This window comes from Rhinolophus sinicus, linkage group LG10, assembly GCF_036562045.2.
Source record: "Rhinolophus sinicus isolate RSC01 linkage group LG10, ASM3656204v1, whole genome shotgun sequence".
NCBI lineage: Eukaryota > Metazoa > Chordata > Mammalia > Chiroptera > Rhinolophidae > Rhinolophus > Rhinolophus sinicus.
The window spans coordinates 98,330,356-98,474,534 of record NC_133759.1 but is presented as its reverse complement, the minus strand read 5'-3'; the positions used below and the strand labels follow the sequence as shown (position 1 = coordinate 98,474,534).

The 144,179-nt window shown below is 37.8% G+C and overlaps 4 protein-coding genes and 1 pseudogene across 9 annotated transcripts; 2 read left to right on the top strand and 3 right to left on the bottom strand.

Annotated features, from left to right (window-relative positions):
- Positions 1-58,268: 58,268 nt before the first annotated feature.
- Positions 58,269-59,083, top strand: LOC109452135 (receptor expression-enhancing protein 5; annotated as a pseudogene).
- Positions 59,084-59,543: 460 nt separating this feature from the next.
- Positions 59,544-73,637, bottom strand: MAT2B (methionine adenosyltransferase 2 non-catalytic beta subunit). Of its 4 annotated transcripts, none has more exons than XM_074313872.1 (8): positions 73,468-73,606; positions 66,264-66,458; positions 65,655-65,766; positions 64,838-64,952; positions 64,491-64,643; positions 61,866-62,059; positions 60,816-60,929; positions 59,544-60,428 (listed from the first exon to the last, which is right to left on the bottom strand). In XM_074313872.1, exons 2-8 carry the CDS (start codon positions 66,359-66,361, stop codon positions 60,258-60,260), a joined length of 957 nt encoding a protein of 318 aa, XP_074169973.1. In that variant the 5' UTR covers positions 66,362-66,458; positions 73,468-73,606; the 3' UTR covers positions 59,544-60,257. The 4 variants fall into 4 exon arrangements, with proteins under 4 accessions (XP_074169973.1, XP_074169972.1, XP_019596413.1 ...); XM_074313871.1 differs by lacking the exon at positions 73,468-73,606 and adding an exon at positions 71,137-71,275; XM_019740854.2 differs by lacking the exon at positions 65,655-65,766 and having other exon boundaries at positions 73,468-73,637.
- Positions 73,638-75,278: 1,641 nt separating this feature from the next.
- HMMR (hyaluronan mediated motility receptor) lies at positions 75,279-110,527 on the bottom strand. Of its 2 annotated transcripts, XM_074313870.1 has the most exons (19): positions 110,375-110,527; positions 106,412-106,510; positions 105,905-105,984; positions 104,016-104,063; positions 100,952-101,140; positions 99,812-99,898; positions 99,623-99,723; positions 97,965-98,039; positions 97,652-97,830; positions 97,040-97,188; positions 95,514-95,728; positions 93,326-93,442; positions 91,070-91,216; positions 90,639-90,791; positions 90,453-90,552; positions 89,636-89,812; positions 84,352-84,514; positions 83,740-83,788; positions 75,279-75,397 (listed from the first exon to the last, which is right to left on the bottom strand). In XM_074313870.1, the coding sequence occupies exons 1-18, from the start codon at positions 110,418-110,420 to the stop codon at positions 83,769-83,771; spliced, it is 2,145 nt and encodes a 714-aa protein (XP_074169971.1). In that variant the 5' UTR covers positions 110,421-110,527; the 3' UTR covers positions 75,279-75,397; positions 83,740-83,768. The 2 variants fall into 2 exon arrangements, with proteins under 2 accessions (XP_074169971.1, XP_019595652.2); XM_019740093.2 differs by lacking the exon at positions 75,279-75,397 and having other exon boundaries at positions 82,926-83,788.
- A 455-nt stretch (positions 110,528-110,982) lies between these two features.
- NUDCD2 (NudC domain containing 2) lies at positions 110,983-116,851 on the top strand. Of its 2 annotated transcripts, none has more exons than XM_019740838.2 (4): positions 110,983-111,235; positions 112,521-112,569; positions 112,807-112,958; positions 115,263-115,492. In XM_019740838.2, the coding sequence occupies exons 1-4, from the start codon at positions 111,071-111,073 to the stop codon at positions 115,344-115,346; spliced, it is 450 nt and encodes a 149-aa protein (XP_019596397.1). In that variant the 5' UTR covers positions 110,983-111,070; the 3' UTR covers positions 115,347-115,492. The 2 variants fall into 2 exon arrangements, with proteins under 2 accessions (XP_019596397.1, XP_019596389.1); XM_019740830.2 differs by having other exon boundaries at positions 111,002-111,259; positions 115,263-116,851.
- A 5,963-nt stretch (positions 116,852-122,814) lies between these two features.
- Positions 122,815-129,572, bottom strand: CCNG1 (cyclin G1). Its single transcript, XM_019740817.2, has 7 exons — positions 129,360-129,572; positions 127,943-128,206; positions 126,125-126,381; positions 125,470-125,548; positions 125,291-125,389; positions 124,882-125,076; positions 122,815-124,080 (listed from the first exon to the last, which is right to left on the bottom strand). The coding sequence occupies exons 2-6, from the start codon at positions 128,204-128,206 to the stop codon at positions 124,885-124,887; spliced, it is 891 nt and encodes a 296-aa protein (XP_019596376.2). The 5' UTR covers positions 129,360-129,572; the 3' UTR covers positions 122,815-124,080; positions 124,882-124,884.
- Between the last annotated feature and the right edge of the window lie 14,607 nt (positions 129,573-144,179).

The window sequence follows — 144,179 nt, the reverse complement described above, 5'->3', positions numbered from 1 at the left end:
GTGGTTTTGCATATGACATCTTACCCAAGTTTCCTATTCAGCATTTGGTGTTCATTATTGACTAAATCAATTAGCCAAATTAGGACTTCTCGTCTTAAGGAAGTGAAGAGAATCCTGTCAGGGAAATGAATGGGAAAATAATTACTGTTTTATGTCACTGTGAAAAACATGTCAACTAGGTATCCTTAGAGATCTAACCTCTCGAAGATTAGAGAAAGAAAAATAAAAGATGGTAAGCAGTCTATCAAATTAATCTTCCATTCTCATTACATTGATTTCTAACGGGTAGCAGTTAATGAAGACCTAATGTGCCAAGCATTGTATTGTGTACTTTAAGTGCACTGTCTCATTTAAGCCTCACAAAAACCCTGAAGGAGATACTGTGATCATCCTCATCAAAAGAAAGACAATGGAGACTCCGTTTGAGTAATTTCCTCAAGATGCCACAGTTAAGTACACGGTGGATTCAGGACTTGAATATGGTTGGTAGCAGTCCAAAACCTAGCTCTTCAATACCATATCATCCTGCCCCTGCTATTGGGTGATTCTGTGAGATGGTGAATAACTGGCATAGGCACCCCATCATGCTGCCATGATAGACATTGACAATGAACCCCCAGCATCCTTTCCCATAGAGTGTAGACGGGACCACAGAATCCCTTTCCCCACAGTATTTCAGGAAGCCCATATAGAAATGCACTGTGTCCACCCTGGCCCTCAGTAACTAAGTAACCTCGAGGAAGGTGGAAACAACACTGTGCCTGATTGAGTCTCTTACGAGTACTCCAACAGAGGCTTGGGGTTCCCTTTGGTCCCCCTTTTTATTCATGTATTTCCTGTTTTTTTTAAAGCAGCTAGAAAAGCAGAGAAAATGTTCTACTAGACAAATCTCCATTCATCCAGCAGATCAAATCTGGGCAGAAGTGGGCAGTACAGAGCTGTTTCATCCCACAAGTCTCCCCAGTGTACACGGCATGGTCCCCTTCTGGGATCTAGTAGCGAACGGGAAGAGTAGATGCAAAGAAGTTGAACACATTCATCAAACTGAGTTATGAAAAAGCTGATAAACTATACTCACTTTCACAGAACTGTTTTGGAAAAAAATGCAACAGAAATCTATGGGGGGAAAATGTCTACTACAGGGCAAGGAGCCCAAAAGTACCGTGTTTTCCTGAAAATAGCCGGACAAGCAGCTCTCATGTGTCTTTTGGAGCAAAACTTAATATAAGACCCGGTCTTATTTTCCTATAATACAAGACTGGGTCTGTTTCACATCCTCTTTTTCCCTGGTTGATTTGTGGGAGGTTATACCCTACACAATAACCTGTCAACAAAATATACTTTTTGCAGAGACTTTTCAGGATTTAGGCTTCTATTGGGGTTAAAGTAGAAACATCAAATTAATTCCTTTCAAAACTCAGACTTTTGTGCAAGGAGGCAAAGCATGGCTTTTCCCCCCCCACTACTAACAGTGTGTAAACGTCTCCCCAAGCTTCAAATGTCCAGACACTATTTTGTCCCCATTTTTCTGGGCACTGGCTCCCTCAATTCTCCATTATGCTTATCAAGCTTCTGCTTGAGACACACAAGAGGATATCTTGAAGACCTAACTAAGGTTATGCAGCCATAGGGGTTATGACTTCTCGTAGAGCCTGGACTTTATTCCCCACCTTTATGAGATGGAAACCATTTTGGAACTTGTTCACGGTCCAAATTCCTTCATGGAAACTGAGCAACCATCAATTCTCTTCCATCTTCCACATTCTCTCCATCTTCACCTCATTCTTCATCTCTTTCATTGTTGGAGTTCAACATACTCCTTTCAAAGGTGTCTCCTCTGGCCTTCATCTTTTCATCCCTCCTGTGCATCCATTGCTATTAGTGGTCATGGCCTTGGCTTTAACATATTTGTAAAGTGAGGGATGCTGCACATGGAACATAGGTCCATGGCTTCATTTTCTATCATTCTGTCTCCAATTTGCAAGGGTCCCTTTCTTGCTTAATGCATTTACAGGATGGGGCTAGGAGCTGTGGGTGGCCAGATCAAGTAAGTATGTGAGGTAACACATTCCCTCAAATATTTTACAATATTTTGGGGAAAAATTATTTTTTTTTCCATTGAAAAATAATTACAGAACAGTGTGTGATGGTTATCAGTGAAGGCTAAATCACCTGTCAAATGGTATGATACATATAATAAGACCTACTGGCTTTCAGGAAGTAGGGAGGGAAATAAATGCTTCTACTTAATCCAGTCCTCGAATTCATTTCTCATCCCATGAACTCATTCAGATGTCAACCTGCTGTGGCAAATTTAACTTTAAAAAAAAACACCAAGTTCCTGGCTCTCTTCTTCTGATTTATAACACTAGTGACCTTTCTTCTTCTTTTATTTCCCTTTGAAACTCTCTAGAAAATTATTATCCTATTTGATACAAGAATCCATTTAGAGTATATCTTAGCCTCCTCTAAAATATTGACAAACCTGAGTATGCCTTAACTTCCTACTTTCCACTTAAAAAATAAAAAAATGTGAAAATAAAACCTTCTGTATCCAAGAAGTTAGGTCAGCAAAGTGAAAAATTGAACATGAAATTTTATCAATATGCTTTTCTTATTCTAATGTTCCCCAAATGGAAAAGCTGAAATCTGAAAGAGGCTATTTTGAAGTGAGGAAATAAAGTGATGCTTCCAGGAAAATTCAGAATTAGAAAAACATTTAATTTCTCATTTAACTCAATGTATGCCTTTGGCCAGTCACCTTTATCAGATATTAATGAGGGAGGGGAAAGAAGATGAAACTTAAATCAGCATTTACTAATTGCTAGAATGTGTCTTTTAAAAAGAAAGTTTCTAGGGAAGGAGATTGCAAATACTGAGCAATGTCCTTGAAATGTTATCATATTTCATATTCTCTGATATCAGATTGTAAAATACAATAAAACAGAGGAAAGGAAAAGGAAAACTAAGATGAGGGAGTGGAGGAACTTTAAGAAGAGCACAGTTTTTCAGCACCTTGGATGTGTTGACACCCAGCTAGATCCTCCCTACACTTTATCTTATGTAATCCTCATAACAATACCCTCACAGGGGGTTGTGGTGGTCTCTATGTTACACATGAAGCCCTGGAAGATTAGAGATGAAGTAACGTGGTCAAACCCACACAACTAATAGAAATAGCAGTGGGGTGTGACTAGATCTAACTCAGATGCCTGCTTTCACGGCACTATCCTGCCTCCTCAACCAACCAACCATGCTTCAGGGGGTCCTTCCAGAGTAGTCACACCCAACACATTTTAAGTGTCAAGTAGACAGCCTTCCAATGGCAAACTTCTAGGCTCAGCTAAACCCAGGGGGGACAAAAGGAACAGATGGAAATATATCTGATTTCCTCCCTCCCCTTTCATAGTCTCTGAGGTCTCCCTGCACATCCACAGGTAAAATCTCAACCACCAGGGACATCAAGGAAAGGAGAAGCCTAACCCACCCAGGTGGATGGAGACCAGGAGGGAAAGTGTGAGCTCATCAATCAATCTCCAGTTCAGCACAAACCTGCTCACGTCCCAAGAGAGGCAAAGAATTACAGAGAGAAACCTGACCACAATAATCAGATGGTCATCATTTCCCAGGGCACCTCGACTTGCTCAGTTTATCTAATTGAGAGGAAAAGGTGACAAGTTACAAGCAAGAGAAAAAAATGTGCTCAGAGTATTTTGTACTTGTCAATGTGCAGTTGGCACTGGGGTGATCTGCTGTTTGAAACGGGCCTGGCTGGTGGGGGTGGGGTCAGGGGTGGCTGCTGAAAAGAGAGGGGTACACGGAGGATGAAAGTGAGACAGACAACTCAGAATTTTTTTTTTCCTTTTGAATTTCAACGTGTTGGGTAAAAACAATAGCAAATGAGGCGCTGAATATGCATGAGGCAGGAAAGATATTTTAAGTTTTTCAGGAGACAGCTCGCTGAACGGAATTGCTAATTATGTCTCACATTGCTCTGTCCAATTCAGTTAGCTTGATTATGGCTGAGTTGTCAACTCCCTTGCACTGGAGGGTCCATGTCTGCAGCCCATTCTGAGGCTTAATATGAAATTAGAATGATCATTCTCCCCCACACCCAAAAAAAAAATGTTTTCCCTCATGGAGGAACTAGCTTTACCCACTGTGACAACATAACCTTTTTCAACAAAAATAAAATTAAAACTGCCAAGGGTTCAGATTCAAGGGTTTTGGGAGTTGGTGGAACATCGGGAATGTAATCACAGCTGTGACAATTGCAAATTAAGATTGAACAATGAGCCAAATTAAAAGGGTGAGAAAGAGCAGAACACCATATGGAGTATCTCGTTGCTACCCCCACAGGATGTCTTTGATTTCTTAGGATAAGGAAGATTTGTCAACTGAGGGATGGACTAAATAGAGCCCTGGAATCTCACTGTTTTCCCCCAACCTTCAGTGCCTGCCTAAGTCAAGACAGTTGAATTTCCCATTCCCTTTATTTACTTTCTTCACCTCTAAAATGAAGCAAAGCTCACTTGATAAGGGTGCTAGTTCAAGAGAGGGATGATGGATGAAGGAAGCATCCTGTCTGGACAGTTAGGTGAAGATCAGAGTGGGATGTCCAGAAAAATCAAGACCTTGGGAGAAATCACCCCAAAGAGAGAGAGAGCATGGGGCAGGATAGCCTTAATCAAATAAAGCATCATTAAATTAATTCAGTATGGTACCCTTTGTCAAATCCATTCATTCCCAGCCAAGCCCATGTCTGAAGTGGATGAAGAACAGTAGAGGGTGAAGAAAGGTGAACAAAATGAGGACCCAGCTGTCCTGCTTGGGAGGGTCCTGTAAAATAGTATCCCAAAGGGGAAGGAGCATTGTTCCCACCTTGCCCCAGAGAGCCACACTGCTTTGGGGACACGAGAGTCCAATGCATGGATGAGGTATGTGGTAAAAGATAGCTTCGATGACAACTCTGCCATGCTGGAATATGTGGGGGGCAGCCAAACACTGCAGCAGCTGGCAGAGCCAGACAATTCCAATGGAAATTTGTGACACATCCCCAGAGAGTATAGGAAGTGGTTCGGGGAAGGTGGTGAAATATTTCTTAAGGGGGTTGAGTTTTATGTTAAGTAGTTGTGAAGCTGCTAATGTAACCTAAGAAGCCCAGGCTATCCTTCTGAGGAGCCACGCAAAGGGGAGCCAAGCCACCTGCCAACTGCTAGGCATGTCAGAGACGCTGTGGGCACCAGCCAGCTGACAACAAATACATGCGTGAATGAAGCCACGTGAAGCAGAGATGAGCAAGCCCAGCTGAGCCCTGCCCAAATTGCAAAAGCATGAGTAAATAAACGTGCGTTGTTTTAAGCCACTGTGATTTGGGGTGACATGTCACATAGCATTCAATAACTGATACAATCTATGCATAACACATTTCCTTCATCTAGCCCCCATTTTTAAGACAGGAAAAATAAATAAATAAATAAATAAATAAATAAATAAATAAATAAATAAATAAATAAATAAATAAATAAATAAAAAAGATTCCCCCTGCGTCATTTGCGCATAAAAACAATCTTAGTTATTTCCAAGTAATGTCTGCTGCTGACCTTAGTCAGAGGCATTAGAGAAGTAACAATCAACCTACTTGCGAAAATTAAAGTTTTAGCTGCAGTACATCATTCTGCCTGAGCAGAAAAATCCTCCAAAAGCAGCAGCTTCGATGCCCACATCTGTCTGCCCTGAATAGTATCAGAACAGGGTAAAGTACGTGCTCTTCCACCACAGTAACACACCAACCCCTAAATGGGTTGCAAGTTTAAGATACCCCCTCACTCCAACAGGCTTGGTTATTTGTCCTACAGAGTTGCTTCCAGAACTGTTCCGTTGGTCCTCCAAACATCACCATTAGGCAAAAGAAAAAATAAAAATCATGTCTATAAATAAAGCAGCCAAGCTACAGAGAGGGGAAGGAGAGTCAGCTGCAAAAAGGCATGACAAACAAAAACATACTATATTACTGGATGGAGCTATTTTCCAGTGTGGCAGATACCTCAACTATCCCAGCTGCTTCAAGAACATAACCGGGAGATTTCCGAAGGAACAGACAGGATTAAATCTAACTGAGTGGAGAAGTTACCTGGGGGGGAAAATACTTTTTTTTTTTTTTTTTTTAAATGTTTGAAATGCTAGTTTTTTCTCTTTATCATCTGTTCTCCTGCCTCCTAAACTCAAGTGCCTTTTGGTGGAGTGAAGACTGTTTCTTAAGCAGAATTTTCTTTCTGATTAAATCTCTGTTCTCACACAGTTCCACTGCTTCAGCTCTGATAAGCCTCAGGTCAGTTCTATCTGAGTTTACAATCCAATTTGAACTTTCAGTGATCATGGAAATAGAGATATTTCTTATTTCCAGTAATATAAGATTAAGCTGTCATCCCTAAGCAGTCAAGGTGGAAGGATTAAAATCACATCATGAAATGCAGAAACTATTTATTCACTTAAACTCTTTCTTGGAGATGTTTTAGAGACAAGTATAGCAAAATGTTGTTTACAATTTTAAAAAGTTACCACCCAAAATACATCCCAGTGCAGATGATTTCTTATGTGTTCCTGAGGTCTGTCTTTAAGGAAAAATAAAATGGGCTTGTTTCAGTAGATTTGCTTGCTTGCTTGCCGTGATCATCTGTGCCAGTTGAAAGCCTCAACTTTAAGTTCACGGTGCTTAAACAAGAAAAGTGTTTCCAAGTTTCCAAGCCAACAGGTTCAACCTTTTCTTTCTTTCTTTCTTTTTTTTTTTTTTTTTTCTGTGTATCAATATCTCTTTATGACCAGTGTCAGGCCAAAAGAAAAAGACAAAACCAAGATAAATCTAAGCCTGAGGAGACAAAAAGACAAAAATCTTGGGATAGCAGACTAACCAGTAAGAAGGGAAATAACAGTCTTATGTCACTTTAATCGTGTTGAAGACCTTCTATATCTGACTCTGAAAAGAGGTTGGGAATGGCAGCAGAGACTTGAGCCTACTATTTGATACTCCTGCAGCTGCCACTGAAAATGAGCACTTATTATGAGGAACCCCTGTCAGTAAACATAGGCTTCTTTCCCCTGGTCAGCCCCAGTGGCCGTCTCAAGGCTAACTGATGTAAAGAGTAAGGACGGCTCCCTTTCCATTCACCTCTTATCACACGACCTCCTAGAACGCTTTCCTAGATGTGTACAATAAACGTATTCAAAGGCTGTCTAGCTGCCGCAATTCAGGAGGCAACTGGCAACTGCAAGATGCCTAGAAACAAACATCCTTCTAATGAATAGCAATACTAGTAAGAGCTAATTTTTGTTCTTTTTTGTTTTCTTGAGCATTTGCTATATGTCAATGCTACAAAAAAGCTCCATCACTGAATTCTCACAACAGTCCTATGAATAAAATAGACATTGGTCATTTTTGGTCTGTCAACACACCCTACACTACCCCATTTTGAGGGGAACTGCTCCTCCCCTTCTCCAATCCAATGATAGTGGTGGGACTGTGAGTCCAAGTATCCCATGACCACAGCCCTGAGAGGGCAAATAGACCAGATCTAAACAATCACAGCACCCGCAACCCCTTCACCAGAGTACGTTGTTGGTCTATGGTGGGGACATGACTAAAGTAGAACCAAATAAGACTAGTTCACTGTGATTTTTTTTTTAATCAGTAAACTGTTTAAATTTCAAGTTAGAGAAGTCAATACATGTAAATTAGGGGCTGCAACATGTTCTCCACTTTGTGGACAAATCCTGTTTGCAAAAAAAGATTAAGGCTAAAAGAAGCAGCAAATCAAAAAAGGGCAACAAGATCATATGTTAACCAACCACTACTGGAGAGTATGGCTAGATAGGTATTGATGTAAATAGATGATAGAGATAGATGATAGAGACGGAGGTGGAGATGGAGATGATGGAGATGATAGATATGGAGATAGAGATATAGAGATACACTAACTACTACATTCTTTTTTTTTTTTTTTTTTTTTTGCTTCACCACCATAATTTGAATTACTGATATAACCAAAGGGCCTTGACTTATCAAGACAGGTATTGTTATTATTCTCTTTCCAAAGATGGGAAAACTGAGACTTAGAGAGATTAAATAATTTGTCCAAGGTCACAGAATTACAAATGACAGAACCTGGATTCAAACCAAACACAGTAGGACTCCAGAGTCAGAGCTCTTAATCATTGCATAATATAATCTATTAAGCAAAGCCACCATGCTAGGCATTTTCAGAGAGCAAGGAGGGGACAAACTTGCTCTTAAAGAAATAGTTCTGTAGGAGACATACATAGGAACATAAACAGCCATAATATGAAGCCCATTGTGCTATTATTATGTACTATGGGATTTTTCAGTAATAAATACTGTTAATTTACAGTATTTGACTTGAACTTTCCAACAACTCTGTGAAGTAGACAATACAGGGATTTTTTGTTATTCCATTTTACAGATAAAGACCATGTCTAAACAAAGTTCTTCCAAGATGGCCTAACTATATGGTGAGTAATGAGATAAACCCAGGTCTAGACATTGTGCCTTCGAAGTCCAAGCCCAAGGTCCTTTCTACATCATATCATTTACTTACACTTGCTTAATTTAACTAGATTAAGTGTTGTGGCATTCAGAAAAAGATACTTGAGATTCAGAGACCAAGATTTAGAATCTTCCTCTCAACATTGCACTACCTGTGAAATTTCTTATCAAAACTTCTAACCAAAACTTTTAACAATAATGATTTTTTTTTCATCCAAAGTAATTCTTCCAGTTTTTTTATACTTTTAAAAATTTGACTTGAATCCATATGGGTATAAGGTGTAAGATGAGAATAACTTTTTCCCTTTCATATAAGTGATCAATTTAACAACATTTATAGATTCATCCAGCCTTTACCCTCTATATACTCATAAACACACCCTCAGATTTTTTTTTCTGAGCTATTATTTCTATAATCTTAGTGTGGGAAAAGCATTATAATTATTAAAAAGTTAAAAAAAAAGATGGAGAGTTTTGCATCTGTTCAAATAAACATGCATATATCAACTGATAGATAAAAAAGCACTTAACTGACAATGTGATACATGGACAAAAATCTTAACTCATAGTATTGTTATACAGAAAGACAGCTATCCAAGTAGAAAAATAGACATAGATTAGGAAGCCAAGTTGCAGAAAAGAATTAGCAAAAAAAATTAAAAATATGACAATGTTGGCAAGGATGTGGAGAAACAGTCACTCTTACCTTCTACTGGAGAATACGTAATAATTGGTATCTTTCTTGAAGACAATTTAACAGTATGTATCTAACGCATTAAAAGTCCCATACCCTCTAGTCCAGTAATTTTACTCATAGGAATTTTTCTAAAGAAATAACTAAGAATGTGGGCAAGGCTGTTTTATAAAAAGAGGCCCATTATCTCATTTATAATGGCCAATAAGCAGACTCAAAATTAAACTATAACTGGACAAGCAATGGTTTATCCATGCATGGAGAATCTTGTAGGCCTGAAAATTTACCATTCATTCATCCAAAGTTCTTTAGGCAACTACTATGTGCTAGGCAGTGTGCTGGGCCCTGAAAACATACAACCCCTACCCTAACAAGGTTCATAGTCTAGGCGGAGAGAGACAGGTCAAAAATCACACAGGAATAAAAATCACAACTGTGACCAGTGCCCAAAAGAAGACCACTAAGCAATGAGAACATCCAATGGGAATAAACAGGTCAAGGAGATAAAAAAATGGCTCCCAAGAGCATGGTGGTTTAGAGTGGAGATCTGAAAGAAGAGGAGGAATTGCCTGGGTAAAAGAAGGACAAACCAGGCAAAGGAAACACCACACACAAAAGTTGTTATTCTTTGGAGGAAGAAAGAACATGGACATGGAAAAAAGAATGGCTACAAAAACATGTGCACATTATACCACTTTTACTTTCACACACACACACACACACACACACACACACACACCTTGAAGGACTATCAAGATATTAATTGGTTATTGGGTAATATTTGTCCTTACCACCATCATCCTTTTTTTCCTGTTCTCGTTCTCTCTCTCTCTCTCTCTCTCTCTCTCTCTCTCTCTCTCTCTCTCTCGTATTGATTTTGTAAATAGGAAAATTAAGTACAAAATAGGACAGAAAAATTGCATGATTGTTTATTAATACTAACCCATTTCCATGTGTAGCATGTTGTGTTATCCAAGCCACTCCCACGCCAGGGACAGCTCTAAGTTGCTTTAACCAGAAGAAAAGTGAAGAGAAGCTACAAACTCCAGAGTAAGCCATGTTTTCTCACTTGCATATCTTTAGTTACAAATGACTGTTTACCTGTCGTTTGGGTTGAGAACACCCATAGGTTTTCCTTTGAAGTGAACCTCTTGGATTTAAAGAGATTTTTTTTTTTTAAGCTGTTGAAGGTTTGCTCGATGTAAAGTCTTGGAGACGTTTGAAGTTGTGACTTAATGGAAGATTATTTTTATTCACAGTGATCAAGCAGTTAATGAGATAAAGTAGTGAGGAGACAAGCTTAATAGAATATGTGGTTGCACCGCATGTTAATCTTTATAAAAAGCAGAATGAAAATAACAGGAAACTAGGAAGAAATTGGGACAGATGGCTGAACAGCTCAAAGATGGGAAAAACAACACTTCCCTGCATAGGGCTTTCAAAAGCAAACTCCTCTCGTGTTGAGTTCAATAAATAAAAAGGCAACAAAGAATTGAGAAGATGGAGAGCTAGGACTAAAGTTTTCCTGTTGGCTGTTCTCTGGAGACCTTCCCCTAACCCTTCCTCAACCCCTTCCCCAACCCTCCTCTGAAGGGTAAAATGCATCTGGAGCAACTACAAGTTTTCAGTTGGGAAAGAACATAAACAGGAAAGAAAGTTGCTATCTGCCTCAATGGTCCATGATGCGCCCTTTTAACCTCCGTAAGTCATAACATGATGAGAGGGCATCTCCAGCCAGGATGGACTCAGCAGGAAAGCACTAGGGAGGCCAGTGAAGCAGACGACAGATGAGGGGAAGAGAAGGTCACTTCCATTTACTCTCCATGTGGTTCAGGATCATTATTTGTTGCTCCTTGTTTTTTAGGTCAGCAGATTCAAAATTCTATCTAAGTATCCATTTAAGTCAGAAAACTGATAAAGCCTACACAATCACAGAGGAGAAAAGGAAATTAGTCATTCTACTAATGTAGAGGTGGAACCAAGTGTGGATCCCTTTAGTATTTCAGGTGGCCAATGGGATAACTTTTGGGAAACTGGCAAAGCTGCATTTCCCAGTGTGTCCTTTGAGGCCCATCTGCATCTTACTCCATTGGGATGCATTCTTAAAATGCAGATTCCTGAGCCCACTCAATCTACTGACTCATTGGGACCCAAGAATCTACACTTTTCAAACATTTTAATCTTACTTACATTCAGAGACACCTGGGCAGAGGAGGCAGGCCTACAAGGAAAACTACTTTGGCATCTGCCCTCCATGCCTCGGTTCCACCAACTCAGGAACACCATTGGTGTGAGGTCCACACATGGGCAAGTCTGTGTATAATCCACTGAGGAGAACCCACCTTCGCCCTCTCCTCAAACTCAGACCAGGTAGTCGTGTGTGTGTGTGTGTGTGTGTGTGTGTGTGTGTGTGTGCCTTTTTAATGAGGTAAAAAAACCTTTAGGAGAGATGAATATATGGGAAATCTCAATTTTCCCTCTGCACCTTGGGTGAGCATCAGAGCTCATCTTCTGTTCCCCTGGAGGCTCAAATGCATGACTCTAGATTATTGCCCCTCGAGGCAGCTGAAGCTGTATGTAGTACCTGATTACCTCTCCGTGTCACTGCTCTGGCCCTAGGAATTTTCACAAGCTTAGTTATGCATTTATATTGGTGTTGGCTGTCTTTTATCCAGCATTCTAGGAGTAGTGGGAGGGTTGCCTTAAGAAGGCTAGAAATAGAAGTTCTCAAAACTGCATTCTTTGTGAGCAACACAAATGATCCTTATCCAAACACTAACGTTTGAGGACATGGTAAACTCGGCAAGTGATGAAGCTTTATAGTTGTGTAAAAGTAGTTCATAAAATGTTTTCAATACTCATTTATTTCATTTTGTCCTAGCAACAACCTTGCAAAATAAGCAGGACTGGTATTTTTATTCCCAGCTTTTTGATAATAAAGCCTAGTCAGGCTGAGTTTCTTACCTAAAGCTAGAAAAGTAGTTAAGGAGCAAAAATGAGGACTAAAACCCAGATCTTCCGTTATTTGATCTACTCCATCATACTGCATTATTCTGAGGGTGATGATTTATGGTTCCAGGAGATCACTATCTATCACATGACTCCAAACAACAGCTTTCCACATTGACTTGTAGGAGGTAGAGTCAAATTTTCTTTGGAGTCTGTGGGTCTATGTTTGACATAACCTTTGTGTATGTCAAAGATTGAAGGTCTACTCTATGACCACAGACATCTTTAAAAGTAATTTCTCCAATTAAAAACATGGAAATCACTTTTGTTTATTTATTTTCTCCCATAATGCTCTGTTATCCCCATCTTATGGAACTGATTGATTTGTGCCTTGTAGAGCAACCACTTTTAAAATAATCTCTATAGTGGACTGACATGATTCATAAGAGCATCCTTTATCGTTTATTTTTCAATCACCCTTCATCTTCGTAAGAGTCTTTTCTTTTTTTTAATTTAGTGGGGTATTATATTGTTGTGTCCATGCACGATCCCTAGCAGGGCTCTTGTTCAGTGGGGGCCTCTCTTATCTTCTGCCTAGCTGCTAAAGGGCTAGAGCTTGGCTGAAGTTCTTTTCCTATTCTAAATACTGCAATTCACGAGGTTAACTGGAATTTTGGGATCACTTTTTTCTGCCCTTCAGGAAGATTCATCGGGCTGCCACCCTTTCTTCAGGTCCACGTCGTGGTAAGCTCACCACAAGACCTCAGCCACGTCTCTACTCTGGGTCTGCATTCCATCCTTTATCCCACAACCACATCCATTCCACAAACATTTGAGAACTGGCAGTGTTCCTGCAAGGAAACTAGGGACCGTCTCATATCCAGCCTATGTTTGACTATTCAATAGGGAAATTTTATTATGGAATCAACACTATAGTTTCAAATTGCTTCAAAGAAACTTTTGGCCAAAATCACACAACCAAAACATTTTTTCTGCTCTGTCTAATGTTAATAGAGTCCACTTTTCCTACTTGGAGTTATCCCCTTTTTCTCCTATCTCTAGTGTTTACAGAGAAAGTAAGTGTCTTCCATACAGAAATCATGCCAAGAATTTTTTCACAAGCACAAATTTGCCATGAAAACTTAAAAGAATTTGTTTAAAAGGTAGTTAATTAAATTTTAGCATTGTTGTTCAAATGCCTTTGAAATTGCTGCCTTTTTCCCTTTAGGGCCAAACTTATTTTCTTTAGTCCCTTTAGCCCATGGTAACTTGCAGGAATGTGAAAACATTTTATGTACATTAATATTTTATACAACTTGACTAGTCTGTACAGTCATGGAGACAATCAGGTCAGCCAAAAAGCCTCAGTAGCCATCAGTAAGAGGGTGAGAGAACCCATAGCTGTGCATCCATTCAACAAAAATTCAACTGCCATCCAAAGATGGAGGTGGAAATAAGTTGAATATATCAAATGGAAAGCTCAAGTTATATTATTAAGTGAAACAAATTAAGCTAGGAAACAAGGCATACGTTTTGATCCCATTCATACAAATGTTTAGAAAGTGGTCAATTTGGGGAAAGAAAATGCAAACATCAAGAAGTTAAGAAGCTCTCATTTGAAAAAAAAAATTCAAAAATGTCTCAGTGCACAAGGAAAACTATGAAAGCATTCAGGTATAATATTTTTAGCAATTATACCTAAGCTACCAAAGAGTCCCTGAGTCATGATCATCTATGCTTATCCTCTAAAAATCACTAAATAAGGAGAAAATTCCACAACTACCCTTGTAAAAATCCTTGAGCTATCTTTCTCCACATACAGATATCAGAGAATAAATATAGCAATTGTTAACATGTATTGAGCTCTTATGAAGAACCAATCATAAGCTCTGACGGTGTTAGCCAGAAAAATGCTCCAGAATTTCTTCACAAGCAGAGCCTAAAGGCAGCAATTTGAAAGGGAGGTTAGGCTTGAGCTCTATTTGCCTAGAACTTACAAGCAAGAAAATGCCAGTGGATCATATTACATCATGGTGACAGGGTGGATAACTAATTGAATGAAGGTAGCCCAAACCCCTGATGCTTCTTGATGTCCTTGGATAAGAAAATCCGCAGGGCAGAAGAAACTGCCTCTGGCTCTAAGAAAACTGGAATTTTTTTCAGAAGATTCTAGAAACTCAACAAGTTTTCAAAAAGTTGTACAGAAGCATTTTCAGTAGTGTAACAATTATAATGCCATGGATATAGCAACAATCTAATCCCTTCCTTTTAAAAGTATATATACCTGTATACAGTATCTAATTACACTTGACCAACAGCTTAACTGTCCTCCAACGCAGTGCTTCTCAGACTGCCTCTGGTGATGAACAAGCCTGGTTTTATTTCTTTGTTTATTAATTTCCATTCCTTCGGAGGTTAACGGTATTAAGTGGCTTGTTCTACGTGTGACTTACCTCATGGGTTTGACATCACCCAACTGGACCAGACCCTAATTAAGAAGAAGAACCCGTGGATCACTTGTTCAGATGTCACAGTAGTGACAAATTGCTGTCAATGTTTCTAAATATGAATGCTCAATTTCTATTCTTTTCTTGATCTAGGCCAGTAACAGGTAGTGCTGGTCCACATACCACAATTTAAGCAGTGCTGGTAAAAGCATATAGATCCTATTTCGATCAATAGTACAAAATAGCTTTAAATTGGGGAATGATAAAAAACAGTCAAATTTAAGCAAAAGACAAGAACATTGTAAACATACTTTGTTCCCTGAAAATAAGACCTAGATGGACAATCAGCTCCAATGCATCCTTTGGAGCAAAATTTAATATAAGACTTGGTATTATATATTATATTATATCATATCATATTATACTATACTTATTTATAGTAAAATAAGGCTGGGTCTTATATTAATTTTTGCTCCAAAAGACGCATTACAGCTGATTGTCCAGCTAAGTCTTATTTTCGGGGAAGAAGGATAGATAATAAAAAATAGGCAATTTAAACAAAAATGTCTTACTGCTCCTTTTGCACTTTTAGCTCAGTTTAATTGACAAGTATCTTGAAACAGTAAAGCAATCGCTTAAAAAAACAAAAACCACTGCAAGCTTTTGCCACTACTTAGTTTTGTAAATCATAATTTTCTCAATATTGTGCGATCAAAATAAGATAAATTGAATATTGCAACTGAAAAATAGTAACAGACCAATATTCCCACTGAGAGGCTCTAAGGAAAAATTTAAATTCCACTATACAACATTTGACCGCAATAGAGATTCACAATGTACAAAGGCCCTGATTCCTGTAGAAATAAGTTGCATTAACCTTTCATGGGTTTGTGAGTTATTTGATCTCCAAACCCATTCCTTACATTATATCTAAGAACATTCTGATTTATCTATTTGGAGAAATGCTGGAGAAGACCCTCTGGAAGGGTACCTTGTCATTTCTAACACCTCAAACTTCTTGAATTTCTACATTACTAATGCAGGTGCCTTAACGTTTCATTATTTGCCCCGCCCTCCCCGACATGAATACTTTTTAAACGCATCCAAAATGTCTATTTTTCTGCTGGGAATGAAAGGCCTTCCTTTTTCTGTAATGACAATCAGAGCTTTGCTTGGAACATAACTTATCAAGACAACTAGCCATTGTGCTTATGAGTAAAACATAAGAAAGCTGTTTTGGGACAAAGGATGCTGGAGAGTTGACTAGAATCACGCACTAGCTGAAAGACTAGAAGGACTTAGAGCCAATGAGCCAGCGAGCAGAGTTTAAATCTGTATTTCAGCCAAAGTAAATTTTGGTGCATCGTGGACTCACACGCTCACCTGAGGGTACTGAAAGCAAAACTATTAAATCTGTCATTGCCAGGGTTCTGCAGAACAGCTGTGAGCTCCCACCTGCCCAGAGACCTACGTGACAACACTAAAGCTCACAGCAAACTGGGTGAAACTCATGCGAGCCATCTGATCCCATCAAACAGAATTTCTCAACTTGAGAGCCCAGACCATTTTATCGGAAGTTCCTTATGAAAAATGCAGCTTTCCTTGGATTGTGGTGATAACAGGACAACTGCACAGATAACTACAAAAACATCATTGAAATGAACACTTTCAATGGTGTAATTGAATGGGGTATAAGTTTACCTCAATAAATATGTTAAAAATGCAGATATTAAAACAACAACAACAACAACAACAAAACAACTCAGCTCTTGGCCCCCATCCCCAGATTCAGAGGTAGTAGGTGTGTGATAAAGTTTAGGAATTCATGACATTTTTTTTTTGGAAAAGAAGCTAGTAATTCTGAGGACCAGTGTGTAGGCTAAATGTTCTAAATTATATCCTGAATTAAGCCAGGCCATCGAAAAGCAGCATTTGCCTGGGTTACATCTGGCAAACCCAGAATAGCATTCATTTGCCTTAAAATGGATGGTAAGCTATCACTCAACACTCCTCATAAGGGGGAAAGGGAATTATGTAAGATTTTTTTTAACATACTTGGGTACCAAGAAAACATGTCCCTCTTGCAAGGAACTGCTATGTTTGTCTATGATTTACAAAAATAATTTAACTAACATTATTTCCTCTTTTATTTTGCCTGCTAGGAAGCTCAATAACCAAAAGTTCTTCCAACTTTAGTAATATATAGGAGTTAATGACTTGATTATTGTCAATTCTAATTTTGACCTTCTCTGTCCTTGATATCTTTTTTCTGCATATTTTGTCTTATAGTAAACACTCTTATAAATTGCCTCAAGGCTTTGCACAGTGACAGTATTATAGCCATTGAAGTTTATTCAAAGGACAATTATTCCTGAAATCTATGTAATTTTACTAACAATTGTCACCCCAATAAATTTAATAAAATAAAATTTAAAAAAATAAAACTGCATACTTAAAAATAAAAAAAAATAAAAATAATAGGACAATTATTGTTAGTTAGATTCTCAAATCTTATATGAAATAAGACAAAATGAAAATTATAAATTACATAGACATAAATATACAGAGAACTTGCATTATAAAAAGTCCTATTAAATAATCAATACTACCTTCCAAAGAATTGGAAAAGAACATGCTTACCAAATTGAAAAATAATAATAATCCACCTAGATTTTGGGTGCACTTAGAAATATGTGAACAAGAGTATTATGGTACAGCAGTGAATTAATGAATTAAATGAATTAGAATAGTCTCCAGCATTGTGGCCATGTGAGGTCCTAGACAAATGGTGCCAATTAATTTAAAGACAACCATTCTATCAAGGAGCAGAAAAACCTCCCCCCAAATACTGAAGATTCCAGTTGTTCAGTAAATTGGTGGGATGGAGGCTGGGTGTGTAGTTGGAGTACAGAGGTGAACTATAAAGCTGTTTCGTAACTGGGGGTAAGTTATGAGACTGATGGTGGGGTGTGCTAAACAGGGAGCTTCGGGATTCTGAAGATACTCTTTGTCAATTGTACATTCCTGCTCCATTCAGAATTTATTCTAAGTGTGATAGGAAGCCGCTGGACAGCTTTGAGCGGGGAATGACATGATCTGACGAAAAATTTTAAAGGATTTTTCTGGAAGTTTTCTGGGAAATAGACCAAAGTAAGGGCGAGAGTGGAAGAGAGAAATCTGAAGCCTGTGGCAGAAATCCAAACAAGAGATAGATGATGCTAGGGTAGAATAGTAGGATACCAATAGAGCCAGTGAGAAGTAGTTGGATATATCTTGTAGGTAGAGCTGACCAGACTTGCTATTGGACTGAACGCGTTTCATCAACTTATTCAACACTCAGGTTTTGGTGCTTGTGCCAGAGTCTACAGTGATAAATAAGATTTGGGCAAAACTCTCAATGAGCTCTCAATTGATAGCAATGAGACAGACTGATAAAAAAAAATACAATACAATACAATAATAGCCTTTGTGTGAATAATTTTTAAACATAAAAATAAACAATTTCCCATGAAAATATAACTTAAACATGACTAAAGACGACAGAAAATAGAATAATAGCATTTTAAAAATTTAGTCAGTATTCATACATGCTCAGAATCAGACAAGCAAGCCAAGACTGTTTAAAATGTAAATGTTCCCAAGTTTTAAGAAATACATAATCTTTATCTCATACAAACTATTGCAGAGAATAGGAAAAGGCAGCAAGCTCTCCACATTTTAGGAGACAAGAACAACCTTATGTCCAAAAAAAGATAAAGAATTATGATGAAAAAAAATGCTGCCAATTCACTGAACATAGGTATAAAAATATTTTTTTAAAAAGAATCGGCAAACTAAATCCAATAACACCAACCCCCTACTTCACACCATACAAAAATAGTAATTCAAAATGGGTCATAGACCTACACATAAAACTAGAAGAAAACAAGAATTTTTATGAACTTGAGGTAGGTAACAGTCTTTAGATAGAACACATAAGACACAAATCATAAAAGAAAAAAAATGATAACTTGGACTTCAAAATTAAGCAATTTTGCTTTTAAAAAACATCACTTTAACAAATGAAAAAGCAAGTCACAGACTCAGAGAAATTCTGAGAAATATATTCAGAGAAAATATTCCAAATATATCAGCTAAAGGACTTGTAACCAGAATATATATAAAGAACACTACAATCAATAATAAGAAAACAACCCAATTTTAAACATAGACCAAAACTTGGAAATACACTTCACAAATAAATTGCACAAATAGCTGAGAAGCACATGAAAAGATGGAAAACATCATTAGTTACCAGGGAAATGTAAATTAAAACCATAATCAGTACACATAGATTAGAATGGCTAAAATTTCAAAGATAATCAGACCAAGTAAAGGTAAGGATGTAGAGAAACTAGAACTCTATGAATTGCTGATAGGAATATAAAATAGTTATCCACTTTAGAAAACAGCTTGGCTGTTTTTGTTTTTGTTTTTTTTAACTCACCTATCATATGATCCAGCCATTCTACTCCCGGGTATTAACTCAAGAAAAATTAAAATGTATGTTCACACAGAGATTTGTACATAAATATTCATTCATAACAGCTTATTTTTAATAGCCAAACATCACCAGTAACCCAAATGTCCACCAACAAGTAAGTAGATAAACGAATTGTGATTATATCTGTAAATGAAATCTACTCAGCAATAAAAAGAAATTAAGTGTGGGTTTAACTATAGAAACCTATCATTGTAATTCACCATATTAACAATTAAAGGAGAGTAGAGGATTATAATCATCAGTTAATGTAGAAAAAAGACCTTACAAAATTCAATATTCATTCAGGCATTAAAAATACAGCAAACTAGAAGAGAGAAAGACACTGCCTTAATCTGATAAATAGTATCATCAAACAAAAACCTACAGCAAACAGAATACTTAATGATGAAAAGTCAGAAGTGTTTCCTTTCAAGTCAGAAACAAGCCAAGGTTGTCCAACCACTACTTCTATTCAACATTGAACTAGAGGGCAGACAACTCAACAAGAAATAAAATGCGTAACATTGGACAGGAAAATATAACTGTTAATATACATAGGCAACAACATTGTAAGCACAGAAAATCAAGATTATTCTATGGAAAACCTATTAGAACACATTCTTAAAAATAAGAAAGTTGCTCGATATAAGATCAATTTCTTTTGAAGTTGTTTCAATACGTCAATAAACAAACAATTAAAAAGATTTTAAAGGAAATCGTTCAGATGTCCCGGGTGACATCTGAAACTGACCCATGTACACAGAGGGAAAGGAGAGATGACAGAAAGAGTCAGACCCCTCCATATTGGTAGCTGGCTGCTTTGAATGAGCAAGGGAACTTACATGCAAGGCTTGTCTTGGGTTGTCTTGGGTGGCTGTAAGATGAGTGATCTCATCCATCCATGATCATAAAAGCTTAGATAGAGGCCTTAACAGAATTCAGTCAAGTGCACAGTCCAAATGGTCTCTACAACACCCTACTGTCTCAAGGCGACATACATCCTTGACATAGTTTCTAGTGTGGGAAGTGTGAGGAGAATGTACATTCCAAGGACAGGGGAGTAGGTGAGGAGCCTTTGATTGCCTGGGCCCATCTCATGAGTCAATCAAAGGTCATGTCCCATCAATGATTTCCTCCAACAGAAGTATGCTGTTGTCCACCAAAAAAAAAAAAAAAGGAAATTGAGAGTGTACTCAGGAAATAGGTATGAAAAATCTTGTAGTTCAGGCATAAAAGTCAGACTTTTTCCTAAGGACAATATCTTGGGGGCTCTGAAGAGTTTTATGCAGGGGAATGACAAACAAATTTGTATTGTAGGAAGTTCACTCTAGCTACAGTGGATTGGCAACAGCAAGCAAATCCACAAACTCTATCTGAACAACGGCTATACTCTTCAAACATCCTAAAGTAGCTACTACTGAAACAATAACCAGCTCAAATCAACAAGATAAAATTTCGCTTAACAAAAATCAAATTCTGTCTTTCAATGAAAAAAGGAATAGGGATTTATATAAATATGAGACCTGTTAACAGTTTGTGCAATACAGATTTGAAGGATGTAGTGAAAAATGAGTTTATTAGGAGCCCACAGTGGGTGACAGTTATTGGGAAAACTATTAAGAAAGCATAAATAGAAGAGAAAAAAAAAAGATTTAACAAAGAAAATCCCATAATCTCTCTGATAGCATGCTAGGCTCTTATATCCAGTTTTGAACACTAGCGATGTTTTAAGCAGTGACAGTAGACATTAGTATCAGAAGAGCTTAGCGTGGTGGGGTAGATAGCCAGAAAATTTTTGGATGCTCCTCTCATTGAGGGGCAGAACCGATGCCCCTTCCCTTGCATCTGAGTGGCTGTGACTTCTCTGATCAGCAGAATATTGCTGACTCTCTAACACTTTCTTAGCATAGATTTTAAGGTGCTTGGCCCTACTTTTTCGATCTTGGAACACTGAGCACCACGCTATGAGTAAGCACAAGCTAGCCAAGGGGAATGGCCTTGTGGACAGAGAGAAACCCAGCCAGTCTCAAGCTATTCCAGCCTCGGCCATTCAAATCATCTCAGACCAGAGCCAGACATGTGAGTGGTGAAACCATTTGGTGCAGCCAGCCCCACTCACAGTTGGACAACAACCACATAGGAGAGCCAAGCCAAGACCAGCCAACTGAGGGAATTCACTCAGCCTAGAGGTTCAGGAGATATAATAATGATGTCATTATAATATATACGTATTATTACAGCATATATATAATAAGTACTAATATGATAAAAAGTGGTTTCAGCCATTAGGGTTGTTACACAATAAAGAACTGAAACATGAGGTTCCTGTCTCACAGGCCATTTCCTGCCCCGTGAGGAGTGACTGAAGGAACAATGTATATTTGGTCTGGAGGAGGGAACACTTCTGGAAAAAAAAAATAATAATAACCCTCTGCCATGTGAGCTTGACAACAGCTTTCTTCTCTAAAGGACAGACAGATCTAAGACCAAGACCAGATGTGACAGGAAGTAGCAAACATCAGATTCCGAGGAGGAAGAATGTTCCAATAATCAGTGTGATACAAGAATGAAAACAGCATTGTCAGTGATGTCAGAAATAACTTTCTCTGGACATGTTCAAGTGGGCGCATGGAATGTCTGGTCAGCTGGGTATTAAAAACTGAGCCTTAGATAAGATAAAAGAATCAGAGTATGACCAGGTTGCTGTGGTCCCCCTGTATCTTTCAGAGAGGTGACAACCAAACCTAAATAGGCATCTACCTAAATTAAAAGTAGCCTAGCTGTTTTCAATTTCTACTCTTCAAAAATACTGACTCATGAGGCAATCAAATTCATGGCCTTGACGTCAGTGCACAGTATGCTTAAACAAGAGAAACTTTTGGGAATTATACATGCATTTTATTTGTAAGATGTTCAGGCAAGCACCTTGCTCAAATGCATTTAGGAACCTGTTGCAGTGTTTAAACAAACAGCTTTCTGGAAACACCTGAAGACTAGAGAAAATGATCCCTCTCTGACACCTCTGACACCTACATTTGATAACTGCTTCCCTACTTTGATAACTCACTATAATCCAGAAACTGTGCTAGTTATAAAACAGTAGGATAGCTTTATGCAACATAAAACTCTGTAAGATAAGGTCTTATCCCTGTTTCACAGATTATTAAACTGAGGCACAGAGAGGTTAAGTAAACTTAACCTGTGTATACAAATACACAGCCAGTAAATCCTATGCTCTTAACAAGCTGTACAGTTGCCTGGGCAGACTGAAGAATTCTTACGGAAATCGTGGCTTTGTTTTAACTGAGAAGTTCCTTGCAAACTCCAGCCATACCTGTCCCTCTGTTTCCAGAAATGCCCTTATTTGATTACCAAATGAGTTATTAATGTGTCATATTAGAAAAACCAGAAAGGAGAATGGATTAAGAATATAGTACTTCTCTTTACATAGAGGTGCAGTTATTTGGGGGCTCCTACATAAAGTTTAAATCCAAAATGCTAACAACCTTTAGATCTTCTTCCCCAAACTATAGGTTACTTCACAAATCAGACAAATGCCATGTAGCATAGTGCCACCTCAGTGAAAACTAGAAAATAAATGGTGTTCATCCAAGGAGAACAAAGAATGATCAACAACGTTCATCATTATTGTTCCTTCTTCATTAAAAACAATAACAACAACAAACTTTAAAAAGAATCTTCTGGAGAAATCAGAAAAACAAAATACATCATTGCTATATTCAAGAGTCAGTCTACCAATTAAGGCAGCCTCTGCATATCCATTCAGAAAAATACAGAAATTCATTCACTTGGGGGCCCAACTTAGGCTTATCACCAGTTAATGTTAAAAAGTACTGAGAGAGTAATCACTTGGAATGCTTAATGTATATATTTACAGATCGTCTCTGGATCTTTCTTCATTCCTTGCGGGCATGGGGGGATACGGGGAAGGTTGGGTGGTTGGATACACAGCTATTTATGGGGGTGTTTTCTGCAGGGGCTTGGACCAAATGATCCTCCAAGGTGATGTACTGTCTTCTGAGTCCACAAGCTGTGTTTATATCTAGTCTCAGATCAGACAAGCTTCACTAACCACGGAAGTTGGGACAAAAGCCAGATGCATCCCACACATCCCTGTGGTCCTCCTGCCTCCTGGCAAACTCCAGGACCAGATTGGAAAATCTGTGCCCAGTTTGGGGGCCAAGTTTGGTATGATTCGGGGATGATTTATACGGCTTTGGTTGGAGTCCACATGATCTGTGCTACTTTGGCCAAGTTTAGCTTTGGGGTTTCTGACTCATTTGAAATAAAATGTATCAGGTAGAGACAGATGGGCTCTCCAACCGACATCAGAGGGGTCATCCAAACCTTGTGGGATACCAAGACAACTGAATTTCCCACCTCTCTACTCAGAAGTCCAAAAAACATGCAACACAGGTGGGGTGTCTGGGCAAAGGTGTTGGACGTACAACTGCTTTCTGGGATTTGCCAAAAATAAAAATAAATTGTTTTTCATTTCTGAAGGGAGAAAGTTTGGATTGATTTTACAGGCTCTCCTCTAAACAGCAATTTACATGCTGCAACTGTAAAGCTGAGGGTGAAATATCCCTTCCTGGTGATCTGAAATCCGGTGATTAATTTCAAGTTGACGACCTTGCTCCTGTACAACAATAGAACTTTAATTCATCTCACTCAGACTGCCTTGAACTAGTTTTCAACAATCACGAAACAACCAGCAAGCAATGGCTACTCGGTGGATAAAATCCCTATTAATAAATACAAAGTAAATGAAGCATATTAAAAGAACCTGATCCCAATACCAAATTAAATAGGAATTTCTCTGAATTTAAGAGCAAAACACATACCCATCTGAAGAATCTCAGATAGTCTAAGGCAACACTGCCCAGTAGACGTAAAATGCAAGCTACAAACATGAGCCACTTAGTAATTTTAAAATTTTCTAGTACAAGAGAAGTCAATTTTCAAAATACTTTTGTTTAACACAATGTATCTAAAATCTTATTTCATCATACAATTAATATAAAAAGATTGGTGAGGTTTTCTGTTTGTTTTTGTGTATGTGTGTGTGTTTTGTTTGTTTGTTTTTTGTTTGTTTGTGGTTTTTTTTTTGCAGTCTCAGACACAAGCTACAAGAAGATAGGAATGGCTTTGATCTCACAGAAATGGCAACATTTGGGAGGCAGCAGAATAGCAGACTATCCGGACTCTGGGAAAAGACTGCCCCAAGCTTCACCACCACGTACCATAGTTTCCCCATCTGTAAAATGAGGTTAAGAATTCTAGGTATCCCATGTGGTTTGCTGGGTTAAATTTGTGATTTTAAGTAGAGTTCTTGGAACTGTGCCCCGCGTATCAAAATAATCAACAACTCTCAGCAAGAAGACGCTGGTCAGAAATACCTTGAGGGCAAAGACTATTACTTACATATTCATCACCACAAGTTTTAATAACTAGCTCAGTCCCAGTACAACAAGGTGCTCCATGAACATTTGCTTTTAAGATGTTATGAGTGGCAGACCCTGTGATGTGCTGTCCAGATCCTACTTTCGGGAATAAACAGCATTTTATCCAGGATGCTGGGAATACGTACAGCAAACAGCCCTCAGCTGTCATTTCCCTTTGGGGACTGCCCAGTTAGAAACCAGGGGCTTATGTCAAGCCCCTCTTCTAAGGTTGTTTGCCTATAATACAATAGTAATCAGGCAGGTTCTGTTCTCCTCTGGTTGGAGGTCTCTGAAAGAGCATTCCAGCTCCAGAGCCCCTCAGCCTGTGGATGTAGCCCTGGGCGTGCATTATGGGTCAACTTCTCCCACTGCCCCATCCTGCTTCCTTCTCCTCCCTTCCACAGGTATCATCCCAAAAGTACTCCTCAATAAACATTCTGCCTGTTAATACAGACTGCAACCAGTGGTAACATGAAACAAGCACGGTCTATTGAAAGAGTTAAGACCATTGTTGTGCAGGGAGGCCTGCGGGGTCTCTGCTCCCACTCCCCACACAAGAACGCAGGATATGGTGAGGCCAAAAAGGAACACCCACGAAGCCATAGGTAGGGGAGTCATACCACTATATTCTCGCTGGCGACTGGGTTGGAGAAACAGGAAACAGGAGCCACATAATTGTCAACCCTCATTGCTCTGCTTGCAGGCTCAGCCACCATCTTCTTGCTAGCCCCCATTTTTCTCCTCTTCTCTTTCAACCAGCGTAGCCACAGCAGTTATATTAGTGGCCAATGGCTCACTGGTTACAGCTGACGGCCAACTAGCCACAGCTGATGGCCATCCCATCACAGTTGATGGCCATTTACTACCTGAGCCAGCACCTGTCTATGTGAGGCCGAGAGCCTGGAAACTGCTTTCTGGGGATCTGTCCCCACAACCATGAATAAATAATATTTACCAATGTTTGCCTAACAATTTCTATTAACCAGATCGATACAAGTGATGCCCATACACTGCGCATCATGGAATCTCTTTGAGTCTTCCCACCAGCTGCTCATTTTTTCCATGACACACAACAAAGCAATGACAGAAGAAATGAGAGTAGCTGCAAGCACTGAGACTCTTTCAAAAATGCCTCTTTCTTCTTTAGGTTCTCCGAGAGTCACACCAGGACCAGACGCGTGCCGCAGTGAGCCCAAACCCACCGAGTTCTCTCGCATCTCGGACTTTCAAATTCTTAAATTTGCCCTTTACTTAAAAAAGTCAATGATTTCACCAAGAAAGTTTGATTAGTTTCTTTTACTTTCTGTAATGAAGTGCCATCCTTTTTACACTTGAAAGGATCTTTGTAATAATGCAACATTGATCTTTTGAATACAGATGAGCTAACCTAGATAATAGGATTTAGAATGTGAAAGAGACGACTAGCAATGATATTTAAGGCTCCAGTGCCATCAAGTGGTATTGCAGCATAAAACATTCGTTTCCAGAGACGTCATCTGATGTTACGTTAATAAGTGTAAGACCATGTTTCCTCCAGCATAGTTTTTATTTTGAGCAACATCTTGAAAAGAAGTCAATATGCTGTGTCCCCGATGTCAATCACCCAGTACAGAGAGAGAGAGAGAGAGAGAGAGAGAGAGAGAGAGAGAGAGAGAGAGAAAGAGAGAGAAAGAGAAAGAGAAAGAGAAAGAGAGAAAGGGGGAGGGGGGATTTAGTTCTGAGATCTGTCTTTTCTAGTCTGCAGCTTTAAGCCTCAAAGGTCCACAACTGGAATTCAAATCTGATACTAGAAAGCAGCTCTAATAAAACTTTAGAAAAATAGGAAGTTATTCACTCAAACAACATTATTTTGCACCAGGGTCAGGTAGAGGCCCTGGGGATATCAGAATGAGTTAAACACAGTTCAAGCCCCTTGAAGAGCTGACAAGGGAAGGTAGCCGAGTTTAGCTTTGGAAAAGAAGTGTATTCTCCAGGAAGCAATACAGTAAGTAGGGTGTTATTTCCCCATCCCTAGAAAAACAGAGAAAAGAGAGGCTTGCTGGTGGCCTCATGCTCCAAGGGGCTAAGCAGAGCCATTTGTATACACAGCCTCATCCAGGGGACGGCTTGCGTGCTCAGTCACAGCCTGGGTCATGTCCCCTGTATATGGAGCAATGTTAGATTTAACATTAGAACAGAATGAAGAACTATCAGAGAAGACCCAATACAGGGACAGGTAAAAGAGGTTCCAGGCTATTAGTCTCTATATCTATGGTATGTTTGAAGTTATCCATCATTTTTTAAAAAAACGAAGTCCAAATTGAGAGCGGGGAGCTATAACTAAGTCACAAGCAAAATCAAGGGATAACTATGCATCACGAACTATAAATAAATTCTACCCGAGAGCTCCTCGTGGACTAAATTGGCCACAGACGTCCTGGGAACTAGGGAAATTTAATAGCTGATGATGACTATCGTTGCCTTCTTCTACACCAGGTGGTATGAGAAGCACTTCACAAGTAACATCTCATTGAATCCTCATCAGGACCCTGTGAGGGTGTTACCTCGGCTTTACAGGTGAGAAACATTGAGGCCCCAGGTTAAATAATTCACCCAAGTGTGTACCATTATTAGATGGTGGAACTGAAATTTGAACTCAGTTTAACCCCAGAGCCTGAATTCTTCAATGCCTAAATCACACCAAACACTGGGCAAAGAGCTAAGTGATCGGAGAGGCACAGAACCAAGAACGAAGACCCGGATACCCAAACAGACCCACAGAGAAAGGCAAATGGTAGGGTTATCAGCAGGTGCCATGAGAGGAGACTAGCAATATAGAGTCATGTTTGGGGACAGAGTAGGATGCCAGACCTTGGAATGACAAAGAAGGCAGTAGGAACTGAGATAATGGGCAGGAAACCAAAGCAGGAATGTGCTTACTGGAATGCCTGATAAGACAGGGACTTGGATACCAGGTAAGATGGTAAGAGCACAGTTCTACAGGTGAAATAGGAGTTCCCAGCAGAGCAATAAGGGGCTGATGCTGCCCTCTTTAACCCCACCTAGGAATAGAAATGGGTCCACAGTCTGGCCTTAGGCTCCCCCTGCCTAGGAATTCAGTAACCTCAACTGTAATGGTCAGAGCTGTAGCCTCCAAAATTGTATCATGACGTTCTGGCCTCATGAAATATTGAAAGAAAAGAGAAGGGGGAAAAAAGAGAGAAAAGAAGGAAGTAGAAAAGGAAGGACTAGAGAAAGGGGGGAGGGAGAGAAGGAGGGAGGAAGTTTTAAATTCCTAGGTCCACATAGTTTGAGAAACCCTGCATGTGATAGCATCCGTTCAGATTTAGAGAGCACATTAATATTAAACTCTATTTAAACAAGCAACCATTTTCCAAACTTATTGGTTTGCTAAGCCCCACAGGCACAACATATGTGTGAACAGTTGAGAGAAATGCAGAGGCAGAAAACCACACCCGCACCAGCCTTCTGGGGAGAAGGGTAGGTATTACAGAAAGTGAGGTCAGCTGAGAAAAAGGAACGAAGACGAGCAAAGCTTAACCAGAAGCTATGGTTGGGAAGAAGCAAAGATTCTGTTTGAAAAAATTAGGACTAGTTTACAAAGGAACTGGAAAGACTGAATAGACAGAAAGTGGGAGGTTCCTGACCTGAGGAATCATAACATAAGCAGCAGCGACAGAAGGTTCTGGATCTAGGTAGGAGCTCAAACTCTGAATTGGGAGGCTATGTTGGGGAGGACAGAGTGGGTAGAGAGACAGGTTATGTCCGTAGCACTGTAAGCAGTGCAAAGTGCCAGGGCTTTGAAATCAGACATTTCCATTGGAATGTCCCACTCTCATTTGCCTCCCGGGAAACCTTGAGTTGCATGCTCATTCTCACACCATCCCCTTCCCAGCAACCGAGAAATAAAGGCTTAGAGAAGGAATACACTTGCAGAACATTCCACAGCTAAAAAGCATCACAGCCAGGATTTAAAACCAGATTTAGTTGCCTTGCCAGGCCCTTTGGGCTTGCCCATGGTATTATACTATTTCCGTCTCCTCCAGCTCCTCAAGGGCAAGAAAGCCAGTCACTCACCCAATCTCCACGGTGTGCCGGTACCTCTGGGTCTCCACTTCCCATCAGTCAGCTGAGAGCATCACCTTTGCCTCACTTCCCCCACAGAAAACGTTTCATTGGAATATAGTTACATAAGATCTAGGCTAACACTTTTAAAAATTCACCAAACTTTACTTTTAGCCTACATATGTTTATTCCAGACACTACTGTAATCGTTATTTTATTTCAAGCTGACAGGAACACCCAATCCAGCTATAGCACTGGGCACTGTTCAGGGGACAGAGCCAACACCACCCGAGATACCTGGAGTGGTTTCTATTCTGTGAGCAGCAAGGCTTAGCACCTTTATTCAGGCTGCAATTACCTATGGGCAGCACCTGTCACTTTCCACTTCACTCTATAACCTACAGGTGACGCTCAATGCTAACACTCAAGAGTGCTAAGGGCTTTTGTTCTCCTCTCCTTGTTTCCTAAATTGGACCCTGGGAGGCCTGGGTCCAATGAGAAGTCCTGGCACCTCAATGAGTAGAGAACTGGTTCTCCCCCAAACTGCCCCACCAGGTTACCGGAGCCCCTCTGCAGCAATAGGCCCACAGGCCGCACCTCCAGAGGTGACTGTGCGGGGAAAGCCCACCTGAGCCTTGGCTTGACTTGCAAACAGAGGCTTTGAAAGAGCAAAGTTGTGAGTTTGTCTCCACTAAAGCAAACTTCCCCTGCTGTTTGCTTTGGGCGTTTTGCCGATGTACCTGCAGAGCAAGAATGGATTTCCTGTCAGTTCCTCCCGCCTCTGGAGCTCAGCTGCTGTGGAGCCGCCTCCGGGTCAGAGGCCCCATCCAAAGGGCTTTCCTCTTCCGCTCCCCTTCCCCCTTAACCCTTGCTTCCCCCAGCCCAGTCAGGCAGTGAATCTGCATCGTGCCCGCGTGTTGCTGGTTAGGAGGCTCCGTGGAGCATCAGCCTGCAAACCCACTGCCTCCAGGGGCTGTTGTGAGGGTTAAATGAGATTGTCCCCATTTAACCACCTGGACGAAAAGAGCACCAGAGGGAGGTACTTTACCCAAGGTCAACTCCAGGCCTGCTCCCACCTTCAAGGTGCACCCTCCCCTCCCCCCAGGTGCGAAATTCAAGATGCTTTGGAGACCAGGGAGTTTCTCTAAGTGCTGCAGCAAGGCGGTGGTTGACAGCCAGGCTCATTCTGCTTGAGACACGTGGCTCCCTCGTTGTATCTTTTATTTTTCTACTTTGAGACACACATGGGTATGAAGTTCTCGTTTTCCGTTTTATTGTACAAAAACAGTGCGCATGCAACTACAATCGACACCTCCCTTAGTGTCAGGGCCACAGAAGGGGAGACCCGAGGATGTGGTGACTACATATGGGCACAAAGAAGGTGTCTGCTGACAACTGTCACTGGGGGACGGTGCAGGCTAGTCACATCAAATCGTCCAGTGTTTCAAGAAAAGCAAGAAACGTGGATCTTAAATAAGAAATCTTTGCATTTCAGTGTCGGCAACTAATTTTTTTTAAATATATTAAACACTGTATGGGCCACTACAGCGTGGCAAACCAAATATACTCATAGGACAGATGCTGTAGCTGTCTGCCCTTGTGTCAAAAGCTCTGCATTGTCCTGCCTTAATAAGAGTCAGCTGATTAGATCTGAGTTAAGCCCTCCAGCTTCTGTAGGGGCCAGGGGACATTAGAAACCCAACAGGACGATCTATGAAAGGCACACTTCAGAGTTCCTATGATCACGGGGTTAAGGAAAGGTCACACGGTTCCATCTTCAGAGAAAGCTGGCTGGATTCTGCTTACTTAATAGGTGTGGAGAGAGATTAAATGCATTTCCTGATAGCAGCAGCAGGATTTAAGTCATATCTAACGGTATCGAGGGTTTGGAGGAAGGATGGGCTTATGTATTCTCTTTGTGACATTTCCAATTAAATGCAAAATCAACAGAACATCTTCTGCCAGGGTCAGGGTGGTAACGAAAACTCACCCCAGCTTGTTAGCACACCCATCCCTCAAAACAGCAAAAAGGAGACTACAACTGCCTTCGCTACCTTTATCAGCATAAACAAAGAGATAAAAATACGGTATAAAAATTTAACTATCTTCCCCCATTCTACCTGCAAATTTGAAACTCCCCTGTGTTTCAATAAGGGAAAAATACATCCAATGAAGTCTAACAAATGTGCCATCTGTTCAGAAAGAAGGCAGGTTTCTTTTATATGTGACACTACTGCCCTCCTGTGGTCTGAAAACATAGTGCAGCTGTTTTCCAAAGAGGCTTGAAAGGTTGTGACTGAAAAATGTACTTCTCATAAATATAAATCATTTATAGCACCGGGCAATATATGAAGAAACTTTCATTTTAAGAAATACAAATATCACTTATAATAAAGCCTCCATTCAAATCAGATCCTAGACCTCGAGTTTTATTCCACACTGAGCTTTCTTATGAAAGGGAGAAGAATTCAAGAGACAAAAAAAAAAAAACATTACTAGGAAGCAGCGGAGAGCAAGGACACAACTCTGGGACCTAATGATGACATCGGTTACTTCCCTGCCACAGTGCCCATACCTGGCTGCCCACCTCACTTCCTTCCTGCATGGGGGGGGTAGGAGGGGGGGCTTCTATTTCCCGTTTTCATCTATTGTCTCCAGACCATTAATTTATACCACCAACCCCTGGCTGCACCATTCAAGTCCATGGTGACAAGATAAGCCCAGAGGCTACTCCTGAGTAGGCAGCCTCTGAAAGCGTGGCAGGAACCTGGTGCCTGGACAGAGCATAGAAAGGAAAACTTCCCCAACATGGTCAACTAGACAGACTGGAGACATTATACCTAAAAAACAATAAATAAGACCTCTATTTTCTTCTCTCTTCCACTGACTATAGGGTGACAGTCAGTCAATGAACAAGTATTTAAAATGGAATATCTACAGACATAAAACAAGGTGCCAGGCACACTCAGGATAGAAACCCCTCTGAACCAGCTTTCTTACCTGTAAAATGGGGTAACACCTTCTAATTGATCCTACCATCAATAGGGTGTCTTGGGCATCCAAGTCTCTCTGAGCTGGGTCAAAACCTGTAGGTTTTTATCATAATGTCCTGGTTTGAACTTTGGTGCAAGTGTTAGATTTAAATTTCATGGATGTGATTGTTTAGATAATAATCTGAAAGCTCAGGGATTGCTTGAGGTTTGTGACCCAGCCCTTGACGGCCAGGTTGCTACCTGTAAGTGTTAAAACCAGGCCAATTGGCTCAAGCCCCTCCCCAGGCGAGTGTGACATGGCTGCCAGGTCAGTGGTGGGACTGCTGGCTGAATGGCTGGCTACGCTGGATCGTAACCAGCTGGATCCACAGCACTTCTGAGGGCAGCAGGCTGCTATGAGGGACGTGCAGTCCCAACTCCCACCACTGCCGCGAGAATGAGTGGGACCCTTCCTCCCCACCAGTGAACAAGGGGCAAAATTGCTGGGCTTTGTTTTATTTATATCAGGCATGTCAGTGCTCTGCGTTAGTGTCCACTCGTTAAAGGGAAAGAATCCATTGTTTATTTATTCCACCTTTAGAAGCAGGAAATGATTCTTTCATCAGACCTACAACCAAGATGGCTTGGAGGATTCACATTGGAAAGATGGGATCGCAGAGTCTGAGATTTCTCAATGCGCTGTGGCATCAGATACACCCAAGTTCAAGCCTCACCTCACTACTAGCTGTGTGACCCACAGCTCTGAGTTTATCCACATCTCTGAGTTTATATCCCAATCTATAGAACGGAGACAATGGTCCCTGACTCCTTGGGAAGGTGTGAGAACACATGCGTGCTTGGAAAGATCTTAGCACAGTTTGTGACACATCACACACGTTAAAGAATGATAAGAGATCTGGCATTGTGAATGTGCGAAGCAGGCTTTGCAGGCCAAGTGCGTTTCAGGTTGGGGTGAGCAACAGCATCAGAAGCCGGAAAGCCTCTGGATGCGATTTAGACTCAGTGACTATGAGGGATGTAAACTCTCCAGCATCAAGATCGAGGGCAGGATTGGGAGTCAGCCAGCCTGGCCAACATGACCTGCAGCCATTTGTCCAACATTTACCTCTTCCCTTGTAACCTGTCAGGGGCTACTAGTGATCATTTTCCTTCCCTTCCGAGTCGCCCCAGTGGCTAGGCTGACAAGGGTGAATGGTGAAGTGATGACTCCTAACTAGAAGGTTTTCGCACCGCCAAGTTTGTCTGGCTGTTGTTTAGTCTTTTCACATCGGGGTGACCAGCCCTGCCTGGCCTGGAGTGTTTTAGTGCGGTCCCCCTAGTGCTGCTGAAAGCAAGCCCGCGACCTTCTTTGTTTCTTCGCATCAAGAACTGGGCAGATGGGTTAAGCTCCCAGTCCCTAGTCTCCCTTCAACCAACCGTCCATTCTCTACTTTGTATTCCAGGCCCTTTTATGGACCAATTCCCGACAGGAGTCTTGGCCCTTGAGCCCTCATTATTTTTCCTGTGAGCGTCAGTCCCACATGCTTTGTGCACATGCACTATTTCTTTCAATCACTTTGCCATTACTTTGGGTGTGTGTGTGTGTGTGTGTGTGTGTGTTCTGACAATGAAATACAGCCCCTTTTGACCTGCCTTGTCTGCTTAATTTCATCCTGACTGACAAAAACCCATTATATATACACATATATTCCTCTTAAGCTTCTTTTAATTCATATGGAAACATTAGCTCCCATTTTTCTTTATATAATAGGATACTACTATGTTATACCATAACCTGTTTTATATCGTGGGCAGCTTTACCAATGTACTTCCACGTCGTTCTGTATACAGTTAATATATCATGTTTATGGTAATTGGATTCATTCTGTCTGCTCACATGATGTTCATTGCTCTAAATTGGTTTCAACCATATTGATCTTTTGAGAAACTTTAATTGCACTGAATTCTGATTATATTCATTTATTTATGAAGCACCTACTTTATGAAACCATTACACTGAGTATTGGGGAATTTAATAAGTTAGACATGGCCTTGCCTTGGAGGAACTTGAATTTAGTGGGGAGATCGGAGATATAGCCAAGACCACAAAAAGTGGGTTTTCTAAGACATTTCTAAGACAATTTAAAGTAATGTGTTCTTTTCTCTCAAATGCACTAATTCTCATACCCAGATTTGTATTTTCAAAGACAAGGTCATTATAAACACAAATCTCCGTTTGGTTGCTACTATGCAATTCTTTGTCCTGCTCATCTGCCATAAAAAGGGAAGTTCTATTCAGAGCTTGTAATGGTTGGGAGATGGGAAGAAATTCTGAGAATGCATCTAAGTTTAATTCTTTTCCAGAAAAAAAAAAAAAAGAAAAAGAAAAAACGGTGGCAGTTCAAAGGAGATACAAGGTTTATCAAACTGGAAACCAAATAGTAATATAATTATACCCAATATTATACTGGGATTCAGAGACTTGTCTGAGCCAAACTCAACTTTGATCCTTTTGGAAATTAGATAGACTCCCATAGAGTCACTAAAAGGTATTTTCTTATCTTAGACATCCTAACAAGGCCATTTTTCTGGGTATACATTTTACTCAAGGGCAAGATATCAATCCTGCATCCCATTTACAATGGGGAGAAGCCCAGAGGCCAAGAATAATTTGTTAATGACATTTTCTTTAAATAAGCTCTCTTCGTAAGTCTATAATACATTCAAAAGGAAAATAGGGAATGAAATAAACTCATTGGAAATCACTGAGGGCTGCTAGAGAACCAAGTCATTACTCTGAAATTTGATAATTAAAAAGTAACAATAAGGTCAGCATATCTACTACACCTTTCAAGGTAAAAAATACATTTCAAGACAATGAAAATACACTTAGTGAAGGAAAGTAAGTCCTTTCATCCAAAAGAATTCCAGCTAATAAATGCAGAGGAAATGAAAGAATTTTAAAATCATCATTTCACAACTTTAATGAACTAACTAAATCCAGGCAGTGGCTATTGTGCTAGTTTCCTGGGGCCGCCATAAAAAAGTACCACACACTGGGTGGCTTAAAACAACAGAAATCAACAGAAATGTGTTCTCTCACAGTTCTGGGGGCTGAACGCCTGAAATGAAGGTGTCAGCAGGGCTGTGCTCCCTCTGAGATTCTGGAGAGAATCCTACGCTGCCTCTTCCTCACTTCTGGTGGTGGTCCCATCAATCCCTGGCATTCCTTGGCTTGCAGCTGTATGATTCCAACCTCTGCCTTTGTCATCACATGGCAGTCTCCCTGCAGTGTGTCTCTGACTTCACATGGCATTTTCCTCTTCTTCTGGGACATCAGTCACGTCAGACTTAAACCCACCCTCATGACCTCGTCTTAACTTGACTTTACAGACAAAGACCCTATTTCCAAGTAAGATTACATTCCCAGGTACCAGAGGTTAGGATGTCAACATATCTTTTTTTTTTTTTTTTTTTTGGGGGGGGGGGACAATTCAATGCATAATAGTTATCAATCAATGATTAAAAAAATAAATAGACTGTTGATGGAAAACTTTACACTGACAGGATGAGAACATCACCACCTAAACACACTGATCAATATAAGTACCACTAAAAGATAAACAACAACCATTACATGTCACGTGAAATGATAAAATATAAACTACATGGCACCACTATGTTACGTTCTTCCAAATCAAAAAACAAATTGATGTGGAAACTAATTTGTGTTTAGTTCTACCTTCCTTCCCGCTTACACAGAATACTGGAGATACAGGAACCAGTTAACCTACACCACATGGAAGCATTGGCCAAATCCTGAGTATGGGACTTTCTATGGGGCAGTTGTCTTGTTTCTACAACAAGCAAAGGCGTGGGTGGGGAGGAAGGGAGGAGTTTGTGGGGAGGGGAGGAAATAGAGCAAAGAGAAAATTGAGATGTAAGAATCAGAAAACAATAAACAGACCACATTTGAAAACCCAATCAATAGAGCAATTGTTTAGAAAAAAAAATTTACGACAATCAAAACAATTTTAATATATACTGGATATTAGATAGTATTAAAGATATTTTCTTGATAATTAACTCTTATGAAACAATGTCTTTTTTGAGGGGCATTGTTAAGTATTTAGTGATTCAGTGACAGGATGGATATATATATTCACTTAAAAATCTTCTACATACTGGGCACCTTTTGTTGAATGAGTGAATGAATGAACAAGGGTTGCTATGGTCTTCACCTGTGGATTAGGTCACTCTGCTTCGAATGTCAAGAGTTGCCCATCTAGGTGAGACCTAAACATTACCTCCTACAGAAAGTAGCATTTCAGATACAGGCTCAATTCCTGATAATGTCATAGCTTTCTTTTGACCATTTACTGCCCATGTCTTAAACTGACATGAGGGTTAGCAGAAGGCTAAGGGCGGCCATTTCCTGAGCACCTACTATGTGGCAGGCTCCATGATGGCTTGTTAAATCTATCATTTCAGTTAATCCCTAAAACAGTCACATGAAGCAAGTACCATTTTAATTAATTTTAAAGTGAGGAAACTGAAACTTAGAGAGATGAAGTGACTCTCCCACGATGAGAAAGATAGAAACTGCCAGAGCCATTGTCTGAACAAAAATCTGCCCCCTCCAGAGCTTGTTCCTGTTAAAAAAGGGTACAGTGAGATAAACGGGCAGGGCGTCTTAAAAGTATGCTTCACCTACATGGGAATAAAAACATAACAAAGAAAGTGTTAGGAAACTTTCAATAAAATTCAACAAATAGATTACACACATGATCTACTCTCCCTCCCAAAACCTCAATATATCCATATTAAGAGGATTTTTTTTTAAAAGGTATAAACTCATAAAGACAAAGAAAATAAAATTTGGAGATCTGGAAAACAAACTAAGTGGTCACTGATTTAACAGACCTGGGAAAACAGAATCCTAAACTGGCAACAGAGAGATACAAGAAGCCACCCATTTGACAGCAGAACCCAAAATGCACAAGAGTTTATCACATTCGCTATCTCCAGAACTATGGAATAAGGATGAAACCAAAAACCTGAAAATTGTCAGTCTTTTTCATAAGCAGTTAGAGGGCCAGTGAGGATAAGAAAGAGGCCAAGGCAAGAATCATCCACCCGAAATAGGAGAGTTAAGAGAACTTCAAATACCAAAACTTGAGATCCCCAGCCTTCTCCCGGACCTGGGCCCAGAATGTTGGCACCCCAAATCATACCCTCTGGGCAGGATATAACAAAATAATCTAACCAGCCAAAGAAAAAAAACCTCACAATACTGATATTTGGGGCAGCCTAACAAAACAGTCAAGTCACCTTACAGTGAAGCTCACAGGTGAAAATCCCCACTCTCCCTCAGTTTCCAGCTTTTGGGGCCCTGTTCCAACTCTATGACATTCTGGAAAAGGTAAAACCAGGAAACAGTCAAAAGATGGGTAGTTGACAGGAGCCGGGTAGGGAGGAATGACCAGGCAGAGCACAGATTTTCAGGGCAGTGAAAATATGCTATATGATACCACAATGATGGATAAGCGTCACTATACATTTGTCCAAACTCATAGAATGCATGACACCAAGAATGAACCCTAATGAAACGATGGGCTTTGGGTGATTACGAAGTGCCAGTGTGGGTTCATCAATTGTAACAAATGTCCCACACTCCTGGGGGATATTAATAATGGGAGGAGGATGTATGTGTGTGGGGGCAGGGGGTCCATGGGAAATCTTTCCCCTTAATTTTTCTGTGAACCTAAAACTATTCTAAAAATAAATAAATAAATCAAGTCTTTTTAAAAGGGAGCTCTTTCCAGCATCCTTACATGTATTTTAAAAACTTATAATTTTATCAAAATAAAGTTACCCACCCTCTTTCCCCCCTAAAGGTGTGTATGGAATTGAAGGAAGGGGTCAGGAGATAGAAGGGGCTGTGATGTAAAAAGACTAGCGATCCAGAGATGTGCTTTCTGCCCCTTAGAGTTGTTTTGATGTCCCTCCCCCTCTCCTGACATGTTCGTATTTAAAGCATGCTTGTTTATAACCCCATATAAGAGACAATTTCCGGGTAGTCAAAAGGAAAAAAAAATTGCCCAATACCCATTGTAAACATCCAACTCTCAGAAAATGGACATTTTGGTTTTCATTTTGTAGAACATACAGTGTGCTGAAAGCAACATCAAAAAAGGGGGAGCGACAACCTAAAAAGCCAACAGCAAGGATGTGATCAAATCCATCATGTTACATCCGCAGCCCTGAAATAGTGTGAAATAGAAAACAGACCTGATTTCACTGACAGGAAGAGCATTCATGTCCAAAGGGAGCACAGTGGCTCCCTTACGAAGACGGAGAGACTTGACGTACAGAAACTAAAGTGAGGCAGGCTAACGAAATGGTGCGGACTTGCCCAAGTTTCTCACAGAGCACAGGGAAGAGCCCATGAATCCTCAACCAAATTGGTCATTGGCTCTGCACCAAGTCCAGAGGTCAGGAACGTGTGTGTAACTTGACTGGGGAGTAACACAACAGGGAGAGCAAAGGTGGCTTTTACTTAACCTGCTCAAGAAAGCTCTGGGGGGCCTAAAGGACCATGCTACCCTGTGGACATTCTCCAGTCTTGATTCTGGGTGCCCTCATATCTCAACTGAAAAGTATCAGCAACCTCCTCAACAGGAACCACGGGTCCTGTGTCCACACAGATGGTCAGTTCTGAGGCTCAGGCAGCACTTCTGAAAGGTCTCATTTCAGATCAGCATCTCCCTCTGTACCTGTTTCAGAGATAGAGCCTGGAAGGCTTTTCACACTTGGGAAGACCTCTTCCAGAAACATCCCACACAATGTCCCTCAGAACTGATCCATCTGCTATGGACTAAATTGTACCTCCCCCCATCCTCCCCCAAAAATTCCTATGTTTATGCCCTCACCCCTAATGTGCCTGTATCTGAAAATAGGGCCTTTAAGAAGATAAATGAGTTCACAAGATTAAATGAGGTCACAGGGGCGGGGCCCTAATCCAAGAGGACTGGTGTTCTTATAAGAGGAAAAGAAACCAGAGTGTTCTCTTTGCAAATGCACAGGGGAGAGGCCGTGTAAGAACACAGCAAGAACGCATTGTCAGGAAGCACTGCCAGTCAGGAAGAAAGCTCTTACCAGAAACCCACCCCGATGGCACCTTGATCTTGGACTTCCAGACTCCAGAACAGTGAAAAAAAATCAATGCCGACTGTTTAAGCCACCCATGCTGTGATACCTTGTTATGGCAGCCCAAATCAACTAATATATTACCCTCTGCTTTTTAATCCACAAACATTTAGCCATGCCATATTCAGTAAATAGATTCTAGAATGGTCAGACTCAACCAAGTTCTGAACTTGTACTTCCTAATTCCCTTTCCGTAAAGATAGGGCTAAATACAGATATATTCGTAACACTTAATGGTTCACTTTGTTCTGATTTTACTCTGTGTGAAGAACTGCTTATATAAGAATCAAAATAACTTCCTGATTACCAAATAAATGAGTAATAAAAATATGCCATCTGGGTCTACGACAAGCCAATCCTAGATATCACTATTGTTCCCTTTAAACCTGCTTAGATTTGAATCATAGAAAAAATGATAGGAAAATTCTTTGACTTGTTGAGCTATGATCCTTAGAAACACAAAAGGGATTGTGGAGACTTTATCTTTGACTCTAACCAAAAAGAGCTTCCATGGGAAGCAAAATGCTTTTATGCTTCAATGCTCTCTAAAATGACCAGAAAGTCACTCTACAAATTACTTCTGAAAAAGGGTCAGATTTTTATTGACCTCACGGGAACCAGGTTTTGGTTAATTAGAGCTCATCTATGAACGGACATCTGGAAATCCAATTCATGACAACTTTCCAGACAGGTTTTTCTTCATCTGTTGTATAACAGAGGAGTCAGTATTCAGATCTGTCCCTTTTCTTGAGATATAAAAGTTCAGCATGTGCCACGACACACGTTCAGTGAGCTGGTACCTTCTAAAGGGCAGGCTTTTGTTGGCCTCTTTTATTGATTTGCTTGACCCCAGAAATACACAATAAGTAGTGGTTCTGTTCAACTTGAAAAGAGAAACTAGACCTCCTAACGCTCTCTATACCAGTCTAAATTCTTCATTGATTAAAAAAAAGGAAAAGGCAACAAAAGAAAAACCACAAAAACAATGGGCAGCGAGCCAAAGGCAGGACGGTTATAAATATTAGGTTGGTGCAAAAGTAATTGCTGTTTTTGCAATTATTTAGAACCTTTTAAACTGCAATTACTTTTGTACCAACCTGATAAAATGACTTGCTTTAGAAAGGAGGCCTAGTGTTCCCTTACCTAATCTAAAAATGATCATGCATTAAGCTAATAATCAGATGGTCTCTTGATATGTTACAGAAAAGGGGGGACCAGAAGACCACCAGTGACTGAATAGGAAGCATGTGTGTGTTGGTGGGGAGGGGCCCTTGACGCCCTCCCCTTGACTCTGACTTTGCTGACTAGTGTATTTACAACAGATGCCATTCCAGGGGAGAGTAATAAATCTAGGCCGACTTCAGTGTTCGTACCACCACCTGGTATTACAGTATATATTTATTTTGACTTGTATGTTGCCCTTGGGCTCCACCGGAATAAAACCCAGGAGAGGCAGGGTTTGTATCTCAGTCGCCTCCATCTCCTCAGTACTTGCTGACTAGATAAATTAATGAATGAAATACAAGGGGCTGGGACTGTTGCATTTGCTTTTAGCAGGCACCGAAAGATAAAATAAAAACTTAAGTGATTTGGAGGGAGGGAAACGGGAAGCTACCATAATCAGAACATTACCCCTGGATCGTTAGGCAAAGCTAGGAAGGGCATCGAGTATAACATAGAGCAATCTGGTTGGGAACTATCAAAGGATATGGCATCCCATCATCAATGACTACATATACAAACCACAACATCAGTACATTGGGAAGCTTTGCAGACATGTGAAAAATTAGATCATAGAATATATTTTAAGGGAGAGAGATGGTGACTGTACGTGTATTAGGTGAAAATGGCAGGTAGCAAATGCACAGTGTGGCTCCATTGGTCCCACACCAATATGGACTCAGTAATCACCATTAGATTAACTCCATGTGATTAGATTTATTTGCACTTATTGCTGCTCTAAGAGGTATCTGCATTGGCTATGTATTAATTCATAATTAGAAACTGATCAATGGAGTTCAAGAAGAAAGGCTTTGCCCCACCCTGAAGCGCACGACTGGACCACAGGACTTTTTATATCTAATCTTCTATCTGGAGATAGCATGGGTGAATCAGAACAATTCTCCCTGCAGAAATTTGTTTAAATTTCTAAATTTAAAGAAACAAAGATAAGTCTGCCTCTTAACCTAGTCTGGCAAGCTTCCTGGGACCCAACCAACAGCAACGTGGCTTTTCTGACTACCCTACACCCTGATCCTTTTCTCTTATGTGTGCACAGGCGTGTTTCCTCCCTTGCCACCCATCTTTCCATCACAGATCTCGGTGCTTCCAGCAGGTACAAAGGGAAGACCTCTATCACATTTGGAATCAAGTCCCTGCTGGGACCTTAAATCTGTCCAGAAACTGAGGCCAAAACAGAAAACTATAAACATCTCCTTACACATGAGAGAGACTCACTCATGTCTGCTGTACCGTTGTCCCAAGCACAATGTGGTAATAATCCCAGTTAGATGCATTGGGTGGGGCTGTGGGAGAAGTTCCTAGAGGGTCTCTGGTTAAAGGAGAATTTTGCAAGACCTCACTCCCAAGATTCTTTTCCAGTTGGTCATTTTTAATGTGTACATTGAATAGTCTAAGGCAATTCTACTACAGATCGCCCACAGATCCTACTCTGAGAAACTGCTTTCTAACTTTATCTAATGATGCAGGACAGTGAGGCCAATGGAAGTGTGCCCAAGTTTTACACCATTTCTGGATGAACTGGTTAGGTTTGCCTCCAGCTAGCTGTACAAACGTTGAAGTGATAAAGTAGATTTTCTGAGCATTTGGGATTTATATCGCAGTTTCTCCTTTTAGGAATGTGCCGGCGTGCTCACCTGGGACTTTAGGCAATGCTGTTTTGCATTTAGAGTTCATTTTGCTCAGTAATTATTCATAAAGTATTTTACAGAGTGTATTTGGTCTCCCCCCAGCTTGATCACAAACTTCTGGGTAGTTGGACAGTTTTAATTTTTTTTCTTTTTAATGACATGGGAAGAGAAAAAAACGTCCTCAGCAGTGTTGTTGCCAAAAGGACAGCCAATGTCAGTGGGTGTTTATTTTCTACTACCTCAGCTCAGCTCTAAATCTGGAATACGATTCCTTTTAAATCATAGACCAGGAATAGGAATTTGAGGTAGAGAATATTAACTTTTGAAGGAAAGCTTGTATTTTATAATCAAGGGAGGTTTTGTTTTAATGTAATGGTTCTCAAAACGCAGTCCACAACCAGAATACTTAAGAAAGTGATCTTGTCAAAAATGCAAATTCTCAGGCCCACACTCAGTCAGAAACTCTGGGTGTGTATTCATCTAGGTTTTAACCAGCTCTCCAGTGATTTGTCTCAGGCAGTTCGGGCTGTTACAACAGAATACCATAGGCTGGGGGAGGCTTACACATTTCTTTCTCACAGTTTTGGAGTCTGAGACGTCTAAGGTCAAGGTGCACGCAGATTTAGATCTTGGTGAGGACTCTCTTCCTGGTGTGTAGATGGTTGTTTTCTCTCTGTATGTCCAGATGGCCTGTCCGAACTGTGAGCACATGGAGAGACAATTCCTCTTCTTCTTACAAGGGCACTGATCTCATCATGAGGGTCCTACCCTTGAGACATAATGTAAAGCTAATTACCTCCCACAGGTCCTACCTCCAAATACCATCACATTGGGAGTTAGGGTTCTAACATGTGAATTTGAGCAGGGCACAAATATTCAGTCCATGACACATTCCAATGCGCACTTAAGTTTAACACGGGTTGGAAAGTACAGGACAATCTGTTTTATTATAGCTTTTATAATTTAAAAAAACATACTTGAAGAGTATAAAATAGTAAAGCCACCATGTAACCAAACTGTACAATCTGCTTTGCTAGAAAACACTAAGCATAACATGTCAAATGTGCATGAAGAGAGATTCCGCTGTATAAATGTATAAAAGAAGTAAAAGAAATGCACAGAACCTAATGAAAATATTTGTTGCATCTTTTTACTTACTTCTTTTTGTTTTTTTTTGTTGCATCTTTCAAAGTGCTTTATCTCACTTAATCTCAATGAAATCTCCTACCTTCCCTGAGATGAAGATTAAGTCCTCTTATCTTCCTATTTTATAGTTAAAGATACTAAAGTCAGAGATGACGTGGGGTAAGTCACATGGGTACCCAGAGCTGCCTAAATTCTCTACGCGCTTCCCTCCATGAAAAAGCACATCCTTCTTTTACTGTAACAAATGAATTTCCATCCCCCTTACCTGCTTAGCAGAGATTGGGGTACATATTACCTTCCAGAGTTGCTTGCTAGTTTTTTGTTGTCTTCAAACCTTCCTTTTTCATTCACAAATTAACAGCTTGTCCTCATATTAACCAGATGGATGGCTGCACCTGGTTAACTGGACTTGTAAGATGGATAAGCAGATTAAGGCACGCAGCGTTCGGAGTGCTCTGTGCTGCCCAGACATAATTAAGAAAGGCGAAGCGAGTTCTACTGGGGCTTCAGGGAGGGAAAGGCCCAGTGGACTGATTTCCTGGAACTGCTTCAACTGCTAAATTATGAGATGTGCCGGCGGCCGCACTGGGAGGACGTTGAAATTCTGCTGCTGAGAGGGCACAAATTCTTTTTCCCTAAGACGTTCAGCATTTAAATCAATGTTTCTCAGAGTGTGTCTCTTGACCACCTGTCCAAGAATCATCTGAATGTTTATTGAAAATGCAGATTTCCAGAGCCACTAATTTTGGGGGAGGATTTGGTGATGGGTACCAGGAAGCTGCACTGTTAAAAACCTCCCCCTAAAATTGGGAACCACGGACTTACTGCCATTCTCAACTACATAGAATTTCCAGAATCACCTAAAAAAGACTGTACAAAACCATACTCTGTGGAACAGTAACTCTGGTAGAGCCCTTGGCTACCAACACCTACAACAATTTAATCTCCAAAACCCCAAAGTCCTTCAAAAGGCCCAGTATAGCCAGAAGCCAGGAAGGTTTTGTCTCAGAAGCATCCTGAGACATTGGCTGGAGATGCAAATTCGCCACCTCACCCCAGACCTAGTGACCTGGAAACTCTGGGGATAGAGCATCCTCTGATCAATCGGAGGCACGTTGAAATTTAAAGACCATGGCTCTAGACCCGTGCTATTCAAACACCAGTGCATACATGAATTACCTGGGGATCTTGTTAAAATGCAAATTGTTTCAGTAGGTTTGGGAGCTAATAGTCTCCCAAGTGATGTTGATGCTGCTGGTTCATAGACCACACAGTTGAGTAGCAAAACTCTTAGGTTATTTTTTTATCCAATGTCATGAGAGAAATTTCATGTTAAAAAAAATTAATAAAAGTCAGAAGCAGGTCCCCAGGCCTGGGCTGAAATGGTTGGTTGATCAGCATACTTCAGGCATAGAAAGTGAGGCTGCTAAAATACCCTCATTTTGCTCTGAGACTTGCATATTAAGGATGCATTTGTACTGACTGGCCCACATGCCATCCTCCAAAACCCTGGAAACTAAGATCACAAATTTTTACGTGGCTGGGAAAGGAAATGAAAAATGGCTTCACAAGGATCACATTCTGTCACCAGTCAGCTAACAGGCTGTGTGTGGTTAAGTTCTACTCTCTCTAGAGAGACACTGCGTCCTCACTGGTCAGGGAGTTGGGGAGGCCTAGTCCCAACGCCTAGTTCCCAACTCATGTCACTTCAGTGGGCCTTGATTTCCTCATTTATTGCGTGATGGGTTTGGGGTCTTTGCCTGTTCTGCAGTCCTTTACGTTTATTATACACACTGGGTTGTTCCCGGTGCCTAAATTCTGCCTCTGCCTACCTTCTGCACTGACAAGTTGGCTGAAAGCACGGGAGTTTTGTCCCTCCGAGTCAGCCTCTCCTGCTGACCCAGAGATCACAAGCTTTGGCAACATGTGTATGAATTCAGATGCTACATGGTTCCGGTGCTTGTCCTTTTCACCTTTACCTTGGTATGTTTTAAATTATTCAGCCTTGATGTTCCATCACGCTAAAATGACTAATTTGGAATATGGTCACATACTGGATTAGTTTTCCTGGCTGTCAAGGGTTTACTAAGTAGCTCGTGTCTGCTGAGATGAGGTATGTATAAATTAGAGAGTGAGGATTTGCTTGTAATAGGGACCTACCAGGATAATTTGCGCAATCAAGACTCTGGATAGCTAGTAGGTTTATAGAATTTCTCTAGTGTAATTAGGGGAGGCATTGTTGTGTAATGAAGAAAATTAATTAGAACTAAATGTTTAGGGAATGTGTGGTTAGGTAACCGAAGGCGTATTTGCAGCCTAATTGTTTTTTGGCAGCTGGAGGCATTTTATACCCTTTCATGGTGTTTAGTTAATGGATATTTTAACATACCCTATTGTTTGCTTTTCCTTAAATTTAAAGAACTCCCATATTTTAAAAAACATTAATCAAAGGTTTAAACCAAATATATATTTTATATATATATATATATATATCCCATTGGAAAAATGCCTCAGTTGTCTGGTTTATTTGATCATACCATCAAATGTTAATTTTCAGAGGAAGTCCCTGTTGAGGCTACCTGGCATGCCCTCCTGTATCACATAATTAGTCTACTGTATGCTTATAAAACACAAGCACCGAAACATTTTCTAATATTTAGCCAGCACCCACTTCTCAAGTAGTCTGTCTCAAGTCTTCTCTGGAATAACACAGAGTTTTTGAAAATACAGTAATTTAAAAAATAAGACAGATTACTTATCCAGTTGATTATTTTTATAATACACATAAAATTTTGATGTCAAGCAGACACAGATTCAAATCCTGGCTCTGTCATTTACTGTGTGATCTTGGGAAAATTATTTAAATTACCTAAGGCTTAGTTTCATGATCTATAAAAGAAGATAATAGGCCTCACATTATAGGGTCGTTGTGTAAAAGAGACAAAATAAGCATATTTTACTAAATTAGAGCATTTTTTTTATTTCAGATGAGAGAAGCCCAACATAAAATAACTTAAAATGACAACAAAAGAGGAAAATAATTAGAATAATTTTAGATCTCCAAAAGAATTACAAAAATATTATACAATTTCCATATACCTGTCATCTAGCTTCCCTAAATATAAACTTACTGTCATAAAATTATTAAAACCAGGAAGTAACTATTGATAAAATACCTTCATCTACAGACCTGATTAAATGTTGGTGATTGTCTTTTTTCTGGTCCAGGATCCCACATTGCATTTAGGCTTCGTGTCTCCGTAGTCTCCTCCAACCTGGCACAGTTCCTCAGGCTTTATCTGTCTTGACCTTAATGAGAACATTGTCCAGTTATTTTGTCATGATTTAAACTGAGGTTATGCATTTGAAGTAAGAACACCGGAGAAGTGATGTCGTATCTTTCTCAGGGCTTCATATCAGGAGATACATGTGAACAGGGCTCACTGCTGTAATTTTGATTATGGTCACTCACTCGGGGCGGCATCGGCAAAGTTTCTCCACTGTAGATTTACAACTTTTTCCTTTGTAAGTACTAAGTGTTTTGTGAGGTGATACTTTGAGACTGTAAATAGACTTTTTCTCATTATACTTTCATTCACTCATTTTAGCACCCATCAGTGATTACTGCCTACAACAATTATTACTGTGGTGATTGGCAAATGGTTTCTATTTGTACCACGTACTCATATGCTGTATTTATTAACTGGAATTCTGCTCTAAGGAAGAACTGCCCCATATCACTGATTTATTCATTTATTTATATCAGTATGAACTCACAAATATCCATTCCATGGAATATAATCTATTACTATTATATTTACTATTATTATTATTATTATCGTTGCTAAAACTGCCCCGGATTTGGCCATTGGGAGCTCCTTCAAGTTGGTTCCAGTGTCCTTTGGACATGTTTGCATTATTTTTTGAGCCCTTTCTCACTTTCTGGCACCTGTGTGCATCTCACAATTCCAGCCCTGGAATGAGCTATTTCTCCAAGGAGACTCAAGTCATTGGAGAGGTCAAGGCAATGACGCTGGCTTAAAGAACAGCTAATTCAAAGAGTTTAACTGATGTCATTAGAAAGTCAAATCTTTCTCAAACTTTTGGCTCTGCTTTTCTCAGCTTCATTCCTAAGCCACATTCTAGCTACACATGGGGACTAAGATGGCCACAGAGGCTTACCCTTCTGACTACTGTTCCTAAGAAAAAAAAGAAAACTCCTGGTACAAGTCCCATGGAGAGGTCAAATGAACACAGCTTGGGTCAAAAGGCCTATTTCTGATCCAATCCCTTTGGCTAGGGAAATGGGGCATGCTGGCCAAGTACGTATCATATGACCGCCACTTATCAAGCAGGGAGGACAAGTTCAGTCCCATGAGGACCACATGGAATGGGTTTTCCTCAAGAAAAGTGAGCTTTGACAGCGTAGAAATGGGCTTCCTCCACATATATCTACAGAGCTCCTTGTTTGGTGAATGGTAAACAATGACATTTCCATCAGCTCACTCTTGTGCCTCATTTCATGACTTGCATCACAAAGCAGGCAAGACTGAGATAAGAGTCACCTGAATCAAATTAGTTACTTGTTGGCAGTGCTGGCCAAAGATTTTTAAAGTGAAAAGATGAGCTTAATGTTATAATGTGGGGGTCTAGACCCCATTTCTCGGACAACTAATCTAGTTAACATTGTGGGTGGGTGTAAACGAATACATTTGTGTGCATGCATGTAACATCCAGGTCCAGTTTTCAAAGACTTAGATGGAGTTAGTGTGGCAGAACAGAAACAATACGGCTTTTGCTACAAGGAGGCCTGCTCGGTTCCAATTCTTCCACTTGCTGTGTGACCTTGGGTGAGTTACTTAGTCTCCTTGAGCTTGTTTCATCTGTAAAATGGAATAATGCGTACCTCACATAACCTGAGAATTCAATGACATCATGCATGTAAAGCACCTAGCACAATAGTAAGTGCACTGGGAAAATTTAGAATATAAGTACAAATAAAGGAAATATATAGGAAATAAGTAGTAAAAATAAACTAGTGTGGATTTCATCTTTCTTCAACAAAATAATATAGGCACCTTGGAATTTCTAAAACATCATTATAAACATCAGCTTTTATTGAATTAAAAATTTGAAAATTACCAGTTAACAAAATTTGCTGAATATGTCATTTCTCTTTTTATGTTGCCATAAAATAAACAAGCAAACAAATAACAACAGCAAAAAACCAGAGTGAGGAAAAGAACAGAGTGAAAAGGCAACCTATAGAGTTGGAGAAAATATCTGCCAACCATACATCAGATATGGAGTTAATTTCCAACATATATAAGGAGTTTATACAACTCAATAGCAAAAAAACTAGTAACTCAATTTAAAAATGGGCTAAAGACTTGAATAAACATTTCTCCAAAGGCAACATACAAATGGCCAACAGGTATATGAAAAACTGCTCAATGTCACTACTCATCAGAAATGCAAATCAAAACCATAGTGAGATCACTCACACCTATTAGGATGGCTATTATCAAAAATACACAAGACAACAAGCATTGGTGAGGATGTAGACAAATTGGAACACTGTCAATGGGAGTTTAAAATGGTGCAGCCACTATGGAAAATAGTATGGAGATTCCTCAAAACATTAAAAATAAAACTAACCTATCATATGAGCAGCAATTCCACTTGTGAATATTTACCAAAACAATTAAAATGAGAATCTCAAAGAGATGCCTGCACTACCACATTCTCTTCTGCAGCATTATTCACAATAGCCAAGAAGTGGCAACAACCTAAGGGTCCATGGAGGGATGAATGAATAAAGAAAACGTGGTGTATACACACAATGAAACATTGTTTAGGCTTTAAAAGGAAGAAAATCCTGCATGATGATACAGATGAACCGGAAGGAATTTATGCCAAATAAAATAAGCCAGCCACAGAAAGACAAATACTGCATGATTCCATTTATAGGAGGTATCTAAAATAATCAAGCTCATAGAGGCAGAGGGTAGATAGGTGGTTGCCAGGAGCCTGGGGGAGGGGAAAAAGGAGAGATGCTAATCAGTGGGTATAAAGTCTGTTATGCAAGATGAGTAATTTCTAGAGATCTGTTGTACATTTTCCCTATAATTAACAATACTGTCTTGTACACTTAAAAATTTATTAAGGAGATACCTCCCATGCTAAGTGTTCTTACTAAAATAAGATAAAAATAAAATAAAATAAAAACAAAACAAAATAAAATAACCATCTAGAGTAAGGAAGCCAAAAGCCCAGTTTCAAATACCAGTGGAGCCATGCATGGGACAGGGTAGCCCATGACACATGTTGGTACAACTTTATTAAAAATCACTCCAATAATCTCTCCATACTCAGAACCCCTTTAATATTTTCGTAGCATTTGTTTATTATGTTGATGTGACTGCAATTTAATGAGGCTGCTTATTTATACAAACAAGCCAGGATTTAAATCCAAACAAATGTTATCCCCTTCAAAATAGTCACAGAGAAAAGACACGCACTTATTTCAATGATGCTCCAAACTTCTGTGTTTAATTTATCTCTCCTTACAAGCAGACTTTTAAAAAAATCAATTAAAATTCATTTAAATCCAAGACAAAAGTGAATGATCAAGTTCAATGTACCTGGTTGGGGTTAAAGCAATAAGGTAGTAATAGAAGAAAATAACTGGTTTCCAAATAATGGGATACTATGAAACTATTAAAAATAATGGAGCAGGTATTTATGTGCAGCTATGAAATGACCTACAAAACATATTGTTTGGTGGAAAAAAACAAGGAATGTAACCGTATGCACAGCATGCTTTTAACTGTGTTTTTAAATAGCGTATGTATATAAATATAAGCTTAATCTATACATGGGCTATCTCTGGAAAGATGTCTAAATAATTGGTAGTTTGCAAATAGCTATTGTTCTAAAACAGAAATATGTAAAATTTTTACGTTTAATTCCTAGCTCTTATTAGATTTCAAAATTCTTTAGGACAAGGATCATGCGTTATTCTTCTTGACATTCCCACATGCACAGGAAATTACACATAGTAGATACTCAATAATAAATGGTTTTGGATTGATATGCACAGATTTACATAAGGGAAAGCCACGTCAAGAAAGGGGAGTAGAAAGATTTGTCCAAACGGATCACGAAAATAATGTGAGGGCTCATTTCAGGAAGTACTCAAACACAACAAACTTTTCATATTCTTTTTATCTCGTATAAATAAGTGTAACTGAAACTTGGCAAAAAACAGGGCATTCTACTTGCTATTGTGGTAAGTGCAACAGAACAGATAACTCTCCATTTCGTCCCCAGAAAGTAGATACCTCATCGTGTTTATCCTGCCACCCAGCCTTGCACACAGACATCTGCAGTTGTATTTGTCACTGTAAAATTAATAGTCCGTGTGGTTCCCAGAAAGGGTCCAGCTTGGAGAAGGAACATCCCACCACACAGTGTGCAGACAGCAACAGCTGGCCCCATGGCTGAAGCTGCCAGAACACTTGCCATGGGTCACTGCCATGCTTGCAGCACCAGCCCAGCCCACCAGCTCTTCATAATACGATACAAACCCACAGTGGGGGGTGGGGGGGGAAGGTCCACTTCCTTTCATCCTTCAGAACATTTCCTGAGTATCCTATCAGCGAGCACATCATCTAAAGGGAAATGCAAAAGCTCAAGATTAAAAACAAGTACACCCAAGAAGAACGTGGGACTTGGTACAACTTTAGAGAAGATGCAGTTCTGGCTGAGGTGGCCTGGTCTGTTGAAAAGTCCACCAATCTGAAATGTCATGATGCCTGGTTACCTGATGAGAGAGGGAACCTATGAAACCACTTTCCCCACCAACATACAGAAATCAGCTCATTTCATTTGCAAATTCCATAGCTGAGGAGTCTGAGGGAAAGGGTTTGCAAACACTATACATCCAATTTTCTTAAGCACCTACTACGACTGTGAACATTTATGGGCGTTTTCTCCACATGAATGTTCCGATTTTACTGCAGAGGAAACTAAAGTTCGGAGGAATTACTTAATGTGCCCAAGGTCAAACAGCGAGTGATATGTCAGGATCTGCATTCACACCCAGGTCCATCTGACCTGCAGCAGATGTTCTCGCCACCAGGAGAGCCTATGACACGCAGAGGGGAGCAGTGGGCTCTGGGGCCAGAGGAATCCTGACTCCACCACTTGGCAGCTGTAAGACATAAACAACATGCTTGTCATCAGTGTGTCTCCCGTTCCTCCGTCTGTAAAACAATCACCACAACAGTAACTACCCAAGAGGGTTGTTTTGAGCATAAATGCATTTATCTGAGTCAAACACCTAGATATGTTCTTAGTAAGTGTTATTGTGTCAAATGCTGACTCTGGAGAGCCACGGGACACACACACTTTGATGAGAAAGAGGATGACCAGGCTGTAAATCAGAGGAAGGGAGATCAAGGTAAGAGAAATAATGGGAGGTTCAGTGTACGGACCTGTGATGGTATTTGAGGATGGGAGCGGGGAAAAGCTCACTGAGGGAACACGGCCCGAAGAAAGTGGAATAGAACATTAATGATGACAAACTTAGAAATCAGAGGCATCCCGTGGATGGAAATACCCTGATGTTTGTTTTTCAGTGGCTTTGTTGTCGTTGTTCCCTATTCTTTAAACAGAAAAGACATCACGTTATTGAACCGTCTCAAAAGGAATTGTGTAAGAACAAAAACGTCTGAACAATTTGAGCTCCTACGAGGGATTTAGTCTCTCTTCCTCAGCTCAGGCAAAAGGCTTCCGGAAACAAAGCACCAGCTTGGATTCCTAAATGAGCGCCAGTGCCCGTGGTTCGGCTCCTCAAAGCTGCCAGCAGCACAGAACCCAGCAGTTCGTGCTCCACAGCTGGGTTCCGAGCCTGGGGCTGCCAGTGACTTTTTTGCTTCGTGATTGGTTTGCTTCCATGGGATTTGGATCAAGATGAAAAATAAGCCCAACATTATTTGGAAACAGTTCCTATGTAAGAGACCTTCAAACACTTGACAAATAAAAAAACGTGGTCTATAAATATTGCATAATGACCCTAGAATAACTTCCCACTTGCTAATGTTTATCACAGGGCGGGGGGGAGAGAATTAGCAATGGGCACACCTATACTTCAAAAGTTAGGGTGAAGTTTCTTTTATTGAGGATAAAATCCAAGTCATTTGGATGAGTCGAAATCATTTTACTCAGAGGGGAATAGCAGCTCTTAAGGGAAGGAAAATGCATTTGCATTTCCCATCATTGTGATGAAAGTAACTCTATCTAAATGATACCTATTTGTGACTGAGTATCCCCAGCCACCAACACTCAAACCACCAACTCCCGTCCCCATTAAGTCATCAGGGCATTGATGGAGCTTGCGTTGTTCTGTAGTCACAGGGAGGGGGTTGTGCAGACTGAAGATCATATACCTTTAATTCACAAAGAAGAAACCAAACGGAACAATCTCATGGGCACTCACTAGCTGAACGTCTTTTCAATCACTGTCCTCACCATCCTTGGGCGGCACTGGTGCTAACCCTCACCCTTCATTCTGGCGCCGAACTGCCCTGTAGGACCTGCTCCACATGCGGGGGCCAAAGCGGCCATTTATTCACTGCAGACCTGCTGGCTTAAAAATCGGCACTTACAAAGCAGCTTGTGATGCAGTGAAAAGCCCAGACAGAAATGTAATAAACAATGTTTTGAATTACCTTTTGGACATTTAAAAAAATGCTCTGGGCTTGATTTCATAAGGCATTTGCATTTGTAATGAAAAAAAAATAAAAAATCATCTCTGAGCTTCCAGTCTCAGGTTCACAGCCTCTTTTATGTTGTAAAATTTTGCAGGAGCAGTTACAAATTGTACACAGATTCATTATTTCTCGAGTACTTTATCAGGACATTTCCCCATACATCTAATTTGTCCTGTCTGAAATGTAACGTGACATAAAGGATTTTCTTAATTGCTTTTGAAACCCTTCCAAGATAATCAACTGCTTTTTGGAGCATGATAAGAGACAGAAGACAATGGTGCCAGTCTGTTTTAGGATCACGCTGAAGTTTTGGGGTAAGAGATAGCAAAGAAAGGCAACGTTTGCCTCTTAAATTATACAGTGTCTCCATTTTAATTGGGTTTCCAATTAAATGACAAAGTCTGAGAACAGAGAGAAGAAAATGTCCCATTTTTATCTGCCCCACTGCTATGGCTGTCCCTTTGGGAGTAGATACAGTCAATATTTACAAAAGGATAAAAGTACAGTCTTTGTTATTCTGAGGAACTTTAACCAAAGATTAAATAAGGACTACAGCAAAAATAAAGTAACCAAAATTTGGGAGAAGGAATATTATCAAAGGCTGGTTTGTTTCTGCTACCCTGCTTTAACAGATTTAAGCAAATGATGGAACACTTAACTAATTTTAGAACACTTTTACCTTGAGTTTTCAAGCTGCCATTTCTAATCTCATTTTTCAGTTACAGAACAAACTGCATCTGATTTACAGGGTAGGCAGGATTATGGTCGCCCATGAATGTCCACACCCTGAACACCAGAACCACACATGGAAAAACAAACCTTATAGATGTGATTAAGGCTACTGACCTTGAGATAGGGAGATTATCCGGGATTGTGAGGGCGTACCCAACTCATCACATGCATCCTTGAAATTGGACCACCTTTCCCAGCTGTGGTCAGAGGGAGATGAAACAGAAGGGTTGGAGAGATTCGAGGTGAGGTCTCAACCTGCTCCTGCTGGCTTGGCAGATGGAGGCAGGGGGGCCCCAAGCCAAGGAATGTGGTGACCTGTAGAAGTTGGGAACAGCCCTCAGCTTATAACCAGCAAGAAAATGGGGACCTCTTCTCACAGATGCAAGGAACCGATTTCTACCAACCCAAATCAGGAGGAAATGTATTCTTTCCTAGAGCCTCCAGAAAGGAATGCAGCCTGGAGACACCTTGATTTTAGCCTGGAGACACCTGTGTCAGATACTTCACCTACGGAACTCTAAGACAGTATCTTTGAATTGTTTTAAGCTACACAGAAAACTAATACGTTGTCTATAGCATAATATCCTACTTTGGTACCCAGATCATCCTGGAAGTGTCTAAATACAAGAAATGTAACATTAATTTTATTATCATTCAGTATTTAGTCAGCAACACCCTGTGCAATGAAAATTCAAACAGTACTTGCTAAAATCAAATGATGTCTCACAAATGGAAAATATCAAAATGCTAGTGTCCTTTCAGGAAACTGACATTATTAACTTAAAAACACTGACTGGGACACTGGGGAGAAGACAAGAATTATTAGCTTTGTTTTAGGTCAACAATGTTTATATGACGTGCTGGCCCGTAATCATCTTCCAAGGATTGCTCTTGGCAAGAATCAGGGAATTAACTGTTCTCCATTTTAAAGCTGAAACTTGGCAGCCTGTAGGAGGACGTCCACAGGAGTTGAAGCAACATTTCCGTAGGTCTTTTTAACTAAAAGACACTTGAAAACAACAGGAATCATGCCTAGTAACAGCATCACTTTTTTTAGGTGAATTCCATCCAGGCAATATTGATAACCAAAAATAAAATGGTTAACTTGGTGCTTCATTTGTATTAAATGATGACTTTATATATACACGTATGTCTAGCTATAGTTCATTAGCTTTCCCGAAGACATAGCAAAGAATAGCAATTAAGGACATCACAAAAATTGCTATGGAAGGCATCAAACTACGGAAAACTGAGTATGCAGCTCATAAAACAGGAAGAGATTTGTGATCTAAGCCTATACAATCAATAAAAGTATGGTGTTCCATTTTAAGATGGTGGATGAAATGCAGGCACCAAATTTAATTTCCTCCCAAAACCCCAGTGAGAAATATTTTTTAAAAAACACTTCTTAAAACAACAAGAAAAACCGGAAAAGCAGAGAAGAGTAACAAAATTTTGGAAGCTGGAGAGCAAAGGGGACTCATGGTGAAAGGATTTCACCAACCCCCAAAAGCTGAATTGTAACCAGTGGTTAGAAGCACTGAGAACCAAATTAATTTACTGTGAAAATCCTCAACAGGCTCAGGACCATCTACCTCTGAATCTTGGATGAAAGTGAAGGGAAAGAGTAAAGAGAAATGAGTGAAATTCGATTCCCAGATCCCCTTCCCAACACCTCCAGATCACGGGGCTTCCACCCTCTGGACAGACTAACACAGATGATTTCTGGATTGGAAGGTGGGAGACGGGTGAGACACGGGCAGATTGAGGATGAAGGTCTGCACTGGAATGGAATAGGTACACCCTTAACCCGATGACTCCGTGGGCAGATTACAAGGAACAGGCTTACTCGTTCTGGGCGGCGAGTTCAACATCAACACTGAGGGATAAGACTTGAACAAAGGAAGGCAGAAGGAAGTCTAAGAAGGTGAGGTGGAAGCCTGCTGGGATTGGGCAGCAATTCCCGTTTCCAAAGAGCAAAATGACTTTTACATGAGCCTCAGAAAGTGACTGCATTTTCCATATCCTTGTGTTACCAGGTGGTTTAGTCATGACGCTGCTTGACATGGAACATTGCACATTTGGAGATTTCTAGTAGGGTCGATGAAAACGGAGAGACACAGGAAAGCTCAATGTCAATTTCAGGATCTCTGAACCGTGTGGGAACTCGAACATAATCTAGCGAGGAAAGCAAAACAGCTCCCCCTTTATCTGGGGACTAGGTCTACTGGATGAACTGCACTCTTAAGTACCGTTTTCCCCCGAAAATAAGACCTAGCCGGACAATCAACTCTAACGTGTCTTTTGGAACAGAAATTAATATAAGACCCGGTCTTATTTTAGTAAAATAAGACCGAGTCTTAATTACCATGTTATAGTAAAATAAATTATTTTACTATAAAAGACTGGATCTTATATAATTTCTGCTCCAGAAGACGCATTAGAGCTGATTGTCTGGCTAGGTCTTATTTTCAGGGTAACACGGTAAGAGTGCCTATGATATAAAAGGTACGCATGGATCTAACAATGGCTCTCTCCATCACCAATTCTGGTATCTCTAAGGTGCAATGAACCTTAGTAGGAAGAGGCTGCCAGGAGTGCTGCCAGCCCTCAGGATGAGGACCCTTCTGGCCCCTCCATCTCCACCCTCTCAATAGCCTAAAGGCATGATTGAGGGGCTGAGGTGCTTAGCAAATTCATCCCTCTAGCTATACTTTCTTGTGATAAACTTTCACCTGATACACGCCCCCCTCCGCCCCCCCCCCCATACACACCCTAATAGCTTAACAATACAGACCTCAGGCTTTTTCCCCCAATCAGCCATCAGACAGACCACTGGCAGTCAGAACTCTGCCCTCCATGCAGGGGACTGGAAGACCCTTTTCTGAAGAATCAGACCTGAAAAACCTAAAAATAATGACATTTGGGGTTTCCCCAACTAGAAGGGACCTCTCACATTGTCCTAGAATAGTTGTTCTCATTTGCGATGACCTTGCTCCCAGGGAACATTTGATGATGTCCAGACACAGTTTTGATTGTCATGACCAAAGAGGTGTGGCTGGTATCTCGTTAAGAGGCCAAGGATACTGGTAAGCATCTTACAACGTCCGGGTCAGCCCGTCTACACACCGATACTCAGCAATTCCAATCAGCCTTGTTTTCAGTATCTCACTCTCAATCACAGTCAGACAGCCGAAGATTACCAGACAGCGCAGCAGAACTTCCAACAGAAAACAGACCAAGCACAAACTAACAAAAGCAGTTTGGAGGAAACAGGTATCTTGAAGCAAAAATAAACAAACAAACAAAAAAACTTGTCAGGAACAAGTGGTTGAATCGTATTCGATCCCGATTTGATTCTTTTTGCTACATATAACTGCCTTCACGTCAGAAATTTCCCTTAACCTATAGACTTGACTTAAAACCTATTGTCATGGTTACTGCTAACGATATCATCGGGCCCATCTAGTCACTGGCATCAGGGCTGGGGTCACGGAAGCTCAGTGGGCTCGTGGAGGCCTCGGTGATGAGGGACTTGACATCATCAGAATGATTCTTACTGAGGACTTGAACAAATGAATGAAGGAGCTACAAAGATGGAAAGAGGGAAGTTAAAATAAACCTTATGGAGCAATACCAGCATTGCTGATATCGATGTGAATTTATGGTTTCCTTTATGGAGAGGTGTCAAGATCATGAAAGAACTGAGGAACTGTTCCAGGCCGAAGCTAATGCAAGATGACAAATGCCATGAATAATCCTAGATTTTAAAAACCTATGAAGGACATTACTGGGACAACTGATGAAATGTGAATAGGGTCTGTGGATTAGATGATAGTTCTGTGTATCAATGTTAACTTCTGGATTTTGACGGTTGTATTATGGGTTTATATGTTATTTTTGGAAAACAGACACAAGTTTACATATAATTAAGTGGGTGATTACGTATCGTGGCTGCAACTTGTTTTTAAATGGTTCAGGGGAAAAAATACTATATCGTGTGTATATAAAATGAGAAAGAAAATGACAGGATAAATGTAGCTAAATGTTAACAATTAGGGAAACTGGAAGGGAAAATACAGGCATTCTCTATGCTATTATGGCAACTTTTCTCTAAGACTGAAATGTCAAAATGTAAAACAAAAAAAAAGAACATGGATATTGTTTATAACTAATATAGAACAAATTCCAAGGCATATTAAATGAAAAAAAAAACAAAAAACCCAAAATGCAGAAAAATGTGTATTATGCTCATGCTCCTCTTTGTGTAAATAAAGGGGGGAGGGATTGTGAGTGTATTCTTATATATGCAAAGTACCCCTAGAAACATACCAGAATCTGATCTACACTGGTTTCTTCCAGTTGGAAAATAGGTGGCTAGAGGAGAAGGATGAAAAACAGGTTTTTACTCTCTGAAAATCTGAATTGTGTACTACATGAAATGAAGTAACTTGAAAAAAAACAAAACAAAACCCAGAATGCTTCAATTCAGTGGTTGCCAAATACAAGTGCCAAGCTGGATGCCATAAAATGGAAGCACCTAGGGAACATTTAAACCTAGATGAGCAGGCATCAATTCCAGAAATTCTATTTCAGTGAGTCCAGGGTAGGACTCAGGTATCAGTAAAATTTCCCTAGTTAATTACAAAATATAGCATGGTTTAGGAATTGTTGCTTTCACCAAATCACCCAAAACTGATCCTCTCTAAACCCAAAATTCTAAGTAAATTAGGAAATTAGAAATACTTTCTGTCCAATGAGAGAATAAGATCATAATGTAGAGCAAGAAAAACCCACAAGTGAAACCAGAAAATCTAAACCAGGGGGAGGGGTGGTGTGGATCAGGCGGGGACGGGGCGGGGGGCAGAGTGGGAGGGCTGCACAGACGAGGCTGGCCCCAGGGCGCGCGGCCCGTCAGTCACCCAGCTCTGCAGCCACTTGCATTAGAAGCCCAGAGTAGCGGCACGGCGGTCTCTGCATGGCCATGGCCATGAGACAGAGGTTCAACCACTTTCTGCACAAGAACTGCATGACCGACCTCCTGGCCAAGCTGGAGGCCAAGACCGCCGTGAATGAAGCTACACCGTGCTCGGTGTAATGGGGCTGGTGGCCTTGCACCTGGTGTGCGGTTGTGGAGCCTGTCCTTGGCAACCTGGTAACATTTGGCTACCCAGCCTACATCTCAAAGCCAGACCGAGTCCCACGAAGATGCCACCCCGTGGCTGACCTGCTGGGTAGTGTATGGTGTGCGCAGCATTGCCGAATTCTTCTCTGACCACTGTCTGTCATGGTTCCCCTTCTACTACACGCTGACGTGCAGCTTCCTGCCGTGGTGCACGGGCCCCAACCCCTCCAACGGGGCGGAACTGCTCTACAGGTACATCATCCCTCCTTTCTTCCTGAAGCAGGAGTCCCAGGTAGACAATGTGGTGAATGACCTGAAGGTCAAAGCCAAAGGGACTGCAGATGCCATCGCTAAAGAAGCCAAGAAAGCTGCCATGAATTTACGGGGTGAAAAAAAGAAGAGCACCTAAAGCAATGATGGATGAAACCTTCCTGCCCTCTCTGTTATTAGAGCTTGACGTTGTATTAGGGACTGGTATAATCATTTTAATAATGTTGCTTTGGAAACATTTTTTGATATATTAAAAAAAGGAATGTGTTGTAAAAAAAAACAAAAAAAACAAAAAACAAAACAAGAAAATCTGAAACCCAAGTTTGCACTGACCCCTGAACAGAAGCCTAGTCATATAAGTCACTCTACCTTTGCGCTTTCTTCTTACGGACCAAAGTTACTGTTGAGGCTAAGGTCACCTGAGTATTACTTAGTATAGATAATACAGTCAAATACTCTGCATTCTTCAGAAGGAACATTCTGTATAAATATATAACAAGATTACATAGTTACTTAGTTTTAGTTAAAAAACAATCAGTTGACACAAGTAGATACAATGTCTGTAACATTTTAGATCTCCAATGGTAGGTTCACCGGTGTTCATTTTATTATTTTGTTTTATATCTTAATGTTAACTATATTCTCTCCTATGCCTGTTACAGTAAAGCAACAAAACAACAATTAGTTTAGATGGTTAGTCCTTACATTTAAAAAAAGAAGTAAATACAAGAAAACTAAGCATTACCATGCCAGCAGTACATATTTATTGTTATTCATGAATGGTCAAAATACTTACAAGGCCCATTATTATTAATCACACATATGAAATATCTCTTTGTAACATGGAGTGAAAAGGACACTTTTATATATATTTAAAAAATACATACACACATGCTCTCTGTCAAGTGCCCACTGCTACAAAAGCAGGAGGCATCAAGCTGCAGGAGCTCCAATATACATAACATGTTGAAATATCTCAAGCATAAAAACTGTATTTAAGTTGCAAAAATAAAGTTTCTTTCTTCAAACATTTTGATCTGCGCTCAAGTGAAACTTATCATGAACACCATTGATTTTCATACTATTTAATACACTTTAAAACAAAAAGGTCAACAGTTGCAAAAGTCCTAACAATGTAGAGGTTATAGGAATGGATAATGCATTTCATCCCGCCACCCCCCAAAGAAAATCTACAGCAGATGTTTCATCCTGGCTCATTTAAGAATAATCATCTACTATACTCAGAGCCAGAACCAACAAAATGATGAAAAGAAACATGACTTCAAACAAGGCATTATTGACCGTAGTTTTTTACACAATTTCACTAGTGCAAGGGCATCATTTACCTGAAAGATCATGAGTCACAATTAAAGAGCACGCATACAAAACTATTTCTTTTTCTTTAAAAAGTGCCACATACTGTAGTTATCATTACAAAAAAAGACAAGACATACACTAATGAAAGACCGTTTGTCTCCATCTCTTATCAATGAGGAAAGGCCAGAGTGATTCTTTAATTCCAATTCGAAATGGTGTTCGCTGGCCAATGCCCAAGGTCTCTAATTTGGAGCAGTCAAGCTGAGCATTTCTCGGACGTTGTGCTCCTAAGACAGGGCTGTCAGTTATCTTTAAAGAAAAATAAAAGCAAAATATCAAAAATAAATGGAAAGCTACATGTTCAGGTTTTACATTCTCTACTTCATTTTTTTTTTTTTTTTACCTCAGTGCAAGAAATCAGATTTGATCCCTGGAAAAATAAAGAAAAAGTCTGCAACAATCAAGACAATACTTCTTCTATAAGCTACACCAATACTTACGGACTTCTTTATCATACATGATAATTTAGAGAAAAATAACAATATAAACTGAGAAGATACAAGCGAAGTCCACTTTGATTACTACCTGAAAATGAAGTTACCAATACTTCCAAAGCAACATGAAAATGGTAGTGATACACACTTCCGTAATGGTTCTGGACTTTCGAAAGGCGAGAGTTTAAATGTGTGTACTTACAGGTCTTAAATGACTGCTGGGGAGGTTGAAGGCATCTGCAATCGCACACGCCATTTCATACTTAGTCATCTGTTCGTTGCCAGACCAATGAAAAGTTCCTTTAATTGATGGATCCTAACAAGGACACACAAATTCAAAATAGTTTCAACTTTTTGAGTTGAATGAAATGGTAGGTCTGACAAGAAAGGTAATTTAAAATGTCCAAAAAAGAAATGCATCTCTCCTTTCTGGAATGTTCTCCACAAGAAATCTAAAATAGAATCCCTATAAGTATTCCCAGCTAAACATAAAAAGCAATTTCTAGAATTTAGCCTTGAGAATGTTTTTAAATGAAAATATAAATGACTCCCATTTTACTTAGTGGGAATCCTAAAAATGATTACAGATTTTATGGAAACACAGCCCAATTTAATGAGTATTTCTAATTATAGTAAGAAGCTAAAAACAAAACTTAAGAACCATTTTTCAAGATGAGCTAATTAGTCATAACATCCTTAAATACTGACAGTACATATTCAAGATATACATATATACATATATATATAAATTTTTATGTAAAAAGTACAGTCATGTATTTTATATTCTAAAATAAATCAGCCTCTGACCTTTCTTTTTATGAATATTCTATTTAGCTCCAACTTTTTCAAAAGTTTAAAATTAACTCCTATTCAGCTATCTAAAAACAAAAACAAAAAACCACATTATTCTTAAAACGGCTGAAATTATAAATACCTATGTAGATTTTTTTTGACATTACGTAGATCTTATGAGTACCTTCTTAAAAAACTTCAGATTACTGTTACTCACAATAAAAATACACGTATTCAGTCATATTGCAATAAAACAATGATAAATGGTGTCTGTAGTATTTGAGAAATGACTGTAAATACAAGAATATGATATTTTTATTACAAATACAGCCTCCTATCTGTAAACTATTTTTGTCTGGTCTTGTAGTTTTTAAAAAAAAAAAAGCACTTTAATTTTCATTCATTAACAGGATTTCCCCTGTGATGGAAGTTAGGACATCTTCCTGCCCAAGATTCTCACCAGCATCCTCTTCTCTGCTAGCTGACGACACACGGTGGCTACATCTTTGACGTGTGTGGGGAATCTCTGCTGCCAGTGGTCCATGTTCGCTGACTTGTTGCTGAACTGCACTTTATCAAACATAACAGTCACGGCACTTTCTTCAAGCTTTTCGACTTCTCCATACAGAACAGGAATTCTCAAAACAGCAGCTCCTAGAAATGAAGCAGGTAGTATTTTAAAGCTGACTGGTTCTTCAATAACTATGTATGGTGCTAGGAGGGTACTAGACTTATTGGGGGGGGACTTCTTAAGTTACATAAACGTCTAACAACTATGTTGTACACCTGAAACTAATGTAATATTGAATGTCAACTGTAACTGGAAAAAAAAAAGCAAAAACTAACTGGTTCTTAAGTCTTGATATAAGATGAAAATATGTGGGTTTAAACAATATCGTAGTAGAAAACTTGCAAGATACCAAAATGACACAGCTCACCTATAATGAAGCCCATTTAACAAATGTGATCCTGAATGGTTTCAAATATTCTCTCATTTAGGGTATTTTTATATATAATGTCTTCATCATTATGATGATTAAAAATAAAACTAAATGTGATGAATGATCCTTGATTGGATCCTAGATAAAGAGTAAAATGTAATAAAGGGCATTATTGGGACAATTGGGAAAATTCCTATAAAGACTGTATATTATAGTACAGTAATACTAAATTTCCTGAGTGTGATAACTGCATTGTAAAGAACATTCTTGTTAGAAGATACGCGATAAAGAATCTGGGGATTAAATCCAGTAATTCTTAATGAGTTCAGAAAAAAAAAATTTATATGTACAAAACACATGTGGCAAAACATTAACAATTAGTGAATCCATATAAAGGGTTTGTGAGTATTCACCACATAATTCTTGAAATTATTAATTAAAGAATTATGGGGCGGCCCTTTTGGTTCAGTTGGTTAGAGCGTGGTCCTCTTAGCAACAAGGTTGCTAGTTTAATACCTGCATGGGCCACTGTGAGCTGCGCCCTCCACAGCTAGACTGAAATAACTACTTGACTTGGAGCTGATGGGTCCTGGAAAAACACACTTAAATGAACAAAAAGTTAAAAAAAAAAAAAAGGATTTATGAGGTATTTTAATTTTATGTTGGTCCCTACTGAGGGGTTACAACAGACCTTTTTAATTAAGTTAACTTAGTGGGTAACTGTATGTAAGTATGTATTCAAGGGTAATTTCTGCAGGATAATTCATAATAGGAAAAGCCTAAAAACGGAATGTCTATTAATATGATATCTATACCAAGGGATGCTGCGCAAGGACATCTTAGGCAGTAGTTTTAGTGCAGGGGATCGTTAAACCAAGTGCTATGCAGCCACTGATAGGAAAAAGATACCCAAGAAATGGCTCCACGTGTACTGAAATGCAAGTATGTGGGGGAAAAACAGATCACAAAACAACACGCATATATTAAAAAATCACAAAAGGCACTTCCATACGTAACCAAATTTGGTGCTTCTCTCTGAGGTAGCATTATAAAAGAACTTACACTATTTACAATTTTATATTTTTTAATTTTTTTTTCCAAGGAGGTTATACCTTTTATAACCAGCACATATACATATATGTATATATGTATGTATAGGCAAATACACATAGGAAAAAAAAGAGAAACCACACAAATAACAAAATACCTCAATCTAAGGGAATTATATTGACCAATTTTTTGAAATTAGATCACAAAATTTGTACTATATGATTTGTTCTTTCTATATAACGATATTTATGTATACACTGACAGCGGAAAAAAGTCTTGAAGGATTCATACATTTTTCAACATTTCTAAAATTCTTAATTTTCTTTTTTATTAACTACATGCTCTAATTTTTCTCCAATGATTTGTGATCCTTGATTAATATATATATACACACATACACACATACATACACTTGGGGTGCCAAAAAAATGTATACACATTTTACAGATGCTATCTATGTAGTACTTTTCAAAGTTGAATTATGGTAGCAATGTATATAGTATGACGTTCGCTCAAAAGATGGCGTTAATCAAATGAATGCTAGAGTCACCATGTGACAGGCAGGACAGTCAAAGAAAATGGCAGAAGCACAGTTGTTGTTCGAGGAGCACAAGACCATTTTGAACTGGCATTTGAAAATCGAGAGCATTCTTCTGACTTAACACACCTTTACTTCTACCTATGGGGGACCTTAAAGGATGTGGTGTACTGTAGAAAACCGGCTACAATGGCGATATTTCGGGAAGAAACTGAAGTGGCACGCGCAGAGATACAAGTGGACATTTTGGTCAGCGTTGCTCAAGCAGTAGTTCGCCATAATCAGAAGTGGCTGGACGATGATGATAACCATTTTGAGCACCTCTTGTAATTGCAGAAGTCAAATGTGACTTGTATTCATCTTTTGTTATTGGTATATATTGAGTATTACCATTTGAATAGTTTTTTCCTTTCTTAAAACGTGTATACATTTCTTTAGGGACCCTCTGTAAGTACATACATAGGTATATATGTATGCATGTATGTACGTGTATAAAAAATAAACAGAAAGGAATCCTCAAAAACAATCAGGAGCTGAAGAGATTGCTGTTTCTTACCTAAATTGTTCTGCAGGACAGCTTTTTCTCCTTCTAATTTTGTTTTGCCATACAGATTTAGGGGACTTGGTATGTCTTCCTCTCTGTAAGGAGGATTTGTTCCATCAAATACATAATCTGAGCTAATATAGATTAGAAAGGCTCCAATTGCAGCTACAAAAAAAGACAGAAAAGAATCTCTTAAATTAGTATGACATTACTCTTTACTCTTCACTGGAATTGATGTAATAATGGCTTATTCATCATATATAAAAACAAATGTCTTATGAGCAATTCACAAAACTTTAATCTTTATAAACTCAGAGATCATTTAATATTTCATAAAGATTTTATACAGTCATCATTACCTGCTTCCTTTGCTAAATTCCCAGAAGCGTCCACATTAAGTTGAGCCGCAGCATCTGGATGATTTTCTACAACATCTGGCCTTCTCTCTGCTGCACAATGTACTATGACATGGGGCTGGAAGTTAAGTATTGATTTTTAACCCAAAAAGGAATATAACAGAAACTGAAGCCTTCCAACAGTAAATTATTTGTAGAAAAAAGTTGACATTCCATCGAATCATTGTAATTTTTGAGGTAGTTTTCCCACGTTTCCCTTTTTCAAGGTTCAAACTTCCTTTAAAAGGAAAGAGCCATTGAGTAAGCCCTAGGCACCAGACAACCCTCTAGGTCAACAGCTCTAGTTCTCAATCAAAATAAGCTTCATCCCCTCATTTGGATGGGAGAAAAGAGCTATCATTTGTGTGATTAATATGATGTGTGATTAACATGACCTAAATACTAAGAAATCTGTTAAAGGAAAAGGAATACCAATTGCCAATCAAATTCATAAATTCAAATCTTAGACCAATCATTTAAAGAGAATCAACTACCTATAAAAATTATATTCCCAGTTGAGCATTTCGTATGTCGCCTATATACTAAGCACTGTGCAGAGAGCAAGGATTTCATAATCAAGTGGAAAAGACAAATATGTGAAAAGGCTGTTTGACTATATTGTGACAGACGTCAAGATAGAGGAATGCAGAGGGTCCTTTGGAGAGAAGAGGCACCTATTTCCCAGAAGAGCTGAGCCAGAGCTAATATTTGGGACAATCACGGACAGGACAGGCAAGGCTATGTTGTACCCACATACCAAATGTCCCCCTCAACAACTCACTACTTGAGGGAGCACGATCGTAGCTGTTTTCAAACTTGAATGTACACAGTCTGGGGTGCTTCTTAAAATGTAGAGTCCTGGGTCCCACCACCGACTTACTGAATTAAAATCTCTGGGAAAGAGAGGCCGAAGAACAAGTTGCCCAAAAGATTCCGTTGCAAGTGTTACTTGGAACACATTTTTAGAAAGAACCTGCACACTCCATTTGATTAGAGATGGAACAAAACCTATTTTTTTCTGTGGTACTATGACCACGGCCAACAAGTTATTTAACCTCTCTAAGCCTTTGTCATCTCTAAAATGGAGATGATGTTATCTATTTTGTAAGGTTTACAGGTAATATTAAAAGAACAGTTGCATATTAAGTGGTACTTACAAGAGTACTTCATAAATATCAGCTTTTAATAAAATGCTTTATATTTCGGTCTCTTGCCTAATCTTCTCAAGGACTGCATACACTTTGCCATGATAAAAAAAAAGTGCACTGGATATTGCTACCTAACAGGTTAGAGCTTCAGTACAGCAACTTCCTTGAGAGCAACGCTTTCTATATCTTCTAGATGATTCTTAATATAGTTTACAGGTGTGTGAAAATACACTAAACCATACCTGAAAATCATAAATGATGTGATGAACTGCATCAGAATCCAACAGATTAACCTGTTCAAACTTTGGTCTTGCTCTCCTAAAACCACATCCAATGGCATGCCAATTATTCTGCTGAAATTCTTTGTACACAGCTCTGCCAAGAAGCCCAGTGGCACCAGTAACCAGGACCCGCCTGTTGGGGATGTTAACTTCCTCCTAAAGGGTAAAGAGGGGAGAAAAAGGATTATTTACTGTGTTGCTATTGTGAAACATAAAAAAATTCCTTACACACCAAAATTAAAAGGAACGACTATTTAGGAAACAATTTAAGTTGTATTTGCAAGGCATCGTTTCTCAAATTTCCCTTCTTTCCAAGATGAGGAACACCCATTTCCTTTCAGATTCTTGAATAAAGTCAACATTTGCTACTAAAAAAAAAAACAGAAGTTTTATTAAATTTTATCCTCTTGAAGACTTATTATTTCAAGTGTTGTTAGTCACCTAATTCTGAACTGTCTAAAACGTTAAATACACCTACAATAACCAAACATCTTTCCTTTTCAGCCCTTATCCAGCAGAATAACTTAGCAGACTACATACACATTTACAAAAAAGGAAAGGCCACCAAAACCAGGTATTTTTATAATAGGAAAAACCTGAAATGAAAGAGACAGCATAAAGGGAAGTTCTGAAATATTTTTTTCTTTAGTTCAACCAGTTTCAAGACATTTTAAAAGTTGAAGGAAAATTCATCCAGACTCTGTTGCCAAAACTCCACTCTAAGTGAAGACTTAGGAAAACAAGGATTTCGGCCAGCAAAATATTTTCTTTGAATTTTGGCAAGAAAACAACTCTACAAAGACTGAATTGTGAAGAGGCCAAAACATGCCAAGTCTAGCAGAGATACACTCAGAAAAATTTACACAGGATAAATACCATAAAGATCTCCAGGAAAATACTATTTAGAGCTATGATTCGGTCTCTTCTATTTCTCACTTTTTACGTCACTCTAAGAAGCAAAGAACTACAGCAGTTCTTAGGTCAGTGGTTCTCAGGATCCAGGGTATGGATCAGAAACATCTGGAAGGCTCTCAGATAATATGCATTTCTACTAAGTGTGATGCTTGAGAACTACAATCTTGAATTCCAGGAAAGTGCAAAGCTTTCTTAAAGACAAATTTCTCTTTCAAACAAGCCAAAAAATTGCCATCTACCTTTCTAAAAGTGAAATCTTTCCCCCTTTGCCCGTTAAAAAGGAAAATTAGAAAAAAGTCGAAGAACAAGCATTATGCAAGATACAAAGGTTACTACAGTAGATTAAGATTCCTGCATACCTCACTGAGTCTGTGAAACACAGTTTCCTCTTTTTAACATCTCGGTTAAATGAATGAAATAGATGTGCATCGTATGAAATGTGTCAGTTTGGCAGTGTTTTCTGCTTTTTAGTGCATCTTTAAATAAGGGCCCAGATGACCTTATAATCAAGAGCTTCTTAAATGTGACGCAATACAGTATTGTTACAAGCACAGCAAGGCATTTTAGGAAATATAATACACTTAACTTTAAAAAAGGATAGAGATGCATGGAAAAAATACAACCTTACATCCTTACACCCTGGGGAAATATGGTCAGATGTCAATGCTCAAGAATTTTCATTATTCCAAGAGCAAAGATCTGAAACTTTTCTGAAACAGAAATGATTCCAAACAATCTTATATTTGAAAACTATCAAGTGTTACATAAACCTATTACCATATCTTCTGATCATAATCATTCCTTTTGATCATAAAAATAGCCTTGTTTGGCAGGGCAGATCTATTTCCAAGGTGAGGAACCTGAAGTGTAGAGATGTTAAAAGTTTTGCCCACTGTAAAAGGGAAAAGGTTATGACAAGAACTTAGGTCTTCTTGCTTCTCTGGTCCAGCCAAATACATTCTGAACTTTGTCTCAATCTTTTGAACTTGTATTTGGAATCACGAGAATTAAGTTTTATCTGCTCTGTCACCAACTGTGGTACTGAGAAGTTACTCCATCTCTACTGATCTTATGAATGAAGCATTTGGACAAGATGACAAGGATCTTCCAGCTTTCCAGTTCTACAATTCTAACATTTTCCCTGTTATCCTTACCACACAGGGGTCTGAAGAGTGTGAATTTACCTACGTAAAGTAACTTTTACTCTTTTCACTTAGTCTCTCTAGAGACTCAATGAGTATCTTTTGTCACAGTATAGGAACCAAAAGATTTTTCCATTTCAATTACAAGTGTATCAGTGGATGCAAATAAAATGTGCATCACTCTGAAATTAAAAGATGCCAAACGAAAATAACTCTTCTATTTGTGAGTTTCTATACAAACAGAACCTTACCTAAGCTTTTTAAAGCACACTGTTTTGATTGTTTTATTTTTAAATGAAATAGTCCTCTGAAAATTACTTTGGACCATTACTCTACAAATTTAGTTCTGCAAAACTGAGGAATGTCCAAACACCCTAAGGAACTCAGAATGGAAGACTAAAAAGTTGTTTAGTTAATCTAAACCACAAGAAAGAGTTGAAAATATTCTGTCTGCCTGAAAAGTCTTTCTCAATTTTTATTACCTTACAGATAAATTCTATCAAACAGCACTTTAAGTTACTCTGAACATATTTGCCTCTTATTGTATAAACACTTTAGATGTACAGAATTCAGCAACTTCAAGTAACCAGATTTACAGACACCAAGAAAATTCTTGAAAAATTAAACGAAGATAAATAAATGTAGAACTACCACTCTTCTTATGCAAATCAACTCAAATAAACTGTATACATAATGAAAAATAAATGACACCTTCAGAATGATCCAAAACAATACTCTGGGATTTCTAATTTAGCATACTTGCATTAAAAATATCCTAGAAAAAGTAGGGTGAAACATCACTAATATCTAAACAGAGATCTTCATAAACGTTAGTAGTAAATATAACAATACTTTGCTATTTTTAGCACATCTTAAATTAAGTGAAGTTTTTAACTGATCCTCACAACATTCCTGTCAAGGCAGATCTTTGAGTAGACATTCCTGGACTTTTAAAAAACTTTTTAAGATCCCATGACTACTTAGATGACACTGGTCTAACTCCTACTATCACCCAATTGTATGCCCCAGCCAGTATTATTTTTAAAAAACCACTACTGTGTTTCTCTTAACATAAACTAGAAGACAGCCCTCATTCTCACAAGTGGGTTTTAATTCTATACATGTTTTGAGAGGAGCAAATACATGCCAAGCTTCTTGGTTGTACCATTTGTAACAAAGGAAACCCCATTTTCATTAGGCTCCTGAACTCCTACTCTGAAACTTGCGTTTTATACACGCACATACACATACCAATACGTATGTATCCATGTAAGCTAAAAATAGGTAAGAAGTACTCAGCACTATTTGGGGTACATAGGAATATAAAGGTTTAAATAGCCAATCTATTCTAACTTTACCCTCAAAACCCCAAAGTTACTTGTAATCACTGTACACTCTACATTTGCAGGTGAAAAAATTTTGCATTACCAAAAGCTGCCACCTCCTATTATACCCACAAGACATATTGGTCGGGACATTACCGGTCTTCTTAACCCCATGCTAGATATTGAAGGGAACCAACATTTCGCTACCCTGAAGCTGCTTTTAGGATATAGACTTTCAGCTGTTTAAGAAACAAGACTCAGAGAACCTTTGAGACTCTCCCCATTTCCTGCCCAAGAGATGCAGACAGAAAAACCTATGCTGGGAAGGGAGATTTGGCTTAAGAATTTTTACCCCAGAATTAGTCAGGAAGACTCCAAGCCTATTAGCTAGATACCCCATGTCCCATTGTTTCTGAGTTGCCTAACAAGAATTTTTCTATCATGTATGTTCAGCTATTCCTGAACTATCTGGAAATCACTCATTCTCACTCCTGAAATCTAAAACCCCATCTCACCCCTTCTCTCCTTTGTCCAGAATGTCTTATATACTCAATGCTGCCTCGCTATCTTTGAAATTTTCATGCTTATGTGAATTCCCCATGAGTATGTATTGAATATTTGATTTTCCCGTTAATCTGTTAATTTGTTCAGCCCAGCTGAAAAAATTTAGACAGTGGAGTAAATGTCTTCTTTTAAACCCGACAAAATATTCTGTTGATTGATGAATGCTGGGAGGGCTGGAATAGAGGAGGGAGAGTCTTTCCCAAACACAGTAGTAGCTTCCTTTCTGCAACCTCCATAGTAGTTGAAAGCCCCAGAAAAAGAGACCTGCATTTGAATCCTAGGTCCAAACAGTACTGAACGAACTTGGGCCACGGACTTACCCTCTAAGCCTCAATTGCCTCCTCCGTAAAATGGAGGAAAAACAATCTGGTAGTTACTAAGATTACAGTAAATAACATGTACAACGCATAACGTAGTTTTTGTATTTTGTATAAACTAAGAGTTGAGTAAGTTGTCATCTCCAATACTGTTAGTATTTCTGAAATACCTTTCCCCCTTCTTCCTAAGAGATACAAACAGGTAAGATCGAGGGATACGGACACGGATTAAAAAAAAAAAAAAAAATTAAGAAAAAAATCAAAACTGACAACAGCTCTGAAAACCCTTCTTCATTCCCGAAAGGGGAGACTGGAGACTCAAAACGTGAAACCCGATCTACTCGATTTCCCGTCGCAGAGGCTGGGAAAGACTAACGGGTGTGTGCCGAGGTAAACAAACTCAATGGCGCCGCCCAGGTCTCCCAGGGCTGGAAGGTGGCACTGAGCAGACTCGCGCCAGAAGCTCCAACTCAGGGATGATGCGCCAGGAAAACAACTCGAACCCCTGAGACCTGGGTCGTCCCCCTCTGCAGCCCTGGTCCCCACGAGACCCCCGGGAGGACTCCTTCACCTCCACCAGCCGGCAGCTCCCGGGAACGAAGTGGATGGAGAGCTCCTTCTCCCGCCCCACCATGTCCGCGGTCTTCACGCAGCCGCCTCAGCGACCGCCACTTCCTCCAGTCCTGGACCGTCGCGGGCCGCAGCTCCCTCGCCCTCGGCTCGCTTCCTATAGGTCCAGGCCGGTCCCGCTCACCGCTTCCGGCTTCCGCCGCCAAGGTCGCGCCTGTTGATTGGACACGTTCCGCCAATGCCCCCCCCAAAAGGGGGCGGTGTGCTCGGGTAGCTTTCAGCCCACGCGCCAACTCTTAAAGGGATACACAAAACAAAGGCTTTGGCCTGAAGCGGGGCAGGCACACAAGTTTTGTTTTGAAGGGTTTGTTTATGCGCTTTTTTTTCCTTGACTAAGGAAGGATTGAATTGCATCGCCTGGAGATTCAAGTTTGCACACTGTGCTCAGCGCATAAGAATCAAGTGGACATGTAATATATAAACTGGGATAAAACATTTAAAGTCATGGGGCGTGAGGGGAGAGAGAAAACACAATAGACATGTATCTCTAGAGCATTAGAAGTGTTTTTGAGAGATTTAGAAAGAGACAACGAATACAAATAAAAGTGTTGGTCTCTGAGTCATTAACATCTGTAGAACCAATTTGTCTTTCTGGGATGCTAAAAAGTAGTGTGTGAAATTCCAAAGATGCCAAACTATTTTCAACTAGTTAAAAATAAAACAGGAGGGGAAGGTACAGGGATGGGGGATTAATCATTTGGGTGCCTCTTCAAAATGCATGTTCTCAGACTTTATCAATAATTATAGAATGAGAATCTGTGGTAGTAGAGCCCGGGACTCTACATTTTAGTGGATTTAACAGTGAGAACACCCTTTGAGCAGCACCGCCTTCAGGGCTGCAGCTCGGGCTGCACCAGCCTAGTCTCCACAACAACAGAAAGCCGAAGAAGGAATCAAGGGGTGAAAGTTATGCTGGACCACTTCTATACTGTTTTTTTTTTTTTTTTAAGTAACAAGTCAGATTCAGCCTTAAGTGCTGAGAACAACTCAACTGATTTCTCTTTCACTTCAAAACTGCAAATTCCCGCGCCAGCCAGGATGCCTGTGCAACTTATTCAGAAAATAAATGCATACACACATACACATACGTAAATAAAACAGCACGAACCGTGTAGGGTTCGCCAGTTTTTCCCGGAACAGTTTGAGTGTTCTTGTCCAGACACACAGGAGACCAAGACCTAAAAGTCGCCCACCAACGTGACTGCTCTTGGATCTGTCTGAAAAGATCTCATTTTCAAAATCCTTTTTGGTATAATCTTAGAGCTAAAGCCTGAGGCCTTTTAAAAAAAGTTTTTCCTTGTCTGAGTCCCACGACGTTCCTACCCAACCCCCAACAACTGATTCCTTATTTATGTAAACAAAGTTTCTTTGGAACAGTAATGAGAGCCCAAGGCCCCTCGCTTTCCGATTTTTGTTTTAATCCATATTATTACTGTTAATCAGTTTAGTGTTATTTAGAAAGTCCTTGGAGGGACTGCCCCATCCCTAAATATGCATGATCTGCAGACAACAAAGAAAAGGGGGGATGGAAATAGGGGAGAAGATTCAAGAGCCTCTGAATTCTCTCTTTAAGAACTGGGTTGTTGTTGGTTTTTTTAAGTCTCCAATTGCAACCTGTGATGCAATCTAATCTTTCTTGGGAAAAAGAAAAATTAAGTATTGAATGTGAAGAAGATTTAAGGACATGCACATACAATTAACATATTGTTTCTCAGAGCAGCACTGTCTAGAGGGAAGAATAAAAGAGTTACTTGCCTACATTTGAGAATCTGGTTTGATACTTGGCAGGTGAAACTTGGGTATAGTTCTAGGGGCACAAAGATGAAAGTTTCTATGTGAATAAAAAGGCCATCGTTATATAAACAACATCCAAATTAAGTCTATAAATTTAAAGAGAGCAACCTGGAGCTAAACATTAACTTTAGCAGATTCAAGTCATGCAAAGAAAGGCTAGAGTACACGATGCCGATAAAAAGTCTTATTTATACAGAATCGTCACCTACATCATTGCATTTAATCTGGTAAATGAAACTGCTGTTCTACATTTTATTTTTGTCAAGTAATAAGACTTAGCTGAGTTCTCCATGCAGGGTCAATAATTAAAATTGGCTTATTGTTTCACATCTCAAAGTTATATGCTTTAAAGAAATGAATGACACCCATTTCCGATGTTTTTTTGCACACCCTTTCAGCTTTTAGCAGACATTCACTGGATGCTTTTAAAGAAACTCTAACTTCAAAATGCTTCATCTCCTGAACCGCTAGTTCTTACCTGTTCCATGTTCTCCGGCATTTCAGGCATGGTTCCAAAATTGTCTCAGGAAAACAGATTTGGGATGAATCTCAGCCCCTGCCTCCTTTGGCTGGGTCTTTGTTCTCCCTGCAGTGAGCGCAGGCACGGAAAACGTGAGAGCCAGCTTTACTCGACCTTTGAAATTAGCATTTTGATGCCAATCCCAGAATCTCGTGCAGTTTTCTACATTGCAGTAAACTGGCAGCTGATTCCCTGTGGCAGACTTGAAAATACCCAATGAGAAGTTTCATTTTTAATTGCCAGACAAGTCAAGGTCCTTTAGCAAAACCGTTTGGGGAACCAACTTATTTTTAAGAAACACACAAAACACCTTACTGTGAAGACTTGTTGCAATTTTCTCTTGCAGAAAAAAAGCAGGAGCCAGTGGTTAGAAAGCATGGAGACCACGCAATCGATTCCTGTTCTGAAATATTTTATTTAGTTACACCTTATTACCACAGAATCTTCAGTAAATTAGTAAAGTTCTCCAGTGCTTCCCCCCTGCAGTGCTTTCTAATTAACTATTTCAAAGGGCAGTAAATGGCAGGTGGTAACAGCATGCAGAAATTAAAATGCAACAGGTTATTTCCATTAACACTGTCTTGCCCTCTGTGTGAGAAAACTGCAGGTGACATAACCCTAAATTTGGCCAAGCACTAAAGACTTTTAAATCCGTGATTCCTAAATCTGCCTGCACCACAGAACCTATGAAACAAATTCATTCTGTAGGGGTGAAGCCCAGCAATATTATTTTTAACAAGGTCAAGGGTGATGGATATGCTCAATTAAATTTTGTACCACTGCTCTGGATTATGGCTTTATAACAATTTAACAATAACAACAAAATTGCCATTCAGATAGAGCTAAAAAAAAACCAAAAAAACTATATACTATCCACTTAGATTGCATAGCACATGGTAAACTCTCTATGGCTTGCAGAATCTATGAGTAATGAAGAATTTATACATATTTTTTAATTGATAAATTAAAATGCAACAAAATTTAAGATTTCTGTTCACAAAAAGACAATATTAAGGAAATAAAAACAGACTGGAAAAAAATAATCTCTCTATATATGTCTGCAAAGGATTCATATTCAAAATATTTAAAGAACTAAAATTCAATAATCTTAAATCATTTTTAAAACGGACGTAAGTTTTGAGCAGATACTTCACACAAATTGAAGCCATAGAACGGCCAATAATCATGTAAAAATGTTAGCTAGGGCCAGGGTCTCAAGGTCTAGGTGGTTCTTACTAAATGCTGTTGCTAAATGTTAAAATGTGGCACAGTATTTTTGCACACAAAGCTCTAACCCGGTGAACGTGACATGAACCGAATCAGATAAGTGTATCTAAGCAATGGCTAAGCCTCCCTTCAGGGAGAAAGAGCTTTGGAGAAAGACCCTCAACATCAGGGAAATGTACTCGTAAATTACAGTCACATTAAAATACCATTATATATCTAACAGAATGGCTAAAATTAAAAAGACTGAGACTCTCATATGATAACAAGCATTTTGAGCATCTAGAATCTAGAATGCTCATTGATTGCTAGTGGGAGTATAACATAATACAACCACCTTAGACAACTAGCAGTTTATTATAAAGTAAACAAATACCTACTGTTAGGCACGGCTGGGAAGACCAAAATTGGTCATTAGAATTTATTTGTCGTGTTTGAGCTGCAGGAGGTCAGGTTAGAAAAGACCATAACCTCTCCAAGCAAAATGGGTATGGAGTTGTATAGGAGGGGGTAAACGAGGCTGGTCCCCTTCAATACTTCAGGGTCTTTTCATTCCTTTGTCTCTCATAATAAAGGGTTTCGGGGCATGACTATGCCTTCTTGCTCCACATCCTGGCTCCCATGCCACAATCCAGAATGCCCAGGCCCAGTTGATCATAAGCCCCTAGGAGACAAACTCAAGTCAGCAGGTGCAAGGCACAAAGCAAGACAAGATGGCTTCTAGGATAAGATGGTTTCTCCAAGTCTAAGGCAAATACAAGCCAGCAGGCACAAGGCACAAGATGGCTTTTAAGATAAGATGGTTCAAGCTGGCATGTACAAGGTACAAATGGCTTTGAAGATAAGATGGTTTCTGCTCCTGGCCTAACGATGCCCTATTCCGCGACCCAGTAATTCCATTTCTAGGTAGGTACTTACCCAAGAAAAATGAAAGCACACATCCATAAAGACTTGTGCAAGAATATTTATAGTAGCTTAACTCAAATAACCTAAAGCTGGACAGAACCCAAACATCTATCAACAGGTAAACAGATAGACAAATTGTGGTATATCCATACTGTGGAATATTGCTGAGCTCTACAACGAAATAAACTATGGGAATGAGTCTCACAATCATTAAGCTGAGAGAAAGAAGCTGGACACAAAAGAGTATGATTCCATTTATATGAAGTTCTAAAGTAGGTGAAACTAATCTCTGGTGAAAGAAATTATCTTGCCTTGGGGGAAGGGTAGGGACTGCCGGTGAAGGCCATAAATGAACTGTCTGAGATAATGGAAGTGCTTTACATCTTGAGAGGGGTGTGGATAACCAGGGTAGCTGTTCATCAAAACTCATTGAACCATAACAATTAAGACCTGTTCACTTCACTGTTTGTATTATTGTATGTAATTTATACCTCAATTTTAAAACAGTAATAGTCATATTTTGGATCATCTAGGTAACAACCTTCGTCTGAGTCAACAATTTCCAGGATACTGGATTGAGGTAGTGTTAACCATTGCATTGGAACTGAGTGAAGAACTAAATGGACAGTATATAAATTTCTAAACTCATCGAGATCTAAGAAATCAAGATCTTTTTCCTTGGTAGGGTATGACTACGTTAGTCAAGTTTGAGAAATATATCTCTAAGTGATTATGATACCCAAGGGCAAGAAAAAGAGTTTTGTTTCTCCTTTTTCGCAGCCTTCCCTCTTTTGGTAAACTACCCTCTGCTTCGGCCATCCAAGCAGTTCCCATTTCTGTAACTGGGACACCCACATGAATGGCTTTGACCCAATCTCTCTCCCAAGCTACAGTTTCTCCATTCCAAATGCATAAAAGGAATCTTTACCTGTATGTTCCTCTGGCATATCAAACTCATAGGTTCGAGAAACTAAAAGTAAATTTCATATTGATTAACCATCTTGTTCCCCAACCCCAATCTTCCTCTTAACCTCCCAGGTTGGTGTGAAAGATACTATTATACTAATTAACTCAGCTAGACTCAAATATGCATATGGTAACTTATTAGGGGACGAACATAAATTAAAAACGAACCATTAAAAACATGAAGGCTGGATTCCTACTTATACTAATAAATTCTTGACAGATTAAAAATGTCTAACTAAAATGTGGAACAAAAGTACTAGAGGAAAATGTGTAGCATAATCTTGCAGTGCGGAAGCCTTTGTTAAAAAGTTTTGAAGGTTGTCCTGAAAGAAAGGGTGTATGGAGCCACACGCTAGCCAGAAAAAAGACCAGGTTCTGGGGCGTGCAGTCTACACCAGCAGCACAGGACTAGATGGAGAAGACAAACATACCCCCATCCTGGGACGGACGGGGCTCTTTTATATGAGTTTGGGGAAGACAGATTAACTTGAATTGAAAAGATTTACACTGGCTATAGATGGGTGGGGGGATGAGTCGGAAAAGGTGACGAAGGGACATTTTGGGATATTAATGGAGTGAAGAAGTATAATCCTCCCCTTAAAATTACTGTATCTTGAAGAATAATAGAAGGTGCTACAAAGAATAAAGGCAGAAGTTGTGAGTACACATGTATTCAAGTTGGCAAATTTAATAGAGGACAGATAAGGAAGTTCCTGTCCAACGGCTTCAATTTTCAGTTAATTATGTAGCGATGCCATCAGCTGAGGGTGGGGAGGAAGGAGGGGAACTTGAGTCAGAACTTTGACGAGAGTCCTGAGCTAAAACATTTATAACCTTTTAGCTAATGTAGGGGAATTAAAATTTTGTATTATAAGCATTTTCAAACTTACACAAAAGTGTAATGAATAGCCTAACGAACATCCTTATACTTTCTATCCAAATTTTGTTAGTTCTCTTCTCACCTAAATCAGCCCTACTTTTTTTTTTTTTTTTTTTTTTTTTATTACACCTTTAATTTTTTAGAGCAGTTTTAGGTTCACAGCAAAATTGAGGGGAAGATACAGAGGTTTCCCAAATAGACCCTGCCTTCATGTCTGCACAGCGTCCCCCACTATCAACATCCCCTACCAGAGTGGTACACGTTACAACTCATGAACCTACATGGACACATCATTATCACCCGAAGTCCACAGTTTACTAGGGCTCACTCTTGCTGTTGTACATTCTATGAGTTTAGACAAATGTATGACATGTATCCATCATTAGGGTATCATATAGCGTATGTTCACTGCCCTATAAGTCCTCTGTGCTCTACCTATTCATCTCTCCCTCCCCTCAACCCATGGCAACCACTGATCTTTTCAATATCACCAGAGTTTTGCCTTTTCCAGAATGTGCGAGTTGGAATCATACAGTATGTAGTGTTTTCAGACTGGCTTCTCTCACTTAGTAATATATATTTAAAGCTCCTCCTCCTTGTCTTTTCATGGCTTGGTAGCTCATTCTTTTTAGTGCTGATTATTATTGCATTGTCTGGAAGTACCAGTTTATTTATCCATTTATCCAATGATGGATATTTAGGTTGTTCCCCTGTCTTAGCTATTGTGAGTAATGCTGCAATGAACATGGGAGGGCAAATATCTCTTTTGAGATCCTCATTTCCATTATTTGGGATAAATACCCATAAATGGGATTGCTGGATCCTATGGTAGTTCTATTTTTTGTTTGAAGAAGAACCTCCATACTATTTTCCGTAGCGGCTGCAACATCTTACATCTCCACTAACAGTGTACAAGCATTCCAATTTTTCAACATTCTTGCCAACACTTCTTTCGTTTTTTGATAATAGCTATCCTAACAGGTGTGAGGTGATATCTCATTGTGGTTTTGATGTACATTTCCCTGATGATTAGAGGCCCTAGGCATCGCATCTTTTTATAAATCCGCTGGCCATTTGTATGTAGCCTTTGGATAAATGTCTGTTCAAATTCTTGCCCATTTTTAATCAGGTTATTAGTTTTTTTTTGCTATTGAGTTGTAGGAGTTCCTTATATATTTTGGAAATTAACTCCTTATCTGATATATAGTTTGCAAATATTTTCTCGAATTTTATAAGTTGTTTTTTCACAGTTTTCCTTTGTTATACAGAATCCTTTTAGTTGAAGTACCACTTGTCCATTTTTGCTTTTATTGACTGTGATTTTGGTATCACAACCAAGAAATCATTGCCAAGACCAATGTCAAGAAGCTTTCCCCCTAACAATTTCTTCTAGTAATTTTACAGATTAAGGTCTTTAATCCTTACATTTAGGTCTTTAATATTTTTTGAGTTGTTTTTTGTGTATGGTTTACGATAAGGTTCAAATTTCATTCTTTTGCTTTGGACATCCAGTTCTGTTAACACTATTTGTTGAAGAGACTATCCTTTACCCATGTGTATTCTTGGCACTCTCAGCTAGTTTCTGGATTTCTCACAAAGGGAATGTGTTTCTGTATCGTTGTTGAACCAGTGTCTATGGAGGGAAGGAAGGTCTAGGTTTTTCTAACGCGTAATCTTGGTGATGTCACCTCTCAACTTGGTGTATCTTTTAATACCCTTTTACTTTTCAGCTATTTTTGTCTTTAAGTTTGAAGTGAATTTTTGTAGGCAACATATACTCAGTCTTGCTTTTTAATTTGATGATTTCTGTATTTTAATTGGGATATATAGACCATTTATTTATCTTTAATGTTGACTATTGATATGGTTAAGTTTAAATTCACCGTATTGCTATCTGATTTCTATTAGCCCCATTTGTCCTTTGTTTTCCTTTCCCTCTTTTTCTGTCTTCCTTTGAATTAACCGAATATTTTTTATGATTCTGTTTTATGGGCTTATGGCTGCAAGTGTTTTATGTTAGTGATTGCTTAGTTAGGGTTTATATTATTAGCTATCACAACCTATCCTTAAGTAACATTATACCACACTACATACAGTGTAAGAACCTCACTATCACCAAATTCCATTTTCTCCCCTCCTGGGCTTTGAGCTATTGCTGTCGTGCTCAAGTTTTACTATGAGTACACTCCAAACTATGTATTTTGTTTAAATAGTCAATTGTCTTTTAAAGAGACTAAAGTAATACCGCGTTTCCCCGAAAATAAGACCTAGCCAGACCATCAGCTCTAACTCGTCTTTTGGAGCAAAAATTAATATAAAATCTAGTATTATATTATATTATTATATTATATTATAAAGATCCGGTGTTATATTACATTAAAATAAGACCAGGTCTTATATTAATGTTTGCTCCAAAAGATGCATTAGAGCTGATGGTCCGGCTAGGTCTTATTTTCAGGGAAACACAGTAAGAAAAGAGTCATGCATTTACCCATGCAGTTATCATTTCTGGTGCTCTTCATTCCTTAGTGTAAACTCGTATTTCCACTTGGCATTATTTTTCTCCTGCCTAAAGGACTTGCTTTAAGATTTTTTCTAGTGGTGATGGAGATAATTTTAGTTTTTTGTTTTGTTTTGTTTTATGTCTGCAAATCACTTTATCATCTTTGTTTCTGAAAACTATTTTTGTTGAGATAGTTCTAGGTTGATAGTTTTTATCATTGCATTTTAATAATTTGATTGTGATGTTTCATATTTCTTGTTCTTAGGGTTCATTATGTTCCTTGGCTCTGCGGGTGGATAGTTTTCATATTTGGAAATGTGTCCACCATTATTTCTTCAAATAATTTTTCTATCCCTCCTTCTGTCCTCTGGGAACTCCAATTACGTATATATGCCTGCCTGTAGTTGTCCCAGAGCACCTTGGTGCTGGTGTTCTTTTTTTTTCCTACTTTCATTTTTTAACAATTTAAGTATACTTGGTATATAATATTAGTTATATTAGTTTCAGGTGTACAATATAGTGACTCAACATTTTTATACCTTACAATGTGATGATCCACTAAGTCTAGTACCCATCTGTCACTGTGAAAACTTATCACAATATTAGACTATATTCCTTCACCTTTTTTAACACCCGTATCCCTTTCCCCTGCTCTGCTCATTTTTTGAATCTTGTTTCTGTTTCATTTTGGATAGGTCCTGCTACTGTTTTCAGCTTCACTAATCTTTCATTTTGCAATATCTAATCTACTGTTACTCCCATCGAGTAGTTTAGTTGTTATCTTTATAAATTAGATTTGGACTTTTTTTTTAATGTTACATGTCTTCTCTAAACTGTTGGTACATATGGGATAACTGTTTTGATGTCCTCTGCTAATTCTAAGCTCTGTGTTAGTTCTGGGTTGATTATTTTCTTCATTATGGGTGATGTTTCCTGCTTCTCTGTATGTCTGGTAGTCTTTCAACTGGATGTTAGAAACTGTGAATTTAACTTTTTGGGTGCTCGATATTTTTACAATCCTACAAATATTCTTGAGCTTTGCCCTGGTATGTAATTAAGTATCTTAGAAATAGTTTGATCATTTTGGGTCTTCCTTTTAAGATTTGTTAAGTGGGACCAGAGCAGTGCTCACTTTAGGACTAATTACAAGTATAGTTCAGTGATATTGTGGGTTTGGTTCCAGAACATCATAATAAAGCAAATATTGCAATAAAGGAAGTCAAACAAATTTTTTGGTTTCCCTGTGGTGCATAGAAAAGTTATGTTTACACTGTACTCTAATCTATTAAGTGTTTCATTATCATTTAGACACATATCATTGTGTCTAAAAAAAGTACATACTTTAATTAAAAAATACTTTATTGCTAAAAATTGCTAACCATCATGTGAGTTTCAGAAAGTCATAATCTTTTTGGTGCAAATAGACTTGTTTGACATGGGGTTGCCACAAACCTTCAATTTATAAAAAAAGCAGTATCTGCAAAGTGCAATAAAGTAAAGTGCAGCAAATCGAGGTATGCCTGTATTTCCCAATACTGAGGTGTCCTGCAGGAGACCCTGCTAGCTGCGCCATTTGTCATGCGGGGAGGCCTGCAGGGTCTCTGATCCCGCTCCCCACATAATGCAGGATATGGTGAGGCCAAAAAGGAACACCCACGGAGCCATAGATGGGGGAGTCATACCACTATATTCTCTCTGGTGGCACTATACTCTCACTGGAGGCTGGATCCACACTGTCCGCAAACCGCCATCCACACTTGCCAGCCCAGCCACCATCTTCTTGCTAGCCCCCATTCTTCCTCTCTCTTCATAGCCGCAGCAGTTATATTAGCGGCTAATTGGCTACCTGGCTACAGCTGACGGCCAATCAGCCACAGATGACGGCCATCTACTACCCGAGCCAGCACTCCTCCACGTGAGGCTGAGAGCCTGTAAACTACTTTCTGGGGCTCTGTCCCCACATGAGGCTAAACCTTTCTGTATATCCTACTCAATGCCCTATAAATCATGACTTGGCTGGAGGGAACAGGCAGTATTTCTAGCCTTGTCTGAGCTTCGAGAATTGTTACTTCTAAATTGTTGGGGGTGGTTCTTTCCCAGGCTTCCGGTAGTTTCCTCACCTGCATGAGTAGTAAATACTTGACAGACCCTTTGTAGATCTCCAGAGATCTCTGTGTGTACAAGTTTTTCCTTTCTAGTACTCTGTCCTACAAATTCTAGCTACTTTGGACTCCCCAGACCTCAGCTCTGTTTTTTCAACTCAGGTAGTTGGGTGGACTCTGCCTGGGTTCCCCTTCACTACATCATCGTTTGGAAATTCTCTCAAGGCTATAAATAGGGATCAATTGCACAGCTCACCTTGATTTTTCCCATCTCTCAGGGATTTCTGTCTTTTGTTGTCTTACGTCTAACATCTTGAAAATCATTCTTTTGTATATCTTGTCTAGTTTTTTGATAGTTTTAGGTGTGTGTGCACATACGGGTATGTGCACGTGCACGCGCGTGTGTGTGTGGTGTGTGTGTGTGTGTTTTGTGTGTGTAGGGTAGGGGGAGGAGCAATAAATCTAATCCCTGTTACTCCATCTTGGCTAAAGGGAGAAGTCTTGAATTATTTCTTTTTATTAGACAAGTTTCCTAATTTCTACATTTCCTCTGAACTCAATTCAAATATTTAAAAATTCAACTATGTATTAAGATCCAAAATAATTTATTATGAAAATCTATTCTAATAGTCTCTGTTAGTCCATCAATGAAAAAATATTATTAAAAAGGTGGCTTATAATATACTTTTTAAATCAGACATTTTGGATAGAGAATCACCATTCTTAAATAGCATACTACCATTTGTAATTCTAGGGACAAGGTGGAGATGGGAGGGCAGAAACAATAAATACATCTTAAATAGCATTAATGTAACTTCACATAACACAAGTTGAATAATTGGATTAATGACTTAATGTGTGGTTTTTATTTCATATTACAGAAATACTGATCAAATACCCAGTTGTCAGGCCTATGCCAAGGAGTATAAGAAAAATTCTCTAAAGAGGTTAAGAGCAGAGTTTCTCAGATTTTCAGTGTATCTAAGAATTAACTGAGTAATTTGCTTAAAAGGCAGATTTTTCATGACAAACCCCAGATTTTAATTTAGTAGGACTGGGATGGAGTCTAGGAATCTGCAAATTATTGACTAACCCAGTGACTCTGATACGCGATAAAGAGATTACTATGGAATTAAGTGTGCCCTTCTTACTTGAACTGGAAAAATGACGATGGGGAGGACAGAATCAACCTTATTAGAAGAATCAAAGTAGAGGAAAGAACAAGCCAAGGTGTTTTATCCTAGCTTAACAGGTTCAGGTTAGAAAACCCCTTCAGTATCAACCTACAAAACCTGCGGATTAGAATCTTGAAACCATCTCAGGTTTCAGAATAGGGGGTAATAATATGAGAGCGACTTTAAAATGAATGTTGATTTGCTGGGATGAGTTCTAAAGTTGGAAAGCCAGGTAGAAGGTTTAGAATGAGGTGACAAAAATGAGCATTGAGGAGGAGGTACTGACAACAGAAAATAAAATGTCAGAAGACATTGATAAAAATGTTGAACTTCCTTTCAGATACCTAAGGATAGGAAGTTCATACTAAATACATTAAAAAAATATTCATTACAAACGTAATGATAGTAATAGCAACAACAACAATAAAAATAATAAGAATAAAAGAATCTTCAACAGGTTTTTCAGATGTTTACTTGCATGATTCTTGAAACTCCACAGGAGCTCAACAGTAGTTTGCATTGCCTGGAAGGATTATTAAAAAGAGGTATTAGTATTCTCAATTAAAATTAAATCATCAGTCACTATAAACTAAAAACAGGCATCTCCTATCCCCTGTGAGGCAGATGAAGCAATGTTTGCGTTCTGTAGCATAATTTTATTTGTATTTCTTCATTCCCTATTTCAATCAATTTTCATTTATTGTCAACAATACAAAGATTCACACAGTCAGTAAAGAGAACACCTATTTCTTCAAAACTACAAATCAGACATTTAGATTAAAATGCTAAGAGTATGTTAGAGGGAATAATTCTGGTGCGAAGCAGGTAGGAGAAAAAAAGTCAGACCAGGCTTCAAGAAGATGGAGTCTGAACGGGGCTTGAAAGACAGGTGTGATCTGGATATATGGAAAACGGAGAGTATTAGGGAGGAAAGAAAGGGCATTTTACAAAAAATCTCGGAAAGACTTTCTTTCATATCAGAAATTGTCAACAAATTTTCAGTTCATAAAAATGGACAACGTACTAAATGTTATAAAAGCTAATCTGAAGGAAGACGACACTTTTATACATTTACTCATTTCTTACCTTCTTTTAATGGAGTTTTGGGAGCAACATTTTCTTTACTTTCATAAAGAAAAGCCTTTGAAGGATCAAAGTGCTTGATACCCAGCACTTTATTCAATTCCTCCTGAAGTTTTCTCTGGCTTTGTTTATTTTTAGAAAGCTGACAGCGGAGTTTTGACACCTCCTATGTCAGAAAAATAAAGACAATGAATAATTACTTAAGATCATGTTAGTGAAATGTGTTACCAATGTTACCGACAAATTCTACAGCTGCTCAGGTATCACACCAAATGGTAAAAATGACTACTAGGTATAGACTTTAAGACCACAAATGACAAAATGACTCGGAACAGCTGTGACAAAGGAGGTAACGAGTGATTTAAATCTTCTGGCCCCTCTACAGGTACAAAGCTATGTTTCTGGTAAAAGTTCATCTCTAACTTAAATGCCGAGATGCACTTCCACCACGACAGCATGAGGAGCTCTGCTGATTTGCTTCCTAGTGAAACTAAAAATTAGAAAACAGCAACCATGTAAAGCCTCTAAAACTGATGCTAAGGCAAAACAGCCAAGGAGGAAACATCTATTCAAACAAATCTATACACATGTGTTAAGAAAGGCAGGTATCTGAACCAAGCCTGCTCCCTCTCGTCCCACTCCCAGCTTCAGAAGATGGAAACTCCACACCAAACTTCTGCAGCCAAGAACACAGCAGCCTGTCAGAGGCGTTTCCTGCCGGGAAGAGCAGGACATCAGCATTTCTCATCTTGCCCTCCGCCACCTAATGTGCTTGAGAGGTAGAGGGTCCTTTCTCCCATCGAACAGAGGCTTTGCCTTAGGTGCAGAGTGGCGAAAATGTTTGGACCTTGATCATCCCTGTCCTGGTTCATAAGGTGATGGTGCCATGCCAGGTCGGGCCAGCTGAGAGAACCTTAGGGTGCTCCCCACCCCTTCTCCCTCATGTCCACAGGGCACTCAGATCCGAGGGCAAAGGTATCACTCAGAGAAAAGTGTGCCGTTGCCCACAACTCCAGTTCCAGAGCCCAGCCTCAGAGACTCTACCTGAGGGTAAAAGCAGGCTGTAAAACACAGAGCTCCTAATTTCTTCCTAAAGGAACTGACTTCATTTGCAACAGTGCTGGGAGGAGTTCAAGCCAAAGGCTGCTCTAGATAATGGTACAGGTGGGGGTGCAAGAACATTAGAGTGATTCAAAATATAGGCTAAACTGTAGGTGGTGCAATTTGTAGGAGAGCATTGGTAAATAAGACAGCTGGGAGAAGCCCTTGTGGAGTCAGAACACAATCAACCACTGACCTCAGCCACAATTCCAACACAAGAGCCATAATTTGAATTGGTTTATACAGCAATTTATGCCCCCAGGCATTGTTGAAAACAACAGAGCAATAAGCAACTAGTCATCTAGCAAGTGGGGGAGTTTAACTGTGGTCAGCAAAAGAGAGGACGGAAGACAGCCCTACCAAGCCCTGGGTCATCCCAGGGTGATTGCCACATACCTAAAACTGAGCCTCCCTAAGCAGCAACACCAGAGGCTCAACACTACAGGCGGTAGGGAGGAAAAATAAACTCTACTAACACGATCAAGCCAATTAGGAAACAAATAACAAGATAGTAACATCACACCTGGCAGGAGTGGGCAAGACCCAGAGATGCTACAATATATGATCTAAATACCCATTTTCCCAGGTGTGCAAGTAAACAGGAAAGCATGACCTACACATTGGGAAAAAAGCAGGGAAAAACAAAACTGCCTGTGAGAGTAATCAGATATTTGATTTATCCAAAAAAGATTTTCAAGTAGCCATTATAAATATGTTCATAGAACTAAAGGAACTACAAAAAAAAAAAAAAAAAAAAAAAAAAAGGGACAAGACTTAAATCAGAATCAGAAATGAAAAGAGGGGCCATTACTACTGATTTTACCAAAATAAGAAGGATTATAAAGAAATACTACTAATAATTGTATACAACTAACCAGATCGCTTAAATGAAATGGACGAATTCCTAGAAAGACACAAACTGTTGAAAATGTCATGAAGAAACAGTTAATCTGAATAGACATATAAGAAATGAAGAGATTGAATTAGTAATCAAAACTACCGACAAAGAATAGCTCAGGTCAGGATGGCACAATACATTCAATGAAGAATTAATCCCAATTATTCACAAACAATTCAAAAAAAATAGAAAGAACGAAACCCTTTCCAACTCATTTTATGAGGTCAGAATTACCCTGATACCAAAACCAGAGAGATATTACGTGAAAACTACAGGCGAGTATCTGTTGGGAATACGGATCTAAAAAATCTCCAGCAAATACGAGCAAAACGAATCCAGCAAGATCAATAGAATTAAAAAAAATACAAAACGATCACCTCAATAGAAATAGAAAAAGCATTTGACAAAATTTAATACCTTTCCATGATAAAAATACTGAAAAAAACTAGGAATAGAAGAAAACTTCCTCAACTTGATAAAGACAAAATCACAACTAATCATGCTTAATTAGGAAAGCTTTCCCCCAAATCAAGAACAAGACAAGGATGTCCACTCACACCACCTCTGTTCAACATTGTACTGAAGGTTCTAGCCAGGGAACTTAGGCAAGAAAAAAGAAATCAAAGACATTCAGATTAGAATACAAGTAAAACAACCTCTATATACAGATATCTTCTATACAGAAAATCTCAAGGAAACCACTAAAGAACTATTACAACTGATAAACAAGTTCAGTAAAGTTGCAGAATAAATCAATATACAAAAATCAATAGTATTTCTATATACTCGCAATGAACCATCCAAAAATAAAATTACAAAAACGATTTCCTTCACAATAGTATCAAAAAGGATGAAATACTTAGGAATAAACTTAGCAAAAGATGTGCAAAACTTATACTCTAAAAATTATCACATTGTTGAAATAAATTAAAGATCTAAATAATTGGAAAAAAACATTCCATGTTCATGGATTGGAAGACATAACATACTTAAGATGGCAATATGCCCCAAACTGATGGTTCAACACAATCCCCATCAGAATCTCAGATGACTTCTTTATAGAAATTAAAAAGCTGAGTCTAGGGGCCGGCCCATTGGCTCAGGCGGTTGGAGCTCCGTGCTCCTAACACCGAAGGCTACTGGTTCGATTCCCACATGGGCCAGTGGGCTTTCAAACACAAGGTTGCCTGTTCGACTCCTTGACTCACGCAAGGGATGGTGGGCTCTGCCCACTGCAAGTAAGATTGAACATGGCACGTTGAGCTGAGCTCCCAGATGGCTCAGTTGGTTGGAGCCCATCTTCTCGGCCACAAGTTTGTCAGGTCGACTCCCGCAAGGGATGGTGGGCTGCGCTCCCTGCAACTAACAATGGCAACTGGACCTGGAGCTGAGCTGCACCCTCCACAACTAAGAATGAAAGGACAACAACTTGACTGGATGTACACACTGTTCTCCAATAAAATCCTGTTCCCCTTCCCCAATAAAATCTTTAAAAAAAAAAAAGCCGATTCTAGAATTCGTATTTCAAGGGACCCAGAAGAGCCAAAACAATCCTGAAAAAGAACGAAGTAGGATGATTCATGCTTCCTGGTTTCAAAACTCACAACAAACCAAGAATAACCAAGACAGTGTGGCAAGAATAGGTACACAAATCAACAGAATCCATTTACAAGTCTAGAAATAAACCCATACATATATGGCCAACTGATTTTCAACAAAGATACCAAGACCATTCACTGGGGTAAAGAATACGCTGTTCAACAAATGGTGGGGGGGAAATTAGATATCTATATGTTAAAGAATGAATTTGGAACCTTACCTCACACTATATACAAACATTAACTCAAAATAGATCAATGGTTAATTGTGAGAGCTAAAACTATAAAACTCTTGGAAGAAACATAGGGCTAAATCTTCATGACATTGGATTTGGCAAAGAGTTGTTAGACACCAAAGAACAAGCAACAAAGGAAAAACAGATACATTAGACTTCATCAAATTTTGTGTTTCAAAGAACATCATACTGAAAGTGAAAAGACAATGTACAGAATGGGAGAAAATATTTTCAAATAATAGCTGTGATAAGTGATCAGTATAGAGAATATATAAAAAGCTCTCACAATTCATTGAAAACAAATTATCCAATTAAAAAATGGGTGAAAGATCTCAAGACATTTCTATCCGGAAGATAACAAATGGTCAATAAACACATGAGAAGACAGATGCTCAACACTAGTCATTTGAGAAATGCAAGTCAAAACCACAATTAGGTATCATTTCACATCCACTAGGATGGCTACAATCAAAAAGTCAGATAACAAGTGTTGGTGAAGATATGGAGAAATTGGATTCCTCATACTTTGCTGCTGGAAAGTAGAGAGCATACAGCTGCTTTGTAAAACAGTCCAGCCGTTCCTCAAATAATTAAACACAGAGTTACCACATGACACAGCAATTTCACTCCTAGATATAATCTCACAGCAACAAAAACATATATCCAAACAAAAACTTGTACATGTTTATAGTAGCATTATCCATAACAGCCCAAAGGTATAAACCCAAATGCCCATCAACTAACAAATGAATAATTAAAATGTAACATATGTACATAATAAAATATTATTATGTCTTAGAAGAACAAGTACTGATACATGCCACAACACAGATGAACTTGAAAACGATTATGTTGATTGAAAGCTAGTTACAAAAGACCACATATTATTATTTGATTCCACAAATAAGAAATGTCCATAATGGAGACATTTATAAAGACAGAAAGTAGATTACTGGTGGGAGGAGTGGATGAGAAGATAGGGAGATGATAGCTAAAGAATAAAGGGCTTGATTTTGAGGTGATAAAAATGTTCCACAATTGACTGTGGTGATGGTTTGCATCAATCTGTGAATGTACTAAAAATCATTGAGTTGTTCACTTTAAAGGGGTAAATTGTATGGTGTGTGAAATATACCTCAAGAGAGCTGTTAGAAAATTTAAACACCTAACTATTTTGGGATACTGCTTATCTTTATGGTATTTATTTACATCAAGGACTTTGGTAATTTGCAAATAGAAATGGATGTGCAAAGTTTTATGAATTCTTCTGATCATACTAGTAATTTTCAATCTACTAATGAGGTAGTTGGAAAACCCGAGAATGTTAATACTCATCTAGTCAACATTAGTTTTTTCTGACATAAAAGACTATCATTTCACTTCGTTATAAATAGTTAGAATAAAAAATACCCCACCCCAATATCTTCAATAGAACTAAGTGTTACTTTACAAACCGATTTGAGTTGGCTGTTTTCATCTTTCAATTTCACAACATGCTTGATTTTTTGCTTTAGATTCTGATGACCCAATAATTTAGCATACGAATCTCTTAGTTTATTTAGCTGTTCCTGAGCTGCACCATGTTCATTCAACAACACTTGTTTCTCTGCTTCAAATGCATCCAGTTGTAGCTGAAACATATTTTTTTAATAAAAAATTAAGACTTAAAGCTGTTAATTCTTGCCTACATCAACTATAAAGAAAACAAAAGTAAAAGAAAATGAACAAAAACAGGTTATGCTGACACATTCTCAGGGCTCTTCATAATCTACGAGACTCTTAAAAACCTTTGTGTTTTTCATTTCAAAGATCATAAAAACAGGGAAAGAAACAAGGAAAAAAGGCCAGCTAGCCAGCCTAATGTGTGTCAACTGGGTCGCCATATCATATCCAATACTGCCCCTTACTCAAGTGCCAAGATTAGCATTTATCCTTTTTCTTTTAAGATAAGTGTATTGTATTAATTTGAGATACACTGAGAAAGATCATAACAAAATAATTATAACAAATTGACATAGATTGTCAAAAGAGCCTTGTAAGCTATTAACGTTAAGTCTCTTATTAGAAGATATTTTTAGCTTATAAAGGCTATATTACAAATGTACACATAATAATTTAATAAAACTTGTAAGCCTTCTTCAATAGGTAAATTGGCACTGTAAATGCACTGCAAAATGCTGTTTTACAAAAACCAAGTTATTGTCATGATTGTGATGGGACAAAGTGAATTCCTAAAAGAAACACAAGTAAGTTTAGTCCTAATTGACAAACCTGAAAAGGTTTCGTTTTATTATATAGTTCTTCATAAAGGAGTTTCCACTTGTTCATTTCCTCCGTTAAGTCTGCCACTGAGTTTTCTTTTCCAGCTTTTCTGTAAGGGCAAATGAAATTAAAAGACATAGTGTCTTAGAATAAATGACTGAGGTACATGACACTCAGGTTCTACACCTAGATTACCTTGCTTCTTCCTCTTCCAGTTGTTTCTTAAAGTCTTCACCTTGCTGCTTGAGTTGGTTCTCCAAATCAGTTATTTTTTTAAGAGAGGAAACTGTGATTTCTTTAATTTCTGCTTCCTTAAGTGCTGATTTGGTCTGCAGATCTAGAATCATCCTTGGGTTTGAGAGAGAAGAGTCCACTAAACATTTTACAGCCATTTTAATTACCTTCCCCCCCCTTCCTTTTTTTTTTTGTTAAAAAAAAACTTCAGGACTTCTTCAAGAATTGTACTTTCTTAACTTACTAAATAAATTCTTATTTTGCAATTTCAGATCACCCAAAGCAAGCCATGGGACTACAATTCCCGGCATCGCTTAGCAGCTGATTTTCAACATGAAATTGTCTATGGTTCTAAGGCCACAAGTGTGGGCAGGTTTATTTCCACTACATACCTTGCGTATTCTTGATTTGAGTTCTCAGTTGCCAGTATCTGACGTTGAACATCCTCTATACTTTTCTCAGCCTTGGCCACTTTTTCCTTGAGTGTTAAGTTCTCCCGCTTAAGATCTTCTATTTCGCTGGCTGTTAATGCTTTATAGCTTATTAAAAAGGAAAAAAAAAAGTTAAAGGATTTTTCTAACTATTGTATACATGACAAATATATAGCTGATGAATTTGTATTTTGTAAACTTTTCAGTAAAACAAATAAAACCTTAGTATGTATTTATGCATTTACACAGGTAAGAATTCAGTGTTCTCAGGTCAGTATTAATGAGCTTATATGGCATATGCTGCTTATTCAAAGAAAAAGAAAAAATCAAGCGCCTACTATGTGCAGGAAGTATGTGTACAGAGATGGAAACAACAACTACCAAACATGAAAATTATGCTGAAACAAAAATTCTACAGTCCCTGAACTTACTACTGCCAGAGTTTATGGTCTTGAGGGGAAGAGAGGGAAATGCCTCCCTCAGTTTTTGCAAAAAAACTGGAAAAATAAGTATAGAATTAAATTTCTGGTGTTATGAAGAACAACTACAGAGCACCTTAAGCTAATAGAACAGGGGACCCAACATTTTGGTTGGTGATTCAGAAAAGGCCTTTCTGAGGAATATATAGTGAAAAGCTGAGACATGATGAATAAGGAGAATTTAGCTAGGCAGTCAGGGAAAAGAATTTCAGAGGGAGCAGATGCACACAAGCTCAGAGGGAGATAGAATACAGTGCTTAAGAGATAAGACTGGTGCCTAATGGATAAGAGAGACAGGAACAGAATCTAGAGATGCAAGAGGCCAGTCATCACAGCGAGGCACAATGGGTTTACCTGAGGTTTCTAAGTAAGTGTGCGGATTACTCTGGAGATACCGTGTTTCCCCGAAAATAAGACCGAGCTGGACCATCAGCTCTAATGCATTTTTGGGAGCAAAAATTAATACAAGACCCAGTCTTATATTATATTACATAAGACCCAGGCTTATATATTAAAATGAGACTGAGTCTTATATTAATTTTTACTCCCAAAGACGCATTAGAGCTGATGGTCCGGCTCGGTCTTATTTTTGGGGAAACACGGTATGTGGATACTGATAATGGATTGGGGAAGGGGCAGAAGAGCAAATTCGGAAGATTAACTAGAAAGAAATTATTTATCAGTCCAGGTGAGTAGTAAAGAAGGCTTGGATTAAGGAGTTGGAAATGGAAAGATACAAGATATTTTTTGGAGGCAGAACTTTAAAATTCCAGAATTAGATTGGATTTTAGGAGAAAATAATCAAAGATGACTGAAAGATATATGGAATGAGAAGCTGGGAAGATGTTACTGACTGAGATAAAAAAAGAATGCGATTAGAGGTAGAAAGAGATAGAAAGATCAAGAGTTGTTTTAGACAGGTTAATATTAGATGATACTGAGATATCTACTTGGAGAAGTCAAATAGGCAGCTGGATATATGGGTACAGAGCTGAAAGAAGTGTGGGTTGAAGAAATAAAATTTTATGCTATTAGCATACTGATGGTAAGTGAAATAGAATGGCTAAAAACCTTCTAAGGTACTATTTTTTCAAAGTAGAAAGAAGGGGAATCCCTTTACAGGGTTGAGAACAGCAGTAAAAATTATATATGTATGTATTTATAATGTGTATAATTTATATTTATGCTCTGACATATTAATATAAAAATTATAATATATACATATAAATAATATATGTGTGTGTATACATATGATATATATGTTATATCACATGTAAGAACAGACCATTGGGGAAAAAGGTACTATGCAACAGATAGGCACTAGGCAATTGATTGTGGAATGGAAAAACAAAATGGAAAAACAAAAATAAATTTGATCCTCTGTCACTACACACACAGAAATCTGTTCTAGGTGACAAAGTGAAAAGTGAAACTTTGAAACTTTTAGAAGAAAAATAGGTGAATATCTTTATGTTCTTGGGATAGAAAGAAGTTCTTTAATGAACTGCAAAAGTGTTCACATAAAAATCTATAAATTCAACTACCTAAAAATAAAAGGTAAATTACTGTATGTAAGACTACCATATAAAACTCAATGCCTATTTGTGGTTGGTCATTTTGGAATTTAAAGTGATACCAATAATTTTATTTGTGTGATTGCTTTGTTCACAATTTTCTCTAGGTGGAAACCCATCCCTGCTTTTATTATGCTGAGAGTGCAGTCTCCCAGTAAAAATACCTTTCAAATTGAGCAGTAACATCTCCAAGATTCTGCACGGTACTATTATACCTTTCCTGCAAAAGCAGGGTGGCCTGCGTGTGAGCAGCATTACTTTTCTGGAGTTCAGCTTCTTTCCTAAGAAAAAAAAAAAACAATTAAAAAATAAACTGCTAACTACAAATCATTACCCTAAGAAAGCGATTAGTATTCACCTTTGACACTGTCTAAAGGTATGACCTACATCTGATTGCATGCTTAGTTATGTACGGCTTCATCTGACCTTCCCTGCTCTTATTTTACTTTTGTTTTTCTCCTTGTTTACTTATTTCTAAACTTATTTTTTCATATCGTATGTATTTATGTAGGTAGTTTGAATGCTTTTTTTTGCAAGAAAGTAGGATAAAAAGACTCAAACAGAATCTTAACAGCAGCCAAGACTAAACAATGTAAAGGATCAACAGTTGAAACACACATGGGCTGAATCAAGTTTCATTCTCTGCATGCAGACATTTAAGAAATACGAAGTACAGTTAAGGACAGCTGGTTTTAAAAGTTCTTTTGAAAAAAGTGTTACAGGACTATGTAGATTTATTTTGATTATATCAACAACTCACATAAATTGTTATTCAATTACTCAACAACTTATTTAGTGGACCATTTTGCATAGACAGAATGGCTTTTAAGTCATCTTTATAAACATACTACAAATCTCAGAGACTAAAAAAATATTATATATCATCAAAACGGTGATACAAATTTTCAGATAAGCATATGAGCTTATAAGAGATCCTTTAAAGAACATTTAGAACAAAAACTACACAGCATTATTCACTTACAGACTAAGTTTGACACTGAGACAAGATAAACAGCTCATCAAATTCATTCTGTGATGAATATGGGATTTTAAAAATATACACATCACAGCTAAAAGCAATCAAATAGTACTAAAGGGTTTATAATAATACTATTCTCTTCCCTGCCTCCTATGGGAATCACTTTCAACTCTTAGTTTTTCTTTTAAGCATAACATTTCCAGGCTGGAAGAGACCATAGAAAACATCTCATAAAACTCCTTTATATCTAATTAACTAGGAAATTAAAGAGGTTTAGATTGTCTTGTTCATAACCAAACAGCTAGGTAATAGACTTAGTAGTAAAATCCTTATCTCTTGACCTCTGGACCCAGTTCTTAGAGTCAGAGTAAATGAATGTTTCAACTTTCTTTCTGAAACTGATATCATCTACTCAGTTTCTTAAAGTGCTTATTCCCTGAGACTGGCTGCAGTACAGAAAAATGCCCTTAATTATACTTTGGTACTGCACCCCAAAAAGCACGCGTGTATAAAACCTTGGTGTTCTTTTTTATTGTCACTAATAACTAAACAAAAACAGAAAAGAGATTAATAAAAAAACATCCAACAAGAGATGGATACACACTTATGAGATATACCTCATGTCTAGTCCATGGTTCCTTGCTAGAAAATTATTTAGTGATGAAATCCCAAGGATTCAAACAATATAATTATTTTATTTGTAATTTGAACCTAATAATCAACTTGGATATTGTAATTGAAGTAAATGTTGCAGAGGACACATAACGTGATGAAAACAATACGGAACTAGAGTGAAAAACCATGAGATCTCAGGTTTTCTACTTTTAATGACAAATTTCTTATTTTTGAAAGTGTCTCACTTCTGGTTCCTGTTTCTCATTTTGCTTTTTGATTGCTACTTCTGAAGTATTTGTGGTGCTCCCTCAGAAAAGGTAATTAAAGACATAACTTACACTATGTACATTGATGTACATTTAGACAAAAAATGGAACTGTATCTTATAAAAGGGTGAGATTTTCAGTTTTTGGTTATTTTTCTAAATCCATTACCACTGTAATGTTAATGTCCAGTAATTTTTAGGAAACATAACAGTAGTTATAGGAACCCAAAATTGTGGTCATTTTAAAATTAAAAGTCTCTTTAATTAAACCCGTTCAATAAAGAAAGGGTATGGCTTCTGAGTTTGGCTGTCATACTTTTTTGTGTATATATCCTATGCATGTACTTTCCTTCCTGTGTCTATTCCTTCCTTGTAAAATAATTACAACTTCACTCACTTGCATGATTGATGTGAGAATCCCGAGAGAACGTACTAGAAAATACTTTGTAAAATCTGATGTCATATGTAAATATAAGGTCCAGTTAATACTAACCCTTTCAGTTTTCCTTCTAGAAGTTTCAGTTCTTCAGCCCTAGCTTTTGTTTCCTCTTCCAGTTGCTTGACCAGATTTTCAGTTTGCTCCTCCTTTTGGTGTAATTTATCTAGCTCATCCAGAGCTTGCTTTAATTCTTCCTCAAAGAGATTCTTCTCTTTAATCATTTCCTCTTGAAAAGAACATAGCTTCTGCTGAAGGCTAGAAGATAGTTCCTATATCCAAATAAAAAACAGCCAAAATAATTTAAAAGGTTTTGATAATTTAATTTAATAATTTGTGACGTTTTCTTACGGACAGAAAAGAAATATAGATAATAAAGTATGAACACTAAATTCAAAAGCCTCAAAGAAATTTGGAAACATATAAAGATATACACCTTTTTTGTTGGAATTATATCCTGTATCTTCTTGTAATTGTGATAAATACTATTTCAAGTTTTCTTCTTTGTAACACACACACACAACCCATACATCCTTGTAAAACTAAAATCATACTCTACACTGACTTTTACCATATATTTTTCTCATACGATATTATATAAAAAGTACTATGATTTCAATGTTATAGAAAATATTTTAAAGTTATATGAATAAATACCAATAAATAAATAACCAGTGTAAAAAAGATTCTAACATTATAAACTAAGTGAAAATTGCCTTTGACCACTTCCCACCCCAATCTTAGTTTTGCCATTCTAGAGACAACCACTAGTTTGGTTCATATATATACCTTATGGTCTTTTCCTATATATTTATATATTTTTAAAAATATAAATGGTATATACTGTATATGTAAATGTCATTTTAAAAATCGTTTTGCGATCAAAAACAGTTGAGATCTTTTCAAGTCAGCATTGACAGATCTACTTAATCCCTTTAGTTGTTGCAGGTTGCCCAACAATATAGCATCTCACATCAGTGCATGCGGGTACCTGCTTGCCCAGCTCTCACCAGTGGTGTTTTATCAAATGTTTAAATTCGTGCCAATCTCATAAGTGAAAACGTATTTCCATTTCTGTGATGACTACTAAGGCAGAGCATTTATTACTATTAATGTTTACAGGCTATCTGACTTTCTACTTCTAAGAATTATCTATTTCCATCCTATGCCCGTATTTTCTTTTAGTAGACTGTCTTTTTTCTCACTGATATGTAAAAAGTTCTTTACGTAATCTAGATATTTAAAAATTGTCAGTTTTGTTTTTCATGTGATTAGACACTCTTCTACAGCATAACTGTAAATGCCTATGTAGTAATCTAATGCAAGAATGTGCTAGAAAAGGTTTTTAAACAATTTCCTTATTTTGCTTCATCCGTTGCTTGTAATTTTTTCACGTTCTCAATAACCCTGGGGTGAATATCTTCGTAGTTAATCTGCAGCACAACTGTCATTATTTCTAAAGAATAAGCTTCCGAAAACAGACCAGTTGGATCAAAGGACGTATACAATTGAAAGGTTTTCTGATCACGGGAAATGTATGACATAAAATAAGTACAGTTTTATTTTAAATGGCTGTAAACTACCTTTTCTTGTTGCAGAAGTAAATCAATTTGCAGCTCTTTTTGTTGTAGCTCTTCATGTTCTTGTTTTTCAAGAATAAACTTCTGTTTTATGTTTTGCATTTCAGAATTTAGATTTTCATCCCGTTCTCTACCCCTGTCGATGAGGTCTTCTATAAAAAAGAAACATTAAAAGTGCTGTAATTGGATCCTAACATTAAGTTTTAAGAATCCACATTCTCATAATTTTATTGTAGATATTGCTGTTAGCACGTTAACACAGATCAAGTATTTTCAAAGGAAAATAAACTACTCTGAAGATTGGACCATTACTATGTATGCTATATATAGTAACACTCCCCAAGCCTAGTTTTGTTTCTACCAATTTTAAATGGCCACAAAACAGGGATTAAAGAACAGCACAATTGTACATATTTTAATCAAGACAAGCAATATATTGAAATCAACAGAGAACAAATATTATAAAAGACAAAATTCTCACATACAGAAAAAGGTTTTTTTGTTGTTGTTTATATAATTATTTCAAAAAGTTGTTTTAACATAGCAGTGCTTTTCTTAAATATTGTACGTAGTACTACTTATCTAAAGAAATTAATACTGTAAACACTAGAATACCTTTTTCCTTTTCAAGCAGCTGACATTTAGCATTCAGGTCTTCTACTTGTTTAGATAACGTAACGACATTTTCCTCAAGAGACTGCTTAAGGTTTAAAACTTCATGATCCTTCTCTTTCAAATTTTCTTCTAACTGGATAATATCTAGCTTGTATTTTTCCACTTGATCTGCTGTACAACTGCATTAAAACAAATTACTTTGAAGAGCATATCTATTTAAGCATAAGGAAAATTAACTGAAAAGAGATGAAAATGATATATTCATTAGACTTCAACAAAATAAGGTCCAATTTCAAACCGCTATTCTTATTACCTTATTTCTTCGATGTATTCTAAGAGTTTTTCTGTTTCAGACTTTTCATCAATCTTTTCTTTCTCTATTGAGACACTGAAAAGAAGTTGCATATATTAATACATACACTAATTACACATAATGCTAACTTTATACCGGACACTGTTGTTTCAGGCAGGCTGACTGGAGTCCAAACTCTTAACCACTCATTTATATGACTTCTCAAATTTACAATTTAATGTATGCAAATAGGACACCCAAGTTTTTGTTTTTGTTTTCTTTTTAAGTGAGGAAGCTTTCAAATATATTCTGATAAAAGGGCTGTGATGACAAAAGTCGTCATCAACCACATTCCAACTGTTAGAAATAATCTGTTTTTAGCTTTCCGATTTCCCTACCCACCAGATATAAAAATAGCACTTTATGTGCCATAAAGCCTTGTTCCAGCCTGCCCTCGTGTTCAATTTCTTATGTGCTTACCTCCTCCAAACACCTCAATTTAAGAAATGGGCAACATATTTAAACATACACTTTACAAAAGGATACATATGAATTGTCAGTAAGCACATACATTTACACTCGACATTAATAGTGAAACATTAAAATCACAAATGAGATACTACTTCACACCTACTAGAAGGGCTGAAGTCAGACTGATAAGATCAAATGTCGGTGAGGATGTGGAACAACTGGGAGTATCATACACTACTATCGAGGTGCGTAAAATGGTACATCCACTTTGAGGTTTTGAAAATGTTCCATATACTACCCTGTAACCTAGGAATTCCACCCCCGCATATTTATTCAACAGAAATAAAAACATGTCCACAAAAAGAGCATACATAGCAGTCTTATTCATAATAGACAGAAACTGGAAACCCAAATATTGATCAACAGCAGAAGAGTAAATAAATGAGGTATGTTCATATAGTAGAATACTACTCAGAAATTAAAAAGAACAAATTACAATACACACAACAGTATGGATAAAGCTCAAAAAATTATGTTCAACAAAATAAGACACATGCATGTACATGCATGCACACACACGCACAGACACACACACAAACACGCTCATGCTCTAATAAATGTTCCCCAAAAAGCCAAACTAATTCATGATGACGGAAGTCAAAAAGTGGTTGTGCGGTGAGGGGTATTACATGGGTTGGAGCAGGAAGAGGCACAAAGGAACTTTCTGAGGAGGTGGCAACGGTCTGTATCATGCTTGGGTGGTGGTTATACAGGTATACACAATTGTCAGAAGTCACCAAACTGAATACTTGTGATCTGTGTGTTTTATTGTATGTAAATTTCAGCTCAGTCATAAAAAGAAGGCTAGGACTGTGCATTAATCACAGCCTCCTATACCACTGTTTCTCAGTTTTGGTCAATGTCACCACTTCCATAAGATTATGCTATTAGAAAGATTATGAGGCCTTTCCTCATCACTGATACAGAATATATACAAAAGTAACAAACATTCATGCATCTTTTCAGCATAAAATGTTTGGGAATGATTAGGTGTCAAATATAACCTCTGAAAAGAAATAGGGCAATTAGAGGACGGCAATGATAGGTATTGAGGGAAGAGGAAAGTCTCAGTAATCAACAGCTAGGTGACAGAGGTAAATCAAGAACTGGTTACACTTAATACTTTCTCTTTCCTTTTAGTCACTCACAGTTTCCCCTCAAGTTGTGCTATTTTCCCCTGAGACTCTTCGAGATTCTTCTGGGTGACCTGCAGTTTCACCTCCATGCCTTGTTGTTTAGCCATCATACTCTGCACAACAGAAATGTGTTTTAGGAAATAAAAAAAATTATTCAGATTCACAGATGCAACAAACTTAGAAAAGGTATCAATCACTCACCCTCATCTTAGTTTCTCTTTTGTTTCTAAGTTTCATCAACTCAAGGCTTAGAATTCTCATATTCTTCTGGTTACCATCTTCAGAAAACTAAGTACAACAAAACACGTAAAAGATTCAGAAATATTTTCTGCTAAGTCACATATAAAATCACTTAAGTATTGATTATTCTACCAATTATTGGGACTATTATTTGTCTATAATATCCTCTGGTAGAGAAAACCACCTTTGACCAATCCCCGGATTACTGATTTTATACTACTACTGTTTTTGTCTCTCCTTTTCTTTAATGTGACTTTCTTGTTTATTTCTGAAAGTAGCCTGGGTGGTCACTTACATCTACATGCTGGAAAGTACATCGCAAGGCTCTAAAAAAAAACAAAAAAAACAGAAAAAACTTCCTAGAGAGGATTTTGTAAAGGGTGTTCGCTTCACAAAATGCATCTGGATTGCCCGGTCTACTTTGAAATATGTGGACTGCAGGGTGCATCCCAGGTCAATCAAATCATCCTGGGTGGGAGCCCAGGAACCCCTCTCTCCTGCTTCTTATGCACCCTCACTCTCTTTGTAAGCAAAGGGCCCAGCACATTCCAGGCCCTGAATCAATGACTGTCATTAAACCGAACAGTGGTTTACGGTCACCTTCTACTTCTGTAACAAGAAGGATGACCATGTTAAGTACTTTCAGATCTATTAGTACATTAACATCAATAAATACAATTCATTGAACACATTTACTCCACAAAGTTTTTCATTCCCCACTTCATTCTCAAAAGGATGTGAGATGGAAACCTGCTATTATGCTATTATTTATTCCAGAGAGAGATCTTTAAAGTGACTTCTAGGTGCGAATTCTGCAACTTTGATTAATGGCCTTACTGTTGGGGGTTACTTTGAAGGAGGGTAAGGAAATGTGAGACATTAAAACAAAAAGTAATTTGTTTGTTTATAACTTCTTATGTGTCAGGCATCAAGATAAACAGATACAATCATAATTCCCATTGGAAGCAGCTTAATATTTAAGGCGTGTTTAGTGAAGGAAAAGGAGTAAACTGGAGCCTAAAATTCCCAAACAACTGGTATGCGAGAAAAAATATGTTTATTACTTATTCAATTGTAAGTATTATCATGAGGTTCAAATACCTTAGATTTTAGTAGCTCATTAGCCCTGGATAATTCAGCAAGCTGTTTTTCCAGAGAAGCATTACTTGCAGAGACAGATGTTTTTTCCCTGACTGCTGCACTTAGCTTTGCTTCCATCTTCTCCACCTCAGCTTCCAGATCCTGGATCCTCTTGTCCTGAGCACCACGTTCCTGCACAAGGACCCGAATCTGGATGGAAATAAGGTGTACAAATGAATAATTCACTGATTCAATGCGCATGTAACTACCTGCTACTGATAATTAAAGTTCTAGAAAAACCTCTGATTGTGACATGATGCTCTCAGATGTTCTAATTTCACCAGCTGTTTAAACAATCATACTTCCTTCACGATACATCTTAAAAATCTGTGTGCATTTTAAGAACACAGGATTTTAATTGCCATAAGCTTCCTGGTGTAATTAAACTCTTTACTCACTTTTAAGGTCTTTCTACCTATAAGAGCTCTTATTTTCTCTAGTTCTAATTATATGAAATCAAATTATAGTTTCAAACGCTAAGTATCTTTTTTATTTTAAAGAGGCAGAAGAATTCTTAGTAGGGTGCCATCGGCATCAGCAAACCATCATTTCTGCTGTAACTACTAGATAACAACCAACCCCAAAATCAAAACCACATAATATGTCAACAGAAAATGTGGAAGCCAGAAGACAATGAAATGGCGTGTTTAAAATATAGGAAGGAAAAACCTGCTAATCTAAAATTTTATTCACAATGAAAATATTTTTTTCACAATGAAAAATTTTATTCACAATGAAAATATCCTTTTATTCACAATGAAATATTCACAATGAAAAAATGAAGGTGACGTACAGATGTTTTCAGAGAAAAAAACCCCAGAGTACTTAGCAATACAGTAGGCCTGCACAACAACAAGAAACACTAAAGTTTTCAGGCTGAAGGAAAATGATCCCAGATGTTTATGAGATGGGCACTTTAAATACAAGGCCACAGACGGGTTGACAAGAAAGTGATCAGAGACAATTTACCACGAAAATACTAAACAAAAGAAAGCCAGTATAGCTATAGAAATATCACACAAAGTACACTTTAAGACAAAAAATATTACTAGTGATAAAGAGGGAATTTTATGATAAAAAGGTCATTTCAAGAGGAAGACATAATCTTAAATTTGTTGTGCACCTAATATCATAACTTCAAAATACAAAAAGTAAAAACTGACAGAATCGAAAAGAGAAATAGACTAATTCACAGAGCTGAAAATTTAAAAGTACCTCTTAGGAACTAACAGATTAAGCAGACAAAAATATCAGTACAGATAAAGATTTGAACAAAACTATTTAACCAACTTGAACTACTTGACATATATAGACCACTATACTCAACAAGTACATATACATTTTTTTTCTAGTGCACATAAAACATTTACCAAAATAGACTATTTGTTGGATACAAGTGTCAAGAAAGCATAGCTGTATTAAGTAACATGAAAAATATTTTTCATTCCTGTTCATTTTGAATTCTAATCTCAGTATTTTAAGGCTACTTACTTAACTAAAAATGCATCAAGCACTACTTATGTACACAGCTGTGAACAAGGGACTAAACAAGCTTTAAGATTCCCCAGAACATTCTCTATGCTTATCCTATTGTTTATAACACAGTATTATACCGTAGAAGAAAGAACATTGAGATGATCTACATCTCCCTTTCTGCAGTTAAAAAAGCTTCAGCTCCAAAAAAGCGCTTGTACCCTCCAATGCCGACATGGCCAAGCAGATAATATGAATAAGCAAAGAGAGTGAGGACTGGAGAGCAAATGTGAGGTAAAGAGGAGGCAGCCCTGCATAGCCCTGGCAGACTGTTACCCTGGAGGGGAATGTGGGAACAGCATTGTCAGGTCTGATTTTACAATAAGAAGTCAAAAGGTTGAATTTGTTTTGCATGGAATTGTACTTTCAAATATTGATAAATAATTCAAGTTAAAAAAACACACAACACAAACAACTAGTACTGTGGGGCTTAAATAAAATAGAGCTCTATTTGTCAAAAATCTCTATTCTAAAAGACTAAGTAATTGATGCAAATTACCACTTCTAATCCTGGCACTGCCACTCACCAGCTATCTGAGATTCAGTTATTACAACTCTAAGCATGAATTCCTACATCACAGGCATGTATCCTCAATAAAATGATAGTGAATATCAAAAAAAAAAAAAAAAAAAAAATGCTGAAAGGATCAGAACAACCAAGGCAGAGATTTGCAGTTACCTTGACATATTTAACTGTAAGCAATTGAAAGTTTTAATATATCAAAAGAATATGTCTACCGGAAAGAGTTGGTAATGGAAATATGGAAAAAAAGACTTCCAGAAAAGGAAAGCTGGCAGTGATCAGCTCAGCCCTGCTTAGGGAAGTAGGAATTTTTGCCATGGTGGAAATGCACTGGTCAATATGGTAGCCTCTCACCACGTATGGCGATTAAGCACTTGAACTATGATTAGTGCAACTGAAGAACTGAGTTCTACTTTTATTTAATTTAAATAGCCACATGTGGTAAGTAGCGACCACATAGGACAGCGTAGCTCTCGGTCATTTTATCCTTGAGGAAGGCATTTACCAATGGTGCAGAGCAATGCATCAGGTTAGCAGAACTCCATCATAGTCCAACTAACCTGCTAAATTTCATGCTCCCGGAGCAATTCTCTAGCTAGTCATCGTCTTCACATATAGAGTAACAGATAGGAAATGTAAGTGTAAAGACTTGATTTTCACATAATTGTAGTAAAGCAACATATTGATTTTCAGTTATTTTTTTTTTTTTTCATGAAGTGTGTTATCTTGATTCTGTCCCTTAGCATGCTAACAGCTTGACTTTGCTAGCACATCACACGGACATCCAAGCTCTGAAATATGGTATCCCAGCCAAGGAACGATTACCCTGTAGGCACTGGTCTGCATGGAATATTTGCCTCACTGTGTGTCTCTTCAAACTGCAACAGAATCCCTGTCTCTTAACCCTACATAATTCTTTTTCCATTATATAGCACATTTATTTGTCAGTAAGTTGAAAGCATGGCTTACCTCTTTTTCCAGTATCTTCAAATCTTTATCATTCTTTTGAGATTCCTTCTATTTAAAAGTCAAAGAACAGTGATAATCAAATTTAAGTGCTACAAATATCATGGCCAATTTTGATTTTTAGTTATCAGAAAAGATTAAGGGTTCCAAACAGCTAATTTTAAACATTTCCCCGAGTCTACTAAACATTTTGTAGGTGACCTATCTGGTGAATGAAGGAAAGGTTCTTTAAATCTCAAAATATTTCAGGCTTAAAAGTTTTCATCCCAATAGATTAGGTTTTTTCTAATAAGTCCAGTGAAAAAAATAGGTGAAGCTTTATGAATAAAACTACCAGACAGTTTCTTTCTAATGTAAAACAGCAATACATTTTGAATATTTAATTATGCTATCTCACAAAGAAAAGAATCTTACAAAGAGAAACCAACTTAAAATCAGATAGCCCAAGAGAGGGAAAAATGCAAAAAAAAATAAAGAAATGAAATAGCACAAACTCTGATTCTAATCCACTCATTGCCTTTATTCTAAATAAGAAATAATTTTCACACTCCATCCTTTTATATCCAACAGCCTTTTTGAGACAATGACCAAAACCCTTTTCCATCTAAAAATGGAAGAAAATGCATAAACATCTTGAATGAAATCTGTTTTATATGTTTCTAAGTTGGGGGTGGGAGGGGGGCACACGCGTCTCATGTTTATTAATTTACCACCAATGACATTTTCTATCAAGGAAGGCCTCTTATTTTGGGGCGTTGCATAAACTTCAAACTTACATGTAATTTAGTTTTTATGAATTCTATAATAAATTCAAAATTTCAGAACTGTTTCTCCAAGAAATTTACATTGATTTCTAAGAAAAGAGTGTCTATAGCAGTGCTGCCCAATAAAAATATAATGCAAGCCAGATGCTTTCAAATTTTCTAGTAACTGCATTTAAAAAGCAAAACTTTTAATAATATATTTTACTTAACCCAAAATATCAAAAATATTATTTCAACCTGTCATTAGTATAAAATAGTGAGATATTTATATTTTTTGTTCCAGGTGTTCAAAATTTGCTGTGTATTTTACACTCATAGCACGTCTCAATTCAGATGCTAAATTTTCATCAGAAATTATCTATCTGTATTTAGACTTCCTAAAACGTATAGATGATAAAATAGATTCACATACCCAAGTTGTTCTGAAAATATTTAAGAGTTTTCCAACAACAGAGTCAAGTATCAGTTTTTAACTATACATTAATTAAAATGAAATAATATTAAAACTTCAGTTCTTCATTTCCAAGTGCTCAATAGCCACACGGCTGGCTAATCGCTTCCTTATTGGACTACACAGCTCTATATTACAGAACAAGAGACGTAGTTGCAATTGCCAAATGAATGAACAAGCCTAAGCTTAACCTTTGGCTTTTGTTTCCCCACTCTAAAAATTTAATCCCTCCTGCCCCCTACTCCTTGGTCGTTTCTGAATAGTAAATATCTTTCAGGTATTAGAATTTTTTTTTTTTTCTTTTTCTTTACCTTTCCCCACAAACAAAAACAAAATAACTCAAATGATGGTAACTATAATAACAAATCTATACATCACATCATTTTTAAAGGCTTCGTAGGTTTTATACGATTTATCTAGATATAGAAATGCCTGAGAAGTGGAGACCATTTTGTAATTCTGAATTAAGGGCACATTTAAGCACAATGTATTTAATAATGATGTATGCAGAAATGTAAAGCTTACTAGTGTCCTAATGATAATATGTTTCATTAACTTACAGATTTACTTATAACCTTAATTTATACACTTAACCCATTCTGGTCAAATACAATACCTTTCAGAAATATTTTCAATGATATAATTCATAAACCAGGTAGAATATAAGGGCTCCTCACCTTTATTCCCAAAGTCTTAACTTTTCTTGCTGAAGCAGACAAGGTAGTATCTTTTTCAACAGTAAGATTTTGTTGAGATTCTGCAATAAGTTGAACCACAGACAAAACACAATTTCAAAATTCGTATTGCAACTATTAGTGGAGCCATTTAAAGTTATTCCTTCCTTGATTGTACATTTCCAAATAATTAGTTGCACAATATTTTTTACACAGCTAACACTCTTCTGATTTTCCTAATATTCCTAATGACAGAAGGTTAAGGTAACTAACAAAAGGGAAACTACATATCTATGTGAGTGTCTTGATTAATTCTACTGGCTATACAACAGGGTAATGATGAAGGCATTATTCTGTAGATGATCCTTTTATAAATCCATCAAATACAAAACAATTAAATAGCTTCACATTTTTAGAAATACTATAGCATCTTTTAATTGATATATTGTTATGCATAACTTTAAAATTAAGGAGATCATATAACCACTATTTTATTTGGGGACCCATTACCATTTTGGTTTTTAAACCTTTGTGATTTCTGAAAGATTACTGGTCCTTTCAATACTTCTGAAGTTTTAACATCATAAGCAGCTGGAGATGGTGCACAACCTAGAGGAAACATAAAACATTAACATTTCACCTAATGTTACTTAGGATCTAAAGTTAAAAACATGCCATAGTAAAGTGAGCAATGTAAGTATGTCATCAATAAATTGTATCTTTGTTTTTTCAATGTAAAAATAGTACCTATGTAATATTATAAAGTAGGCCTATGGGGAACAATATCATTTTCTTCCAAAATCCCCATTATTTCAATTGGGTCAAAGGAACACAGGCAACTGAGCAAAACAGCAAAGGCAGTCTTGGAATGAGCATCATATAAGAACAAGCAACATGGCTTTTTTATTAGAGACTGAATATAAGACATAAAATATTTGGAATCAACTCTACTCGGAGTCACTGAGGTGACTACCATCAGCTTCTAGAAATGAAGCAACTAAGAATGTCTAGCCCTCAAGAGTCAGCCTGGAATAAAAATTTATAGTGATAATCCATCTCTGGCTAGTCCAGCGACATCAGAAAATTTATAAAACCATAGGCTATATTTCTACGTTCCAGAAACTGATACTGTATAATCTCACATAAGTAACTGGAGTCCCAAACTGAAGGCATTTCAGAGTTCTTATGGATAGCAGACTTGAGATCTGGCTCTCAAGACTGACAATACTGTCATTAGCATAAAGCTTTCGCTGATTTGGAATCAACAGATTTACACAGTTCTCTGAAAAGCTATTTTCTTCAGAGTTCCAGGCAAATAAATAGGAACAGCCAATAGTATGACCATTCCAAGGCAACTCCTACTATCCCCTAAGTGGTTTTCAAATGGGATGGCAAAGGCTCATTAGTGTATCTTGACTAGCATTAAAAAAAACCCTGAAACAATAGAAAGTACCAGTGTGACTCCCATGTAGCAGAGTTAAACACTGTTTTGTGGTACTTTTCAGTTTATGTGTAGAAATATAAAAATATATCCCACACAGAGATATACAATATACCCTGGGACTCAAGCATTGAAATCATCGCTTTCAATTCTCAGTAGGCCATTAAGATGGAATTAAATTCCCATTCCTCTATCTAGACTAATAATTATTTACATATACTGACACAAAGAATCCAATCCTGGGTGCTTTCAAATCTAAATGTGGTCAATAAGGGGTACAGGTAGTGGGGTTTCCAATTAGGAGAGAGTCTTAAAGTGAAGTGTAAAATTCACTGGAGAATCTAAGGTAAGGTGGAATTAGGAAAAAGTGTTAATCTTGGCTAACTCAGATACCTCACACTGCACAACTGGGCAAGGTCATGGGATGAACTGTAGAGTGATGGGGTGGGGGGGTTCCCTAAAACCAGGTTAAGGGTGGCACATCTTAGAGCATCTATTTTACTGATTTGGAATAGAAGTGGGGAACATATTATATTTTAAAGCAAACAGGAGACTTCAAAGAAAACTGTCACCACTACTGTATGTTATGCCTTTTGGGGGAAGTGGGGGTGAGGAAATGGTTAATCTCCTCTGCTCTCTGCTTTTAGGGATGCTTCTCTGTAAAAGTGTGAGAAGCACTGCTCTAGACTTAGTAAAGCAGCCAGAAAACAAAAAGTGATACTGAATTCTAGTATTCTAGTCCATCATTTAGGTTACACTCCCAAAAGGGGATAAGGGACAGCAAATGGTGGGATGGTGGACAGTAACTAAGCCGAATCATGCAAGTTGAGAACAATAAAAACCACGATTAAAAACTCTTCCCTAAAGACTCAAGAGTCAAATTTGATAGTAATAGGTATTTAGATTCAAGAACCAGATTGAAATTCCGGCCATCTGTTTGGGGCACATACCATTTTCATGATCTAGGTCTTTTCCTTACTAACACCTAAATATATTACATCCTAGATATGACTCGTTAGAAATCTGGAGAGAGGCAACATCAACTAGAACTGGGATAACTTCTGAGATATCACAAGCTTTCTGCAACAACTTGTATCTTGATCAACAATGATCGGAAGTTAACACAAGCAGTCAATGCATGTATGCAAACACAACATTTTGTGCATTACATTAAATGCTCAAACTTCCAGAGCTTTTCTTTTCTATTTCTTCCACCTAGAACAGATATCCACCTTCCATTTTGCCTGGCCAACTCCCACTTATCCTTCAGACCTTAGCCTGATGTCACCTTTTCCAGTTTTGTCTGATCCCCAAATCGGTTTAGAACCCCCACTCCATAGAAGCCTGTGCATAGAGTTCCTATCACAGAACTTGCAGTTTTTTTATGGCTTATAATAGTGTATTTATTCACTCCCCACATTAGACAAAACTGCTTGAAGGTAGGGACTGTCTTATTCATGACTGTATCCCCAGTATTTAGCTTAAGGTTGAGGTTAGCAGGGTGGTAAAGAAAACACTGAGAAAGTTTTTGGGGACATGGCAATGGGAATAGGGTTTTGTAATCAGCCAGATCAGAGTTCAAATCCAACTTTGTTAAAGTTATTTGGAAAGTTATTTCTATTTGAGGCTGATTCTTCATTCACGAAACAGGAATGAAAAGTAGTATCTACCTTATAGTATGATTGTTAGGGTTACTGGAGTAACATGAAAAATCACTAGACACACACACACTCACATACACACACACACACAGCATCAAATAAATGGTAACTGTTATTACTCCTGAAACTGTGAGCCTGAAATATTGTCAATGGTAAAGCCAGTTTACTGTATTATGAAGCAAAAAATCTGTTTAAAAGCCACACTGCTGATAGAACTTAGAGTACGTTCTGAATATCTGGGAAATAATATGGTCCTTGAGTCTTTTAATTCAGAAAATGAGCTTGTGCCAATCCATTTTGTTACGTGGCTTTTCTTTGGGAGTAGAGTGGTATACATTTCTACCTGCATGTTGTCTGACAGAAATTAAAGATGTAATCAGTGACCATTCGTTTTCTTACAAATGGATAAATCATGGGCTTTGTGTTCAGCTCTACCACTTACAGGCTGCTTAACACAGTTACAAAACCCCTCAGTTTTCTCTTCTGTAAAATAAGGACAGAATCAGTACCTTCCTCATCTGGCTGTTGGAAAAAAACAAACAAACCAGATCTAGTAGGAAAAACCTTAGCACAGTCCCTGCATCCATGTACTAAATGAGTGCCTTACCCACCACATCCAAGGCTTCCTGGTTATTGCGCTTAGGCACTGCAGTGGTTAAGAGCACAGGTTGGATTCGTGAAGGCTTGGTTTCATGCCCCCGTTTTGCCAATTTAATTGTGTAACATCGAGGAACTCTAAGTCTCAGTCTTTTTAATCAATAAAATAATGAATAATAATTGAATTACCTCTCAGGGATATAGGGGAATTTAAAAAGACCTAAGAATCTACTTAAAGATGAACTTTGGTGCCTAGGGTACCGTGATATAAGCTGTCTATATTTCATTTAGTGTTTTCAGTAAATGCTACTGCCATGATCTTACACCTGTAAACTGCCCTTACCCATCTTCCTTCCTTATGCCCGAAGGAATATCCAAACATAAATCCACAAATTTAGACAAAAAGCAACGGTCAAGTGTTTTTCATCAGTGAGGCCTTCCGTACTTGCCCATCAAAGAGGTACCAATGCTCTCTCATCCCCATTCCTTCTCCCTGCTTTTGTTTCTACACAGCACTATTGAGTGTATTCTCCAATTCAATGCAAGTCCACGGGGCAGGGACTTTGCTTCGCTCACTGCTGTATCCTTATCATTTAGATGGTGCTTGGCATGTAGTAAATGCTTACTTAGTATTTATTTCAGAAGAATGATTCAAGTGAACGAGCCCCATCCTAGCCCTAAAATCGCTTCCTATTTGCCTTTGACAAAGGAAACCGAGAGGGGCAAGAGGCGTGAGAGCAACTCCCGTCCCCCAGTTCCTTCCCCCGTACGCACCAGAAGGGTCATTGAATCGTTTCAAGGGCGCCTTAGGAAACGACATGCTGACGACCAGCTCCACAAACCGAAGGTCTCAAGCGTTCCTCGGCAACTTCCTGGTATTTATTTTGGCCTACAAGCTTCAAATTCAAATCTCGGCTCTTTCCCCGTCCATCCTGACGTTAGCCAATTGGAAATCCAAAACTCTGAGCACACCAATCCATGAAAGGAACACTCAGAGAGCATGCGCACTCAGCTCTCACCGCGTCCAATTAGGTGGCCTGTGAGTTTAGGCTACCAGCCAATCGCAGACTACTATTGTCTCCTGCCCCATCCCCGCATGCCCAATCACTTCTAGCCTTACTCAAGTCTAACTTGCACTAGCAGCATTTGCGCAAGCGCACTTCATATCTAAGAAGTTTGAAAGTCTGTATGTGGCGTCATACTGGTAACAGTGCAGTGAGTTCCAGCCTCATTGATTCCAACCTTGTCCCACCTTTCCTTGGATGTAAGCTTTTCTGGATTTCAGTTCTTTCAAACTGGGTTCCGCCAGTCTCCTAAATGGCCAGTGAAAGGGAGAAACAAACACACTGCGATATCAGCTTATATCCTTGCGCATGAGCAGTGACCCCAACGAAGAGGCCGGGGCGTGGCCTTATCGTGGAGACTTGGGCGCATGCGTTCAGTTCGCTCATTGCGGCTGCATCCGAGAGCATGTCGGCCCCGTTTGAGGAACGCAGTGGGGTAGTTCCGTGCGGGACGCCGTGGGGCCAGTGGTACCAGACTTTGGAGGAAGTGTTCATTGAAGTTCAGGTGCCGCCAGGCACTCGCGCCCAGGATATCCAGTGCGGCCTGCAGAGCCGGCATGTGGCGCTGGCGGTGGGTGGCCGTGAGATCCTCAAGGTAGCGGCAGGTTGGGGTTTGTGCTCAGTTTCTCCTTAGAAATAGTCTGCATGTTGTGGAGTGGGTTAGCAGGTGGTCAAGGGGGTGTATGAAGAAAAGAACACCCCTGTTCTTCTCACCAGGGCCCTTTGGGTCTGGGACCCACATTTTCCTTGTAAGATTCATAGTTAAATTCAATTAAGTCGAAGTTAATTTTCTTTCTAAGCTTAGAGTCCCAAGATGTTTGATGGCGGTGTAGTGTAGTGAAGGGTGACTACTTGGTAGGATACCCGGCTCTGCCATTTTTACTAGTTTTGTGTCCTTGGGCAAGAGATCATTCAGTGCTTCTAAGCCTTCATCCACAAGGTGCAGCAATTATGGTGCTATGTAGGGTTATCTTGAGCGTAACGGTATTCATGTGAATGCAGTTTGGAGTAGTGTCTGGTATGTAATAAGCATACTGCATGTTAGCTATTATTTTATATGAAAGTGCTATGAGTGCCATAGAGAAAAGGAAGATTCATGTGAAAGACACTGATTTATATCAACTTGGATGTTAATGACCTTTCTGAACAGTTGCGCAATTCATAGTTTTCTGAACAGTGGTTTACCTTTACAATTCAAATTTAGTAATTCCAATTACTTGGGAATTTAACACTAACTAAGATCTTGGGTGTACCTTTAGCCCAGTAGGATTTTTTTGCACAAGTACTGACATTTGGGGAAAAAAACTGTTGTTGTTTTTTAACGTGACATTTTCATTTCATTTACTAAAACTTAAATTTGGCAAGTAGCAGCAAAAAAAAAAAAAAAAAAAAAAATTAATGCCAAATTGCCCAAAAAAGACATTGAACCAGTTTTTAAGAGTTTTAAGAGTTTATTTTTAAAAGCATCGTTTCTTATTAATTTCATCATTCAATTGATAAAGCATTTCAGATGTTAATTACATATTTGGCTAAACAGTGATCAGTAGTATTTATTTCTTCAACTTCAAAAATGAAGGAACGTTGATCTTTATTTAGAGAGCCCTGTGTTCTTTGTCATAGTATTAATAAATATTCCAAGCAGTGTAAAGTAGGTTCCATTTCACCCGCTAGGAGGAAACAGGGTTGAGCGCCTAGCAATGTGTTGAAATGGTATAAAATTTTACCTCCCTATTCTAACCAACTTAGACAATTACATGTGGATTAGATAGGAAATTAGTTAAGTTTTAAATTATGAAAGCTTTATAAAAATTAATGAAATTTCTATATTTTTAGTACCTTATTTGTTTATTTTTCAGGGCAAACTCTTTGATTCTACAATAGCTGATGAGGGAACGTGGACTTTGGGTAAGGGTAACCTATTATACAGTAGATCTTAGCATATTTTTAAAAATTAATTTTGTCCTGGAACTTAGTATACTGTGTCCCTTATTGTATTGGGTCCTTTGTCTTTGCAGCTTTTGAAGATTTAGTAATAGAAATGTATTGAAAACAATTGTATGTCAAGGTTATCTAATGGTTTTTGAAAATATTAAATGTAATGATGAACTCTAATTTCTTTGTGATTTTTGTTTGTTTGTTTAGAGGACAGAAAAATGGTTCGTATTGTTCTTACAAAGACAAAGAGAGATGCAGCAAATTGTTGGACTTCTCTTCTAGAATCTGAATACGCAGCTGATCCTTGGGTGCAAGACCAAATGCAGAGAAAACTTACGTTAGAGAGATTCCAGAAAGAAGTGAGTCAATTAAATGTCTGAGTATATATAGCTAAACATCTTAAAATCATAACTATTATTTGAAATTAAAACTCAAATGTGTTTATAAAAAAAATTTAAAATTCTGTAGAGGAATTTTTTAAGTTAAATGATGAGAAAAATGACTGCCCTTTCTATGTATGGATTTGATTTTTTTTAAGTTTCTTGAGAAGAATTTGTATGATCATGATTTTGAAGTTTAAATTTATTTAATGTATGTTAGTAATGTGTGAATAAACTCAAAAATTCAGTGAGTGTAGACTTACAGAATGTAAAAAAGTGAAAGTCCCCTTCATCAATATCTCTGCATTCCATGCCTCTGTCTCATTCTAATATCAATATATATTTGCTTGGTTTGTTTTTAACATAAATGGAGGCTCACACTGTTTGTGTTGTTCATGTTGCTTTTTTAAATAATATGTCTTGGGTCTCTTTCCCTACTAGCGCATATAGATAAAACTTCTTTTAACTGCTGTAGCGTGTATTCTAGTTTGAATTTATTGTAATAATTTATTTAGCTATTCCCCTTTGGTAAGATTTAGATTTCTCCATTTGTGTCTACTATTTCAAACCAAGATTGTGCTTTCATCTGTGAAACTATTCAGACATTCCTTTAAGATAGATACCTAGAAGAAGAATTAGTGGAGCAAAGCACTGTCAAAGTTTTGATGGATAATTTCCATCTACATGATTCCCAAATGTATATCTCTAGCCTAGACTTTTCTCCCGAGTTTTGGACTCGCACCTCCAGTTGCGTATTAAACATCTCCATTGGCTAACAGATATTAAACTCAAACTGACCAACGTGAACTCCCTAACTTTCTTCCTACATTTGTTCTACCTCTAGCCTTCTCATCACGGTTGATGGAAACTAGCTGTTCAGACCAAAAAAAAAAAGGGAATCATCCTCTGTTCTTGTCCATATCTCACACTGTATCCATTTTGTCAGGAAGACTTACTGGTACCTTCCAAATATATTCAGAACTTGACCATTTCTCACCACCAGTTCAACTACCACTCTGACTTGGTCTACCTCTAACGTCTTATCTACGTTAGTTCCATAACCTTCTATTTGTTCTCTTTACTTCTACCTTGGCCAAATTACAGTCTTCTCAAAATAGCAGTTAGAGCAGTCCTTTTAAAATGCAAGTCAGATCACATCACTTCTCAGAACTCTCACTCTAGTAAAAGACAAAGTCTTATATAAGGGTCTTTCTGATCTGGTTTTCCATGATCTCCCTGACCTCTCCTACTGCTGTCCCCCTCGGTCATTCTGCTGTAGCCATACAGGCCTTTTTGCTCTTCCTTAAACGTGTCAAGCCATTCCAGCAATGCTTTTTCCCCAGAACTTGGCTAACTTCTTCACCGTTACCAAGTCATTGCTCAATGAATATGCTTTGAACTTTGAACATCCTACCTGTTTCCCTGAGAATAAGACCTAGCAGGACCATCAGCTCTAATGTGTCTTTTGGAGCAAAAATTAATATAAGATGTGGTATTATATTGTGTTATGTTATAAAGACCCGGTAGTATATTAATTATACTAATTATATTATATTATATTAATTATTGCTCCAAAAGACACATTAGAGCTGATGGTTCGGCTAGGTCTTATTTTTAGGGAAACACGGTATTTAAATACTGTGAGCTCTTCATTTCCTTTATTCTGTCCTGCTTTTCTCCTCCTTCCTTTCCCCCTCTCTCCCCTCCCCCTCCCCCTTAACCAACTTTAACATACTATATACCAACTTTTAATACGCTAGAGCAGGTATCTACAAACTACTGCCCATGGATTAAGTCCAGCACATTACCTGTTTTTGAAGTCTTTTACGGGAGTGCAGCTCTATGCTCATTTGTTTGTGTTGTCTTTCATATAGCAGGAGCAGAATTGAGTTGTTATGACAGAGACTATATGGTTTTCAAAGCATAAAATATTTACTGTCTGGGTCTTGAAAAATTTGCTGACTCCTGCTCTAGATAATGATTTATTGTTTGTCTCCTCCTGTTGGAATATAAGCTCCACCGAAGCAGGCATCTTTGCTCACTCTTGAATTCCATGTGCTCTAATGGTGTCCTCCAGACAGTCAGAATTCATTAAATGTTTGTTGAAAAAGACTAAAGCCTGGGTAGTGCTTGCTTCAGAAGATTGCTATGAGAATTAAATATGTTAATATATGTGTAGTTCTTAGTGTTCTGCCTGGCATACAGTATGATCTCAAAAAATGCCAGCTATTAAAATCTATTAAAATGCTAGCTATTAACTGAAAATTTTTTCATGTCCTTTAGAATCCTGGTTTTGACTTCAGTGGAGCAGAAATCTCAGGAAACTACACTAAAGGTGGACCAGATTTCTCAAATCTTGAGAAATAAAGTTTTTTGTTTTGTTTTTTGCTGCATTCTGTGGATCTTAGCGGATGTTGCCATCTTGATCAAAGGAACAGATTATGTGGTGGAAGAAGCATGTGGATGCCTACAGTTAACAAATTGCAAAATATATTTAAATAATGGTTCTAAAAATTGCATTCAAATGTGATTTACATAGGAAACATCTTAAGTACTGTGGGAATTATTCTATTGATATATGGTAACTTTTTTTTGGACTTGTTTTTGCTCAGAATGAAATTTTATATGCTGCATTTTACTAATTTCATATTGAACCTATATTTTTTTGCAATAAAATTAGAGTATAGGTCATGTGAAATGACAGGGTGCCTTCAGACAAAATTAGGTTTTTCTTTCAATAAGTGTGATGCAGGAATAATGTTCAATAAACTTTTCTAAGTAGGAATCCTGTACCCCTTTGTCTAAATACACCAGTTCACACAAGGGAATTACATTACTGAAAAAAATTTTAAGAAAGGGAAAAATCAATCTACAGGTATTTTCTAAGTGAATTTTAGGAGTTGATGAAAACTGAATTAGTATATTATTCCTTGAGAGAGGGCTTTATGTCAAGAAACTGAAAAACAGGAATGGCTTAATACAAAAGAGATTTGGTGAAATGAGTATGGTTATGGGGTGAGTCCATTGTTAGTGACAAAAAAAATTGTGGTCAGTGATTATAAGTCTGTGGCATCGTTTTCATCATCACTGATCCAGATAATATGGGTAAGAATTGTCTTGAAATTTTATTTCAGCCTTTTTGTCTCCTTTTCAATTAAAAAAAATATATATTGTAAGCAATCTCAAGTGTATAGAAAAGTTACATGTAAAGTACACCGAATTTTTTTTTATTTTCCCTGACCTGTTTGTTTGTATGTTCATGACAGGATGCCCCATCACCTCTGAGTACCTTAGTGTGTATTTCCTTGAAAGGACGTGCTCTTATATAACTGCAATACAATCATTAAAATCTGGACATTATCATTGACACCTCATGACCATCTAATCCTCAGATCTTCATTCCATTCCAGTTTAACTGATTGTCCTTATAATGTCTTTTACAGTAAAATGATCCGGTCAGAATCATGCCTTTCCTTAAGTGTCACGTGTCTGTGAGGGTCTGCTTCAATCTGGAATAAGCTCTCATTTTCCCTAACTTGTACAACCTTGGCACTTTGGAAGATTACAGGCTAGTTTTGTACAACATCCCTCATTTTGAGTTTTGTCTGATATTTCTCAATGATTAAATTCAGATTACGCATCTTTGGCAGGAATGTTACAGAAGTGATGAAGCTGTGTCTTACTGCATCCTATGATGAGTTAATAATTTCAATTTGTGCTTTTTTTGATGGTATTTACTTTGGTCATTGATTAAGTGATGTCTGTCAGTCTTCTCCATTGTAAAGCTATGCTTTTTATGTTTATAATTACTTTGTGGAAGGTAGTTTCAAAATTTTACTACCTTGTTTCTCATAAAACTTTCATTTTATAGACTCATGATTTCCTCTTTTATTTTGTGGGTTAAAATCTATTCCCATTACTTTGATGCTCAACATTTTTCTCAATTTGGCCAGTAGAAAGAAGACCACTATAGGTGGCTTCTATGTCCTTTTGATACGTCCCCATCGTTATTTGAGCAATTTCTTACTTTCTGGCACAAGGTGCACCAGGCTTATTATGCTTTCTCTGCCCTAGCCCAAGAATCAGTCATTTTTCCAAGGAGTCCTGGTTCTTTTTAGTGGAGAATGGTTTTTAGAAGTCAAGATCTGCGTACTACTGTGTTTCCCCGAAAATAAGACCTAGCCAGACAATCAGCTCTAATGTGGCTTTTGGAGTAAAAATTAATACAAGACCCTGTCTTATTTTACTATAATATAAGAACAGATGTAATGTAATGTAATATAAAATACCGGGTCTTATATTAATTTTTGTTCCAAAAGACACATTAGAGCTGATTGTCCGATAGGTCATATTTTTGGGGAAACGGTAGTGAGTAATTCCTATTGATGTGTATATATAATGCATACATTTACCTCTGTGTTTATTTCTATATATATGTATTGAAAACCATGAGTTCACACATAAACTTTGTTTTCTACTCATGGGGTTTATTTTCTCCTGTTCTATATTTATAACTCCTTTCAATAACAGTGAGAAACCTGGTTCCTGTTATCCTTTATATATTTGGGTCCCTATTCTAGTCCGTCTCCTCACATGAATACCTTCTTCACTCTGTTCAGGCTCCAAGATCGTATGCCACGCAGTGATACCCTTCTCACCTGCTTGGACCCTAATATCCCACTCTGGGCCACGGCAGCCCATCCACACCCTTTGGCAAGATGTCTATCTTGTTCAAGTTACCTAATAACTTTAGGAATGAATGTCTGGGAAAGAGGCTTTTTTTCTTTTAATTGGCTTCTCATTTTGACATTTAAAAATTATATTTTGAATAAACATACAGTAAAATTAACTTTGTAGTTTTGTGAATTTTAACAGGTATAAATATGTTACCTCCAAAATCAGGCGATTTAACAATTAGGTTACTACAAAAATTCCTTCATGCTAGCTAGATCTGTCTTCAAGAACTTTACATAAATGGAATCGTGTAATCTTTTTTAAAAACAGCTTTATTGAGATAATTTATATACCATACATTTTACCCATTAAAGTATATAATTCAGTGGTTTTAGTATATTCATGTATATTCAATCATCACCATTGTCAATTTTCATTATTTCAAAAGAAACCCCATGCTTTTCAGCTGTCATCCTCCCACTTCCTGCCCCAAGCAACCACTAATTTATTGTCCATCTCATAGATTTCCCTGTCCTGGGCATTTCATATACATGGAATAGTAATATGTGGTCTTTTGTTTACTGGCTTCTTTCACATAGCGTAATGTTTTAGAGGTTCTTCCATGTTATGTGCCAGTACGTCATTCCTTTTGTATGGATGGCAAAATAATCTGTGTGATTACCACACGTTTATCTATTTGTCAGTAGATAGACATTAGAGGTTTCCAGCTTTCAGCTATTATAAATAAAGCTGTACAAATATTTGAGGACAAGTTTTTATGTGCAGGTATATTTTCATTTCTAGGACTGGAATTTCAAGTTATATGGAAACTTTGATGTTTAATCATTTGAGGAACTGCTAGCGTGTTTTCCAAAGTGGCTGCACCATTTTACATTCCCACCAGCAGTGGATGAGAGTTCCACATCCCTTTCAACACTTGTGTTACTTGTCGATTCTCGCCAGCCTAGTGGTTGTGAAGTGCTAGCACACTGTGGTTTCTATTTGTGTTTCCAATGACTAATTATGTTGAGCATCTTTTCTTGTGCTTGTTTACCATTTGTGTATCTTCTCTGGAGAAATGTTTATTCAGATCCTTTGTCCACTTTTAAATTGGGGTGTCTGTTTTTTTTTTTTTTTTTTTGAGTTTTAAGAGTTCTTCAGATATTCTAGAAACAAGTTCCTTATCAGATATTTGATTTGCATATATTATTGTAGGTTTTTTTTTTTTTTTGTACTTTCTTGATGGTGTCTTTTGAAGCACGGATTTTTTAATTTTGATGTAGTCTTAATTTGTCATGCTTTGTTGGATTATGCTTTTGATGTGATGTCTAAGAACTCTGCATAATCCTAGGTTATGAAGATTTTTTCCAATGTTTTCTTCTAAAAGTTTTTATAATTTTATGTTTCACATTTAGATCTGTGACATTTTAAATTATTTTTTGTATAAGCTGTGAAATACAAGTGGAGGTTCATGTTTTTACCTATGGGTGGATGTCCAGTTGCTTCTAAATCATTTGTTGAAAAAACTACCCATTCTCCATTAAATTGTTTTTGCACTTTTGTCAAAAACCAATTGTTGTTTATATGGATCTGTTTTAATCTCTATTCCATTGATCTCTGTGTCTATCCCTTTGCCAATACTGCACTGACTTGATAATTACAGCTTTATAACAAGTCTTAAAATTGGGTGCATGATTCCTTCAACAATTCTTTTCCAAAATTGTTTTGGCTATTTTAAGTTTTTTTTCTATCTTTCTTTGTAAAGTTTAGAATCAGCTAGTCTATATCTACACAAAGTCCTGCTGGGGTTTTCATTGCAATAGTGTGTAAGTCTTCCAGTCCATGAACATGGAGCATCTCTCATTTGGGATGTTTGATTAGTCATCAGCATTTTGTGGTTTTCAGCTTACAAAACCTTTACGTCTTTTGTTAGATTTATTCCTAAGTGTTCATTTTCTGGAGCTGTTGTAAATTATTTTTCTTGAAATATTGGTTTCTAATTGCACATAGCTAGTGCATAAAAGTATGTTTGATTTTTGTTTGTTGACCTTGTATCCTGTGACCTTGCTAAAGTCATTTAGTAGTTGTAGGAGGTTTTTGTCAATGACTGCTTGGGATTTTCTGCATAAACCACAAATAAGAACAGTTTTATTTTGTCTGTTCTAGTCTATGGGGCTTTTCTTTCTTTTTATTGCCTCATTGCACTTGCTGCAATAGGAGTGGTGAAAGCTAGCTTCCCTTGTTCTGGATTTTAGTTTCTAAACCACTCAGTCCTTACCATTAAGTATTATGTTAGCTGTAGGTTTTTAGAGATGACCATTATCAGATTGAGGAAGTTCTCATCTATTGCTAGTTAGCGAGTTTACCTCACGAGTGAATTTGAATGTTTTCAAAATGCTTTTTTTGTGTCAGTTGACTTGATCATATATATATATATATATATATATATATATACACACACACACACACACACACACACACACATATATATATACATATATATATACACACACACACATATATATATATGTATATATATGTATGTATATGTATTTTTTCTTTAGGCTGTTTTCACGGTGGATTATGTTGATTGATTTTCGAATTTTGAACCAGGTTGTATGGTTGTATTTCCCTCCATCCCAAACTTGGTCATGGTGCACTGTTCAGTTTATATATCTGAATTTCTCTGTTGAGGATTTTTATGTCTGTTCATTTGTGATATTGGTCAGTAGGTTTTTTTCTATTGTCTTGGTTTGGTATCAGGGCAATGCTGGCCTTCTAAAATAATTGAGAAGTTATACTACTTTCTGGAAGAAATTTGTAGAATTTGTGTTAAGTCTTTAAATGTTTTATGGAATTTGCCAGTAAGAATTTAAACAATGGATCAAGTTTTAAAAGTAATTATAGAACTTATTCAGATTATCTAATTTATTTAAGTTTTGTTAGTTCATGTCTTTCAAGGAATTGATTCATTTGATCTAACTATGAGCATGGATTTGTGGTTCTTTGGAATCCTTTTAATGTCCTTAGAGTTTGTAGTGGTATCTCTTTCATTCGTAAGATTGGTCATTTCTGTTTTTTTTGTCAATACTGCTAGAGGTTTATCAATTGCTTTGCTTTTTTCAAAGAACTACGAAGTTTTGGTTTTGATTTTCCCTATTGTTAATTTGTTTTCTGTCATTGGTTTTTTACTCCTTTTTTATGACTTTCTTCCTCTGCTTGCTTTGGGTTTATTTTGCTCTTTTTCTAGTTTTGTAAAATGGAAGCTTACATAATTGAGACCTTTTTTTAATAAAAGCAGTTGACTATTATTCTCTAAGCACTGGTTTAATTGCATTTTATACATTTTTATATTTTCATTTTCATTTAGTTGAAAAGATTTCCCTGGAGACTTCCCCTTAGCCATGAATTTATTTAGAAGTCTGTTGTTTAATGTCCCAGTGTTTGGAGATTTTTACCTTTATCCATTATTGATTTCTAGTTTACGATCAGAGAACACACTTTGTATGATTTCAGTTCTGTTAAATTTCTTAATGTTTAAGACCCATGATATGGTCTATGTTGGTGAGTGTTCCCTGTGCATTTGAAAAGAATGCCTGTTCTGTTTTATGATGAAATTTTTTATGTCAAGTAAATCCATTTAGTTACTGATATTATTCATTTCTTCCACGTCCTTGCTGATTTTCTAGTAGTTCTGAGAGGAATGTTTTAAGTCTCCAACTATAATTGAAGCTTTGTCCATTTTCTTTTCAATGCTGTCTCTTTTGATTCTTTTTATTTTTTAAGCTCTGATGTTAGGTACATACCTATTTAGGATTGTCATGTCTTCTTGGTGAATTGATTGTTCTATTTAATGCCCCTCTTTTTCCCTAGTTATTTTGATTGCTCCTAAATCTATTTTGTTGAATTAATATTAAAAAATAGTCTTATCTTTTAATTCATCTTATTTGACTTATACTTACTGGTTTGGGTTTATGGAAATTACAGATTTTACACTGAGTAAGCACTAACACGTTTTATAAAAATTGTTATAAAATAGGGACAATAGTGTTGTTGTTTAATGATCATTGCAGTTAATCTGGACAGAATATGACATATATAAAACATACATATATATGTATCTATATATATGTATATATATGTGTATATATATATGTATATAATATATATTTTATAAATAACATAATGTGGTCAGTTTTGATTGGAAATTATACAATTTCACAGGAGTCCATTTAATCTTCTATTTTGGGAGATAATATGCAGTGGCTAAAAACACAGCCTTTATGCCTGGATTTGAATCTTACCTCCAAGTACCAGGTGTGTGACCTCGAGCTGATCACTTACCTTCTCTGTGGCTCAGGTTCGTTTGTAAATTGGGATAACCTCATACAGTTTGGAAGATTACATGAGATGATTCATATAAAATATTTGCTACCTAGTAGTACCTGACAGTAAAAGCTATCATTACTAACCACAAATACTAGATCAGAAATGTCAGTTGCTTAGATACTATGTTGCATATTGGAAATACATAAGGTTCAGATGCTTTTCAAAAATAACACTTGTGAAAAGAGAGGATATTAAATATCTAACCATCTAAATTAGATATTAAATATGACTCAAGTGAAAAAGGAGCCTTTTATGTTTTTATCGGTAATTCCTTGCGGTGTACACTTTATGTCTTGCTGGTATAATTAATCGTTCAAAATTGTGTATTCAGTTCAATAATTAACCAGTTGATCTAAGTAGGCTAACACAATACTTGGCAGTTACCTGTCCCTACCAACCACCTTGCTGGAATGCTGTTTAATTAGGTAAGAGGGTTTGCACAGAACTTCAAGTGGGCCAAATCTAACTAAGGGTGACTTTGTATTAAAGATAGCCATAATAGTGATGAATCTAAATGACAAAAGTGACTACAGTGCATAAAAACCAACTTTATGATGCACATTAAGCCTATTATTATGCACCTATTTTAAAAAGCCATTAGTGAGTAAAACATCAAGTAGGTAACTGCCACAGAGATTTTGTTTCTATTACCATGCATCTTACTGCAGTGCTAAATTTAATTATACTGAGCAGAGATAGCTTTTTTATTGTGGTTCTGCCATCACAATGCCAAAATAGTTAATTAAATCAGAAGAGAAACAAACAGTAAACATAACGCATTTCAGTAACTTTATTGAAATGTACTATGTCCAGTACCAAAGCATAATAAGGTAGTTGGTTAGGTTGCCTCTGTCAACTCAAAATTAACAAGGATGTAATCAAAATATTGAAATATATCAGCCTTTTGGGAAAACTGAAAAGTTATCTACAAAACATGGTTTACAAAAGTATAGGATACACTGTGGTTCTTTGGTTTATTTTCTAGTGCATATTTACCCATAACATAATATCAAAATTGTGTACAGCCATCCTAGGTGGACTCAGGTTATTCACTGTACTGAGTAACTGTTTACAACACAACACTGCAGATCTTATATTCACTGACTTAATAGAAAATCCTAAACTCGACCCTCAGCAACCTCACAATTATGAAAGATGCTTATTAAGACTTTCGGTTGACATATAGGTGCAATTAGTGAAAGTATAGTCTCTTTATTTTAAACACAATTCTAAATGAGAAGCAATGCCAGTTTTATAAAAACAGTCGTTAGTGAAAACTTCTGGAGTGTTAAATTGGCAAGTTTTCAGAGTGATGTTAATTTATTTTGAGTTACTTATACAATGAAAACTAAGTGTTTCGGAACTATATTGAAGCAGTAGATTTTGTATAAAAACTTTTCTTATCATGGATACAAACATCACCTGCTTTCTAGAAAATATGTTAAATATAACAATATACCAAAATTATTAGGTGGATAGTTTTGTTTTATATAAAATGCCCCCAAATTTAAATGTAATTCCCATGTAGCAATAAAGTCCACATCTCCGGATTATCTATAACTTGTATTATGGGGGTCAAGAAACCATTTTCACTGCCTAGAATAGTGACCATTGTTATGCCTTCAAAGTGCATTTGTGAAGTGTTGGTTTTGAGTTAAACCTCATAATTTAAAATAAAAATTAAACGAAGTTAATTTTTACCATTTTTCATATCACTGAAATATATTGACCTGATATAGAAAGTTGGATCAGTGTTAGAAATGAAGATTCACACTTTACCTTCCCAGACTGTCATTAACAATTCACATTTGTGCTCTTGGCTTTGTTTGTATGTCTCATGGATGAATTCAGATTTAAGCATAATTCCATTACAGTGTAATGTTAATTAGGCAGTTTCCCCAAAGCTGACAACATCAATGTTAATCGAGTTGTGACGTTTTGAGGCTTCACAGCTTTAAACCCATGACAACATTAAGGAATCCATAGCTCAGGATTGTGGAGAAAGGCTTCAGAGAAGTTTTTTGTTGCTGTAGTAATCCTATTTAAACAAACAAAAATCAAGTTACCAGAAGTCTGCCAAACAATCACTGTTAAAAATTAACTTAGTATATCTAAGATTCATAATCATGTCACGTGTAGATTTGTTAAATGTGAACATTTAGTTTTGAATAGGAAAAACAGTTAAATCACCACCGTGAGTTAAATTTAGGTGCCAAGAATGTATGTATCAGTGATGATCACGCATATACCTACTTTCCAGTGTTCCAATTGCAATAGCAATGATACGCAACTATAATGTTGAGATACCCTGGTGGTTTCCAGACACTAATATGAGGACTATCTGCCATAACTTACATTTAAGTATACAACGTGCAAGGTCATACTGATTTTGCTTATAAGCTAGCACTCTCCAATTAGTTCATATGGTGCACTTTTGGTCCTGTTGTCTTACTCAGGTTTGTGTAACTTTAAATGACCCAGAGCTTGAGTCTACAAATTGCAAAGTGATAGGCAGTGTAGAATTACTGTTTTAGTGCTCCTTTTAAAATTCAGGTTATTACAGTAGATGCTGTTTTCTAAGCTGGTAATTTAATGAAATGGCTAACGTATATACATATCAAAAGTTGGATAATTCCTTACTCTTAGGGTGTTGTACCTTGAATGTAGTGAATGCCCTCAAATATTAGACTATATCAGTGAAGTCATTTTCCCCTTTGCTATTCCAACTCCATTTTGCTTATTTTGAAAATAATTCACATTTTAATTCTTGAATTATAGAACAAAACTAGGGCATTAGAAAATTTTCTCTATATGGAGAATAACTATGAGCCAAATTTACCAATTAAGGGACCGTTTCAAGAATTGTTGGAAGGTGGGATATTCTGTAGTAACTATGCTTCAACTGCCGTGCAGTACGCCCAGAAACAATCCATTTCAACTTCTGAACATTTGGTTTGGAACACTTGTTTGACGAATATTCAGTTAAACACTTGGATACAAGCTCTTGCCAGAAGGTCAAATCTCTGCCATTTATCTATACGTAAATTAAAAAAAAAATTACTGTTAGTTAAGTCCTATAGTATTTAACTACAATAACAGTCACAATCTTATGAACGTGTCTTTCTTCATCAAAAAAATTTGAGGAAAAGCTTAAGTTTCAAACACATGGTATCTCATTTCAGGACAGTACAAGTGGTTTTGTTTCTTTTACAGCTGTTAACAGGATTTAGGCTATAACCTCGACATACCTTGCTATGTTTCTGAAGACATCCTACTCTTTCGGTTAATTCTGCACACTTCTGTGCTTGAATCTCCAATCCAATGATAGACAATGCCAACACAGAAGGCTAAAAGAGATCAATTTTAAATGTTGAATGAATATAAAGCAGGTATATAAATAGGTTTACTCTTTATATAAGATATTTACCTTTGCTTTAGAAAATATGATCCTGCAATGGCATGCCTTCAGTTGAGCTTCCAGTCTTTCAAAATTAAGGCTATTCCTCCTTTAAAAAGAAAATGAGATTTATTTTATGTAGATAATTTTACATCTAGTCAAAATACAAATTTTTAGAAAAACGGTCAATTTTAAAGTTTATACACACTTACAGAAAATAAATTATTTGAAATAAAGAATTCCCCTTTCTTCAGAGACATTAACTCCTGAAGGATACCATACATGAATTTTAAATGATTTGGGCCAAAATAATAAGTATCATCTCACAACTATCAAGTTTTCTTTTCATTTTAATACATCTATTTGTGCATCTACTGAAGTTCCTTTTTCCATAAACCTGTGTTAGATGCTTATCCACCAGGTTCTATAACTAGTCTATAAATGGAAAATGTAGTATAAATAAGAGTTGAAGTATTTTTTAATCCCAAGAATGAGCCTTCACAGACTTCAGGAAGCCACTGACAACTGCAAGTCTTCTCACTTTTGCTGGACAGTGAAGTGAAATTCAAGGAGCTGCAGCTGTCATTTTACTTATTTTATTCTCCCAGGATTTCAATTTTAAGCAACATCCAGACAATTCCATTCTGACTTCCAAATGTCTGTGTTCAAAACAAAGATCACATACCTTTCAAATGGCAAGGTCTCTTGAATGAGTGAATGATAATAGAGTTGCAGAAACTGAAAGGCAGTAGTAGCTTTGACTTTCCAACACACCTTCTCCAACACAATCTTTTCCATCCTCATCAAGTCTGAAACTGTGAACCTATACTGGCTTATTCGGATCAAGTCAGTTGCCAACGGGACTTTCCTTTCTTCTTCAACTGATTTTACAGCCAAGTAGAAGCAGCTCAGTCCAACACACCCAAGGTGCTTGGGCTGTACCTAAAAAGACAATAAGTCCATGTCTTCATCTTATTTCAATTAAAGAAACATAGGGATAATCTATAACTCAGACCCATCATTATGAAAATGTATCTGAGGAGTATTTCTCAACTATGAAGGGAATAAGGTCAACTGTAGCCTATCAGCCCAGTGCACCTTACTTGGAACCAGTTTTGGATCAATTAGACTAAGCTTCCATAGAATGTTTTTAAATCACTGTAGAACTAACTGTAAACACTGTGTTCTACTTGGACCAAATAAGTTAACTGGTCAAAGGCTTAAATGAGGACTGAAATAACAGATTATGCACAAAATTTCTTTCCAGAACGTTGTTTCGCCAGGCTGTTTTCTTTGTAGTAACACACGTAAAATAGTTTTAAAACACTGTAGCATATACCTTTTACTCTGCCTGGAAATCTTTGTCCACTACCAATCTCTTTTTTTTTTAGTCATCATTTTCTGAATGTCTACAATGTGAGAAACAGTCCAAATTCTATCCACTCTTAAGTTCTATCTCAAATGAAACTTGAAGAAGCCTTTACCAGTTGTCTGTACTCTTCTCTTCTTGAAACCACTTCAGTAATATATTTATGCTACTTTAGAGGTATAAGGTAATTATTTTTCTTATGCCTTGTACTGTATGATAGTTATTGGTGCAAACATTCTCACATAAGACTAATATGCTTAACGGACAGATGTATTTTATTCATCTGTGCTACACTGATAACTTCAAAGGGAGTGCCTGCACATGCTGTCTAAAGAGTTGTTTAATTTGTTGAACAGATTTCTTGAACCATCCAATTCAACAAGTAACCGTACTGAGTTTCTCCTGTATATGGTGCATTGTGTTAGGTAACGAGGACTGTCAGGTTATCTCAATATCCATCAATGACCACAGGCACACAGACCAGGCAGATGTATTTTGCACAGCTAAGCTAGCTCTGAAAGCTACACTGATGAACTGCTTATCCGATACGGGGAAATAATCATATAAATGCTCCTCCTTCATTAGATACTCTCTTCTCTACTGTAGGCCAGCTGATGCTGGAAATGCCAAACATAAGCAAGACTCGAGTAAGTCCAAGGTTAAAACAATCAGAACTTTATATAAATAGAGATTAAATGTACTCTTGACCAAGTGGTTGATGGAATCAGCAAAAAAAACAAAACACATATATACATATATTCTAATTCTTAACCACAGACTAGCATTTTGCTGCTAATACATTTTCTTTTAATTGAAAAACAATAGTACATGAAAATACGGAATCTATTGAGATATTTTTAAAAACAACAGCCAACTCTCCTATCAGGAGACACTGCAATTAATTGATGTTTGACTATTTTTCAGTATCAGAAGTTACATTTCATAAATGATGCATTACTCTTGATTATAACAAAGAATATTCATCAATGCTGTAGTGCATAGAATTCCATGTTTTGGCTACCTGCTGAAAATAAAAAAGGTCAAGTTTATGAACACCAGTCCAAAGCTAGCAATTCCATCTCCAAAACACATTGAGCAAAACTAAGGAATACGTTAATGTAGCTTTAAACATACCTTCATTTTGGACAGGAATCTGTCCAGTAAATTCACAGCTAGAGAAAATGTTTCCGTATCGAAGCCAAAGAACTGAGTTAGACTAAGAAGATCTTTTACTTCAAAGTCCCTTAGCCTTGCTGTCATTCTGAGGCCATTATCATGTGCAGATTCAATGAGTCTCAAGCCGGAGACCTTTGGCTGACATTTCCATTCCTGTTCCAACAGGGCATTCAGCTGGTGTAGCAGATTCTGAGAGTCAGTTGTTGTCAGTACCTCTATCATCTATATATAGAACAAAGTCCAGAAAGAAGTGTAAGAATAGCCCTTTCTACATTGTGTTGTGCCAAGTGCTTTATAAGTTTTTTTCCCCCCAATGCTGCTACTGAAACTAAGTTATTGCAAAGTGCCATCTGTCACATCCACCCACCCCCCAACCAGTTGGTCACATTCAAAGTTGGGAGTTCCTAGAGGGCAGGAGCCATATCTTTAAAGAAAAAAATGCACATCTTCAAGAAATACTTGTGAAAGTCATTCATTGTCAAGAGATAACTGAACAGACACTGTTAGAAAGGAAACCCAAACTCTGAAATTAGATGGTACTAGTATGTATTCTGTGACATATTAAAACAATGTAAACTGTTCAAGTTAGTTACTTTTTCTTAGTCCTTAGTCCCCATCTGTAAAGTGGGGGTGAGGTTATTACCTACCTCACTGACTTGTGTAGACTAAATGAGGTCACCTAGGTATAGAGTTTAGCACATACAGTAGGTGCCTAATTAATACTGGACACTAATAATAAACGTATTCCTATGTCTGTAAAATGAGGTAACAATGTCTGTCTTTTTGGCTGTGAACATTAAACAAGATGATTCACGTAGAGTTTAGCACAGTGTGTGGCACACAGTACTCAATTGTTAACTTTATTGGTTTTAGGAAAAGAAGCTTAAAGGATGTTATGGGAGCACGTGGGGGGGGGCTAATCTAGCCTGCAAGATGAACCTGGAAGCTTTGTATTAATAAATTGAATTTTTATTAATCATTTCATTAATAATATTGCACATCTATGTCCCGGGCATAAGCAGCTAAGCCCTGGATACACGGAGGGTCCGCTCCGCACACCAACTAAGAGACAGGAAGGCAGGGGATCTTTAGAGTTGGGCAACGGAAGCGGGGGACAGATAAGGAGCCACTAACTTTAAGAGTCCACATCTTTCTCCATGGGCTGATCCTTGGGACCCCGCCGGCCTGACACTAAGACACCTCGGATACAAGACAGGTCGGATATGGACCCGCCTCTCCAGGCTCGGACTAGTCTGGACTTGTCGCTTACAGCAGCGGGATAGCTAATCGAGGAAATGGGCGCGGGCCAGACCCTGCGCCCCCCAGCTGGCTCCCTACCCTCACCCCCGAGGTCAACCCCGCAGTCCCAGCTCACCTTGATCACGAATGCGGCTCCTCAGCGCTGATCACCCTCCCCGGGCCTGCTCTCACCTCAGCCCACGCTATCAGATCCGGGAGACCTCGGAGGCCGAGGGGATTAGCGGGCAAAAGGGGAGAGGCCCGGGGAGGGGGAGCTGTCCTGGGTGGAGGTCTTCGCAGCGCCGCCCAGGCAACACTGCCTCCTCTGGGTCAGTTCGGAGCCGAAGGGACCGCGACTGACCTCCTGAGAGATATATTGGAGGGCGGAGCCTTCCTCAGGAGAGGAAGGGGCCATTTTCGCCGCTGATTGGTGTAGTTCTTTTGATGGATGGCCCTCGCGGACCAAAGAGAGCTGGTCCATAGTGGGAGGGAGTCCAATTCCCCGCCCCTTGAGGCCACGCCCCCTACCTCTGGGCGTCTCTCATTGGAGAATTTTCCAAAGTGTCTTCAATGGAGAGCAGAGAGAACATTTATAAATGCTGTGCTCACCAACCCTGGCTGGGCTCAGGTGTCTGCTAGCTGCCTGGTTCGCCAGAATATCGTTCCAGAATGTACTGGGAGTTTTTGTTCTGTGCGGTTGAGTAGAGCGGTTCTGCCTCCTCTTTCTAAAAGTACAGTGGCTAGTCACCAAAAAAAAAAAAAAAAAAAAGTAAAGCTGCTTTTTCATTAGATGAAGAGATGGCATATTTTCAATGGTGTAGTTTATTAAATTCCAGAGGTTTCTCTTTGTGAGCTTTGGAAATCAATTGGCCCTTGCCTTAGGCTACATGAATTTTTGCTCTTATATCGATTTTCTGAATTTGATTTTTTAGCAAATTGAAAGAGAAAAGTTAGTTTTTCAGTGGCTTAAAATGAAAGGTATGTGGTTGACTCTTAAGAGGAACACATGGGCAAATTAATTGTAGTGACTGAATCTCAGTCCACAGATCCATGTGTGAAGCAATATTATCTTTATTTACTGTAAATGAACTGAAGCTCTGATTGTGAGTCTATGTCAGGTTATTGGGAAAAAACATTAGCCTGAGGCCTGCCTTCCCTCCCTCCCTCCCTCTTCTCTCTCCCAGATTGTCACAATTGAAAAGGTCTACATTATTAAAAGAGCCTTGGGACTGGTAAGCCAAGAGTCTGTTATCACTTTTCATGCTATGTACTTGAACTTCTCTGTTTCATGGCCTCTTCCTTTTTAGTGGTTATCTGGGCTTTGAAAAAGTGAAAATCTGAAAGATTTGCTGGCATCTCTGCTGTTTGCCCTACCATGTATTTCCCTAAGGCAGTGCCACAGAACCAGACCCTGAAATGGGGGCAGAGTTGTGGGAGGAAAGGGGAGGGTAAACTGGGAAGAAAAAATTAATACTGCAAAATAATACCTCAGGCACATAATCAAGTCAGTTTGACAAATTGTGGCCTTGCAAATGGAGAAGTGGCATTGGTCCTCCCCGAAACTAGTAATGAATATAAAATGGGCCATTTAAAACATTTGAAAAGTACTTAACAATAATCTGTGAGTTTACAGATGTACATGTTTCTCCTTTTGGCTTTTAGTAACAAAATTACAAATATATATATACATGCACTTTTCACTAACAAGTATTGAACACATAACTTGTGCCAATGAGGAACAAAATATACTGGTTCCTGTCCTTTGGAACACCTAGTCTTGTGGACAATATAAACGCATAGACTTCGGAATAAAACTGACTTATTTTCAAATCACAGGCTACTAACTAGAAAATAAAGGTTTTCTCAAAAGTCGGAAGTAAAAGTTGCTTATTCGTAGGGCTACTGAGAGGATTAAATAATGCAAAGTACATAAAGAGGTAAGTACTGTGCCCAGTAAATACTTGCTAAATGATAACCTTTATTATTAAATTACTAATATTTCTTTTGAAATGTGTGCTTACACATGCATTTGATTGTGTTTTCTCTGTTGTCAGACTTAGATTTCTCAGACAATAATCAGAGTATTAAAATTATTTAACACTAATAGAAGTACCTAAACTACATGTATTAATTTCTACACCTTATTTATACTTGAAATTTTCACATGAGGCTTTTGTTAACATATCATTATTTATGTAATAAAAATATTTTCTCTCACATTAGGGCCTTGTTACTACTTTTCAGTAAAATCTGAAATTCCCTACATAAAAAAAATAATAATTTCAATAGCACTGAAGAAACATGAATTAAATGTAAATCAAGTCAAAATGGACAGTCTTTACCTTTTGTCTTTCCCCTCACTCCCACTATCATTTTAATTCCATAATATTAGAATACAGACTATCATTTAAATAATTGTAAAGACCTAATTAGCAAAATGTGCAAATGTAAGACTCAATTATGTACTTTTAAAAGAAAGAAAATGAGCCCAGCATTAAGTATCTTATTTTTAAAGATGTGTGGAGTTAGTAATGAATTTCTCTGGGGAATTTTTCAAATGACTGGCTTCTAGGGTATTTTTTAGGCTCAGTGATATATTCAGTTGCCATCTTCATACTTTCTTCTTCATCAACAACAGTTAAGTGCAGCAAGAGCTGGAGCTCAGAAAAATGGTCTCGAGATGGGGCAAGAATCCCAGGCAGTAACAGGAAGATTTAATCACATTCTCTACGTAGACTGCAGAAGTGCCTTTGAGCAACAAAAATGTTAACAAGCAGGGTGTCAAATGCTGCCTTACCTCATAGGGAAATTCCTCATTGGTTCTGTGTCCATCCTGGAGATTGGAAGAGGATTTGTACCTCTCTGTCTGTTCAGGCTCCCAGACAGAAGTTTTGGATCTGGATTTGTCCAAACATAATGAGGGCCAGGGAAGGAAGATCAAAAGGAATTCAGCTCAGTCCCCTCCCCTTTACTTCCTGATCCTTCTTGGAGTTACTGACTTACAGCCCCTGCCACCTCGCCAACTGTTCTCTAGTGCATCTGCTCTGTCTTATTCATTTGATGAGATTTTGCCTGTCAGTGGGTTCGTGGAGTCTTTATTAGTCCCTGGGATACCAAAGAAATTGTGTGTTGTCTGGATGGTGATGGGACGCAGGGAGAAGTTTACACAGAAAATAGATTAGTAATGTCATGTGTATCTTGCCATTCAGAGATTCTAGCTACCTCAGATAAAAGAACCCCTTCTAATTAATTGAGGTTTTACTATATTCCATGGAAAACTAAACCTTATTTGTCAAGTAACCACTGCTATATAAAGGCACTGGGAGACATTAGGGAGAGAGCTCCCACTTTCTAGCATTTAATCTAATGGCCATAGACTGTTGAGTTCAGGGCTCAAAACCAAGATCAGACACCAATGGATCGTGGCCATTGAATAGATTTGATTGATTAGGGGATCAAGAAGAAGGAGGAGTGAGGAATAATATTTAAATTTCTGGTTTAAGCAAAAGATTGAATGGAGATTCTATATATGTGGTAAGATCAGGGGATATAGGAAAAAGACCAGGTTTGTGGGGGAAGAATGTGAGCTAGAGATGCCTGAGGGTCTTCCAGGAAGAGATGTCCAAAATGCACCTTGAGAAACATTTGGTGCTGCAGATAGCTTCGTGCAGCAAGAACTACAGGCGGTAATTTGAATCCTGGCAGTAGATTAGTTAGGAATGAGAGAGACAGAAGAGAATACGTTACAGAAATCAAGAGAAAGTGATTCAAGGCGAGAATGAGATATCTGATGCTGCAAAGAGGATACAATGAAGTATTAACAAAAAAGAGAGAAAATGAAATCAATGAATATACAAACCACTCTTTCAAGGACCTTGACTGTGAGGGGTAGAGGCAATAAACAGAGGGCGGACATGATACTGAGAGAGATATTTTGCTTTTCAAGATGAACTAGATTTTGTGCCAATTTAAATAATGATAGGAGAGAGCCAGCAGGGAAAAAGAAGTATCTGACTACTGGAACAATCTAAGGCTTCATATGACGCTAGTCAATTTACATTTGGTCAGCTGTATTGTTATAGAAGCTTCTAGTAAAATATTCACAGAATGTAATGAAAGCAAACAGCACAAAGGAACAGAATTCTGTGTATTTAGCCTGCTTAAAATTCATTAAATAGATGTAAAGAAATATCACTAAATCTTTTATAAGTGTTTATGTTTTCTACATCAATATTATATTCATAATTTCCAGTTTCAAATTAGTCAAAGGACTCTTCTTGATTTAAAACATTCTGGCTTGTCAAGTTTAAGAGCTTTATATCAGTGCTGACTTACGAGTAATAAATAAAAATATACATTTTATGTACCCCTATGCAGTTAAAATATGATGGAACAAGGCATCAATTTTCTCAAGACTTCTTAAAATACCTAGCTTTTTATTGGCAGTTACCCATGCATAGATGTAGCTCCAATTGAATAAAAACTTTAGGTGCATTATGGAAATTTCTACTTTTAATGGAAACATACATGTATTTACATCATGCAACCATAAATACAGTGTGTGTGAGCATGACAATACTTGGATGTAATAAATAATACTGCCAAATAGCATCAAAGCAGTTTTTTTGTTTGTTTGGTTTGTTTGTTTGTTTTTTTAAGTAAGAAATTTCCTGTCAATCCTGGTCTTCTAGAAGAACTTTTAATAACAAAAAGCAGTGGTTTGGTTGAGACACTGAGGGAAAGGCTACAGTCTGGATCTCAGTTTTCTGAGTTACTGGTTCACAGCCTCAGTACTTTCACATTTTACTGTAGTCCCCACTTCTTTGCAATTTTGCTTACCTTGGTTTGTTACGCCAGGTTAACCATGAGCCGAAAATACTAAATGGAAAATTCCTGAAATAAAATTCGTAAGTTTTAAGTTGCATGCTGTTCTGAGTAGTGAGATGAAATCTCGCGAGTCCTGCTCCGTCCCGCCCCCAATGTGAATCTTCCCTTCTTCCGGCGTCTCCACACCTGTTGGATACGCGCCACACCGGTTAGTCATTAAATAGTCATCTCAGTTACCAGTCTAATGCTCCATCATAACCCACGTCATTCACCTCAGTTTATTTCGTCACGTTGGCATCGTCTCATCTCACATCATCACAAGAAGGGTGAGTATAGTACAATAAGATATTTTGAGAGCGAGAGAGACCACATTCGCTGAACTTTTATTACAGCGTATTGTTATAATTGTTATATTAGTAATTATTGTTAATTTCTTACCAAGCCTAATTTATAAATTAAACTTTATCATAGGTATATATTTATAGGAAAATAATAGTATATCTAGTCCTCGGTTCTATCTGCGATTTCAGGCATTCAGTGGGTATTTTGGAACATGCCCCTTGCAGGTAAGTGGGACCTGCTGTGACTGGGAAATAACAACAGGACCACGTCAAAGTCAAAGGTTGTTGCAAGGACTAATTGAACGAATACTTGGAAAGAGCACATGTAAGGGCTCAATAAATGTTGCATATTATTTTCTTTAGAAATAAGTAATCTTCTAAGCGATAAATAAATTATACCTCGTGGCACGGCTGATATCAATGACTAAATATATTTTAACTGAGCAATGTTATCAGGATGTTTGCCCCTTATTATTTACAATAATAAGTTAGTCTTCCAGTTGTTTTGACTTTAATGTGGGAATTCATGTCCTAAGATGCCAGATATAAGACCTCGTAAACTGGGAGGAATTGGCTTAATACAAATCAACTGATAAAGAGAAACCAGTATTTCAGGTTTTTCTTTAGTGTTTGTGCTGTTAAGCATTTTCCTTAAATGGACTCTCCCTTATATATGAAAGTGTATGATGATTCCCATCAAGAGATAATGGTATCTTCTATTTTTAGTAAACGTCATAGTTTACAAAGGGCTTTTACATATATTTTTTCATCCAAACTTCCTAGAGTCCTTGCCAGATTTTCAGGGCAGAGATTGTATATTAGTTTGTTAGGCTGGCATAAGAAAATACCACAGACTGGGTCAACGAGAATTTATTTACAGGTGCAATATGTTTGTCTTTTTTGTGATTGGCTTATTTCACTTAGCATAATGTCTTTAAGGATCACCCATGTTGTTGCATGTGTCAGAATTTCTTTCCTTTTTTAAGGGTGACTAATATTCCATTGTATATATATATACCATATTTGTTTATCCATTTACTCATCAATAAACCCTTGATTTGCCATCTTTTGGCTGTTGTAAATAATGCTGCTGTGAACATTGGTGTACGAGTATCTCTTTGAGACCCTGCTCTCAATTCTTTTGGGTATACTGAAGTGGGATTGCTACATCAAATGGTAATTTTATTTTTAATATTTTGAGGAACCACCATACTATTTTCCAGAGTGACTGCACCATTTTACATTCCCACCAACAGTGCACAAGTGTGATTTCTCCACATCCTTGCTAATATTTGCTATTTCCCTTCTTTTTCTAATAGTCATTTTAATGGGTGTGAAATGGTATTTCTGTAGGTTTGATTTGCATTTCCCTAATGACTAGTGATATTGAGCATCTTTTAATGTTCTTTTTGTTCTCTTTTCATTCAAGTGATGTTTATTAGATGTCTTCTAAGACCTAGGTTTGGGCACGTGGAAACAAAATACATGATCCTGGACCTCAAGGAGCTTTTCTTAGCAGTGTATAGTTTAGTACTTTAGAACTTTCTGTATTTAGGCTAGCTCTAACTGTGTGAACTTGGGAACATTATTAACTTCTCTGAGCATCTATTCCCTCTTCATTGTAAAAGTAAAAACACCTGTTTCACAGATATGTTGTGTCTTTTCATGTTCTCACTGACCATTTGTATATCTTTTTTGGAGCACTGTCTGTCAAGTCCTTCCCTCTATTCTTTAATCATTTTTTGTTGTCGTTGTTGAGTTGTACATGTTTCCCCGAAAATAAAATCTAGCCGCACGGTCAGCTTTAATGCATCTTTTGGAGCAAAAATTAATAAGACCCGGTCTTATTTTACTATAATATAAAACCAGTATAAAATATAATGTAATGTAATGTAATGTAATGTAATGTAATGTAATGTAATGTAATATAATACTGGGTCATTTTGCTCCAAAAGACTCATTAGAGCTGATTTTCCGGCTAGGTCTTATTTTCGGGAAAACATGGTGTTTATATATTCTGGATATTAACCCCTTATCATATATATGACTTGCAAATATTTCTCCCATTCTGTGGGTTGTCTTTTCACTCCTTTGATAATGTCCTTTAATGCACAGAAGTTTTTCCCTTTGATGCTACCTGATTTTCTATTTTTTCTTTTGTTGCCCATGCTTCTGGTGTCAGATCCAAGACATCATTGCCAATCCAATATCATTAAGCTTTTTCTCCATTTTCTTCTAAGAGTTTTATAGTTTTAGCCAATCCAAAATAAGCAGAAAATGTTGTCTTGCTTTTTCTCTTCAGGTTTTAATCCTTTATGGTCCTTATATCTACTATACAATGGCTAGCTAATCTGAAAAATTAGCTGGTACCATATTAATGTGTTACTCGTGCTGGTTACCTGTGATTACATAAAGAAGCAACTGAAAGCTAAGTGACTTAAAACAAAGCTATCATTTGCTTACTAACAAATCTATGCTCAGCTAGAGTTGGCTAGAGTGACCTCTGAAGGGTCACTCACTCACTCACTCACTCACTCATGTGTGGCTCTCTGGGACTTCAGCTTTGGCTGTGTTCCCAGTACTTACATGTAACCTTTTCAGTTGGCTGCTGGGCTTCCTCAGAGCATGGTGGCTGGGTTCCAAGTATGACCAATTGGAGAGAGAAAGAGAGAACAGGAAGAAGCCATATTGTCTTGTATGAACTAGTTTTAAAGTCATACCACATTTCTTCTTTTGTTCTCGATTGGTCAAGTAGCCTAGTCCAGTTTAAGGGCAGGGAAAATGGGCTCCACTTCTTGATGGAAAGCTGCAAGGTTCTGGAGGAGTAGGTAAGACCAGATACATTGATGTGGCTATTTTTGGAAAATACAATATACATACCTCCCAATGGTAACATACAAATTTTAAAATGACAACATCAAAATCTAAAGAAATGATTGTTAAAGTGGGAATTTCAGGCAATAAACCACACTCCTGACAGATGTATTTAAGCAGCTCTTTCAGTAACATTTGGTACGCAACCATATATTTCACAGTGCATGGGCCAGTTCTGAAACGGAGCAGTGAACTTTCTAAGGATTAAGTGAGCCAAGTTTTCCATGCAAAGTCTTGCAAAGTAGAATTTATTTTTGCCAACTCAATCTCAGGATTTGAAGGGAATGTTCTAATATATTCCCTTATCATCGCTGCTTAAATTTCTACAGGAATATTTCCATCCAAAATGGTCAGGATGTTATCAGTGTGAGTTTTTTGTTAAAACTCTGAAACCAGCTAATTATAAAATTGGTAAAAATTAGACATTTTGAAAGATGAATGTTGAAAAAAGTAATGTTAAGGGAAGTCAGAAAAGAACATGAACTTGAAGGTCACCTAGAATTCTATGAAGAAAGGGTGAGTCTGTGGCAATTGAGTGTCAAGTATATTCTTATTCATGTGCCTTATTCATGCTGCTTTTGAACTTCAAGTCTAAGTGACTTACATTTGTGTAACGAGATCTGATTATTTTCAGGCTCAATAAGTGTTTATTGTGAAAGTTACTGATAACTGAGTGAAAAAGAACCACACCAAAATTCTATTATTTGCAACTTTGCCAATCAGAAATTTATACAAATAGATACATTTGATGTTTTTCATGCTAAAGCCAGTCTAATTACTGGTACCAACTGCTGACAGGCATAGAGCATTAAGTGACAATTGGGTTGCGACAGTCTGGATCACTTTCAGACTGTGAGTTATGGAACCTTGGGTGTAGTGTAAGTGGAGGTCCTGAGGGTAGGATGATGGGGACATTTCACCTGGAGGCTGAGAAGAATAGCTTCAAAGTAAAATTAAACCTTAGCTGAGGCAGATCAGGTGTTTCAAAGTAAGTAAACTAAGAAGGTCTTCTTTGGGTAAAAATATAGCTGTTTATCTTGTTTTCATTTGAAATAGCTCATTTTGCATAGTTATCTAGGAAGAGATGCTGTGAGCAAACAATATTTCACAATTAAGTAGTTTACAGGATCTGTCAAAGAAGACAGAGTGGCTTACTAACAATGAAATGCATTCAAAAGCCTAGAATCCTCTGTATAGATACCACAGTGCGTGCTACTAATGCAGTGACTGTGATTTTAGGTGTAAAGAAAAGTACTTCAGTAAATAGGAAATAATAAATTTTTCAATGCCAATTGCATTTGTTTTATGTATGTAGATATGTGTATGTTGCTATGTGTGTGTATATGTGAGTATATGCGTGTGTGTATATATAATTTATTTTTATATATAAAATATGTATTTGTACATATATGTATATATTTATATAAAAAATTTACACCAGGCAACCCGTGACAAGTTTGAAAGGGCAGTGACCGTAGGATCGTAGGATGGTGGGTGTAGTATCGTCCTGGGTCCTTTCTCCTCCACACTGAGGCTGGTCCCAGATCAATGGCCCACAGTGCCTCAGTGCCAGGCACTGGGTGTACACGCCATCCTGCTGGGACTCTCGGACTCCATTTCCAGTGATGCTATAGGGCGGGGGCTTAGATTTTTGGAAATAATTAAATTAGGAGACCATCAGACTATAGAAATAAGAATCTTCTGAGAGATAAATAAATTATAACCTGTGACACAGCTGATATCAATGACTAAATATATTTTAAATGACCAATGTTATCAGGATCTTTGTCCTTTATTATTTACAAGAGTAAGTTAATCTTCCAGTTGTTTCGAACTTAAAGTGGGAATTCATGTTCTAAGCTGCCAGATATAAGACCTCATAAACTGGGAGGCATTGGCTTAATACAAATCAACTAATAAAGACAAACCAGTATTTCAGGTTTTTCTTTAGTCTTTGTTCTGTTAAGCATTTTCCTTAAATGGACTCTCCCTTATATATGAAAGTATATGATGATTCCCATCAAGAGATAATGGTATCTTCTATTTTTAGTAAACGTCATAATTTATAAAGGGCTTTTACATATATTTTTTTCATCCAAACTTCCCAGAGAACTTGCCAGATTTTCAGGGCAGAGATTGTATATTAGTTTGTTAGGCTGGCATAAGAAAATACCACAGACTGGGTCAACAAAAATTTATTTATAGATACAGTATTTGTCATTTTTTGTGATTGGCTTATTTCACTTAGCATAATGTCTTTAAGGATCATCCATGTTGTTGCATGTGTCAGAATTTCTTTCCTTTTTTAAGGGTGAATGACATTCCATTGTATGGGACCACTGGGCTATAAAGAACACAATGCATGAGGTGTGGGGTTGGCTAGAGTTGAACGTGAAGCAGAGTGCACTATAAAGGATCTTAAAAGATATCTTTGAATTGGGTCCTGAGGTTCATGGTTTTGATGGGGTTTGATGATGACATGCTTTTGATCACTTCAGTCTACTGATGGAGTAGCTATTGCAGATGTGCAAAACTGAAGGAGGCCATGGTAGGAATGGAGGAGAGAGGCAGTGGTCACCTTAAGTACTGATGTGGCTGTGGGGTTGGAGAGAATAGATGGATTTCATAAATAGAGGAGATAGCATAGGACAGGTCTGCAAAGGTTCTCCTTAAAAAATTGTCACCGTTATCAGCTGTGTCCCATTATGAAATTCTGTCAGAAATTGGTCCGTAGTTCCCAAAGAATGGTCCCCACACCAGCAACGTCCTATCAACTGGTAATTCATTAGAGATCCACTTTCCCAGAAAGTATAGCCATGGGGACCAATAGTCTGTGTTTTAAAAGCCTTCAGCCTACTTCTGATACACACTGAAGTTTGAGAGACACTGCCTTAAGCATTTGTGTCCTTCACAGAATGCAGAATAAAATGAAATGCGAACAACAAAAACAAATTCAATCCAAATTAAAATGCAAATCTCCTCTCCCATGGAATAACCTTGAATTAAGAATTTAAAAAAAAAGTAAATCAATCAGATTATTTTCAGTGCTATTGGTGGGTGATAGCAGGTTTTTATTAGGTGGACAAGGCTAAGACTCCAGAACAGTAAGACCCTGGCTGGGAAGGTGGGGCATGTGTTAGAACAGAACTCAAAGAAAATGTGTCAGTAGATTTGTTGCTGTGACTAAGGAAGATGACACTTTACTTTCAATCATGTCTAATGTTAAGATTTTTAAAAAATTATTATTATTTTTCTTTTTTTTTTAATTGGAGAGGCCTTTTGAAAGGCTTCATAGCTCTGGTTCTTCAATACAAAGGGTTTGGTTTTCATTCTTTCACTCAATAGATGGCAGCCTTGTGCCACTTTTCAAGCAGTCAGAAAAGTCTAAGTTGAGGAGGAAAAAAAGGAGCCTAGGAGTTTGTAACGATGCCAGCTCGTTCATTTCTATCCTGCGCGTGGTTTTGACATTGTTTTTTTGGATTTCTTCCATTAATTATGACACTCAAAATTTTTTGTTCACTGAGAGGCGGAGAGCCAGAGCTTTAATTAAACCCGGAGGGGGTACTGCCTGGGTGACTACCATGCACTAGGCCCTTTACATAAATTGTTTCATTTAATTCTCATAACATCCCTATGAAATAAGTATTATTACCTCTCCCTTTACACTGGAGAAAACTGAGAGTCAGAGAGGTTAACAGTGAGCCCAAGACTATCCAGGTGAAAGGTAGAACTGAGTTTGGAACCCAGGTTAGCTTAACTTGCCAGTAAAAGACCCTCACTAACTCCTTGAGGAATGTTCATTGGAAATAGTAATTTTCTTGAAATCTTGGTAAATTACTGTTAGCTTCAACCTCAAGTTTTATAATACAGGAATCATACACAAGGCTTTAAAATAACTGTTTTCCATATGGTAACATTACAAGTTTCACTGGTTTTATTTGCTGGGATCACATTTTAGCCTTTTCTAGATTTATTATAGAAAGAAGTCAGTTAATTGGGACTTAAAAATAAAGATCTCTGATTCCAACTGGACTTTAGAATTCTTACCCTTTTGCTTCAAAGCTCATAAAAATTTAAGTGTGATTTTCTTAATGGTATACATCACTTTCTCCTTTGTACTATTGTACAGTTGTGTTTACAGATGATATCATCTACTTCCCAGTAAGTTCAGGAAGATAGGATCTATGCCTGAATCATTTATTTATGTTCTTGCCTTATATTGCTTTCTCTGAGTTGATGGGTAATCAGAATATGTGTAATAAGGATGGAGAAAAAACTAAATGCAAAATAATTTATATAAAAGAAATCAAACTTTTATATAAAGATGAGATCCATAAGAATGTTATGCTGAGTCATATTGGAGCCTGAGGCAAAAGGAAATTTTTGATAACCCCTTAAATTTTGCTTCACTGAAGATGGGTGCTTCACTTGCCTCACCGTAGACCCAGCCCTAGAAATACTCTTCAGTGCTTGTTCAGGCAGGTTTTTCTCAACATGTAGCCAGTGCAAATTTATTGAGTGACTGCTATGGGCCAATCAGTATACTCAGTTTTCTAAACAAAATGGTGAATAAAAATGGACCTACTTTCTGCTCTCATGGAGCTTATGGAATACACTCCTCAAAGTTGGAAAGCATTGTTATGTAGTCAATGACTATTAGTCATTCACTCGTTTGTTATAAATAAGAAAAATAGATGGAAACTGAGCCATGTAATGGTACTGTCGTGGAGCCGTTTCTTGCTGAATTTTTTAACTTCCGAACTCAATTTGTAGATTGAAATCAGAAAGTATTCTGAAAGAAGTCTGATCTGTTGAAATAAGCCGTTGTCCTTAAGTCCTCTTCTTTCATTAGTATTCCGATGAGGAAGATTGATATATTTGCATGATTGGGGACACCACGCATTGTTTTTCTGTTTCAGAGTGATTATGAGCATGGGTTTGGGGATGGTCAGACTTGAGTCTGTGAGTTATTAAGAAGAACTGGTATAATGCTGGGGTTTGCCTCCCAGCTCTACCACTTTCTGGTTGGGTAACTGGAAAATGTATTTAACATTTCTGTGCTACTGTTTCCTCATTGGTGAAAGGAAGGTAATAAGAATAAGTAAGCTAATCTATGTAAGACGCTTAGAACAATTCTTGCTTTATAGTAAATATTTCATGTTTATATATATTTCTATTGGTAGTAGTAGCAGCAGTTTTGTTAATAACTGTGATTCTGTGTAAATTACTTGGTTTATCTAAGCTGCAGTTACCTCAATTGGCAAATGGGGAAAAAAAATATACCTACATTACGAGGCTCTTGTAATGACTGAGAGAATAAGTGGGAATCACTCAGCTTGGCATATAAATGCTCAGAAGAGCTCCCTTTATTTTCTTTAAATGTTTGTCTTCTCAATTAAAGATCTTTTAAAATCCAATAGGAAGTATAGATTATTCATTTTGTATACTTGGTGTTCTTCATAGTGTCTGGGATTTAACAGCTACTCGATAAGCCTTTGATGAAAGCATGTGGAAATGAATGAATATTAGAATCATAAAAGTCCTTAAGTAGCTGAGGTGTACATGCAATTGTGAAGTAAATATGAAGGTAATTTTAGTGGTGGTGGTGGTGGTGGTGGTGTGTATGTGTGTGTGTGTATGTGTGTGTGTGTGTGTGTGTGTGTGTGTGTGAGAGAGAGAGAGAGAGAGAGACAGAGAGAGACAGAGAGAGACAGAGAGAGACAGAGAGAGAGAGAGAGAGAGAGAGAGAGATTATATCTGTCTAGGAAAGTACTATGGTCTGAATGCTGTGTCCATCCAACATTCATAAATTGAAATCCTAATGCCCAATATGATTGTATTAGAAGGTGTTTGGGATTAGGTCACAAGGCTCTGCCCTCATGAATGAGATTAATGCCTTTATGCAAGAGACCCCAGAGAGTTAGTTTGCCCCTTACAACAAGTGAGAACACAATGGGAAGTCAGCAGTCAGTGACTTGGAATAGGGCCTTCACTAAAACGCACTCATGCTGACACCTTGATCTTGGAACTCAAGCCACCATTACTGTGTGAAATACAGGTCTGTTGTTGCCAAGGCAGCAGTCTGTGCTATTTGTCATGGCAGGCTGAAAGGGTGGAGACAAATGGTCAGTGAGGAGATGCAGTGAATCCAATGAACTTTTTTTGTACTTTCCTTGATTGTGTTGAATAAAGACCACAAAAGTAGACTTCAAGAAGACAAAATAGATTTTTGCAAGTGGGATAGGATATTTCCAGTTCTATGACTATCAATTTCCTTGACAAAGCACCCAAGTCAAGTGGAATTATTCAAATAGATAGCAGAGTAAATGTAAAGCCAACAATCACAGACTAGGGGAGATTCATTTTTTCTTTCCTCCCAATCATCTCCTCCTTGATCATGTTCTCAGCTTAGCTCAACCTTTTATTCTCTTTCCACATCTTTTTCAGAAGTTAGAGAAAAGAGGAAAAGAAAACAGGTCAATCAATATTTACTTTGAAGATTAAAAGCTGTAGCTTTTTTAGAGTACATCTCTTAAGCTGATGCCATTGCTATGAGGATACCTGGAAACTCCAACCCCTACCCCCATATTTTGAAAGCTTTTGTCAGTATTCACTACCAATGAAATCATGTTGAATAATTGACAATAAGAACTAATCAGTTTAATTGTGGGGAGTTCAGGATGTAGTGTTTCTATCATCACAATGTCAGGATTGTTGGTCTAGTTAAAAAAAAAAAAAAAGAAATCCATTATTTTGTAGAATTTTGCCTGTGCCTGTTTAATGATCAGTTGAATTAAACCATCTACTTAAGAAAAGAACTGGTCTGGAGGGTAAGAGTGTGAACTTCTGTGTCAGACCACTTGGCTGTGAATCCCGATAACAGTTTGCCAGCTGTGAGACTTACTGTTTCTGAG

What these genes read in the sequence shown, in the direction of transcription:
- MAT2B (XM_019740849.2), bottom strand. Translation starts at nt 71,199, where the DNA reads ATGGTGGGGCGGGAGAAGGAGCTCTCCATCCACTTCGTTCCCGGGAGC. An exon ending in TGTCCTGCAGAACAATTTAG is followed by an intron (nt 62,060 to 64,490) that starts GTAAGAAACAGC and finishes CTTCATTTCTAG; the next exon opens with GAGCTGCTGTTTTGAGAATT. An exon ending in CCAGCAGTCATTTAAGACCT is followed by an intron (nt 60,429 to 60,815) that starts GTAAGTACACAC and finishes TTTTCTTTAAAG; the next exon opens with ATAACTGACAGCCCTGTCTT.
- HMMR (XM_074313870.1), bottom strand. Translation starts at nt 110,420, where the DNA reads ATGTCGTTTCCTAAGGCGCCCTTGAAACGATTCAATGACCCTTCTG. An exon ending in TTAAGACTTTGGGAATAAAG is followed by an intron (nt 104,064 to 105,904) that starts GTGAGGAGCCCT and finishes ACTTTTAAATAG; the next exon opens with AAGGAATCTCAAAAGAATGA. An exon ending in CAAAACTCCATTAAAAGAAG is followed by an intron (nt 83,789 to 84,351) that starts GTAAGAAATGAG and finishes TAATCCTTCCAG; the next exon opens with GCAATGCAAACTACTGTTGA.
- NUDCD2 (XM_019740830.2), top strand. Translation starts at nt 111,071, where the DNA reads ATGTCGGCCCCGTTTGAGGAACGCAGTGGGGTAGTTCCGTGCGGGACG. An exon ending in GTGGCCGTGAGATCCTCAAG is followed by an intron (nt 111,260 to 112,520) that starts GTAGCGGCAGGT and finishes TTTATTTTTCAG; the next exon opens with GGCAAACTCTTTGATTCTAC. An exon ending in TGAGGGAACGTGGACTTTGG is followed by an intron (nt 112,570 to 112,806) that starts GTAAGGGTAACC and finishes TTGTTTGTTTAG; the next exon opens with AGGACAGAAAAATGGTTCGT.
- CCNG1 (XM_019740817.2), bottom strand. Translation starts at nt 128,206, where the DNA reads ATGATAGAGGTACTGACAACAACTGACTCTCAGAATCTGCTACACCAG. An exon ending in GATTCCTGTCCAAAATGAAG is followed by an intron (nt 126,382 to 127,942) that starts GTATGTTTAAAG and finishes TTGTCTTTTTAG; the next exon opens with GTACAGCCCAAGCACCTTGG. An exon ending in GAGACCTTGCCATTTGAAAG is followed by an intron (nt 125,549 to 126,124) that starts GTATGTGATCTT and finishes TTCTTTTTAAAG; the next exon opens with GAGGAATAGCCTTAATTTTG.